Source organism: Heptranchias perlo, chromosome 27 (assembly GCF_035084215.1).
Source record: "Heptranchias perlo isolate sHepPer1 chromosome 27, sHepPer1.hap1, whole genome shotgun sequence".
NCBI lineage: Eukaryota > Metazoa > Chordata > Chondrichthyes > Hexanchiformes > Hexanchidae > Heptranchias > Heptranchias perlo.
This window is the reverse complement of record NC_090351.1, coordinates 34,093,450-34,237,628: the sequence shown is the minus strand read 5'-3', so window position 1 is coordinate 34,237,628 and position 144,179 is coordinate 34,093,450. Positions and strand designations below refer to the sequence as shown.

The 144,179-nt window shown below is 43.3% G+C and overlaps 1 protein-coding gene and 1 long non-coding RNA gene across 2 annotated transcripts in view; one reads left to right on the top strand and one right to left on the bottom strand.

Moving 5' to 3' along the window:
- Positions 1–29,992: 29,992 nt before the first annotated feature.
- On the bottom strand, positions 29,993–118,487 carry LOC137344571 (uncharacterized). Its single transcript, XM_068007623.1, has 10 exons — positions 118,452–118,487; positions 117,581–117,670; positions 60,501–60,620; positions 60,165–60,230; positions 58,436–58,585; positions 52,439–52,613; positions 51,069–51,607; positions 45,171–45,226; positions 37,742–37,794; positions 29,993–35,503 (listed from the first exon to the last, which is right to left on the bottom strand). Exons 4-9 carry the CDS (start codon positions 60,207–60,209, stop codon positions 37,767–37,769), a joined length of 993 nt encoding a protein of 330 aa, XP_067863724.1. The 5' UTR covers positions 60,210–60,230; positions 60,501–60,620; positions 117,581–117,670; positions 118,452–118,487; the 3' UTR covers positions 29,993–35,503; positions 37,742–37,766.
- A 7,197-nt stretch (positions 118,488–125,684) lies between these two features.
- The window catches only part of LOC137344572 (uncharacterized), a 23,497-nt gene continuing 5,002 nt past the window's right edge, over positions 125,685–144,179 (top strand). Inside the window, exons 1-2 of the long non-coding RNA XR_010968390.1 lie at positions 125,685–125,910; positions 132,053–132,096. This is a non-coding gene — a long non-coding RNA (uncharacterized lncRNA). The remainder of the gene's footprint in view (positions 125,911–132,052; positions 132,097–144,179) is intronic.

Here is a 144,179-nt window from a genome sequence, read left to right as displayed (position 1 = left end):
TTTCTCTAGCTCCTTATTCCTCCGCCCAGTAGAACAGACCTTCAGATATGTCCACACTCATCTTCACCCAGGAGGTGAGTGCAATGGGCTTATCACAATTGGAACTTGTTTATAATGAAAGGTCAGAGATGAGCATACGAACCACACAAACGTACGAGTTAAGAGCAAGTGTAGGCCATTCGGCCCCTCGAGCCTGCTCTGCCATTTGATAAGATCATGGCTGATCTGATTGTGACCTCAACCCTACATTCCTGTCTACCTACTATAACCTTTGACTCCCTTGTTAATCAGGAATCTCTCTAACTCAGCCTTAAAAATATTCAATGACCCTGCCTCCACCGCTCTCTGGGGAAGGGAGTTCCACAGACTCACGACCCACAGAGAAAAAATTTCTCCTCGTCTTCGTCTTAAATGGGAGACCCCTTATTTTTAAAACTGTGGCCCCTAGTTCTACTCTCTCCCACAAGGAGAAACATCCTCTCAGCATCTACCCCTTCAAGTCCCTTCAGGATCTTATATTTTTCAATAAGATCATCTCTCATTTTTCTAAACTACAGTGTATACAGGCCCAACTTGTCCAACCTTTCCTCATAAGATAACCTCCTCATCCCAGGAATCAAAGGATCAAAGGGTCAAATGCTTCCCAATATCTGCTCAATGTGCCCTTGCTAGGAATCTAAAGACAGGGGCTTCTGCCATCCTTGCAAGACGAAAGAGCCCCAATTTTAACCCGGAGCAGGAATCGGGTGGTTGGACGGGGGCTGAGACGAGTGCCAAATCCCGCTGACCTTGGCAGCTTGAGGCCCAGGCGATTTTAACGCCCGGGGCCTCATTTGCATGCACCTGGTCAGCTGCATGGGGGACGGAAGTGGAATTTTAGACGGCAGGACGCCACTAGCTGGCACTGAAGGAATGGTCGCCAGCACTCAGGTAAGTCGCACGGAAAGGGTTTTGGAAGGGACTTGTGTTCGGGAAGGGGGGAGATCCAGGCAGGGGAGGCCTAAACTTTCCTTGTGAGGCCGGAGGAGCACCCCTGGCCCCACAAGGAAAATTACAATTTAAAATTTTTTTTTCTGTTTCAAACACATCTGGACCCAGATTTGATCTCCGCGGGCGAACAGAGTTAAAATCGCCCTTAAGATGTCTCTTTTCCCCCACAGCTCGCATATTTATGGAGCAGAATGCATTTGATCTCTAAAAGGGGAGCAAGTGTGTGTTTGATCTCTATTCTATTGTCGTTAAAAATACATATATTTTGCAAAATCTCTGTCCAGTTTTGTCATGTGCTATTTGTAAGAGGCTGCACTGGTAACTTGGGACCATCAGATTCCTGTCACTTCTATGCCCTTCATCACCTGTGCCATTAATTCAGAAGGCAGGGAGCCCATCTCTAACAGTGAGTCTAGCCCTTGTATGGGGAAAGCAACCATCTTTTCAGCTAAACTTTCGACCAACTGACATTGAGTTGGTATCTAATGATGGCCAAAGGTTGTTCAATGCTAAAAATTCTGAGGTTCCTTTTATTGCTCGTTAAAGTGCGTTTGTGGATCAACTTCAGCAGTCCTCTAGAATTGTCTGTCTCCCTATGAGTCTGTCTGTCTGTCCGTCTAGCTATTCCTTTCTCCAGTTAACTCCTGCCCATCTATCTGACCCTCTCTCTAATTAGCTACTACCATCTCCAGTTTTGCAGCATCAGGCTATGTGATCTAGCTCGGTCAACATACCCTGAAAAATATGTAAGATTGGAACGAGTTAGGTAGTTTCTTTGGTTGCCACAAGGTAATTTTCTGTGGGTTTGGTTCCCTTTGAGATGTTTCTGAGAGACATACACCAGTAATTTCCACGTTGGGGGTTCTCCTGATCTTCCGCCAAAGTGACTGCAGACGAGCAGCAGAAACTCCGGACAAACGGTGTAAAAGGCCGTTTACGCCATTTCTCCAGGGTTTCCATGGATCTCCTGCTGAGGTTAAGATCTGGAGTACCTCTGCGGAAATTCAATCCCTAAGTCTCAGTCTTTCTTTTATTTCCACCCCCTCTCCCCCCGTCACACACCAAGTTATGTTTGAGACAGGAATCATGTTGGGTCTTTGTCTTTGAAGGGAGTCCCATCTCATTCTTGCTTTGACCATGTATTTTTTTTTAAATGTTGTGTTTACCCCCGCCCCAAGCTGCAGGCTGATGGTGGGATCCAGTTCCACAGGAACCATCCATCCTCCAGCGCCTTGCTTGAGTGACCATTCTTTACCTGTTAGCCTAACTTAACACAGTCCTCACCCTCTGGTGGAGGAGTCCTGAACAAGGGAGCATAACCTTAAAATTACAGTTAGGCCGTTTAGGGGTGATGTCAGGAAGCACTTCTTCACTCAAAAGCTAGTGGAAATCTGGAACTCTGGAACTCTCTCCCCCAAAAAGCTGTAGAGGCTGGGGGTCAATTGAAAATTTCAAAACTGAGATCGATAGATTTTTGTTAGGCGAGGGCATTAAGGGTTACAGAACCAAGGCGGGTAGATGGAGTTAAGATACAGATCAGCCATGATCTAATTGAATGGTGGAACAGGCTTGAGGGGCTGAATGGCCTACTTCAGTTCCTATGAGAGCAGAAACCTTGGCTGAATTTTTTTCCCTCCTTAACAAAGGAGTGCTTTAGATCAGATAACTCAGCACAGACTGAGAATAACTTGGTACTTTTCTGTTCAGTTGTGGTCATATTTATTTCTACTGCTCTTTTGAGATGTTAAAAGATAAACATCTCCCCGTTCCCATCTGAAACTTGGTATGTGTGCCTGTTGTTTCATACTCTATATGTATGATGTGATTTGCCTAACTAAACCTGCCAAACAATACAAGCCTAATGTTCCCTATTTGGAACCTTGTACTGACTGTGGAGCCTTTGTTCTTGTGATCCTATCTGTATTGTGTTTGAAGTTGTCAAAATTACAAAAATAACCAGTTTTAAAAGGACAAACAAACTGAATTGAAAGATCTCTTTATAAACCTCAGCAGCTGTGTGGCTGTTTTCCACAGCAAGTTCACTCAAAGAAATTAGAAAAGTCAAACACATAACCTTAGTTAAACTATTGAAAGAGCACCTCTGATTGCTGAGACAGAAAAGACTGCAAAATGTACTTAGACTTGGTAAGCTGAACGAAAGGAAGTTTGGCATGAAAAAAGGAAACAGCTTCTTGGAGGTAACTTTAGCAATGGAGGAGATACGGGAGCTCCAATGGAGGAGCTATGGGCACTCCAGTGGAGGGTCAGGGGCTCCACTGGAGCCAACGCTGGAACTCCAATTGATATTAGAGGAGACAATGAGGCCAATAATGTCAATAGACGAAAGAAGGATTGAGGGTGGAACATCAAAGATGGTAGCTGTCAGTTAGACCTGTGAGAGGAATACTCTCCACTTGTCTGGATGAGTGCAGCTCCAACAACACTCAAGAAGCTCGACACCATCCAGCACAAAGCAGCCCACTTGATTGGCAACCCATCCACCACCCTAAACATTCACTCCCTTCACCACCGGCGCACTGTGGCTGCAGTGTGTACCATCCACAGGATGCACTGCAGTAACTCGCCAAGGCTTCTTCGGCAGCACCTCCCAAAGCCGCGACCTCTACCACCTAGAAGGACAAGAGCAGCAGGCACATGGGAACAACACCACCTGCACGTTCCCCTCCAAGTCACACACCATCCCGACTTGGAAATATATCGCCGTTCCTTCATCGTCGCTGGGTCAAAATCCTGGAACTCCCTTCCTAACAGCACTTTGGGAGAACCTTCACCACACATACTGCAGCGGTTCAAGAAGGCGGCTCACCACCACCTTCCCAAGGGCAATTAGGGATGGGCAATAAATGCCGGCCTCGCCAGCGACACCCACATCCCATGAACAAATAGAAGAAAAGGCATGAAGAAACCGTGTCTTTGAAAATTTGAAAGGAACAAGATTTTCATTATCCCATCAAAGGACATGGAGGAGATCAAGATATAATGATTCAGCTGCTGTACTGAGAGGACTGGAAGTCATGTTCAATGAGGGCATGCGATTTGAGGGAAGCTGATGAATGTAGAGAGGAGTTATCAGCAAAAGAATGGATCATGAGTGGAGGAATTATGAATATGCAAAACAAAAAAAAGTGGGAGACAGGACAGAACCCTGTGGACCTTTTGTATTAATATAAAGACTCAGAGGACAAACCAAAAACTACAGCATAGACAGACTGATGACCTCATGAACTTTTGAAATCAAAAATTCATCACAACAAAAAAATGCTCCCTCTGCATTGCTTAGGACTTATTCAATTGGAAATAGGGGAATTCTTGCAGATGGTGATTACAACACTCACATTTGAGAATCACATCAGGAGGAAAATACCTGTCCCACCCAATCTCACTGTAACATCTTGAACTCAACCTTATCTAAGTGTTTTTCTTGGATATGGCCACGGAATGTGGAATATGGCAACTGCGTACTTCACCCATTTTGTTGGCATTTAACTGGATCATCAAATTCTCTGAACTCCATTTTAGACCTCTATTTTCCCTATTTGTTGCCTCCATTGAGTACCACAAAACCCAGCACTTTCTAACTGTCGATATAATGAGTTGTGAAGAAAGACGTATCACCTATTCACCACGCAAGTAGATACTGTTAGACAGACAAGAACAAGCCCTAGTGTTGGGCTCATCCCAAGGATTTCCTTTCTCCTGCCCTTAGTGCTGTGTTAAGAAGGAACAAGCCCATTATTACCTAAAACAGCCCAGCACCAAGGAAACCTAACTGTTTCTTTCAGAGAGAGAACTTTCCTCTTTCTCCTTCCACATTCTGTAGATTCAAGGGGGGGTAATTTTAAGCTCCAAGAATGGATGGGTTGGGGGCGGGTGGGCAGTGAAAATACTACGTTTTCGAAGCGGGACTGCATCCCGTCTCCAACGTGTCCACTTCTGGGTTTGACCCAGGCGGGTTAGGATGTGCGTACGCAACAGGCACATCCGATGTTTAAAAGGGCCAATTTAGGCAGTTCAAACATTTAAGGGGGATTACATTTTTGCGGATTCTGCAACAGAATCAAATTTAATGTCTACTGAACGTGTCTCCCGTGGCTTCTGAAACACGCCATCGAAATGGAGGCGAGTTGCAGCCGAAGCTTATTTGGCCCTTTAAACCAACGATTGAGACATCTCAATAAAAGATGAGAATTTTGTCAATTCTAAGACAAACTTTTGGCTGAGAGTTCTGTGTGCTTAGACTGAGATTTCTTGTGTTCAGACAAATTTTCAACATTTTGGACCCCCTCAAACTGATAAGATCAGGATGGGGCGGAGGGGGGGGGGCGCGGGGAGAGAGGGCAATGGAGCTATTTCACGTTACATCTGGGGAGGAGGCACATCACCATCTGCTGCAGGCACGACATGCAGTTCCGGGATCTGCAAGTGCACATGGCATCCGGCTACGTCAACTTCCCCTGTGACGACATCAGCAAGACTGATGCAGCGAGTTTCAACTCTTTGGCTGGCTTCCCTCGAGTGCAGGGCACAATTGATTACACGCACGTAGCAATACGAGGACCCCCACAGGAGCCAGGAATGTTCGATAATCGAAAGGGATATCTCTCCATCAGTGCATAGCTGGTTTGTGACTGGAGGAGATTTCTGCAGGTGTGTGCCAAATATAAATTAACAATATGACATACCGTCAAACACCCCTGTGCAGACCCTTGGTCAATTACAAAACCTTAGCCTTCCTCTTTCTAGTGCTTCTACATGGTGCATCCCCCATGGCTTCAGCAGAGTTAGTGGCAGGTTGCTCAGATTCGTGCCCTGACTGATGAAATGCTCTTGGCCTACGACCTTTGGGTTTTGGAACCCATGAGGGCCCCGCCAAAGATTGCTCCACCTGTACCTGTGCAGAGGCAGAATCATTCATCGGGAGAGGAGGCAGAATGTTGGGTGCTGGTTGAGGAAGGGCAACGGGGGTGAGAGGTAATTCTGCCTTTCAAGCCAAAAATGATTTCTTTTGGAAGTATTGCTGATATCTTAAATACATTTATAACTTGGGAGATAAATGGGTTAATGCCTCCACCAAAACATCAGACAAAGGAATGTCACATGACTACATTAAGCATTGATCTACTATTATTGCCTACAGTAATCTGTTGCCTTTATTTTTCTTTTGACCCCATCAGAAAGGTTTGTTTTCTTGCACTAGAAATAAGTATAGTATCATAGTAGGTACAGCACAGGAGGAGGCCATTCGGCCCATCGCGACTGTGCCGGCTCCTTGAAAGAGCTATCCAATGAGTCCCACTCCCCCGCTCTTTCCCCATAACCCTGTAAATTTTTTCCCTTCAAGTATTTATCCAATTCTCTTTTGAAAGTTGCTATTGAATCTGCTTCCACCGTCCTTTCAGGCAGTGCATTCCAGATCATAACTACTCACTGCATAAAAAAGTGTTTCCTTATGACGCCTCTGGCTCTTTTGCCAATCACCTTAAATCTGTGTCCTTTAGTTACCGATCCTTCTGCCACTGGAAACAGTTTCAAAAGGCATTTGATAAGGTGCCACATAAAAGGTTGTTACACAAGATAAGGGCTCATGGGGTGGGGGTAACATATTAGCATTGATAGAGGATTGATTAAAGGACAGAAAACAGAGTCGGGATAAATGGGTCATTCTCAGGTTGGTGGTCTGTAACTAGTGGGGTGCCGCAAGGATCAGTGCTTGGGCCTCAGCTATTTACGATTTATATTAATGACTTAGATGAAGGGACCGAGTGTAATGTGTCCAAGTTTGCTGACAATACAAAGCTAGGTGGCAAAGCAAGCTGTGAGGAGGACACAGAGTCTGCATGGGGATATAGACAGATTAAACGAGTGGGCAAGAACGTGGCAGATGAAGTATAATGTGGGGAAATGTGAAGTTATTCACTTTGGTAGGAAGAATGGAAAAACAGAATATTGTTTAAATGGTGAGAAACTATTAAATGTTGGTGTTGAGAGAGACTTGGTTGTACTTGTACAAGAAACACGAAGTCAGTGTGCAGGTACAGCAGGCAATTAGGAAAGCAAATGGCACGTTGGCCTTTATTGCAAGGGGGTGGGAGTACAACAGTAAGGAAGTCTTACTACAGTAGTAAACAATTTTACAACACCAAGTTATAGTCCAGCAATTTTATTTTAAATTCACAAGCTTTCGGAGGCTTCCCCCTTCGTCAGGTGAACGATGTTCACCTGACGAAGGGGGAAGCCTCCGAAAGCTTGTGAATTTAAAATAAAATTGCTGGACTATAACTTGGTGTTGTAAAATTGTTTACAATTGTCAACCCCAGTCCATCACCGGCATCTCCACATCATTACTACAGTAGTACAGGGCTTTAATGAGACCTCACCTGAAGTACCGTGTACAGTTTTGGTCTCCTTATCTAAGGAAGGATGTACTTGCCTTAGAGGCGGTGCAATGAAAGCTCACTAGATTAATTCCTGGGAAGAGAGGGCTGTCCTGTGAAGAGAGGTTGAGTAGAATGGGCCTATACTCTCGAGTTTAGAAGAATGAAAGGTGATCTCATTGAAACATATAAGATTCTGAAAGGGCTTGAGAGAGTAGATGCTGAGAGGCTGTTTCCCTTGGCTGGAGAGTCTAGAACTAGGGGACATAGTCTCAGGATAAGAGGTCAGCCATTCAAGACTGAGATGAGGAGGAATTTCTTCACACAGAGGGTTGTGAATCTTTGGAATTCTCAACCCAGAGGGCCGTGGATGGTGAGTCATTGAATATATTCAAGGCTGAGATAGATAGGTTTTTGGACTCTAGGGATATTGGGATTGAGGTCAAAGATAGCCATGATCTGATTGAACGGCAGAGCAGGCTCTAGGGGCCGTATGGCCCACTCCTACTTCGTATGTTCTTATGTTCCTCCTTATTTACTCTGACAAAACCAGTCATGATTTTGACCACCTCGATCAAATCTCCGCTTAACCTTCTCTGTTCTAAGGAGAACAACCTCAGCTTCTCCACATAACCAAAGTCCCTCATCCCTGGCACCATTCTAGTAAATCTCTTCTGCACCCTCTCTATGGCCTTGACATCCTTCCTAATGTGTGGTGCCCAGAATTGAACACAATACTCCAGCTGGGGCCTAACCAGTGTTTTATAAAGGTTAATCATAACTTCCTTGCTTTTGTACTCTGCCTCTATTAATAAAACCCAGGATCCCATTTGCTTTTTTAACAGCCTTCTCAACTTGTCCTGCCATCTTCAAAGATTTGTGTAAGTGCACCTCCAGGTCTCTGTTACTGTACCCCCTTTAAAATTGTACTATTTAATTTATATTGCCTCTCCTCATTCTTCCTACCAAAATATATCACTTCACACTTCTCTGATAAATTTCATCTGGCATGTGTCTGACCATGCCCTCCTGAAGTCTGTTACTATCCCCCACATTGTTTACTACATTTCTGAGTTTTGTGGCATCGGCAAACTTTTGAAATTATACCCTCTGTACCCACATCCAGGTCATTAATATATATAGAAAAAGAAACAGTGGTCCAAATACTGACCCCTGGGGAACACCACTGTACACTTCCCTCCAGTCTGAAAAACAACCGTTCACCACTACACTCTGCTTTCTGTCCCCTAGCCAATTTTGTATCCATGCTGCCACTGTCCTTTTAACCCCGTGGGCTTTAGTTTTGCTAACAAGTCTATTGTGTGATACTTTATCAAATGGCTTTTGAAAGTCCATACACACATCAACCTCACTACCCTCAGCAACCCTCTCCATTATTTCAAAGAATTCAGTCAAGTTAGTCAAACACGATTTTCCTTTAACAAATCCCTGCTGACATTCATGTATTAACCCATACTTTTCCAAGTGCTGATTAATTTTGTCACGGATTATTGTCTCTAAAAGTTTCCCCACCACCGACATTAGGCTGACTGGCCTGTAATTGCCGGGTTTATCCCTCTCCCCCTTTTTTGAACAGGGTATAGCATTTGCAATCCTCCGGTACCATCCCCATATCTAAAGGAGGATTGGAAGATTGTGGCCAGAGCCTCTAGTAATCTAGGATGTATCCCATCTGGATCGGGTGACTTTTCTACTTTGAGTACTGCCAATCTTAAGTACCTCCTCCTTTTCTATTTTTATTCTATCCAATATCGCTACTCCCTCCTCCTTTACTGCTACACTGGCAGCATCCTCTTCTCTAGTGAAGATGGATGTGAAGTATTCATTTAGTACCTCAGCCATGCCCTCTGCCTCTGTCCCTAATCGGTCCCACCCTTCCTTTGACTACCCTTTTGCTATTTATATGTATAAATATGTTTATATGTTTTGGGTTCCCTTTTATGTTAGCTGCTAGTCTAGTCTCATACTCTCTTTGCCCCTCTTATTCCCTTTTTTTAAGATCTCCTCTGTACTTTCTGTATTCAGCCTGGTTCTCTACTGTATTATAAACCTTACATTCATCATAAGCCTCCATTTTCTATTTCATTTTAATCTATATATCTATATCTATCTATATATATAGTCATCCATGGAGCTCTAGCTTTGGATACCCTTCCTTTCCCCCTTGTAGGGATGTGTCTACCCTGTACCCGAACCAACTCCTCCTTGAAGGCCTCCCATTGTTCAATTACTATTTTGCCTACCAATTTTTGATTCCAATCCATCTGGGCAAGATTCCTTTTTAACTCACTGAAATTTGCCCTCCTCCGGTTAAGCATTTTCACATTTGATTGTTCCTTGCCCTTTTCCATAACTATTCTAAACCTAATGATATTATGATCACTGTTCCCCAAATGCTCTCCCACTGAAACATGCTCCACCTGCCTCATTTCATTCGCCAGAACTAGATCCAGCACTGTTTCCTTCCCAGTTGTGCTGGAAACACATTTCAGGAATTCCTTCTCCTCTTTGCCCTTTACACTGTTATTGTCCCAGTCTATATTGGGATGAATTGTAGTCCCCCATTATCACTACTCTATAGTTCTTGCATCTTTCTGTAATTTGCCTGCAAATGTTCTCCTCTATTTCCATCCCACTATTTGGTGGCCTATAGTATACACTCAGTATCATAATAGCTCCTCTGCTGTTCCCTAATTTTAATCAAATCGATTCTGTCTTTGACTCCTCAGCTATATCATCCCTTTCCAATGCTATAATTGTTTCTTTGATCAATACAACCACCCCTCCTCCTTTCTTTGTTTTCCCTATCTTTCCTGAATACCTTGTAGCCAGGAATATTAATTACCCAATCCTCCCCTTCTTTAAGCCAGGTCTCTGTTATTGCCTCTATATCATAGGCCCATGCGGTGACTTGAGCCTGCAGCTCACCAACCTTATTCACGCACATGCACTCCAATCTCATCTTAGACTGCCTTGCATTTGCCCCCTTTCTGGTCCCTCTTATTTCTGAACTATTCTTTACTCTAGTGCCACTTGTCCCTCCCAGTCCTTTGTGCACCTTGTTTCTCCTCTAATGTTTCATCCTGGTGCCCACCCCCCTGCAAGTTTAGTTTAAACCCTCCCCGCGAGGACATTGATCCCAGATCTGTTGAGGTGCAACTCATCCATCATGAGATCCCTCCTGCCCCAGAACTGGCCCCAATGCCCCAGGAATCTGAAGCACCATTGCTCCAGCCACGCATTAATTTGTCTTATCCTACTATTCCTGTACTCACCAGCCGGTGGCACTGGGAGAAATCCAGAGTTTACTACTTTTGACTTTGAGGTCCTGCTTTTTAACTTCCTCCCCAGCTCCTGAAACTCTGACTGCAGAACCTCGACCCTTTTCCTTCCTATGTCATTTGTTCCCACATGGACCACGACTTCTGACTGTTCCCCTTCCCCCCTCAAAATGTTCTGCACCCTCTCCATGATGTCTTTTACCCTGGCTCCAGGGAGGCAACACACCATGTGGGACTCACGTTGGCAGTGGCAGAAACACCTGTCTATTGAATCCCTTATACTAACCGCATTTCTTTTGGCCCCACATGCAGCCAAGTCTCCCATGGTGCCGTGGGTGTGCTCCTGACTGCACTCTCCTGAGATGTCAACACCCTCAGCGGTACTCAACACTGAAGTGCTGAGTGCCGCACTCCCAGGGGGCTCCTGCACTGCCTGCCTGTTCCTCCTAGTCTATCCGTTGGTCATCCACTCCCTCTCCGCCTGAACTCTCTGTAGCTGCGGGGTGACCACATCCTGAAATGTGCTATCCACAAAACTCTCAGCTTCCCGTCTGCACTGTGGTGATGTCAGCCGCCTCTCAAGCTCAGAAACTCTCAGCTCAAGCAGTTGGCGGCACTTCCTGCACATGTAGTTTTCCAGAACACACACAAAGTGTTATGGAGTTCCCACATATCACAGGATGTGCCCCAGCTGCCCTGCCATGTTAATCAACAGTTATTTAAACTGTTTGTTTTGCTTTAAGGCACTTTAAAGTTTATCTGACACTAAGACACTAACCAACCACTAAAACACTAGCCAATGAACTAAATACTCCTGACTTACTTTGTTTTGATTCCTTGTGCAGCTCCCTTTATACTCCACTCCGTCTTAGTCTATAGTTCTTTGGCTTAAATCACTTAGCACCTCCTTCCCCCTCTGCACCTAATTCCCACACTCACCAAATTCCCAGTTGAAAGTTTTTACTCTGCTGGCGCTTCTCCCCATTAGAGGTTCACTATCTTTCCCACATCGTTCACCTGAGGAAGGAGGTAGCCTCCGAAAGCTTGTGAATTTAAAATAAAATTGCTGGACTATAACTTGGTGTTGTAAAATTGTTTACAATTATCTTTCCCAACCTCACACTGGAATTATTACAAACAACTAAAGTGCACAGAATTGGGCTATGTAGGAACAGGCAAGGGTCAAACTGTCTGACTCTCTCCAATTTCCAGTTTGTAGTCTGTTATACTCATTGATTATTAGTCGCTTGTTATATTTAGGTTGACTGCTCTATTGCAGATAGTCTGAACTATTGCCCTGGTTACTTCAGAGTATCAAAGGAATTTCCACTAAAAACAGCTTTCAAAGTTATGGAACATAACCAGGTGCTATAACTCAACCATTATCAGGCCACATCATGTATAGCGGTAGCAGTGTAGCAAAATCCTAATTTACAGGAATCTCAGTGCAAAACTCACCGCAACTCCAGATGGACTATTTTATTCCTCAACCTTGGCAATTCTGCAAGAGCAGTAGCAGAAATGCTCAAATAACTACTCAATCAATGCAGTCACACTAGGAAACACATCAAAAGAAGCAGCTGCAACTAGAGTCGAAGAAAATTAACCTCCATATAAGATAACAGCCAGGCATAGAGCCGAAAGTTTCTTAAGAAAATGAAAAGTTTTTATAAAGCTGTTGCATTTTAGCAGTTTATTTGTTAAATATAATTTCTTTGGGATAAACACTGGATTTATTCCAAGGGGTTTATGTAATTTCTCTGGGTTTTCTACTGATGTTCCTCCAAAGTCACAGGGGGAGTTTGGGAGAACCCTGATAAGAGTTCTACACCCAAGTAAACACCCCATAACTATGACTCCCCAAAACCATAAACACATCTTAAAAACATTTTTTCCCTCAAGTTCATATGCATTTAGTAGTTGGAGGAAGTAAAATTTGGTTAGTTCAGTCTTCGGTCTCACTCTCTAACTGAGCTCGTGGTTTGGACAGCCTTTAATTCTGCCCTTCAATCGATCTGATTGATCCTAACAACTTTCAGTCCCACCTTCCAATTGATCTGATTAGTTGATTTGAAGCACAGGCACGATAGGTTGAATGGTCTCCACCTGTGCTGTACCTGCCATGAATTCCAATGAAAAAAGCTTATTTTTGTCTGCCTGTGAAATGCCAACAAGCTGACACATGGGTTGAAACGCTGACTGTAAGGTTAGAAAACTAAACGTTGGTACATATGATGCAAAGTAGCTTTTGCAAAGGTCTGGACCAAGGAGCTTTCTTCCACCGACATGTGTTGCAGTTATCTGGGTTGCAGGAAATTGAATCATTGGATGAGATTTAACGTCCCTTTTCCACAGGATATGACTCATTTACACATGAGATCAAATGTACCAGCATGGTGAGCTTAGTCACTCATATAATAAATTATAGGTTACAAACTGCTGTTGACATAAAACATCACACTTCAAGCTACTGACCGATAAGGGTCTGCAATGTTGGGTGTGTGATACATAGCTCACTTATCACATGTTTCCCCACACCGAGGAAATTGTTGGAGGGCAAAAATAGAATGTGAACACTCAGGCGTTCAAATTTTGCAGAGGGCAATTAAAGGGTCAGATTAATACTTGCCCAGAAGGAACAGGTTGCAATTAGAAAAGTGAGCAGATTTAAAATTGTCTTTCTACTTTTGAGTTTTCACGCCCTACTGGGACTCCATTCCATGCTCCTCGAGCATTGGAAGACCAGTTTGCACATATCAGAAGCGCATCATTAATAGAGCAGTGACAGCAATTTCCAAGCTAATGTCCAAATTACAAAAGTTTTTCAAGAACCACAACAATCTGTGAATTAAGCAGTAACGATATAATTCTACTGAAACCCAAGATAGGAATCAAATGTGTGAAAAGCATCTGATGCATGGTTGCAAAAAAAGTCTGAGGCAGCTGAGCAGATGCAGGTAGAGAGAGAGAGAGAAAAAGAAAGAGAAGAATGAATTTGCATTTATATAGCAACTTTCATGACCTCAGGACGTTCCCATTTATTGTAGTTTAGTCACTGTTGTAAGGTAGGAAATGCGGCAGCCAATTTGCGCACTGCAAGATCCCATAAACAGCAATGTGATAATGACCCAATAATCTGTTCTGGCAGTGCAGGTTGAGGGATAAATATTGACACCAGGGAGAAACATGATGTGGGTGTAGTGATAACACAGTACTTGTGTATGTGTATTTGTATGTGTGCACGGGTCTGTATGTGTGTCTCTTTTGAGTGTACGATGTACACAGGTCTGTATCTGCATGTCTGTGTTTGTATCTCTATGTTGAAGTGTGTGTGCATGTGTGTGTCTATATGTATATGTGTCTGTATGTGTATGTGTCTGTATGTGTCTGTATGTGGATGTGTCTATGTGTATATGTGTCTGTATCTAGGGGAGTCTATAACGAGGGGGCATAGATTTAAGATGAGAGGGGAGAGATACAAAAGGGTCCAGAGGGGCAATTTTTTCACTCAAAGGGTGGTGAGTGTCTGGAACGAGCTGCCAGAGGCAGTAGTAGAGGCGGGTACAATTTTGTCTTTTAAAAAGCATTTGGACAGTTACATGGGTAAGATGGGTATAGAGGGATATGGGCCAAGTGCAGGCAACTGGGACTAGCTTAGTGGTATAAACTGGGCGACATGGACATGTTGGGCCGAAGGGCCTGTTTCCAAGTTGTAAACTTCTATGATTCTATGATTCTATCTTTTTCTGTGTCTGTGTAATCAATGTAGGTGCATTTTGGACATGGCACAAATGAAATATATAACAAATAGAGAGGAATATTAAAATGTAGACCAGGAAAGGTAAAATAGCACAGGGGATAAACAGAAATGCTTCTCAAGATCTTGGGAAATGTGGAGGACAGTGTCGGAACATTTATAAAAGTTAAACGAAAACTTCTAGATAAAGAAATTAGAATGGAAAAAAAAAACAGGAAAAGGAAGTTACAGTGTAAGAAATTAAAACAGATTCTTTCTATGCACTCCCCAGAGGGTTCCTCTGGGGAGTGCATTCAGAGCCAAGACTGCAGCACCATGGGTGGCTCAGCTGCACAGGGGGGGAGGAGAAAGGTCAAGAGAGCAATAGTGATGGGGGATTCAATAATTAGGAGAACAGACAAGCGTTTCTGTGGCCGCAGACATGATTCCAGGATGATATGTTGCCTCCCTGGTGCCAGGGTCAAGGATGTCACTGAGCGGCTTCAGAACATTCTGGAACAGCCAGAGGTCGTGGTCCATATTGGTATTAACGACATAGGTAGAAAGAGGGATGAGGTCCTGCAGGCAGATTTTAGGGAGTTAGGAAAGAGATTAAAAAGCAGGACCTCAAAGGTAGTAATCTCCGGATTACTCCCGGTGCCACGCGCTAGCGAGTATAGAAATAGGAGGATAGAGCAGGTGAATGGGTGGCTGGAGCGATGGTGCAGGAGGGAGGACTTTAGATTCCTGGGGCATTGGGACCAGTTCTGGGGGAGGCGGGACCTGTACAGGCCGGACGGTTGCACCTCAATGGACTGGGACCAATGTCCTTGTGGGGAGGTTTGCTAGTGCTGTGGAGGAGGGTTTAAATGAATTTGGCAGTGGGATGGGCACCAGGATGTAGCATTGGAAAGGAGAAACAAGGTGCACAAAGGATTGGGAGAGAAAGATAGCACTAGAATATGAAATAGTACAGTATTAGGTGGGATCAGACTCAGAGAGACTACAAGAAAGTCTAAGATTGGTTTACAGTGCATGTGTGTAAATGCATAAAGCGTGTTAAACAAGGTTGGAGAGCTGCAGGCGTAAATAACCACATGGAAATATGATGTTGTGCCAATAACGGAGACCTGGCTCAAAGAAGGGCAGGATTGGGTACTGAATATTCCTGGATACAAGGTGTTCAGCCTGGTTCTCTACTGTATTATAAACCTTACATTCATCATAAGCCTCCATTTTCTATTTCATTTTAATCTATATATCTATATCTATCTATATATATAGTCATCCAGGGAGCTCTAGCTTTGGATACCCTTCCTTTCCCCCTTGTAGGGATGTGTCTACCCTGTACACGAACCATCTCCTCCTTGAAGGCCTCCCATTGTTCAATTACTATTTTGCCTACCAATTTTTGATTCCAATCCATCTGGGCAAGATTCCTTTTTAACTCACTGAAATTTCATAGAGTCATAGAGTCTATGACTCTATGAGTCTACATTAATGACTTGGATAGTCTACATTAATGACTTGGATATGAATGTAAAAGGTATGATCAGTAAGTTCGCTGATGATACAAAAATTGGTAGGGTGGTAAATAGCGAGGAGGATAGCCTCAGTCTGCAGGACGATATAGATGGGTTGGTCAGATGGGCGGAACAGTGGCAAATGGAATTTAACCCGGAAAAGTGCGAGGTGATGCACTTTGGAGGGACTAACAAGGCAAGGGAATACACAATGAATGGGAGGACCCTAGGCAAGACAGAGGGTCAGAGGGATCTTGGTGTGCAAGTTCACAGATCCCTGAAGGTGGCGGAACAGGTAGATAAGGTGGTAAAGAAGGCATATGGGATACTTGCCTTTATTAGCCGAGGCATAGAATATAAGAGCAAGGAGGTTATGATGGAGCTGTATAAAACACTGGTTAGGCCACAGCTGGAGTACTGTGTGCAGTTCTGGTCGCCACACTACAGGAAGGATGTGATCGCTTTGGAGAGGGTGCAGAGGAGATTCACCAGGATGTTACCAGGGCTGGAGCGCTTCAGCTATGAAGAGAGACTGGGAAGATTGGGTTTGTTTTCCTTGGAGCAGAGGAGGCTGAGGGGGGACATGATTGAGGTGTACAAAATTATGAGGGGCACAGATAGGATGGATACTAAGGAGCTTTTTCCCTTCGTTGAGGGTACTATAACAAGGGGACATAGATTCAAGGTAAAAGGCGGGAGGTTTAGAGGGGATTTGAGAAAGAACTTTTTCACCCAGAGGGTGGTTGGAGTCTGGAACTCACTGCCTGAAAGGGTTGTGGAGGCAGGAACCCTCACAACATTCAAGAAGCATTTGGATGAGCACTTGAAATGCCATAGCATACAAGGCTACGGAACAAATGCTGGAATATGGGATTAGAGTAGACAGGGCTGATGGCCGGCGCGGACACGATGGGCCGAAGGGCCTCTATCCGTGCTGTATAACTCTATGACTCTATGACTCTATGAAAGAAAGGAGGAGGGTGGTGGTGGCAGTATTGATTAAGGAGAATATTGCAGTGCTGGAGAGAGAGGATGTCCTGGAGGGGTCAAGGACAGAATCTATTTGATTAGAGTTAAGAAACAATAGAGGTGCCATTACACTACTGGGTGTATTCTATAGGCCACCAACTTGTGGGAAGGATATAGGGGAGCAAATTTGCAGGGAAATTATAGTGAGATGCAAAAGCCATAGAGTAGTGTTAACGAGGGACTTCAATTATCATAATATAGACTGGGATAATAATAATATAAGGGGCAAAGAGTGGGAGGAATTTTTGAAGTGTGTTCAGGAGAACTTTCTTGACCTGTACGTTTCCAGCCCAACGAGGAAGGAGGCATTGCTGGATTTGGTTCTGGGGAATGAGACGGGCCAAGTGGAGCAAGTGTCAGTAGAAGAACATTTATGGAATAGTGATCATAGTATCATAAGGTTTAGAATAGCTATGGAAAAGGACATAGACCATCTTAAAGTAAAAATACTGAATTGGAGGAGGGCCAATTTCAGTGTGATGAGAACAGAACTGGCCCGGGTAAATTAGAATCAAAGATTGGCAGGCAAAACTGTAATTGAACAGCGGGCAGCCTTTAAGGAGGAGATGGTTCGGGTACAGTCTAGGTACATTCCCACGAGGGAGAAAGGTAGGGCAACTAAAGCCAGAGCTCCCTGGATGACAAAAAAGATAGAGAGTAAGATGAAACAGAAAAAAGGGGCAAATGATGGATGTCAGGTTGATAACACAAGTGAGAACCAGGCTGAATATAGAAAGTTTAGAGGGGAAGTGAAAAAGGAAATGAGGGGCAAAGAGAGAGTATGAGAATAGACTGCCGGCCAACATAAAAGGGAATCCAAAATTCTTCTAGAGGCATGTAAACAGTAAATGGGCAGTAAGAAGAGGTGTGGGGCCGATTAGGGACTAAAAAGGAGAATTCTCATGGAGGTAGAGGGCATGGCTGAGGTACTAAATGAATACTTTGCATCTGTCTTTACCAAGGAAGAAGATGCTGCCAGAGTTTCAGTAAAGGAAAATGTAGTTGAGATACTGGATGGGCTAAAAATTGATAAAGAGGAGGTACTTAAAGGCTGTACTTAAAGTAGATAAGTCACCCGGTCTGGATGGGACGCACCTTAGGTTGCTGAGGGAAGTAAAGGTGGAAATTGCAGAGGTACTGGCCATAATCTTCCAAACATCCATAGATACGGGGGTGGTGCCAGAGGACTGGAGAATTGCAAATGTTACACCCTTGTTCAAAAAAGGATCTAGGAGTACAGGTTCATAGCTCCTTGAAAGTGGAGTCACAGGTGGATAGGGTGGTGAAGAAGGCATTCGGCATGCTTGGTTTCATTGGTCAGAACATTGAATGCAGGAGTTGGGATGTCTTGTTGAAGTTGTACAGGGCATTGGTGAGGCCACACTTGGAGTACTGTGTACAGTTCTGGTCACCCTATTATAGAAAGGACATTATTAAACTAGAAAGAGTGCAGAAAAGATTTACTAGGATGCTACCGGGACTTGATGGTTTGACTTATAGGGAGAGGTTAGACAGACTGGGACTTTTTTCCCTGGAGAGTAGGAGGTTAAGGGGTGATCTTATAGAAGTCTATAAAATAATGAGGGGCATAGATAAGGTAGATAGTCAAAATCTTTTCCCAAAGGTAGGGGAGTCTATAACGAGGGGACATAGATTTAAGGTGAGAGGGGAGAGATACAAAAGGGTCCAGAGGGGCAATTTTTTCACTCAAAGGGTGGTGAGTGTCTGGAACGAGCTGCCAGAGGCAGTAGTAGAGGCGGGTACAATTTTGTCTTTTAAAAAGCATTTGGACAGTTACATGGGTAAGATGGGTGTAGAGGGATATGGGCCAAGTGCAGGAAATTGGGACTAGCTTAGTGGTATAAACTGGGCGACATGGACATGTTGGGCCGAAGGGCCTGTTTCCATGTTGTAACTTCTATGATTCTATGATTCTATGATAAACCCGGCAACTACAGGCCAATCAGTTTAACCTCGTTGGTGGGGAAACTTTTAGAAACGATAATCCGGGACAGAATTAACAGTCACTTAGACAAGTGTGGATTGATTAGGGAAAGCCAGCACGGATTTGTTAAAGGCAAATCGTGTTTAACTAACCTGATAGAGTTTTTTGATGAGGTAAAAGAGAGGGTAGATGAGGGCAATGCAGTTGATGTGGTGTATATGGACTTTCAAAAGGCGTTTGATAAAGTGTCACATAATAGGCTTGTCATGAAAATTGAAGCCCATGGAATAAAAGGGGCAGTAGCAGCATGGATACAAAATTGGCTAAGTAACAGGAAACAGAGAGTAGTGGTGAATGGTTGTTTTTCGGACTGGAGGGAAGTGTACAGTGGTATTCTCCAGGGGTCGGTACTAGGACCATTGCTTTTCTTGATATATATTAATGACTTGGACTTGGGTGTACAGGGCACAATTTCCAAATTTGCAGATGCCACAAAACTTGGAAGTGTAGCGAACAGTGAGAAGGATAGTGATTGACTTTGCGAGGACATGGACAGGCTGTTGGAATAGGCGGATAAAATTTAACGCAGAAAATGTGAGGTGATACATTTTGGTAGGAAGAATGAGGAAAGGCAATATAAACTAAAGGGCACAATTCTAAAAGGGGTGCAGGAACAGAGAGATCTGGGGGTATACGTGCACAAATCGTTGAAGGTGGCAGGGCAGGTTGAGAAAGCGGTTAATAAAGCATATGGGATCCTGGGCTTTATAAGTAGAGGCATAGAGTACAAAAGTGTGGAAGTCATGATGAACCTTTATAAAACACTGGTTTGGTCACAACTGGAGTACTGTGTCCAGTTCTGGGCACCGCACTTTAGGAAAGATGTGAAAGCCTTAGAGATGGTGCAGAAGAGATTTACTAGAATGATTCCAGGGATGAGGGACTTTAGTTTCGTGAATAGACTGGAGAAGCTGTGGTTGTTCTCCTTGGAACAGAGATGGTTGAGAGAAGATTTGATAGAGGTATTCAAAATCATGAAGGGTCTAGACAGAGTCGATGGAGAGAAACTGTTCCCATTGGCAGAAGGGTCCAGGGCCAGAGGACATAGTTTTAGGGTGATTGGCAAAAGAACCAAAGATGACATGAGAAAAAACCTTTTTACACAGCAAGTGGTTAGGATCTGGAATGCACTGCCCGAGGGGGTGGTGGAGGCAGATTCAATCATGGCTTTCAAAAGGGAACTGGATAAGTACTTGAAAGGAAAAAATTTGCAGGGCTACGGGGATAGGGTGTGGGAGTGGGGTTAGCTGGATTGCTCTTTTATAAAGCAGGCACTGACTCGATGGGCCAAATGGCCTCCTTCCTGCTGTAACCTTTCTATGATTTTATGAATGTGATCGTTATAAGTAACTTGTGGACAGAGTGAGAATGCTAACGGTACCAATTGTGTAAAAATAATAATTGGAAACAATGACTAAAGGAGGCTGTAACCATGAGTGACTAATAGTAACTATGATTAAACATTCACCCCTCCACCCACCACTACCAGGATGATCCTTGGATCCATATTATGCATGATATTTCTTAGTAACTTATTGTAAGTAGAATGTTTGAATTTGCAATTATCCCATGGGGACTTGCAATGCAAGATGTTTTGAGAAGAGGGATGAAAGAGGTCTACTGTTATGCTCTTTAATGTGTGGTTATGGATATTTGTGTGGGTTGGGATTATACTGGGTTATGATGGTTGCTACGAGCATCAGGGAATACTTGTTCTTTGGTTTCTCTCCCAGAGGAGAAGTGTTTAATTTTCAGCCAGTTCTTCCTCCAACACTTGGCCAGGAATGGAAATTTGCAATGTGCAGATCTGTGTTGGAGTACTGGGCCCCTCAACCTGTGACAGAATGTGTCAGGAATCAGATTTAAAAACAGTTTCGGGATAAGAGTCACAAACATCTGAGACGAGATAAAGTGAGGGGACGGAACTTTGAGAAGGGCACAAATCTAGTGTTTGGTCAGATTTTATTGGACAGGGTAGTTTTTGACTTGCTTGAGGGGAGTTGATGACCAGGCCTCTTGATATTTTCCTGCTTAATTTAAATTAAACCTTCCCGTGCGTGTATATGTAGTTTGGGTTTATCAGGATATGTCACGCTGTATAAGTCTCCACCAAGATATAAATCTCCAACTATGCAAGCCAGTTTTGTTTGACTACTACCACAACTAGAAGAAGAACAGCAACAACAACTTGCATTAATATAGCGGCTTTAATGTAGAAACTATCCCAAGGTGCTTTACAGAGAGGAGGAGAGGAAAGGGAAACAAAGATTAAAAGGAATACAGGAAAGGACACTGAGCCACGGTGACCAAAAGCTTCATCAAAAAGATGGGCTTTGAGAAGGTTTTTAAAGGTGAACTGGATTGGTGGAGGAGTTAAGGGAAAGAGTTCCAGAATGTCGGACCAAAGTAGCTGAAGGCTATGTGGGGGGGGGCGGGGTTTGCACAAAATGCCAGCGTTGGAGGACTAGAAAATGGCTGAATGCTCTGTCACTATCAGTAGGCAATGGGAGGTGGGCGGGTGCACAAAATGCCAGTGTTGGAGGACCAGAAAGTGCAGGAGAGGATGCACGAGGAGGTTGCACAATAGGGTGGGATGAGCTCATGGTGGGATTTCAAGATGTAGGCGAGGATTTTTAATTCAATGTGTTGGGGGAAAGGGAGCCAGCGTAGATAGGAGAGGGTTGGAATGAAAGCCAAGCGGGACTTAATGCAGAACAGGATGCAGGTGGTGATTTTTTTTTAACAAGAGTAGCGCTGAGTCATGCACATTATATTAAAAACCTGACTACATCTGATTAGAATATCCTGCGAGGCAGCTTAGCATAGCTGAGTGACTGGCCCCCTTCATTTGACAGAGTGTGAGGGGGAGTTAAATATTGCTGAGTAATTCACACACGGCCAGAATGGAATTGGCAGCTTTTAGTCACAGGAGTTGACTGCCGCTAAATGATGAAATGTTTAACTCGCTGCTACTGACATCTGTATTGAATTATGAGTTTATTAATGGCAGCAATAAAAGCCACTCTGACCTGCTTTAACATACACAAACCAAAAATCTTCAAATCACTTAGAAAATAATTAAACTATTCCCATTCCTAAAGAATACAGATGCTTCTCAGAATTGGCTTGGGTTTGTGGCAGATTCTGGCAGTTCTTTACCTCTGATTCTGCTCAGCAATCGAATCCTTGTGAACGTATTGATTTTTACTTGATCCCAGATGATATATCACTCACATTCCTTTAAACTAGAGTGCTTCATACTTTAACTTTTAAATTAGAAGCCCCCTGGTCAATGGGGCCTCATGCAGCAAGGCATCTACGCAATCTGTTGATTCAAGACCATACATCAGGGCCTCTCCTTTTCCTGTTGTATGTTAATGATGGTAATGTTTTTTGAGGTTAAAAAAATAGCTTGTGCTATTAACAGGGGGATTTTCCAGGGTTTGTTACCCTTTTCAAATCCTTTTTATATCAGATATTCTAGAATTTATAATAGTCTTTTATGACAGATTTCACGGTAATTGGCTTAGTTCATCCTTGAGGAGGAGTTTTTATATAGAATTTATAGCACAGAAACAGGCCATTCGGCCCAACTGGACTATGCTGGTTGTTATGCTCCACACGAGCCTCCTCCCACTCTACTTCATCTAACCCTATCAGCATATCTTTCTATTCCTTTCTCCCTCATGTACTTATCTAACTTCCCTTTAAATGCATCATTTTCTTTGTGACTGGAAGTTGACATGCTCTGCATCCACTGTAGGCCCATGAACAGTTCAGTGTTGCTAGTACACGGGGTGGATTCTTTCCTGCTTCCTGTATCAGCACTGACAGTGACGGATTTGTCTTTGACTTGTGCAGGTAAATCTGCCATAATCTCTGAAGCGTTTCTATCATTGTTCGGAGTCCACAGATGTTGTGCAGATCGGCAAGGCCAACTTTCAGCTTCAACTCTTTATACTTCCCATGCCTGGAGGATTGGTAAGAGTTGCACTCTGACTGGTGGATGTAGACCAATGAAGAAGCACTTTTTATCCAAGCCGGGAAAGTTTAAAGTGCTGAAGCTTCCAAGTTGGAAGTTGTGCGCAGAAGCTTCTGCTCTTTGCTGTTATTGATTGGTTTTTGGCAGTAACTCAATTCACAGGATGTGAGGATTCCATTACTATCAAAACCAATCAATAGCAGCAAAGAGAAGTTCCTGGCCATAACCATGGCCTTCTTGGACATGGCACATCAACAACATCAGCACCAGGGCATCATTCAACTGTGAGTCCTCTGTGGAAAACAGCATGGAGTCAGCTGACACCCTTTGTCAGACGGTCAGTTGTGGGGAAGTTACTGGAATCTATCGTCAGGGACTGAGTGACTGAACGTTTGAACAAATATAAGCTGATCAGAGAGAGTCAGCATGGATGTGAAGGGTAGGTCATGACTGACTAATCTAATTGAATTTTTTGAGGCGGTCACTAATAAGGTGGACAACGGAGTGTCTATGGATGTGGTCTATATGGACTTCCAGAAGGCATTTGATAAGGTCATAATCGGACACGAGATTATTGAGAGTAAAAATTAGAGTGCATGAAATTGGAGGTAACCTGGTTGGTAATTGGTTGGGTGGTAAGAGACAGGGTAGGGATTAAGGGAATGTACTCTGATTGGTGGAATGTGACAAGTGGTATTCTCCAGGGATCTGTAATGGGGCCTCAGCTTTTCACCATATACATCAATGACTTGGATGAAGGAATAGACAGCTGTATATCCGAGTTTGCAAATTACACTAAATTAGGAGGCACAGTAAATTGTGTAGATGAGAGCAGGAAGTTACAAAGGGACATAGACAGATTAATTGAGTGGGCAAAACTGTGGCAGATGGAGTTCAATGTGGGGAAGTGTGAGGTCATCCATTTTGGATCCAAGAAAGACACCGTCCTCAATGTAGTTAGGCTTTCCTTACTTCCTGACTTTTCAATTAAGGCTTCCAAAGTCAGAAACATCTTTGGAGAAATTAAAACTAAATTATACGCAAAGGGCGGGAAATACATTCTCATCTTTTCAAAAAAAAATCTTCTCAGGCAAGAGGCTAGGAACATTATCTTTCAAAAAAAAACATTCTCCCCTCCTTTGAAAGCGCAGCCCCGTGCTGGAGGACAGTTCCACAGATGCCAGGCACATCCGACAGTGGGGAAGGACCATTACAGTTGAGTCCCCTTCACGTCCTCACTCAATATCCACAACCTCCAGCAGCAGGTCACTGGACAGCAATCGGGAGCAGGGATGCTGGCTGGTGATTCCACCACTTTAGACCTTTAGTGTGTTGAGGCTAATTGTAGTATCACCTACTCAGGTCGGCCAACTCAGCACAGACCGAGGATTGAACCTGGGACCTTCCTGGTCAGTATGGCTCAGTTCCATACTGTCAAGTGCATTTACGCACTGAGTTAGAAGGGGTTTGGGGAGCCATATTTTTAATATCCAGTTAGAACTGGAGAGGTTTCTGGCCCAGCAGTGCAATAAGAGCTACAAAATAAAAAAAATCAAGAATTCATTCTAAAGAAAAGCCTGAGGAAAAATAGCAAGAAAGAGAGGAAGAAAGTTAAGACTAAATGGAAGGAGATTAAAAAAATAGGGAATTCAAATAAGAAAATAGCTTGTTCTCTGCTATGGTGCAAAGGATCAGCAAGTCTGTGGGTCTTGGAGTTAGCAGGCCATAAAAATGAGCCTCAATAAAAGAACCGGACATACAAAACATGTCAAGCTGCGTGTGGTCGAGGGTTAAATTACAATGAGCTGCTATGACTATAGCTCAACTGCAGTTTAAATCTGTTCTTTTTTAGCAAGGCTTTATAAGGAGCAAAAGGACAAAAGAAGCACGGGGAACCCATTGACGAGGCTAAGGGAATGTCTCCAAATCACAAAATGAAATGTTAGGGGAAATAAATACATTGCGTGACTCCTTCAATTTCGGCGAGGGCGTAAAATGGATGGTAGGGGGTCGGCCACCTGTTTTACACTCCGCCCAATTTTCCTTTGGATGAGGGGGAGGGGGATATAACGGGGACCTGATCCGTTCATGTCAGCTTCACACCTCCGCTGACGGCGAAAGTTTTGCCTAATGTAAGAAGTATGTGTACGCATTAATATTTTTAACAAGTATTGCTCTTTTTCTCTTTGGCTTGTTGACTGCTTTTTCCTGTCTGGAGGACAATCTCGATTATTGGGAGTGGACTGTCACACGTTCCTGGATCTGACATTGGGAAGACCCAAACCAGGCAAGTGGAACAAGACGCGCGGATGCAATGGCCTGGCAGAGTATGAGTGTGCAGATGCGGAGAACCACTCAGCCCACTGGGAGTGACAATGCACAGCACATACTCCAGGACTGATTCCACTATGCGCTCCGCATTGTGCTAATTGATGTGTTTACAGTATCATGACCATAGTCCAGTGTGAACAGAAACGTCACACCTTAACCTGAGCTGCAAACCAGCAAGACAGAAGCAACAGAACCCATCCTTTTTGTACGACCTCTCTGTTGACTCCCAGTTGAAATAACAACCTATGTAGGATAGATGGATATAACTTTCCAGAAGTAAGACGACCATACATAACACAATAGACACGTCTACGGACGACCTTCATCCCCGAACCAGCTTAAAACAAACTTGACCTAGGAAGTTATCCAGTTTGCAACCATATCCAATAAGAGCGGTTATAGGTGGGGACCTTGTAAGAAACTGAACTATAAATTGAAAAAGTTAATTTTAATAGACAGAAATCTATGATGGCCGCAAAGCAGGCCTACTGATTTCTGCAGCCCAATTTCTGAAATGTGCTCCCATCACTCAAAGCTTTGTGCTGGAAGTGTTAAGTCTTAAAATTTACCCCGTTGTAAGATCATTACAGGTATTTTTTTTGTTCGCTCATGGGATGTGGGTGTCGCTGGCGAGGCCAGCATTTATTGCCCATCCCTAATTGCCCTTGAGAAGGTGGTGGTGAGCCGCCTTCTTGAACCGCTGCAGTCCGTGTGGGACACTTGACACAATCATAGGTTTCTGCGAGGCTGGAATTCACTTCCAGGGTTAGTGGTTGAGGCAGAAACTAGATCAACATTCAAGATTAGATAGGATGAAGGAAAAGGGGTGAAGGGGATATGGGAACAGGGTGGGTAAATGTGATTAGAACTATTTGCTCACGTGGAGGCTAAACACCAACATAGACTGGTTGGGCCGAATGGCCTGTTTCCGTGTTGTAACTTCTATGTATTTCTACATGCATTTATTATATAGAGATGATGGCCTGGAATTTGCTCTAAAGTTAACGGTGAGTCTAACAGTGCTGGGATCTGTGTGAACAGAGTTATCCACTTAACCAGTCAGATTGAAGTATTTTAATTAGCAGCGCAGACACAGAACCAGGAAGTGTAACTACAGAAAGCAAAATAAAGAGAGGGTAAGAAATATTGAATTAAAAGACAGAGATGAAAATGACAGAAAGAAAAAATAAAAAATTAAAACAACGTTTTTTCTAGATGTCCAGCAACAATTAAAGTCTGAAGGACTGAGACTCCACACTTGTAAAAGTACATTTTCAGTGCCTGCTCCTCCAGGAGCTTCGCAGGAAGGAAATCCCGCTGGCTGACTCACTGTTGCAATGAATGGACCAACACAAAGTTCCTCTACTGCCCTGTGGGAAATGAACAAATCTCCCCAGAGAAAGGTGCGTCCAGTTTTTTTAGTCTTAATAACTGCCAAACAACCTCTCTGGCACTGAAAATGTACTTTTACAAGTGTGGAGTCTCATTCCTTTAGATTTTAATTGTTGCTGGACATTTAAAAAAAAGTTTAAATTTTTTATTTTTTTACTTTTTCTTTCTGTCATTTTCATCTCTGTTTTTGAATTCAACATTTCTTACCCGCTCTTTATTTTGCTTTCTGTAACTGATTTTACATCGAATTTACTATTCTATCTTACACTTCCTGGTTCTGTGTCTGCGCTGTAAATTAAAATGCTTCAATCTGACTGGTTCTGTGGATAACTCTGTTCACACAGGTCCCAGGTGCCCGGGAGAGGGCCCGATAAGAGGAACTCGCAGTGCAGAAGCCAATGAATAGTCTACAGGCGAGTCTAGGTCTAAAGAGCTGCGGGCACCGTTCATTTGCCGCTTAGAGCAAAATCCGGCCCATTAGGTTGCAAATCAGTAAGACATTGAGGGTTGTCAAAGCTTTGAGTCTTTTAAAATATATTTACCCTAGATTATTTTGACTCTTATATCTTAAACCACGGTCATGGGCAAGTCCCAGCTCCCTATACCTTTGGAAGTGTATAACCTTGTCTGTAGATCTAGGTAAGCTTTTGGTAACGCACCCAGAAAAACAAACAGCAAATCCTGTTTGGTAATTACTACGAGGTACTGGACTATCTTATGCACCCATACATTCTGACTTCAGTCTTCAAAAGCAGTCGAGTATCTCATTGTTTAGTTTAAGCTATCGTGTGAATTTATTAAACAATGAGCAAGTGAATAATCTAACACTGATATAATAGTCGTTATGTATTTGCAATAGAAAGGGGTTGATTTCCGTTTCAGGGGGGCAGATTGGGCAGGCAGTGGGGTGAGGCATCCCCTCTAGTTGCCGGGTGATGTGGGGATCAAAGCCCGACCGATTTTGGTGATCAAGTCTTATTTAAATAGTTGTGGCGAGCCACCAGTGCAGGCAGCTCGCTGATCGGGGTGGGGGGTGGGGTGGGGAAAGAGATGAGAAATCCTCCGGGGAGCTGAGCAGGCAGTATTCAATTAATGGGGGGGGGGGGTCAGGAGGGGGGGACGGTGGGAAAGGGGTGCTGAAGATTTGGGAACAGTCGGGATGATATTAGTAGGACCAGGATGACCATAAATCCTCCTCCTGGCCTCACAAAAATAGTTAGAAGAGCTTACCCAGAGTGGTTTCTAAGCGGCCCTTGAAGGACTGCTGGTTAGGCCACTCTACGTTGAGTTCCACTGGGCTTGCATGGCCCATTCACCACCCATTGGACCACTAAAATCCCATCAGTATGCATCATTGAACCCTGATTTGCATATGATAATAAGGCTCCCCCAGGAATGGTGGCAGTCTAAAGCAAGGATCGCTCAAGCGACGAACTTTTTTTTTGTCTAAAGGCGGTAGTGAGATGAAAATCACCCTCAAACTCTTTTACCTAACTCCTCACGTACAGAATAGTAAGTCGCAATCTAATACTAAGCTGTTCTTTTATACAGAACTTTTAGAAACGTGGGGTCGAACTTCTGTGATATTCCTCTGATCTCCCACCAAAAGAACTTACATTTATATAATGCCTTTCACGACCTCAGGACGTCCCAAAGCGCTTTACAGTCAGTGAAGTACTTTTGAAGTGTAGTCACTGTTATAATGTAGGAAACACAGCAGCCAATTCATGCACAGCAATGTGATAATCTGTTTTTTAGTGATGTTGGTTGAGGGATAAGTATTGGCCAGGATGCCAGGAAGAACTCCTGCTCTTCTTCAAAATAGTGCCATGGGATCTTTTATGTCCACCTGAGAGGGCAGACAGGGCCTTGGTTTAACATCTCATCCGAAAGATGACAGCTCCGACAGTGCAGCACTCCCTCAGTACTGCACTGGAGTGTCAGCCTAGATTATGTGCTTAAGTCTCTGGAGTGGAACTTGAACCCGTGACCTTCTGATTTAGAGGTGAGAGTGCTACCTCAGTTGACAGCTTGAATCTACAGAATGTGGAAAGGGAAAGAGGAAAGTTCTCTCCAGAAAGAAAGAGTTAGATTTCCTTGTACTGGGCTATTTTAGGCAATAATGGGATTATTCCTTCTTAACATGGCACTAAGGGCAGGAGAAAGGAAACCCCTGGTGGAAGATTGGTGGAAACCCAGCAGAAACGTGTAACCGGCTGTTTGTGCCGTTGCTCCGGAGTTTCCACTGAACTTCCTCTGAAGTCATGGCAGGAAACCAGGAGAACCCCTGTGGAAATTCCAGACGATAGTCCTTTTCTTTCATCCAATCTTTTCTGATTACGGGGGTTAGCTTATTCTATCTTATCTTTTACTGCTGAGTTTCCTATTCTTTCGACTATTTTCTGATTACTCAACTCAATGAACAGATCCAGCTACTTAAATGATAAGCCACAACAACTGGTGAAAGGTTATTTGGACTTTTCATAACTGACAGCTGAATTCAATATAATTGGCTCTAAAGCTTTCAATTCAATCAGTCACACCATTTAGTCAAAGATTACTCCCCTCAAGCCAACAATTTGAAAACCAGTTTGAACTGATATTCCAACATTTTTATCTAAGTAAGCTTGGTACAGGGATCTGAACTGTCGTCGTGTTTTTTTTAGACTGTTTATGTACAATGACTGGAAATAGGGAGACAGGCCCTAACTAAAACTAGGCCAGAAGTACATAGTTTTTGACATGATGGGTTACAAATTGGGATAGGGAAGCTTGAGTGGTTTCACAGCATCGTGGACGTGTTACAATCTTGAAACAATGGGTTAAGTTTTATGCCACTTTACCCATGGATAGAAATTCACAAGTGTTGCGAATCAGTCACATTAGTTCCACACTCAAAATTGTGATATGCACTCCTGTCACCCGCTGCTCTGCAGCAGGAGCACTGAATTGTAGATAGGAGAATTGTAGAACATTAATAATATGACCGAGTATAAGGTAGTCCTTTTAAGTAGGATCTGGGGACTTGGAGGGACTCTGAAGTTGCTTGCGGAATATTTTGGTTTTAATGTAGTTAGACAAGCTAACCTCTCTGGTCTGCCCTTTAATATGTTGCATTAACTGGTATTAGGAATCAGAGTATTGGTGAAGCTTGAGTTTTATTCGTACACAAAATGCTACTATATTCACAAGTCATGGTGGGATATACAGCTTGCTGCTGTGGTAGTGTTTAGAGTCGAACTTAACAACTGGCAGGAGCTTGGGAGTTGGCAGCAGCCTGCATGTCATAAAGTAAGACGAGGATGAGTCACATGGTAATCGGTATGTTTAATCTGCAGTTTGATATAGTCGATGCCTTGAACGGAATATAAAAGAGCAGAAATGACCCTCAACACAAGGCCAGCTCATGTCACATCACAGGGTAAAACATGCAATACACCAAACATATCAAGGTGATCACACTTAACTGGTAAAACATCCAACTTGTCAAAACATGTCTCACATGGAGCAAAACATCAAGCACATCTGTGTGTCACACTTGCAGTAAAACCTTTATACGTTGTCCCCTGGCTGGCAGACAGAACTTAAATGAGCTTGTATGTGCTACCATGAAAATGGCTGCAAATCCTGCTGATGTGCTTCTTATGTCATAGTGCTCCTGCGGACGATAACGTCAAAGATACACGAAGCTCGCTTAAAAAAAAACACAGCAACCCTTTGTTGCAAAGCAAATAGGCATTTAGGAAAAATTGGTTCGGGGATGGACATCCATCTCAGCAAGAAGTCCAATCAATGAGTCAGCTTAGCATTTAAAGTCTTTTAGTTATACTAGGTCAAATATCAAGGGAGAAGATTGTCTCTGTGCACTCTGTGTAATAAAACACTGAGCCCATTTAAAAATGAGTGTGTGATTGGGTTACACACAGCGCACAGAGAAAATCTTACTCCGAGGTCTGAGTCAAAATCCTGGAACTCCCTACCTAACAGCACTGTGGGAGAACCTTCACCACACGGACTGCAGCGGTTCAAGAAGGCGGCTCACCACCATCTTCTCAAGGGCAATTAGTGATGGGCAATAAATGCCGGCCTCGCCAGCGACACCCACATCCCATGAACGAATAAAACAAAAGCTAGGGTTGCCAACCCTCCAGGATTGTTCTGGACTCTCCAGGAATTAAAGATTAATCCACGGGACAACCCGGGAGAAAAATCACTGTGGTGTTTAAAAATTTTCTTTGAACACTTTTGTTTATTAGTTATAAAAATATTGGAGATAGGAAAAAAAGGCTGTTTGACTGGGCAGGGCAGTTGGAGGCAAAAGATCATGTGTTGACACCTCCAGGAATATGTCCAACCAGGGTTGGCAACCCTACCTTCAGCCCAGTTCACACTTTCACACCTCAGTGCTGTCAAATACAGAATCCGTTCCATCCCAACATTTTGTTCTAGCGTCAATAGGGAACAAATCTGTCACTGCCACCTGGTTTTCTCTTTAAATCTATATTAGTCCCAGATCAGTGCCATTTTTCCTGTTCCCATTTCAATCTTTATTCAGGGGGGCATACTTCATATAAATACTGAAACTGAACTAGTTGAAGTGTTTCTTCAGGTAATTTTTTTAAAATTCGTTCATGGGATGTGGGCATCGCTGGCGAGGCCAGCATTTATTGCCCATCCTAATTGCCCTTGAGAGAATACAGGTTAGACTTTTTAAAAATACTATACCTATGGAAATGAAATGTAAACTACCTCAAGGTGATCGAACAACGATAGTGGATGGCTATTGCATGAGGACTAGTGGACTTGTGCGTTTATAGTCTAATGAACAGGTGCCAAAGAAAGGTTATTAGCTTAGGTATTAAGGGATATGGGCCAAAGGCAGGTATATGGAGCTAGATCACAGATCAGCCATGATCTTATCAAATGGCGGAGCAGGCACGAGGGGCTGAATGGCCTACTCCTGTTCCTATATTCCGATGATACAAATATTTGGCCTTGTTCTTATTTAACATTCCTCACTCGTGTGTCCTATGGCACTGTCTGCTGACTTCTCTTGATCTCTTCATCATGACCCCCACTCTGGGTTTGTTGCTGCCACGTGTGCAGCATTGCAGAGACTCCAGCTAATTCGAATGGATGAAAATGGGCAACGACAACTTCAATGTGTGCAGTGCTCCTCGTGTAGAGAGATGTCTCAAAGTGCTTTGCAGGGCAGAGGAAAATAACAATTGACAGAAAGCAGGATGAAAAAGGAGAAAACAAAAGTCAGGGACGGGATTGAAGGCACAGTCGAAGAGAGGTGATTTTGGTGGCTTTTGAAAATTGGCACTGTAAAGGGATTTAGAAAAGGGCTTTCAGCAACCCCATACCCTCTCCATCACCAACTTCCACCTCTAACATTGCCCATCTCCACACCTGCCTCAGCTCACCTGCACTGAAAACCTCCACCATGCCTTTGTTACCTCCAGATTTGACTATTCCAATGCTCTCCTGGCCGGCCTCCCACCTTGCACCCTCCATAAACTTGAGCTCATTCAAAACTCTGCTGCCCGTATCCTAACTCTCACCAAGTCCCGTTCACCCATCACCCCCGTGTTCGCTGACCTACAATGGCTTCCAGTCCGGCAAAGCCTCGATTTTAAAATTTTCATCCTTATTTTCAAATCCCTTCATGGCCTAGCTGTAACCTCCTCCAGCCCTACAACCCTCCGAGATCTCTGCACTCCTCTAATTCTGGCCTCTTGTGCATTCCTGATTTTCTTCGCTCCACCATTGGTGGCCGTGCCTTCTTCTGCCTAGGCCCTGGAATACCCTCCCTAAACCTCTCGGCCTCTCTAACTCTCTCTCCTCCTTTAAGACGGTCCTTAAAACCTAATTCTTCGACCAAGCTTTTGGTCACCTGTCCTAATATCGCCTTATGTGGCTCGGTGCCAAATTTTGTTTGATAACGCTCCTGTGAAGCGCCTTGGGACGTTTTACTACGTTAAAGGTGCTATATAAATGCAAGTTGTTGTTGTAGCAGTTATGGAAATGATGGTGGGTGGAGCAGAGGGAACAAGGAATGGAACGGTGCCAGAGGAGCAGAGTGTGCACCCTGAAACATGGGGTTGGGGCGGGGTGGGATAAAACCATGGAGACAATTGAAGGCACAGTTCAGTGTGGCTCAGGTGTTTGGTAAAGATGGCATCATGGGAGTTCAGGAACTTGTACAGGTGAGGACAGGGACCATGGAATTCTGAGCAAGTGGCAACGTATGTGTGCAGGGGCGGGGAGGGGAGCGAGGCTGCTCGGAAGAGCATTTGGAAAGTTGAGTTTTGAAGTGATAAATTCACAGATTAGGTTATTGGCAGTGGTAAGTGCCGGAGATGGGGCAATATCACAGAATTTCAAGAAAATGATCTTCGCAATGGATCAAAAATATAACATTTATGATAGGATATGATAAATGAACAAAAAAAAAGTACATAATAGTGAACATTTAGACACAAAAGAAGTGCATTTAGAAATTGGCAGTGCATATATACATCAATTCTTAGATGAAGTAAATGAAAATTCTATGATATCGTATGTCCAGAGATTAGCTTTGTATTCCTCGCCATCCCTCCATGTCAGTACCTTCACATACAGTTCGCCAGTATTTTTACAGAACACCAAAGGGGCACTGTACCCCTCTTTGGGCATCTGGCAGTAGGACATGATCAGATGGCACTCAAGGCTTTTCTTAAAATGGTCTGTCTAGAATATAAGGTGACACAGATTACAATGGTGATATATTATGTAGCTGTTAAATTTTATATTTACTTTATTTTACAAATATGAAAGGCCCCAAAATTCCACGGGAGACTGGCAGAACCCCCAGTTCACACTAGATCTCCAGGGTTTCCAGGAATTTCCTTGATTTGCCCCATACAAGGCAAACGATAGCCAGGGGTGGGGAACACCCCTAAATTGGGAGTTCCTGCTCCTCAAGCTCCAGTGGGACTGGCATATTAGTGACGGCTGGTCTGCCCAGCGAGTGGAGGCATACTGACCTCCACAAGGGCCTGGTCCCCAAGGAACTTTCTACACAGGGGGCTGATAAGACCATTGACAGGGTTGGGGGGGGGGGGGCGGGGAGTTTGCGCAACCTCTCAGACACGAGCAGTCCAGTGCCGGAGTTTCCTATGGTCAAGGGCAGGCGGGTGCCGGAGATGCACCCAAAGTGGTGAAAGTGCTCACCTGGCCTAGGCAAATTAAGTGTCCTCCAATGTACCCTGCAAATTCTGGTGGGGTCAGTGCTGGAGGGTATCAAACTGCCAGGATTACAACCCAAGGCATTTCGGGGCCAGAGTCTTTTAGCTTACTTTGTGTTTATTGTCAACCCCGAGTTAATATTTTCCTGTCGTATTTTCTGTTGTTGCCTGGACTCCCTTGACTTCAGCACAGCAGCACTGATCGAGGGGGAGAGATTCTGAGGTGGAGGAGGAGGGGAAAAGCATATCAGTCATTCACAATTAGAACTCTTCCTATTGTTACCTGTAAGCCGATTACGGTTGCCAGTATTTGGTATGAGTTGATCCACATCACCTTTTGTGCTCTAGATGCAGAGAATGGGATCAATCACGTCACCTTAATGCCCTCACATAAACATGGACTCCCAATGATCGATAACCCCCTCCTTGTTAGTATGAACCCGCCATTGTTACAAACCTCCCCTCCTTTTGGGCATAATCCTATCATAGCGGATAATTCCCCTCCAATCCTTACACAATTTGTACATATTTTAGGCAAGATATTTTGGTGACATTACATTTTAAAAATAATTTTTAAGGAGGTTATTGTGAAATCCACATTTTTCTTGCACAAAGGTGGACATTTCTTTAAACTCTTTTCACATCAAAATCTCATATTTCCAACATTTTCAGAGATACCAGGAACCAACTGAGGTCGACAAGAACAATTTAAAATAATCTCCTTTATCAACATAATTCTTGTAGCTGTAAGAAATATTAAGAAATGAAGCAGAATTCAACGTACAGGCTTTAGACTAGTAACTCAGTGTCTTACTGATGTTGGATTATTGGCTCTATGGTGACCCAGTGATGTGAACTGCTAACTCAATGGCGATTCCAATTGATTAGCAGCTCTACAATGACTAGGTGCTGGTGGATTAGTAAAATCAACAGCGACATTGCATCAAGGTAACTCAGTGATGGTAACTATGACGACTTGGTGATGTCAGATTGTTAACTATGGTGACTTGGTGATGTTGAATTGGTAACTTATTGGTAACTCACTAGTTTCTCACTGGTAACTCCTGCTTCAGCTACTGGTCTAACAATCCAACTCTTTATGCAGTTTCTCTTTTGTAATATAAAAATAATTTCTCATTAAGAATCAATTATTTTGAAGAAACATATCTGGTTCCTTTAACAGTCTCTAATGATTGACACAGCTCATATTCCAATCAATTAACCAGATCAACAGAAGAAGGTAGAAATGGGACGAATCGGGCGAAAGTATTTTGCTCATCCTCCTTTCCTGCTTCTGAAAACAAACCTCCTCTTCGTGTTGCCAATGTTGCCCAGTTACAGATCTTGAATAAAGAAATCCTCTTTGTTTGGTTTTCACGACTGGCAATCCGAGTGCCTTAGCTGCTTGGGTTGATGCCAAGTCTCTGTATGCTGCAGTCAGTAGCCCGAACAATGGACACAAGCAGTTCAGGCATCGATCTAGAATTCGGGGAAGTTCAGGGGAATTTCCAGCTCCATTAATAATGTGAGAAAAAACAATCACTGGCTGCTTCACAGAAGCTAAATATTTCTGGAGACCATAAGACCTGTAAAATAAAAGCTAGGAGTTAGCTCCCATTGGGAATAAAGTATTAAAACTAAAATAGTTGAGGGTCTCTCCAACATCAGTTTTTCTCACAGTAAGCTTTGAGGTACTGAATTTTACATTGTTGGGTAGGGGTACCAAGGGATATGGAGCTAAGGCGGGTAAATGGAGTTGAGGTACAGATCAGCCATGATCGAATTGGATAGGAGCAGGCTTGAGGGGCTGAATGGCCTACTCCTGTTCCAATCTACTTGCAAAATACAATTTTTAAAAAAGTCTTAAAGACCCCCTCCATGGTTAAATGCTTAAATTCATTGGGGCCAAAATGCCTCAGGGGTCCCGCTGTATCTCTGGTGGGAGACCATCTAAACCCGCTGGAAAATGGCGAAGACCTCACTGCGCTGGATCTCCACCGTTTCCAGGAGTTTGGAACTTGATTGTAACAGTGGGACCTTCGCCCACCCCTTACAAGGCAAATGTTGTCATAGGAGTGGAGCCAGGTGTGGGGACTCCCAACACTGACTCAGTCGGCACCCCGCACATCTCTGGAGGGTGGTACACCGAGTGAATTGAGGTGGAACGGCCTCCAGATATTTGGTGTGGTACCGAGCTACCCCAACTCGGAAGGACCCAGGTTCTGACCTCACTCAACCTGTTCTGTAACAGGCTAGAATCTCACTTGGGGAGACACTACAATTGGTTTCAGTTTTTGTATGCAATGGAGGGGTGAGAATTCAGCAAGAACTCCTGCTCCTGATTATTATCCCTCTGGAAAGTACATATGTGTGGATGTTGAGTAAGCAGAGGTTTGAGTTGATGTCCAATCCCGATTCTGTCCTCACCCAACATATACAAAGGACAATTCTAGCAGAGGTCACTGTGTAATGTCAATTATTGTATCCCTAGCAATAGTAACTTTTAAAAGGGAATTGGATAACTACTTGAAAAGGAAAAGTTTGCAGGGCTATGGGGAAAGAGCGGGGGGAATGGGGCCAATTGGATAGCTCTTTCAAAGAGCTTGCACAGGCACGATGGGCCAAAAGGCTTCCTTCTGTGCTGGAAGATTCTATATGGCTATATGCCACACCGGAAGGTATATTTACCCACTAAACTATTGGAACAAACGGGTTATTTCCTCTTCTTTATTTTTCTCCCTTCCCCCTTCTTGATCTTCCATTACACCCACCCCCCAACACCCCCCCCTCCCAATTTAGACGAGTGATTTACATTCCGTTCTTCACCAGTGCTGCCTTGAAACTGGTCACTCAGGGGGTGATTTTAAACCCCAAGAACAGGTGGGTTGGGGGCAGGTGGGAGTTGAAAATAGTTGTTTTTCGGGTCGCGACCGCAACCCGGCTTTATTTCCGGGTTTAACATTGGTGCGGAAAAATACAGGAGTCCGAAAATTTTGCGGTTGTGATCCAAAAAAACAACTATTTTGAACTCCCACCCGCCCCCAACCCACCCGTTCTTTGGGTTTAAAATCACCCCCTGAGTGTTTGAGAGCAGCCTGAGAATGACTATACTTGATTATGCAGATTATGCTTAGTGCTTGCCTACATAACATGCCATGACTGAATTTGGACTGTATGGCAATGAATAAATCACTGCAGGAAAGAAAGGAAAGGAAAGAAAGAAGGAAAGAGAAAAAGAAAAAGAAACAAAGAAAGAATAAAGGAAGGAATATAGCGCCTTTCATGACCTCAGGATTTCCCAAAGCGTTTTACAGCCAACGAAGTACTTCTGAAGTGTAGTCACTGTTGTAATGTAGGAAACACGGCAGCCAATTTGCACACAGCAAGCTCCCACAAACAGCAATGGCAATGTGATAATGATCAGATAATCTGTTTTAATGATGTTGGTTGATGGATAAATATTGACCAGGACACGGTGGAGAACCCATTTGCTCTTCTTTGAAATAATGTCATGGGATCTTTTACATCCACCTGAGAGGGTAACGGGGCCTCGGTTTAACATCTCATCCGAAAGACGGATCTTGTATAATATCACCAGATTTCCTATTTCTGTGTTTTAACTGTCTGATGTCACTACCAGATTGATGCAGGTAAGCACTGGTGAGACTGCAAAATACAACATTGATGGATCAAACAGTGTGATGGTGATGGTGAGGGGCACTGTAGTACCAGTTTGCTGTGCCACAGTGTGGTTGGCTGTGGTTTTGTGCCCGCATCCCCTGCACTGGGTTATTACATTAATTGGGAAATATTTTTAGACTCACTGCTCTTCCACTCCTTTGTAGTCCGTTAGACTTCTGATTCCAGAAAGGATTTGCTGTAATGAGAAAATTGTAGAAGGTTGATTGACAGTCTGAGTAACGAGCTAAACCAACTTTTCCTGCTGAGTGCCAAATTCTAACTATCATAGCATATTCTTGAATTCATCTTCTCATAAATGCCCGAGTCTCTCCGTGTGATTGTTAGTCATTTAGCAAACATGCTGGCAATAACCCAAGGGCTAGTAATTAATCTTAAAGTGTTAATATCAACATTTGTTGTGCAACCATGCGGAGTTCCTACTTAAAATCAACAGGTTTATGGTTATCAACTATGAGTTATTGTTTATACAGGAGGATACGTGTTACTCGGTGTATAAATGTACATAGTCACTGTTTTACACAGCAGAATAAGTGTTACTCGGTGTGTAACTATATCATAGTATGTTACAGCACAGAAGGAGGCCATTCGGCCCGTCGTGCCTGTGCCAGCTCTTTGAAAGAGCTATCCAATTAGTCCCACTCCCCTGCTCTTTCTCCAAAGCCCAGTAATTTTTTTCCCTTCAAGTATTTATCCAATTCCCTTTTGAAAGTTATTATTGAATCTGTTTCCACCACCCTTTCAGGCAGTGAATTCCAGATCAGAACAACTCTCTGCCCAAAAAAATGTTTCCTCAAGTTTGGTTCTTTTCCCAATCACCTTAAATCTGTGTCCTATGGTTACTGACCTTCTGCCACTGGAACAGTTTCTCCTTATTTACTCTATCAAAACCGTTCATGATTTTGAACACCTCTATTAAATCTCCTCTTAACCTTCTCAGTTCTAAGGAGAACAACCCCAGTTTCTCCAGTCTCTCCACATAACTGAAGTCCCTCATCCCTGGTACCATTCTAGTAAATCTCTTCTGCACCCTCTCTAAGGCCTTCACATCCTTCCTAAAGTGTGGTGCACTGTGTTGAACACAATTCTGCAGCTGAGGCCTAACCAGTGTTTTAAAAAGGTTTAGCATAACTTCCTTCCTTCCTCTATTAATAAAGCCCAGGATCCCATATGCTTTTTTTTAAAAACAGCCTTCTCAACTTGACCTGCCACCTACAAAGATTTAATGGAATCATTATTTACACAGCAGAGTAAAAGTTACTTAGCATGTCTATAGTCATTGTTTATATAGCAGGAGAGCAATTCCTCATTATGTAAATGTGTATAGTCATTGTTTATATAGGACGGGGATTACTCGCTATGTAACCGTATGGAGTCGCTGTTTATTTAGAAGGCAGCTGTATTGGGGCCTTCACCCCATCATGCCCTTTTATTTGAGGATGATTCAGCTTCAAGAGGCTTGGTCCCATTAGTAATAATTGTTTGCTAATTAAAGGACATAGAGAGCCTATATAGAGTATTACATAGAAGGTACAGCACAGAAACAGGCCATTCGGCCCAATGGTCCATGCTGGTATTTATGCTCCACATGAGCCTCCTCCCTCTCTACTTCATCTAACCCTATCAGCATATCCTTCTATTGCTTTCTCCCTCATGTGTTTATCTAGTTTCCCCTTAAATGCAATTATGCTAGTCACCTCAACTATTCCTTGTGGTAGCGAGTTCCACATTCTAACCATTCTCTGGGTAAAGATGTGTCTCCTGAATTCCCTATTGGATTTATTAGTGACTATCTTATATTTATGGCCCCTAGTTCTGGACTCCTCCGCAAGTGGAAACATTTTCTCTACGTCTACCCTATCAAAGGCCTCTATCAGGTCACCCCTCAGTCTTCTCTTTTCTCGAGAAAACAGCCCCAGCCCACTTAATCTTTCCTGATAGGTATAACCTCTCAGTTCTGGTATCATCCTAGCAAATCTTTTTTGTATCTTCTTCAGTGCCTCTATATCCTTTTTATAACATGGAGACCAGAACTGTTCACAGTACTCCAAGTGTGGTCCAACCAAGGTTCTACACAAGTTTAACATAACTTCTCTGCTTTTCAATTCTATCCCACTGGAAATGAATCTTAGTGCTTGGTTTGCTTTTTTTAAAATGGCCTTATTAACCTGTATTGCTGCTTTTAGTGATTTGTGTATTGGTATCTCCAGATCCCACTGCTCCTCTACCTCATTTAGACTCTTATTATCCAAGCAGTACGTGCCCCCCTTATTCTTCTTACCAAAATGTAATTCCTCACACTTATCTATATTGAAATTCATTTGCCAATTACATGCCCATTCTGCAAATTTATTAATGTCTTTCTGTATTTTGCCACAATCCTCTTCAGTATTAACTATACCCCCCCAATTTGATGTCGGAAATTGTACTTCCAATTCCCAAGTCCAAATCGTTTATGTAAATGATGAACAACATTGTTCTCAGCACCGATCCTTGTGGAAAACCACTTCCACTTTTTGCCAGTCTAAATAACTACCTTTAACCCCTACTCTCTGTTTTCTGTTTTGTAGCCAATTTGATATCCATTCTGCTACTTGTTCCTTGACTCCATATGCTTTGACCTTGGTCACGAGTCTATTATGTGTTATCTTATCGAAGGTTGGTCAAGCATGACCTTCCCTTTTGGAATCCGTGCTGACTATTCTTTATTATATTTTCGGTTTCTAGATGTTTTCCCATTACATCTTTGAGTAAGGATTCCATTATCTTTCCCACCAGTGATGATAAGCTATAATTCCCTGGACTGGTTCCAAATTCCTTTTTAAATATAGGAATCACATTAGCTGTCCACCAGCCCTCTGGCACTATTCCCATTTCTAATGAAGTTTTATATATATGTAATAGTGCCTCTGCTATATCTTCCCTAATTTCTTTTAATATGTATGGATGCAATCCACCCGGACCAGGGGTTTTTATCCTCTCTAAGTTTGATTAGTTTATCAATTATCTCCCCGCTTTCTATCTTAAACGTCTTTATATCTTCTTTGATCTCTTCTTCTAATGTGATGCCCAACATGTTAGTCTCCCTGGCAAATACTGAGGCAAAATAATTATTTAATATTTCTGCCATTTCGCTGTTATTACCTGTGAGTTTATCGTGTGTAACCCTCAGTGGCCCTATCCCTATACTGATTTTTCTTTTGTTATTTATGTATCTGTAGAAAACTTTACTATTTCTTTTTATATTCCTTCATAATTTAATTTTGTAGTTTCTCTTTGCCTTCCTAATTGTTTTTTTCAAACTTCTTTCCTAATCTTTTTGTATTCCCTTTCGTCATCCTCTCCTTTGTTGTCTGTGTACTCAGTGTATGTCTTTTTCTTTAGTTTCAATTTTGCCATTATTTCTTTATTCGTCCGTGATGTGTCATTACTGGCTCAAATTTAAATAAGTTCAAACAAAGTCAAAAAGTAAATAATCTTTTTTTAAAAAGTAGAGTCTCCTTCTTACATTTTTAGCATTCAAAGGGTAAAATAAGTAACCCGGGAAAGACATCGAAATAAGAACACCGTTGCTTTTTAGTGGGGTATATTTCTTCTGGACTCTATTGATTACAGTTTTAAATGTTTCCCACTGCTGTTCTATTTCTTTGTTTATCAGTAAATTTTTCCAGTTTATTTTCCCTAATTCCATTCTCATCCCCTGAAAATCAGCTTTTTTCCAATTTATTACTTTGGTCTTTGTCTTACTCATGTCCTTCTCAATCTTTATCTTAAACCTTATTATGTTGTGATCGCTATTGCCTAGATGTTCCCCTACGCTTACTTCTCCTATCTGTTCTGGTTCGTTTCCCATTACTAGATCCAGCAGTGATTCCTCACTTGTTGGGCTTTTTACATACTGGGTAAGAAAGGGGTCCTGCACACACTGTAATAACTCCATTCCCTGTACCCCTTTACCTAACTATTCTTGCAAGTTTATTTGTTGAAAGAATAATAATCAAGGGCGATTTTAACTATGTCCTTTACTCATTTCATATATTTGCTTAGATATTTCTTCCTCCACCTCATTTCCACTATTAGGTGGTCTGTAGTACACTCTTATTAGCAAGATCGATCCCTTCTTTTCTTCTATTTCAATCCATATGGATTCTGTTTCTATCCTTCTGTTAGTTACGTCCCTTTTTTCTACTGCCATTATATTATCTCTAATTAGTACAGCTACTCCATCCTAACATCTTCCTTCCCTATCCTTTCTGACTAAGTTATAACCTGCAATATTTAGTTGCCAGTCCTGTTCTTTATGTAGCCATGTTTCAGTTATTCCTACCACATCTGATTCCGCACTACAGATTATTGCTTCCAGTTTTATTTTGGACACTGTCTACATTGCTGTGCAGGCAGTTTAATTCATCTTTAATTGTTGTTCCTTTTACTTGGTTTTTAACAGCCCTTTTAAACTTCTGTTTTACAACTTTATTTGTTCTTTGACCGTTCATGTTATCTTTATTCCTTACTGTGGTCTGACCTTTACATTCACTTCCTGTTTCTTTTATCTTTAAGCTTTTGTTATTGCTACCAGATCCCTTCGAGCCTTATCAACCGCCCTATTTATCCTTTCCACTAGGACTCTGATCCCTCTCCGGTTCTGTTGGAACCTGTCCCGGTGGTACAGCTCCTTCCTGCCCCAGTACTGATGCCATGAAATGGAACCCCTCCTCCCCACACCACTCTTTCAGCCACACATTCACCTTCCTGATCTGTCTAATTCTATACCAATTAGCACATGGCTCGCGTAGTAATCCCGAGATTACCACCCTTGAGGTCCCGCTTTTTAATTTAGTTCCCAACTTCTGATATTCTCTTAGTAGGACCTCCTCCCTTTTTATCCCCCATGTCATTGGTCCCAACATGGACCACGACAACTGGATTCTCCCCCTCCCATTCCAAGTTCCCCTTCAGTTGCTCTGAGATGTCCTTTACCCTTGGCACCAGGTAGGCAACACACCTTCCTGGACTCTCGGTCGCGACTGCAGAGGACGCTATCTACATCCCTGATTATAGAATCCCTTGTGACTACAACCTTTCTATTCTGATCCTCCCCCCACCCCCTGCCTTGGACTTCCTCATGCTCCACGGTGCCATGGTTGGGCATCCTCCCTGCAGCCTTCATCCTTATCCTCACAGGTATCAAGTACCTGTTGGATGGGACCAGTGTCTGCGAGATCTCCTTCTCTACCACCCTCTCCCTTATGTGTCACAGTACCCTCTAACTCACACTTCAGCTCAAAGACTCTGAGCCGAGTGTCTCAAGCCAGAGACATCTACTGCAGATGTGGCAATCCGCGACAGTCACGCTGTCCACAAACTTCCACATGTTACAGTCCTGACACACAGCCAATACTGCCATCTCTAGTTTTTATTTATTCAATCAGTAGTTTATTTGTAGGACTAATAGAATCACTTGAGATCTAGATTATATTTAGTAAATGGATTTAGCTTGATTTCAAAATAATTAGTAATTACTTAGACTTTTTTAAATTTGATGTATTTTTTATTTAAGTTTTAAAAGTTGATAGATTAGTTTATAATCCCTTGGTTTATATTGCTTAGCACCTCCTTCCCCCTTTGCACCTAACTCCCACACTCATCAAATCTGCGGTTGAAAGCCCTCACTCTGTTAGCAATTCACTGTGTTAGAAGTTCGCTCTCTGTCCTTACCAACCTCTGTGCTCAGGCTCAAGAGTAGGCTGCTGAAAATCTCCATTTAGGCTCAGATATAAAAATGGATGAGACAGCCCAAGACTTTGATCTTGTGAACTATTCCCAAGTATGACTCAGTGTCTTCAGAAGAGGCAGGGAAGGTGTATGGGAATATTTTATGCAACTTTTCATTCGTTTTTGCTAAAACAGCTGCAAAAAGGGTAAGAAAATGGCCTTCAGCCAGATTAGTGTTAGACTGGAGTGGCTGACTTCCGGAGAGCAGCTGCTTCATGCTGGGTGAGAGCACACGGGACAGAATCACTATTGTATTTTTCAAAGTTATGGAACGCCACTTCTCAGCAAAGCTTGATTTTTATTTTATTGTCAAAATTAATTGTATTAAGGATTCATATTCTTAGAAACTGAAAACTAAGCATGTGGGGTTACTGCAGGGAGGAAGCATTGAAAAGCTGCAGAGTTACTGAAGGGTGATGGGGCTTCTGAAGTGCGGTGAGATTACCAAAGAGCAGCACTGATACTGAAGAGTGGCAGAGTTACTGAAATGTGCACTGTTACTCAAGAGTAGAGGAGTTACTGACGAGCAGTGAGGTTACTGAAGAGTAGCATTGTTACTAAAGAGCAGCGAAGTTACCGAAGAGTGGTCCATTTGCTGAAGAGTAGCATTGTTACTGAAAAGCAGACGATTTACTGCAGGGTGGCGGGGTTACTGCAGTGCGGTGGGGTTACTGACCAGGGGTGGGGTTACTATAGTCCGGCCGGGGTTTCGTAGGGTTGGGTTGTTAAACGATAGCTGCATTTAAAAAGTTACTGTGGGAACTTGCTGGAGTGTTCAATATAGCACCCAGTATGATCCTACAGGCATTCCACTTTCCTGCAGCTTCTCTTCATTGCAACCTTTCTTGTCTCTCTCTATTTTATCAAAGTACTATGATTGTTGGTCCATAAAACTTGTTTCATGTTTATCCTATGCTTCAAGTGCACCAACTCACACATCCTCCCTCCTCCTTGAATCCTCACTGTGTTGTAAACAATACTCATAACTCCTAGTCCTAATCATTCTCTCCTGGACCTCCCACTATGAATCTCCTTACCTCCTTTAGACTTCTCATCCTTCTACAATCTACAGGCATTTAGAATCCAATCTCGGTGTCACTTAAATTACTTTTTCATTTACCTATTCTGCTATCTTTTTTTTAATAGTCGTGGCATCCTGCACCATGGCCCTTGACCTTTCACCTTGGTTTCTGACTAAAAAAATAGAACTGTTACAATTTCAGGAGAGTTTATAGCCTCTCTCTCCCTCACATGCAATTCTTACATGAGACATCATCACTCCCCAATCACAGATATAATTTTCAGCCCCCAGAGAGGCCTCCAGCATTCCTGGAAATCTGCTGACCACAGAACACTGGAGCCATTTATAGTAAATACAATTCTTTATTTTCAACAAATTGATGTATTTGGCCAGTCAGAAATATCAATAAATGGATGTAATGCCTTAAAATGTGCCCACAAGCAAAGTTAACTACTAGAGTGGGAAAAACTCTAATTAAATATAAGTAGCAATAACAGAAGGGTTCAATTGAGGGTAGTTGACTCATGAATTTGACTGTGGTTACTGCTGAGAACGCAGGAAGATGGATAAATTGGACTAGAAAGCCATACCACTGATCGAAAGATAGCACTAATGGGAAGAGAGATGTGTCTCCTGGACCTGTGCTCTGCAGACAGAAGGGGAAATGACAACCAGCTTTCTTGCTTGTAAGCAGGAGGGGGAGGCATGTGATATTCTTTAAGAAAACTACCAAGGGGAAAAGTTTGGTAAAATGCTACCTTATGTCTACTTCAGAATCTCGGTGGACATCTCTCCTGTACCTTTGTTTCTTCACCTGGAAACAACAAAAGCAAGAGCAGATTAAGGCTAGGAATGACACTGAGTTTAATTTTTTTCTGCTTGCTTTTCCTGTCATTATTCCTCACTTTCCTATAGATGGATCTCCTATCACGCTTCTTATGTAGAAAAAGGATGAACACCTTTATGGAACCTGTCTATAAGTCACAGCCTAAGTACCATATCAATCTTGATCATAGGAAGCCTACAGATAACCCTGACAAAAGGACCAGCTTTGGATAGATTGCCTACCATCTAAGTCTACAGGATGACCAATGTGGAATCATGAAATGTTACAGCATAGGAACAGGCCATTTAGCCCATCAATTCTGTGCCAGGGTTTCCCTCCACGTGAACAAAATCAGACCAATCCAACTCTCCTGCACTTTTCCCATATTCTTTAAAATTCATCTTTTTCAAGCAATTAATTGCCTTTTGAAATAATATATACAACCCGTGTTTTGCTATGATCTAAGAAATTGCTCTCTGTGGATGGGTTAGAACATTGGGTTCCTCTCTGATTTGGGATAATTTTTTCTCTACATCTAGTATCGAAGGTCTTTGAACAGTTTTTTGAAGTATTTGTTCAGGACATTTGGCTTTCATGTACAGCAGACACAGCACGCAGAGCAATGTCAGACTCTTGTGTACCAATCTTTGGACAACTGATTATTTAACAGTCTGAGTTTTGTTTGAAATAAGTCAATAGGTGCAGCATACTGTCTCTACCCTCTCCTTTCCGTGAACTGTACCTTCCCCTCTTGTGATTTTCTTACAAAACTTTAACAGTATTCTTTCCATTTACCGTACATGACACTAGTCACTTTTCCCCACTGAATCTCACAATAAGGAAGTATGGAATAAAAAAAGAGAGCAGTTGGTTTCCTTAGCACTGTCAGTCCAATAGACTATATACAGTTTGCACTGTTATGGATTCTTCTCAATTTATTTAACCTCCAGGCGAGATTGAAATCTGCCTTGTTGATAATTTCAGGGGGAAAAAAATTGGCGTTAGTACAAAAATGGGAACTTATGCCAGGTTTTTCTCGAAACTGATCAAAAAGAGGAATTTCACAGACCTGATCTACACAGGCAACACTTCCCAAGAAATGCAAAATCACACATCAAACATTCACCTTCCCTCCTGAAGGCACGAGGCAAAAATCGGAGTGAATAAAGAAAACCTCCTCGGTTTAGGTTATATATCACCATTCTCAGCCAGCTGAATTTCACATATGACGGACTATGATTCCAGTTTAAGTACAGCATTCCACAAAGCATTTGATCACCTGGGCCTATAAATGATTCTTATAACCGTCAATCCCATTGCTAACCACATGTCCATTCAAATCCTTTTCAAAGGAACGAATCGACACAGCATTAACTATTTTTGATGGGAGTCTAATCTACAAATCTACTACCGGGTGGGGAAAATACTTAGTCTCCTCTTTTTCAAGCAATGATCTAATTGCCTTTTAAAGACCACACTTAGAGTACTGTGCACCGCCCTGGTCTCCATATTACAAAAAGGATATAGAGGCACTGGAGAAGGTGAAAAAAAGATTTACAAGGATGATGCCAGAACTGAGAGGTTATACCTATCAGGAAAGATTTTTTGCCATTAGACATCCATCCAAAACGTATACATTTCATATTATTGTGCATTACTCTAACATTTCCCATGTTAAATTCCACTTGCCATTTCCTGACCATTTCATTTGTCCAGATCCTTTTGAATGAGTCTATCCACCTCTGTCACCTGGTCACACAGGTTGGAGTCATTGCAATAACCATGACAGATTGGAAGTGTTACAGAATACAACAAATGTAATATTTTTAAAAGGCCAAGATATATTCTGAAATAACTGGCCTGAAAAGTACATTGGTGAGTCCTTTTATGAGTATAGAATGCTGCATCCTAAATATAAAGGTTGTCTCAGCAGGGTGTTGGTATTCTGCTATCAAGGGGTAGGGTGGGAAAGTGGAGTTGAGGTAGAAGATCAATCATGATTTTATTGAATGGCAGAGCAGGTTCGAGGGACCGTATGGCCTACTCCTACTCCTCCTCCTGCTCCTATTTCTTATGTTCTTATCCCAAAGACAACAATGAGTTAACACAGTTGGCAGCTGGAGAGGCTACTGCCATGGGAATGAAGCCATGTTAAGAGATGCCGTGATACAGTTTGCTCCCTGACTTTGGTTTCTTTTATCCTTGTTCAGCCTCTTTCTCTCTCTTTATGAGTAGCTCTGTCAAACGTTTGATGGCGTGGCCTGAATATTCTGTACAAAATGCAGTACAGTACTTGTCTGATTTTAGTTGACAAATTTTGGTCAGCCAGATTTATAGAAATGCCTGTCAAAAAACAAGCCAGTGCGTGTTTTGTCAGGGGAAATTCCAGCGTGCAGCTTGCTGTACAGATTACTGACTTCTTTCTGCACCTCAATAAATTTCTTTTACTTTACTCGACTGCATCAAATGTTCCATTTAAACTCTATCAAACAGGGGTCAGGCTGTGACCTGGGAGAGTTAATTTTGGGAGTCTGTAGGCCCTCCTTTTCTTCTTCTACATTAATAGAATTTTTTTAGATTTCTTCTCTGCATGATTATGAATAAACAGTTAACGAGTGAGAACAGTCTCATCACTCGCCCTAGACACAGCCTTGCCTTAATTACTTCCTACACTGATAGTACGTGGAGCATATAGACTTTCTTACATTACAGAGCAGAAGCTGCATATAGAACGTGTCGAAAAGATATATCACACACATGTCTCCCCAGTGAGAACAAGTTCAATTGTGTTAACCTATCCTTGGAAGTTCTTAGTCCCAGAAGAAACCTGATGATTCTCCCCGAATGGTCCCCAAAGCATAAAATGTCATTTTGGAAGCAAGTAATGGCACCAGCATTGACTATAAGCTTTGTGGTATTCACAGACAAACCTGCCGTGTTTGTACAACATTCCTCTGCTATTCTAGCATTCTGACATTAACCTGTTCATTTCAAATCGTTTAAAGCTCCAATAAATAGCACACAGAGGAATGCCCTATGAATATGTCAAGTGTTCAACTGCTAATATATCACCAACAGTAATTTCTAGCCCAATATCCCAAACATGACCTTACCAAGGAGTTAAAATAACCTTTCAACTTGTTATGAAATCCTTTGGGATGCATTCCAGTGCTAATTAGCCTTATTGATCACATCTTTGCATTAATCGGACACTCTCAATAAATCATCAATGATCGGATGCTTTCAATAAATCATCAACAACAACTTGCATTTATATAGCACCTGTAACATAGTAAAATGTCCCAAGGCACTTCACAGGAGCATTATGAAACAAAATTTGCCACCGAGCTACAAATGGAGATATTAGGGCAGGTGACCAAAAGCTTGGTCAAGGTTTTAAGAAGCAACTTAAAGGAGGAGAGAGAGGCAGAGAGGTTAAGGGAGGGAATTCCAAATCTTAGTGCCTAGGCAGCTGATGGTACAGCCGCCTACGGTGGGGCGATGGAAATCGGGGATGTGCAAGAGGCCAGAACTGGAGGACTGAAGAGATCTCGGAGGGTTGTAGGGCTGTAGGAGGTTACAGAGATAGGCAGGGGTAAGACCATGGAGGGATTTGAGCACAAGGATGAGAATTTTAAATTCGAGGCATTGCCGGACTGGGAGCCAATGTAGGTCAGCGAGCACAGGGGTGAAGGGTGAACGGGACTTGGTGCGATTTAGGATACGGGCAGCAGAGTTTTGGAGGAGTTGAAGTTTACCAAGGGTGGAAGGTGGGAGGCCAGCCAAGCGAGCATTGGAATAGTCAAGCCTGGAGGTAGCAAAACGTTTCCAAACCTTTCACACCCAAACATTTACAATTTTTCCATCTATTATGCACATATTTCCTGTATCAATTTGCAGTACGTTACAATTTTCCATGTTGAATTTGCTGACCATTCTAGCCTGTCCATTAATTTGCCTCTCGATGCTAGAACCTTTCCTACACTAGTGATCTAGCCGCACTATGGCTGCTGCCATCATAAATTGTAATTGTTACAAAACACTAGAAATACAATATTGTAGAATGTAAAAAAACAAATAGTTCGAAATGGTCAGTAAGCTTATTGATTGGAATCGAGGGGCAATGAGGTTAGTAATGCATGTGAAGTGTTGTACCCTGAACATAATGGTCATTTCTTGCAGGAGGTTGGTATTCAGCAATCAACAAATGATCTTTTACAGACAGTTCTGGAAGCTGTACAAGCTACTGCTGGGGAAGGGATATAAAGATTGACAGCCTTGAGCTACCTTTAGGTAACCGCTGCTCCCTCTCTCTTCTTGGTTAGCTTGTCGAAACAGGCCCTGTTATGTGAATTGTCATGGAAGTTCTAGCATGATGTATCACTTGCTGATAGACTGCTGTTTCTGTGGTTCATCGACCTGCCTTTTCTCACCCAGTTGTGTACAACACTCCACCCAAACAGTAACAGAAAAGAGATCTGGTGATAGCAACCCTTTCCCAAGACATCACCATCACATTTTCTATGACCCATAGGCCCTTTTATGAAGGATAAACTGGAGGGGACCCAGAATAGACCACTTCAGAATTTGACTACAATAACAACAATTTGCATTTATTTAGCTCCTTTAACATAGATAAATTTCCCAAAGTGCTTCAGGGAGGCGTAATCAAAAAAAAAAATGGATGACAAGCCAAAGAAGGAGGGGTGACCAAAATCATGGTCAGAGTGGTGGGTTTTAAGGATGGTCTTAGAGGTGGAGAGTTGGAGGGATTTAGGGAGCAAATTCCATTGCCAAGGGCCTAAGCAGCTGAAGGCATGGTAGAAAATGAAGGGGTGAAGGGAGCAGGCACAAGAGGTCAGAGTCAGAGGAACGGAAAATTAGGTGGAGGGGGTTACAGAGATAGGAAGGGGGCAAGGCCATGAAGGGATTTAAACGCGAGGATAATAATTTTATTTTTAAGGTGTTGGGGAAACGAGAGCCAATGTCGGTCGGTAAGGACAGGAATAATGGGTCACCTGTCCTGCAAAATCAGGGTTTTAAAAAAAAAATGTTAAAACAGTGCCTAAGCCTATACACAACTACTATGTGATCAAACGCATGGCCTTTTCGGCCATTTATATTTTAAAGGGTCCACCCTCCCTGCTCTCCATAGCAACACTGGACACCTGGAATAAACAGATGTCCCTACTGCCCAGCATTGCTGGGGCACAAATGATAGAAATGACGCTGCATGACCTATTTCTGTTATTTGCCTGGCACTTGAAAACACCCGCCCATATTTGGCCAGATGTATTCTATTTCCCCATCACTTTCGGCGGGAAATCCCAGAAGTGGTGGAGACTAGCGGACAGATGTTGCAGTGATTCACAAGGAATGTTTTGCAGCATTCCGCTGGGAGCTGTGCTGAGTCCTGGACATAACAGGTGGAAAATCTAGGCTGGTATATCCTCACTCACAATGGACAGCATGTAGATCTTCTACCCACTTCTCCTCGTCTTCATACAATGAAAACTTTCATCTACATGAAAGCCTACACTTTTTTTCCCCCATTTGACCTTTGCCAGGGGAACATCCCCTTCCCCCAACTTTTCTCTGGTTTCAATCGGTCTTCAAATACCATTTATTTTGTCTCTCCCCATTGTGTTCCAAAATCGTCTATTACTGCACATTTTGGAGTGCACGTTACTTTATGAATTCAGCTACCCAGTATTATTAGTTCTCTTCTCAGTCACTAGATGAATCCTAGTGGAAGCTGAAGGACGAAACATAGGGAGAAGGTCAGATAAGGAAATAAGGAGGAGCAATTGAACAAGAAGTGACTTCTTACCCTCATTTTGGAGCCATAGAAGAGGGTTGCACAGACCACCAGAACCAGTACACCAAGTGTTCCTATGAATGGATACAAATAGTTCTGGGAATTGGTGTGCCATTTATCTTCATATGGATTAGCTGTCCCTGCTTCTACAATGGGTGCACTGACAATCTGTGAATGAGATGCTGCAGAGCTGGAGGTGGACGGTGTATTAGGCACAGTTCCACTATTACTAAATTCTGTTTGTGTTAAGTTGCCATCACTGTGATGTGGGTCATCTGTTGAAACGCTCCCAAATAAAGCACTCTTGTTGGTGGCACCATTCCCAATGTTATCTTCTGTGACTACACTGGCCACTGTAGATGTGACTCCTACGTTGGAACTGAGGTCGTAGCCCATGACAGTCTGTGCAGGAGGCATCAAGGAGCTGGAAGGATGTGGCGTGCTCGCATTGTACGAAGTTTGTGTGGAAGAGTTTGTGCGGAAATTGTCTGAATGCGATCCACTGTGAAGGTCAGTCAAGCAGTAATTTGAAGAGACGGAGGTGCTGGAGTCTGGAGGAATAAACGAGCAAGTTAATTATTTGAAAGAATGGCTGCTGTGAACCAATTTCTACTCTCCAAAGATCCCTCTATCATGCTTTTTTTCCTCTTGGCGCACGCACTGTCTGTGACGTCTCCTTTACAGCACAGCACTCACTAACAACATCATAACATCAATAAGTCAGGGCGACTAAAACAAAACAATTTTCTTAATAATTCACTTTTCATAACAAATGTCACCAGAAAGGACATAACAGTCTCAAATTCAACAGGCATTAATAAAAGGAAAAAATGCAGAAGAGGTGAAGGCTGTAAATATTGAACAGCTGGAGGTCAATAATTGTATTGAGTAGATAGCAAGATAAATAGAAGGAGAAAGCTGTAAAGACTGAATAGGCTAAAGGGCGGGAAAGCTGTAAAGACTGGACCATGTACTGCTGAAGAGGCAAAATTGTGCAGAACGTGCAGCAGGTTATATGAGAGTGGGGAATGCTCTGGGCAGAAAGAATTTGCTGCTCAAGTGGGCGTTTTGGATGGAAGAATAAAGAGAGGGCACGTAAACTAAATGGTAAAACTTTAAAAGGGGAGAAAGGAGCAAACAGACTTAGGAGTGGAGGTAAACAATTCTTTAATGTTTTAAAAAAAAACGAGATCCAAAGTTTTGCAAATAAGGGCACAGAGCTCAAAAGCAAAGATGTACAAGAAAAGAATGAAATTTAAATGGGTATGGGGGTAGGATAGGTGAATGGGACCGAGGGGATAGTTCTTTCAAAGAGCTGGAAGAGGCATGAAGGGCTGAATTGTCACCTTCTGTGCTGTAAAATTCCATGACATCTCAGTTACCTTTAAGGAGGTTAAGGTAGCCCTTTAAATGCTCTGTCGTTTCATTTTCTAACTTGTTAGTGCAGTGATCAAATATATATTTATAGTGATCCAGCACAGCTTGAAAGTAAGCAAACAGTTCATTGCTACACGTTGTAACAATCTTCGTATCTGGTTTCAAACACCGATGGGAACTCTGTGGAGAGGAATAAAAAAAAATGAAGAAAATATTGATTTCCCACTTTTAAGAAGTTACTCCATACAGCCCAACATGTTTTGTAATTATATATAAACTGGTCCGATTAACCAAACTTGTGACAGCCTTTTTCCAGAAAATGGGAATTGAAATATTTTGCTTGGCCTTTTATACAATTTCCCAATGTCAAACTAGTCATCAAATTGTTTTTTTTGTGCAATTCTCATATTCCTGGGCAGAATGTGCCTCTAACCTCCAACCTCTCCATCACGCTCTTGTGACTCTCTATTATATCGATACAGTTATAGGCAATGCTCCTTTCCGCTTTCCTTTCTTGCTTTTCACAAGCCCTAACTGCACCATTTTACACTCATTCCCTCGGCTGCCATTCTACCTTAGTGTAGTCCTGCAATATGGGCCTTGACCCCATCACCTAGATTCCTCAATTTAAATAAATATTTACTTGGCCATTTCTGGAGTATTAGCATCACCTTTAATATACCAATAAATGTTTTGCTTTATCTTTTTATTTAAGATCTATTCCTTAAGTAACAACGCAGTATCATGAATAACAATGAAACTAGTAACAGGAGCAATAATAAGAGAATAACAAGTATGGAAGCAGATGGTATTGATTCATTCAAAAGCAAATTAGATAGATTTCTTTCGAAAAATAAAATTTTGAGATACAGTATATGAGTAATTTGAGACATGATGTGGTAAGTGCAGCTTGGGAGTATCAGGTGACTTTGGACCTATGGTTCCCAAAGCTCTCCATCACTGGGGGTTTTCCTCATCTCATGTCTGGGTCTGTTGTAGAGTAATTGATGGAGATTGATTGCTGAGATTAGTCAGCAACTCTATTATCGTTGAATCATGTGACTACCAGGATGGTAGAGGGCGAACTAGATGGACCTTGGTCTTTTATCATCTATCAATTGCTACGTTCTTATGGAATCACAACAAAATGGAACACGTTTCAAAAACGTGCGCCAAAGCAGAAGATCCATGGCCATTTGCTAGTCAATTATATACAGTGAGGGAGCTGAAACTAGCAAAGCTTACCAGAAACCTATGCCAGTGCACTCTATGAGGAAAATAGAACTGCAATCTTGTGATGGGATCCATCCTAAACCATAGCACCCCCAATCATGGGAGCATACAAAAGGAACTGCCAACTCTCTGAGGGCAGAAACAGACTGCTCCCGATTTCTGGTGTCCCCAGAGAGCATCAGACAGTAGGGTCCAGTGTGCACGTGTTGTTCATGGTATTTCAGGTTAGGGGCCCCGAGTCTGGAGGGATTTATCCTGACTAAAATGTAGGGATTATGTTATTATTTTCCAGATTGGACTGTTATCCATAGCCTGGCAGACTTTATTGGTGTTCCCACAAGTACACAATAGCCGGCAGCCTATTGCAACAAGTCAATAAACTGACCCCACCCATAATCCAAAGGTATATCCACTGGCAGCCCAAAGTGCAGTAGGTTGGATTCAACTGTAATCCTGCTCTGAGCTGAATCATGGTGAGGAGTGGAAAATACACGAATGGCTCTCAGAGTACACTAGGGGATGAGGCGATCCAGTGACGCAACTGAGCACGGTAAGATCAGCGAAGAATATTCATTTGGCCCATGTGTTAAGAGAGTCATATGTGCTGCCTCCCAATGTCTGCCTGTAATATCAATATCCAGGCATTCTTCCTCTCATTGGAGCTCAGTAGTTTAATTGACGTGACAATGGACTAGTGCTCATTTCTCAACTGCTGAAATGAGAGAGAGGAATTTTCATCTCTGGTCTTGTACTTGTCTGTGACCTCAGAAGAGGCTGAAGAAGTGGGGAAAAGGACCAACTAACAACCGCTGATAGGTGATGCTATTGCCCCAGGGGCTTAAAGGGTTAAATTATGAGGACAGGTTGCATAAACTTGGCTTGTATTCCCTTGAATTTAGACGGTTGAGAGGTGATCTAATTAAGGTGTCTAAAATGATAAAAGGATTTGATTGGGTGGATACAGAGAAACTATTTCCTCCGGTGGGGAATCCGGAAAAAAGGAGGCATAATCTTAAAACTATGCTTTAACTCAGAAGCGAAATGAGGAAGCACATTTTCACACAAAGGATAGTGGAAATCTGGGAACTCTTTCCCCCAAAAAGGCTGTGGATGTTGGGGGTCAACTGAAATTTTCAAAACGGAGATTGATTGATTTTTGTGAGGTGAGGGTATGAAGGAATATGGATCAAAGGCAGGAAAATGGAGTTGAGGTACAGATCAGCCATGATCTGAATGAATGGCAGAACAGGCTTGAGGGGCTGAACGGCCTATTCCTCTTCCTATGATCCGGGAGAAAAGTGGTGACGATAGCACTGGGTTGGGGGTGAGGGACTGCATTCAACGGTTTCTTTTCTAAAAATGGAAATCATCCAACGTCACCAAAGGCAGAGTAATGTGGGCGGAGCCTTTATCATCAAAAGAAAGTGTTGGTTGAAATCACCATCTTCAAGTTGAAACTGGTTTTGCAAAGCCTCAGACGATCACAGCTCCTTCCCGTCAGACACTTTAAACCTTTGTCTGCTCAGTGAACCACACCCTTCCCTAAAAGGGATTGACATGAGGATTGGGTCATCACAAGTATGCTGATATCTCCAAGGAATAAAAAGAAGTGGCAGACATCCTTCCAATTCCTCTGACAAGTCCAGATCAGCAAATGGCTTCACAAATCACTTGAAACGCTGCCCTTGAATAGAGATGGGAGACTACAGATGTGAAGGGGGGGCACCAGCATCCCTCCCATATCGTTACCTACTGATTACCTGCAACAGAGAGAATCCATTCACTTTTACCACAAATTTGAACTGCGTAACAATTAGAAAACGGCCAACTCCTCCTCTACATGGGGACCGTCAGATATTAAAATGGATTATCGGTGTGCTGGTCATTCCAGGGGGAAGCTGGAGATCTGCCAGTCAAACTCGTTAAAGGGAGCGTGCAAGCAGTGGACTGGGAGAGTTTGAAATAACTACAAAGCCCGGAAGAGAAAATGCCATCCAACTTGGAGCAGGTTTGGGGCCAGGAAATTGGGCTGGAGCCGTTCCGCCAGCTTCCTGCAGATTATTGCCACCTTCCGGACTTTCCGCCAGAAGGAACGGCAGCCAAATACAGGTGGGTGTATGCAAATTTGCGTGGTGATGGCGGAATGGCGTCATACGCTACACTGGCTGTCATTATTGCCATAGCAACACTGGCTGCAGGGAATGCCTGCACGTTACTGCGTTCAACGTTGCTGCGGCATGTGTGCCCACTGCCCCCCCCCCCCCCCCCCCGACCAACAATTTTCTTTTTAATGACTTGGCCCCTCTCCTCTTCTGCTGACCTGGAGCCAGCTGAATCGACTCTGTTACTTCAGTCGCCCAAGGCTTGCAGCTGCCATTTTCCCCCCGCCCTCATTCCAAGGTGGCTAGTGCAGGAATTATGATAGTGAGGCCGACCCTGGAAAACTCAACAGTGTTGGCTGTGGGGGAGGGAAGACAGGTGGGCTTCAGCACCACGCCTGTGCACTGGCTTTCAATCTTACCTATTGCCTGCACCTAGCAAGGAGAAGAGGGGATCTGGAATACACCAAACTCCTGTTTCTATAGAATTCTCCTCCACCCACCCCGTTGGTTTGCAGCAATTTAAAATTGTAGCCTTAAGTTTAAAATTCTCATCCTTCTGTTCAAATCCCTCCGTGGCCTCGCCCCATCCTATCTCTGTAACCTCCTCCAGCCCAACAACCCTCTGAGAACTCTGCGTTCCTCCAGTTCTGGCCTTTTGTGCCTCCCCGATTTTCTTCACATCACTAATGATGACTGTGCCTTCAGCTGTCTAGGCCCTAAGCTCTGGCATTCCCTCCCTAAACCTCTGCGTTTCTACCTCTCTCTCCTCCTTTAAGACGCTCTTTAAAAACTACTTCTTTGACCAAGCTTTTGGTCACCTGTCCTAATATCTCCTTATGTGGCTCGGTGTCAATTTTTGTCTGATAATCGCTCCTGTGAAGCATCTTGCGACGTTTTACTACGTTAAAGACGCTATATAAATCAACTTCTTGTTGTAGCAATAAGCAAACATCTGTGTATGTGCAATCTGGCAGACATGCAGCTGCTGGAAAATTGGGATGACTGTTCATACTGGTCAGAGATCGGAAACGGTTTCCCTGACCTGTATCGGTGGTCTGGCAGCCAGAAATGAAGGTAGCCAGCGCAACGGGGGTAACATTTATACTGCTAACATGGCATAGCAGCCTCTGTAAGGTGCCGGTGAGAACCAGCTCTCTCGATGGGTCACGGCACCTCTGGAGACAGCAGCATTGCTTCGGTTACCTCCTAATGCTGCCGCCTAAATTGGGGACTCCGTCAATTGTAGCAGTGCAGCAAGGTAAATGCAACTGCCTCTCCGCACACTTCAGGTCTCGCGGGGGCAAAATGGTAAACATCTGCGGTGCTCACTGGCACTCTCGTGTTCTGAGAGGGACCTGCAGATCTCGCCGGAGTCCCTGCGCAAAGGTGGAGGAGCTGGCAGTAGTCTCAGGGCCATCCCATGATTTGACAGGAGTACCACAGCCCAGTCAGGTGGCTCCCATCGAGGGGCAGCAGCCTGTCACCACAGTTGTTCCTCTCACTGAGTGGGTACTTAGAAGGATCATGAGACTAGGTAGTAAACGACACACCCATCACTCTCACCAAAGGCAAGCACTGGGGGAGCAAACATTGAAGTCGGGACATACATGTTGAGTAGGGAAATAAACCATTGCCTCTTCTTTGGAATGTACTGTGCTGTGTACATTCATTGTCAGAAATGACATATGAATGTCGCAGGTTGGGGGAAACAGGCAGGGGTTGTGGTAAAGGCAGTGGTGATTGGGCCCAGTGTGTTGTAACAGGAGCTAGTGTGTAGTTCATGCAGGGCTGCAAGTGCAGTTTTTACACAAAAGTTCAGTCAATAATTGATTGACGCATTAGCCTTCCTGACCGCACTTCAGCCTTGGTTATGTCATCTTCTGCTTCTTTCTCCTCAAGGCAGCAGACTAACCTTCCTCGTCCACTGACTGAATGAATCCCCCTCTCTGAAATGCACAACTATGCAGGACACTTCAGAAAAAGCTAATTTTGGACAATTTCTCAAGGCTGCCGAGCAAGACCCCAACATGACTTGTCCAAACACCAAAATATGTTTCAACATGTCAATCGTATGTTCCACCATAATTCGGGTGGAGGCATCAGCCTCGATCGTACATTCCATTGGCCTTGTTTGGGGGAGTTCCTGACTGGTGTTAACTGTTAAGGCTCTATGGGGAAGCCCTGCTCCTCTAGCAGCCATCGAATGGCAGCAGCAATGCTTTGGAGTCCTGCATTGCAATAAAAAAACAGCAGCAAACAATAGAGAAAAACAAATCTATTGTAGACGCATTCCTGTAGAAATAGCTGCGTGGCATATTAAAACAAACAACTTTCCAAAAAAAAAATCAGTCAGTCCCAGCTTTAAGAATGGCCGTTCTGCGGCAAATAGCATGGAAGCTACCAAGTACCCATTTCAAATGGGTGAGCATTGCACACAAGAGTTGACACTCAAGTAAACAGAGAATTTTTCATGGGACCTAATAACATCTATCTGTATTTATCTTGAGCCTATAATGAGGCCCACAGGTTAGTGACATGGCCCAGAGAAAACCTTTAACTCCCTGTCCTACCGCATGCAGAGTATAGCACCGCTTGGACTATACATGGGAACCTTATTCCAATATCAATTAAAGAAAACAAACAATAGCAAGAAAGACAAACCCATACTTTGTCACAGCAATTGTCAATTTTAGAGAGGTAATCCACCACTTTCTGAATCTGGATTTTATTGGAGGAGTTTGCTCCAAGTTTGCTCATCAGGCGCCATGCAGTGTTGTTGAGTTGCTGGTAGGTGATGATGATAAAACAGGGTTCAGTCTGTTGGGGAGAAAATAATAAAGCGACTTAGAAACATTTCTACCAGCTGGAAATGAGAGCTCACATTATGCCAGGGTGTACAATAGAAATGGTGTGAGGCGAGCCTGGTGGCTTTGAGGGCACATGCACCTGGAATGGGGATATACAGACTCGAAGATACCAGGTTCTGTCCTCAAGCTATATTGGGTTACCTGATCTCAGCCAAAGCAGAAATTGGAGCAACACAATTGGCCTCAGTGCCCCTGGGTTAGGGAAGAGAAAATAAGCAAAGGTTCCCACATTTGATTGCTATCTTGTGACCCCACTTCCCCATTGCTGGAAATTAGGAATGCCTATGGACTTCAAGTGAGGGCAGCACTGGGCTAGACTATAATGCCCCATAGTCAAATAACCTGCAGACAATCGCTAAGGTCACATGTGAAGAATGACCACTTGACTAAGGTAGCTGACAGCTGCCATTATCCATGGAACCGTAGACCAATAAAAGTCAACACCTTCAGGACAAAAAGGGGAAAAAATTGGAGGTGGGTGGTGGGATTTATTAAAACAGTGTTTAGAGAAGGTGGCACGTGTCAGCTTGGCACAGTGGTAGCAATCTCACTTCTGAGTCACAAAATAGTGGGATCAAATCCCACTCCAGAGACATGAGCACATTATCTAAGCTGACACTTCAGTGCAGTACTGACTGAGTGCTGCATTGTCAGAGGTGTCGTTTTTCTGATGAAACGTTAACTTGAGGCCCCGTCTGCTTGTTCAGCTGAACATAAACGATCCCATGGCAATAGTCAAGAAGTGCTAGCATTTATCCCTCAACCAACACTGCCAAAAACAGATTAACTGATCATTTATCTCATTGCTGATTGTGGGACCTCGCTGTGCATAAACTGATTGCCACATTTGCCTGCATATCAAGAGTTACTACACTTGTAAAATAATTGATTGGCTCTGAAGTGCTTTGGGATAAGGACGTGAAAGGTTCTATATAAATGCAAGTGCTTTCTTTTTATAGGTGGCATTTTTACTGTAAATAAAATTACTTGTTTCAATCTTGCCATAAAAATAGGAAATTTAGGCAACTTTTTTTTAGTAAGAGGATAGAATTTCAGAACAGATTATCATTGGGGGATGGATTCCTGTTGGGAAAGAGAATACAAGTAAAATCATGGTAAGGGAATCAGTGGGTGGTTTGGCGAGATGGACCAATGGTATTATTCTGCCCAAATTATTTCTATGTTAAACAGTGGCTATAATGCATACACAGTTGGCCTAAAGTCACATTCATGATCCTGGCCTAACGAATCTTCCCTGATGTAGAGAGAAGCTTAGTACAGGCCAGCAATGTCAAATCCACCATGTACGGATGACCAAGAAGCAAGTCAGAAACCAAACTGCAAAGTGATGTTTGTTACCTCCAAATCTATACTTACTGTTTCACTTATAATATGAACGGTATTGACATAGTCTGGATTCTGTGTTACACTCTATATATTAACACACATTCATATAGTGAAATATAACAATCTAGAAATCATGTCTAATCATCCTATTGTAACATTAAATCAAAATAAGAATCACTTACCACTTTAGCAGTGTTCACATTCGTAAAGATTTCGTATTTTACCATACTTGGGAGCAGATTATCATTCTGGGAAAGAGAGGTACAATTGGAACCTTAAAACCATTATATTTGAGAATTATAGTGAAGCGTGCAGGCAATATCAGGTAGTATCGCAAGGAGTGCAAGGTATATCAAAGTTAATAGCACCAAAGTGAGGGGTTAATATTGCAGGGTATAAAGTGGGGGTACATTAAAGCGAGAGGTAAGGGTTGCAGGGTTTATTAGAGTGTTAATTGAGATCAAGTATGTCAGGCGTTACAGTGAGGAGTGCGTATTTTGTTGTTTCATTTCTCTTACCAGTTTTTTGATCTCTTTCTGAAGTGTTTCTGTTAGCCATTTGAAGTTTTCTGGGTACTTGCACCATCCCTCCGTTGCAGTGACAGGCAGCAATAACACAAGACACAAGCAGCAGAGTGCCTGCAATAGAACACAGAAACGGTCATGGCCAACCGTGCACCTCAATCAGTTGAGTCCGTGTGAGCATGAGAACGTTTGTTTGTGAGTGTCTATGACTTTTACAGTTTTTTTTTTAAACCTTCTTTCTGTAAATTTTGTGGGCAGTGTTAGTACCAGGCACTCCCAGGTCAGGAATAGCACATACGATGCAAAATTAAATCTCCTCTACTTTGCCACAACTTGCCTCAGCCCCAACCTCACAAAAGCACCCCTGCTGAACCATACCAACAATCGTCTACCCTCTCTGAGTAATGATGTGGAGATGCCGGTGATGGACTGGGGTTGACAATTGTAAACAATTTTACAACACCAAGTTATAGTCCAGCAATTTTATTTTAAATTCACAAGCTTTCGGAGGCTACCTCCTTCCTCAGGTGAACATCGTTCACCTGAGGAAGGAGGTAGCCTCCGAAAGCTTGTGAATTTAAAATAAAATTGCTGGACTATAACTTGGTGTTGTAAAATTGTTTACAACTCTCTGAGTAAGATTGCTAGTTTAATGCCAATTATTTTCAAACTAATGGCAGTGTTTGTGTTGTAAGCTCTTGTTCATTAGGAGCTTGACACTGTCCAAACTTACTTCATGTAGGACCCTTAAGTCTCATCATTCTACGCTGGATTTGCTCAGTTCTCAGAAGTGAAAAGCCAGCATCTGATCTCATGGGTTAACAGCCCTTGGGGCCTTCAATAATACTTTCAGCAGCGACCACAAGAAAGGTTATCAGTGGCATCAGAAAAAAAAAGGTTTACCATGTTTTGAAAGTGCAACTGGATGACGTAGTCAGTTCCACCCGAGTACTGGGTTTGTTGATGATTAACCAGCCAGCCTGGCTCATTCAGAGGAACTGAACAACAATAGCAACTTACATTTATGGAGCAGCTTTGACTTAGTAAAATGTCCCAAGGCGCTTCATAGGAGCGTTAGCAGACAAAATTTGACACCAAGCCACATAAGGAGATATTAGGACAGGTAACTAAAAACTTGTTCAAAGAGGTAGCTTTTAAGGAGCGTCTTGAAGGAGGAGAGAGAGGTGGAGAAGATTAGAGAGGAAATTCCAGAGCTTAGGGCCTGGATAGCTGAAAGCACAGCCGCCAATTGTGGGACGGAGGAAATCGGGGATGCAGAAGAGGGAAGAATTAGAGAAGCGCAGAGTTCTCAGAGGGTTGTAGGGCTGGAGGAGGTTACAGAGATAGGGAGGGGCGAGGTCATGGAGGGAATTGAACACAACAATGAGAATTTTAAATTCTCTGAAGGTGTAGAAATGTCACCTAAGGCTGGGGTTATTACTACTCAGCTCCACATAACTCTGCAAGCCAAACATGCAAGATAGTCTTAATTGGAAAAGCAATGGTAAGCTTCCCAGTACTCAAGTGTTGTTTAGCTGTGGGGTTTTACATGACTGAACTCTAACAGTATCGCATTGCACTCTTGGGAGCCTACTGTTCGGCTCCTGCCAACCTGCACCTAAGTTCCCTGGTTTTAGGTAAATAAGGTGTGTCCCATAGAAGAAGGTGTGCACTCCATAACAGCAAAGATAATTCCATTTGTGTGGTTTTCTTAGTTGTTTGATGGGGAAACTCCTTGGCGTGGGGATGTGTTTCTGCATGTGTCAGACATTCATTTGACCAAAAGAAGGATTGCAAAGGGTGTACGTTTACAAGGCAGATCTGCCCTAAACTGGCATAAGACTGGCATTTAACCAAAAATAACACATGATAAGATGAAATAGTAAATGGAAATGTCACACTGGTGCAACAGGGAGTGCTTTTTTTACGTTTCAGTTAAGGCGAGGAGTAGAGAGCTTTATTTTGGAACTAATTGCCTAGAATCTCCCCGTAGGGCCCTCCAACGGCAGATCGGCAGAACCTCCAGAGAAATGGCATAAACATCTAAAAAAAGACGTTTATGCCATTTCTCCAGGTTATCCTACCATCTTACCCCAAAGTTATGGCAGGAGAGCAGAAGAACCCCATGGAAATCCCCCGCCCCCTCCAGAATTTCTCCTTCTTTGGCTTGGCGCCTGTGAAGTCCCTTGGAATGCTTTTTCTACGTTAACGCGCTATGTAAATGCAAGTTGCTCTTGTTATTATATTGAATAGACATGTAAGTTTGGTGAGGTAGAGGGAATATTACATTCCAGTTGGCTGCATCACATCTGTCCTAGACATGGCTCATTTTTACCTCAATGAGCATGGAATTAAGATGCCCAACCCCCCCAAAATTGTTTTTTCCCCCAAAAGAGCTACATACTAGAGTTGGGGTGCACTGAGAGGGTATCATGCCAGTCAAACTGCCATATGTAAAACATCTGTTGTTTCACTGTACCCAGGTCACATTGCTGGTCACCCAGTTGTGGCACTACAGATTTGACATTAAGATCCTATGCCTAAAACAGCAACAGAAATATTTTCATGACATTTTCAAAACAGAGGAGTATTGACGATCATTCAAGTATTTGACATATTGAAATGAGAGGTCAGTGTTGAAAAGGCATTCTTCAGGATTTTGTGTTCTCTTTTAATTCAGAAACCATGGAGAAGGTCTAGGACATTGCCAAGGGAAAGATGCTTTGGGTTTTAAAAGCCTAAAGATTGTAGGAGGAAGAAAGAACTTGGAGAGGCAAAGAGTTCCACAATTTTCAAGTCTTGGGAATAGGATTGTTCTGGAGTCTCCAGGAATTAAAGACTAATTTCCAGAACACTGCAGCGAGCAACACCTGGGAGAAAAATCACAGACAATAAAAAATTGTGTTTTTAAAATTTACTTTGAACACTTCTGTCTATTAGTTATAAAAATATCAGACATGGGGGGAAAAGGATTGTTTGACTGACAGTCAAGAATCATCCAATCGAGTAATGAAGAGTCTATTCACTTTCCGATTGGCCGTGGGAAGGCGGTGTGCTACGAGTATGGACATGTTGGGCGACCAATGGCAGAAGTGTGGGGGCGGGGCAGTTGGGGGGCAGGAAGTTATGTGATGACACCTCTAGGAATGTGTCCAACCAGAGTTGGCAACCCTAATTGGGAAGGAACCAAGCGGACTTTACAGAGGCATGTATAACATTGCTGGCTCTGCTACCAGCACCGGCACGAAGGGCTGAACTACCACCATCTGTGCTGTAAGACTCTATGGTACAATGCTTTATAAGGACTGGAGTGTGACATAATACATTATTCTGCTGCTATAATGAAGTTCTGACCCTTTACAGCTACAGAGAACTTCATAAATTACCACAGAATCTTTTGAATGCGAGGAGCCCTGCCTGCCCTTGCATTACATTGGAAATGACCTGGACATACATCCAAGTATGCACAGAGAGCTCCTTTGTCATTGAGCTCAATAGGCCCTGCCGCCAGCAGTATAACTTGGGTTTGTCAGCTGCACAGTTTGAGACCAGTATCTATTGTATAATGGCATCCTTAGGCTGTTTGCTCTGTATTTTCAGGGGTGGGGAGCAAGGAAGTTAGAAAACATCCATGTTGGACAACTCAGTATTATATAGTGTTAATTCAATAAGATTCCTAACATCCTACTTCCCTTGGAATTTTGGAATTGCTCTTTATTCTGTTTGGTGGTTACAAAAAACATAAAGCATTGTGGACAGTTTGAAAAAATCCCTGAGAAATCAAGAAGGAATTTGAAGAATTTTTTTGCAGCAGAGCAACACAGAAGGCCCCCTCAGGAAACTGCTTTTCCAGAGAGCAGGATTTGAAATTCCCCAATGTATTCTCTCGCCTCGGAGTCAGAAGGCTCTGGATTCGAGCACCACTCCAGAGACTTGAGCACAAAATTTAGGCTGACACTCCAGTGCAGAGCGCTGCACTGTCGGAGGTGCCGTCTTCCGGTTGAGACATTAAACCTTCTCAGGTGGACGTAAAAGATTCCATGGCACTATTCGAAGAAGAGCAGGGGAGTTCTCCCAGACGTCCTGGCCAAGATTTATCCCTCAACCAACGTGGAAACAGATGATCTGGTCATTTATTTCATTGCTGCTTGTGGGACATTGTTGTGTGCAAATTGGCTGCCGGGTTTCCTACATTACAACAGTGACTACACTTCAAAAGTACTTTAAGAACATAAGAACATAAGAAATAGGAGCAAGAGTAGGCCAATCGGCCCCTCGAGCCCGCTCCGCCATTCAATAAGATCATGGCTGATCTGATCCTAACCTCAAATCTAAATTCATGTCCAATTTCCTGCCCGCTCCCCATAACCCCTAATTCCCTTCACTTCTAGGAAACTGAATAAATTCAAAGCAGAAATAGACAATGATGTAGCTTCCACAGCTTCCTGGGGCAGCAAATTCCACAGACCTACCACCCTCTGAGTGAAGAAGTTTCCCCTCATCTCAGTTTTGAAGGAGCAGCCCCTTATTCTAAGATTATGCCCCCTAGTTCTAGTTTCACCCAACCTTGGGAACATCCTTACCGCATCCACCCGATCAAGCCCCTTCACAATCTTATATGTTTCAATAAGATCGCCTCTCATTCTTCTGAACTCCAATGAGTAGCGTCCCAATCTACTCAACCTCTCCTCATATGTCCACCCCCTCATCCCCGGGATTAGCCGAGTGAACCTTCTTTGTACTGCCTCGACAGCAAGTATGTCTTTTCTTAAGTATGGACACCAAAACTGTATGCAGTATTCCAGGTGCGGTCTCACCAATACCTTATATAACTGCAGCAATACCTCCCTGTTTTTATATTCTATCCCCCTAGCGATAAACACCAACATTCCGTTGGCCTTCTTGATCACCTGCTGCACCTGCATACTAACTTTTTGATTTTCTTGCACTAGGACCCCCAGATCTCTTTGTACTGCAGTACTTTCCAGTGCTTTATTGACTGTAAAGTGTTTTAGGATGTCCTGAAGTCAGAAAAGGCACTACATAAAGGAAAGTTCTTTTTGATCACGATTTGAAGGCCAGGCCATTTCTACCCATGGTTCTTAATGTGAAATCTGACCACACAGGAACAGGAGGAGGCCATTCAGCCCCTCAAGCTTGATCCGCCATTCAATTAGATCATGGCTGACCTGTATCTTAACTCCATCTACCCGCCTTGGTTCCATATCCCTTAACATCCATGCCTAACAAAAATCTACCAATCTCAGTCTTGAAATTTTCAACTGACCCCCCGCCCCAGCCTCAAATGCTTTTTGGAGCAGAGAGTTCCAGATTTCCACTACTCTTTGTGTGAAGACATGCTTCTTTGCATCACCTCTGAACGGCCTAGCTCTAATGTTTAAGTTATGTCCCCCTTGTTCTGGACTCTCCCACCAGAGGAAATAGTTTCTCTCTATCCACCCTATCAATTCCTTTAATCATCTTAAACACCTCAATTAGCATTATCTGGTCCAACCCGTTCTGAACCGGAAAATGATTAGTAATTTGAAGAAAATTTACTGTAGAATGGAGCGGTCACTGCAGTAATTGCCTTTGAGTAGCTGAGGTTGGCATCAAGCCTTACTTCAAATCTTGACCTTACTTCCATTCTTTCCAAAATGTGTTTGTCGACTCAAGACAGTTACAAAGAAAACCTGGAATGAGAAAAGTCTTTTTGGCCGTCCAAATTCATTCCCTCCCTCCATTCACTCTCATAAGCCTTCCAAGCGGATATAAAAACTCCGTTCTGTGAAACTTCTTGCTGATTCCTGAAATATGGTGAAACGTCAGGATATGATTTCAACCATCCAACCCTTACTCCGACCTGTTACATTCCATGTCCATGATGCCATCAGCACTGGAAAAATTGTATTCCACAGGGTACTTTTTATTATTTACTCACAGGATGTGGGCGATGCTGGCAAGGCTCTATTAATTGCTCACCATCTCTGTCTATCCTTATTATCAGCTTCTATCTGTACTTAAACAATTATTCACCACATGGATTGCAGCGGTTCAAGAAGGCGGCTCACTACCACCTTCTCAGGAGCAATTAGGGATGGGCAATAAATGCCAGCTTTGCCAGTGGCTCATACCCAGGGCTGACCCATACTTCATGAGGTCCTCTACAGAAGACAGCTCGGGGACCCTTCAACCTTGATCAGCAAGTGCAATACATTTTTGACTGTATGCAATTGCTACGGTATAATAGGGAAAGTTATTCACAGATAGAAACCAAAAACGTATTGACGCTGATGTGGCTGCCATGAAGGGGCAAAGGTCAGCACAACGGAGGGCATCGCCAAGTAATGTGACCAAGCAGCTGGCCTACTGAAGCTCCACAAATTGCTGAAGTTGAGCCCAGATTATTCTGCCCGACCAGAGCCCAAATTGAGCTTTGCGTTTTGTTACAGCTATTGGACAGGTGGTGATAATGCAGAGGCAATGCTGCAACTAATAAAGTACTGTCATGCTAAACTATTCACAGTATCATAGTAAGTACAGCACAGGAGACCATTCGGCCCATCGTGCCAGTGCCGGCTCTTTGAAAGAGCTATCCAATTAATTACCACTCCCCTGCTCTTTCCCTATAGCCCTGTAATTTTTTTCCCTTTAAGTATTTATCCAATTCCCTTTTGAAAGTTACTATTGAATCTGCTTCCACCGCCCTGTCAGGCAGTGCATTCCAGATCAGAACAACTCGCTGCTTAAAAAAATATTTCCTCATGTCGCCTCAGGCTCTTTTGCCGATCACCTTAAATCTGTGTCCTCTGGTTACCGATCCTTCTACCACTGGAAGCAGTTTCTCCTCATTTACTCTATCAAAACTGTTTATGATTTTGAACACCTCTATCAAATCTCCACTTAACCTTCTCTGCTCTAAGGAGAACAACCCCAGCTTCTCCAGTCTCTCCACATAACTGAAGTCCCTCGTCCCTGGTACCATTCTAGTAAGTCTCTTCTGCACCCTCGCCAAGGCCTTGACATCCTTTCCTGAAATGTGGTGCCCAGAACTGAACACAATACTCCAGCTGCGGCCTAACCGGGTTACATTGGGCATTGCAAAAAACTACTGATAGCTACAATCAACCAAACACCCCAAAATAATATCCAGACCAATATATGTATTAAAATTAATATCCAGGCTTCAGTCTGAAAGGAGCATAAATATCCCGAATATCAATATGCCAGACAGAAACAATAAAGGAAAGCTCTACACATAAATAATACGCATGTTACATCCATTTCTCTTCAGATGACAGATTTAGCTTCCTAAGCTATAATGTAATCGGAAAGGTAGGAATTGAGGGGGAGAATTGCTGCTTATTCCTAAGAGTTGAAGCTCAATCAAACTGGTATGCCTGATGTTACCGACGGTTTGGCATGTCTTACAGCCAAAATCCACTGGTGGTGAGGGCCATCATTTAGAGGTAGAGGGGTTTAGGGAGGGAGGCCCAGAGAGGAAGGCTCTCAGACAGTCGAAGGCTCTGCCACGGATGGTGAGTGAGGGAGATGGGCATGCATAGGAGGCCAGATTCGGAAGACTGAAGGTATGCGCTGGGAGGGGCCTGGGGTGAGGATGGCATCTGTATCAGTGGGAACGAGGACATTAGAGGCAGAACCAAGGGCTCTATTGAGCAGATCAACAATGGCAGTGGTGTTTTGATGGATGGAGGGGCAAAGCAGAGGAATAGTGGTATGTTGATGAGGGAGCTGGGGTGGGGTGGGGGAAGGTGGTGGGTGGGTGAGGGGAGTTTTTTCTCCCCAGGGGCACAGGGGCTTGGAGGCAGGCAAGAAGATGTGGATGGTGAGGGAGACAAGGGAGTGATCTAAGTGGTCTTGTCAACAATCAAAACATTGGAGATGGCAAGACGTCATGCGGTGGCACATGATGCGGTAAAAGATTTCAGTGATGAGCAACAAGGATGATCCTGAGTTATAAAGTGAGAGTTGGGGAGCTGAACTGTTTTTATGGAGAAAAGATGGTTTGAAATGCAGAGAGCTGAGGTGGAGATAATGTCTGCCAATTCAGGCCTTCTTTAGGAGTTTCCAGCTCATTTCAAACATGAATGAAAACATTCTGGTTAACACATGGAACTGCGCAAGTAGTGGTTCAGCTTTACGATCGCTAGTGGCACATAACGTGCATGAAGCCTAGGTGAAATTCAATGCCTGTTTGTGGACCTTAGGGATGGAATATCAATCTGAGATTGCTAGTGAGTGGGATCTCCACTGTTTGGGGTCATTGGTTCCTCTAATAACAAAAAAAAAGCAGAAGTTAACACATAAGGACAGCACCGACTGACGAACACTCCTGAAAAATGCTTCAGATCTGCTGTGACTACCTGGAGATGGTATACCCTTTCCTCCTCTCTGTTGGTAGATCTCAATAATGGAACTCAAAGAGTCAAGGAGGTCAAATCAAGGACTTCAACCTTACAGAATCTGGAACCTATTGTATGAAAAATTGGAACTTTCAAAAGGTACACTGACCACATTTTAATTCTTACTTTTATTTTATTGGGACCTCAAGAGGTTGGATTGTAATGTCCATTGTTTTGTGTTTGCCCAGTCGCATGAAAACTATATAGACCAAAGAGAAAATCATTAAATGTTTTCTGTTACTGTCTCTGGTGCTCTTGACATTTTGCCTTCCCACTCTTGCCTACATCATACACTGAGCAAATTCCAGGATCATTTTCTGGGTTCTGCATTGAATAAAACAGATCTGTCACTTCAATCCCCCTCCCAGATTCTGTTGTTCCATTTGTTCCTTAGGCAGGTGCAAATTTCCTTCTACAAAATCTGACTTTGAAACTGAAACTTCCTCCTGCAGCCTTCACATCAAAGGGGAATTGAAATGGTGGCTAAATCCAAGTCATCTTGGGCTGGCTTTGTACACCAGCTTAAATTTACCACCACCGATACAAACCAGTTTTGGGCATGTGTACTTGGCACATGAAATTGGCAAATGAATTGGGAGTCAGGAGGAAACCCACCTTTCAAACACACCAAAGCAAGAGGTGTGCGATCGTTCCTACTGAGTCATCTCACACACCTTGGACATTGAAAAATGTGTAGTACAACTCCAGTAGCTTGCATCATTAGCACTGTGGTTTCATTGAGCTTCATTGCCCAGCTTTCCACTGATGCCTCTCTAGGACAAGGGTCTACTTTCATTTTTCAACAAAAGGTTTCCCTCAGTTTTACCCTCTTCTCCTGAAGTAGGTGAGTCGTGCTCCATGCCACTGTTGTGCCTTCCAGTACGTCGCATCCATGGATGCTCCTCACGCGTATCTATCTGGATTGTGGGTGTCATGGGGCTATTTTATCATGTGTGGCGTCACAGTTGAGAAAAGATCCTGCCCTCGGCACGCACACTTTTCTGCAGGACTTGCTGGATTGCGATCAGGGCTTGGAACCGTGGCTGATTTCCCCCCGCAACCCGCGCCCCGTCCCCACCTACTGTAGCTTGGAGACCCTAACATCAATTACAGTAACCCTCCACCACCACTCTGGCTGAGATCGGCTACCTCAGTGCACTGCAGCAACTGAGCCTGGGATTTCCCGATCTGTGTGACTCGCTATCACACTGAACCATCAGAGGTTTCTTTTAAAATCTCTCTCTTAAGATTTCCGTGTGCGAGTCAATGTTCTGTGATCAAAAGGTCAACCAGTTCTCACTCCTTTCCCACCCTTTAACAGCTGCTGTTAGTTAGACGACAACAGGTATAAGGTGGCTCCTGCTCTGAGGATTCCTCCCTTTCCCTGCGGGCAACCATGTGTTCTCTCTGAGTTAATGCCAGTAAATTTTACGGATGATTAATTTTTGTGTCACTGTGTTTGAGTGTCCGGCGTCTACCTGAAACACCACAAGGAGAGGTGAGAGAAGAGAAAAGCCTTGTAACTTAGGCACAGTTTCTTTTTCAAAGTATGTCGGGATTTTCATATTGGATGGAAAAAACACTGTTCTGCAGTGACATGGGTGAAGCATCCTGGCACAAGCTCATTTGAAACCTCTGGTTTTACAAAGAACAATGCTTTTAGACCCTGAGACCGAAACTACATAGAATTTGCAGCACAGAAACAGGCCATTCGGCCCAACTGGTCTGTGCCGGTTTTTATGCTCCTCCCACCCTACTTCATCTCACCCTATCAGCATATCCTTCTGTTCCTTTCTCCCTCGTGCACTTAGCTAGCTTCCCCTGAGAGGCATCTATGCTATTCACCTCGTCTACTCCATGTGGTAGCAAGTTCCACATTCTCACCACTCTCTGGGTAAAGAAGCTTCTCCTGAATTCCTTATTGGATTTATTAGTGACTATCTTATATTTGTGTCCCCTAGTTTTGGACTCCCCCACAAGTGGAAACATATTCTCTGCACCTACCCTATCAAATCCCACCATAATTTTAAAGACCTCTATTAGGTCACCCCTCAGCCCCCACAGGCAGCTCACTCCTCTCCGAAAACGAATTTCGGGCTGCTTGCCCAAAGGTGGTGGGGGGACGGAGGAAAGTACAGTGGGGGGGGGTGGTGCAATCGAGGCCGGCAGGAGTGCCGTGGATCTGAGCGGAACAGGCCCATGGTTTGTCCCGCTCAGAGCAGCCAAATTTCCACGAGGGGACCGAAAACAGGTGATAGGCCTCTCAATGGCATATACAAGGGGCCTAATGCCTGCTTTAGGTGGCCATCCCGGAAAGCTGACAACTGGCTCGACCTGAATTTCCAATCGGACTTTTTTCAGGCGTCCTCGGGGCGCAGGACGTTGCTCCCCGGAAATGGGACTCGTTGCACCTGTTATACACTCGGAAAATGGGCACAACGAGGTCCAAATTCTACTCCAACGAGTTTGTATGTCATAACTCTGCCTGGCAAATGAGTTAACAAGTTTTTCTGCCTGCTATTTTCATGTAGATGTTAACAGTTTCCCTGCTAATGTTAACAGCAGTAATTTCTAAATTATATGTCCAATCTGTGATATATATAAAATTATATCCAAATACATGGAATACAATCCCTGGGGATAAGTTTGGAATGAAACCTCATCTCTTAATTTTCTCAAACCACAGGCCCATCTGCAATTTTGGCCACAGAGAATATGCATGCCTTTTAAAATAAATAAAGCACAGAGAACGAGAAAGAGAGAGAGAGAAAGCACACACACACACGCTGACTTTCTTCTCTCCGTTCCTCTGCCTCCATTACAAAATGACCTTGAAACAATAAGTCACTTCTCCCTCCAGTACTGCACAGTTACCATCTCACCACTTACTGCACGTCCAGAGTATTGACTATAACTTTAAAATAAGGATGGAAAACAACTGGAAAAACCTTCAACGCTATAGCAGCACAGAACTGAAAATGATAAAATTAGCAAACCCATTCTGTTCTACGTCAGTTGGGCAATTTTACTTGCAAAAATAAAACATTGACTCTGGCAAAACATCAACAGCAAAAAATAATCTTGTGATTTTAATATGCAGTAACTACCCTGAGCATGACGTTGACTTTCAGTCGAAGGCTTGCAGCGTTCCTTTGGAGTACTGATTAGAGTGGGTAAAGTAAACTTTTATCATCATCCACATGTCCCTATTTTATAAGCTTTTATAAAAAAAAGACTTGAAAGAAAGACTTGCATTTATATAGTGCTTTTCATGACCTCAGGATATCCCAAAGCACTTTACAGCCAATGAAGAACTTTTGAAGTGTAGTCAATGTGGCAGCCAATTTGTGCACAGCACGGTCCCACAAACAGCAAAGAGATAAATAACCAAATAATTTGTTTTAATGATGTTGGTCGAGGGATATATATTGGTGAGGACACCGGGGAGAACTCCCCTACTTCCTTCGAAAATGTGCCACGGGATCTTTTACGTCCACCTGAGAGGGCAGACGTGGCCTCGGTTTAACGTCTCACCCGAAAGACGACATCTCCGACTGGGCAGCACTCCCTCAGTACTGCACTGAAGTGTCAGCCAAATTACTCACTTAAAACCAGACTTTGGAGGACAGACTTTCTCTGAGGAGGCGGTGCCTGCTGCACATAATGGGAAAAATCGCTCAGTGAATTTCTATCTATTGATTTAAATGGATAGAAAATCATAGGAAGCATATAGGCAATTTTTTGAGATGTGCGGGTGAGAGCCAAATCAGGCTTTTGGTCCTAACCAACCCCAAGCAGCAAACGTAGGGTTTATTAATGTGTCCATCCTCTCAGAACCAGAATAGGAGAGTTAGACAATTCACTACTTGAACTGAATCTAAGCTAAATAGAGCAACTCTGTCCAACTTTACTGAAACCTTTGTTTGAGGCTTTTCTCATCATGGATTTGAGATTAAATTTCTCTTCTCAAATTGGTTTTCTTGAGCAATTGCAATTTCCTTAGATGTGAGGGGACAAAGGACTGAAATCTTCAAATGTCTGGTTCCAATTAGCAGTAACTATGTTGCAGAACGATTACAAACGGCAATCACTTGTCTAGCGAGAATGCTATACAGGGGGACAGGGATGGGTACAGAGTCAGGCTGAGAGTAATGGTGGGGGGAGGGGGGCTTATCACTGGCTAGATGGTCTTCCCGCACTTTCTCATCTGGCCCAAACTTCACTGTAGTGAACAGACATCACTGAACGTGTTTCTTTTTGAAACAGCTCCATGTATTGGGCATGTTGTTCATCTCCCTCTGCATGTGGTCCTAGCACATATGCTTTCTGTATTCCTTCTTGTTTCAGTTGCCCACAGGACTGCAATTTTCTCAAAACATGGACTGCAAATATTGGTGCCAATGGAATAGCTGTGTCTTTGACAAAACACAGGAATGTAATACATTTAATTACATTAGAGGGTGGATAAGCTCGCATTTAAGCTCACGGCATTTACTGTTGTTACAAAATTTGAATATTGAAATGATGGGCTTATCGATGAAAGGACAAAACAACTTTCTACAGTAACAATCTCAGATAATGTCAACTACTCACCAGGAAATGACTCGCCATGAAAGCCCAGGGGGTTTGACTAACTCTTAACGATTTTAGAAAACAAAACTTGCACTGCAACTGGAGGAGAGAACCACAGAACTACAAAAGTTTACAGCACAGAGGGAAGCGATTTGAACTTTTGGGGTTGATTTTAACTCCCCCTGCCGAGAGGAAATTGTAATTTTCTGCTTAATCTCCACTGATGTTAAGGTAGGTGGTGGAGCAGGAGAAGCCCTGAGGAAATTCCAGGCGCAAGCATTTCCTTATTCATCCCTTCAAAACCTTTCATAATTTAAAAAAAACCCCTGTTAAATCTCCTCTTAGCTTGCTCTGCTCCAGTGGAAATATTCCTGGCATCATAACTATAGTGTCCCATTCCCAGGCATGATTCAATCTGCTTCATTCCAGAGACAGCTCTTTCACTGATTTATATTACAATGCTGCAAAGTGAAACTGCTTCACATCAATGTTACAGATGTCGTGTAAATGCAGCTTAAGATTATTTGGGTTTGGAGAAGTGTTAATTAATACTGTTAGACATTAAACAACCCTCTTACAGAGTCAACAGTCCACATCAATAAAACATAGTTGCTCACGGTCACTCCATTGTTTATTGGGTCACTGGATACCTTTAGGTCTTTCCCTAGAAATGTGGAGATATGTTAGAAAATAAGGAGATAAGAATCTAGGAATGAGAAAAGACCATTCAGCCCATCCATCCTTCTCTGTCATCGGACCCATAGGGGAAGCAACATGTGGTATGTTGAGGAACTTCATTTTAACACAGAAACATGGATTTACACTTTGCTCCTGACGTGGTTTTCTATCCCATGGTGTTGCCACTAATCCCTGATGTCATCTATAGGACAGAGTGGGCACTGTCAATCACCAATGCTGTCCCTATGGGTCAGAGGGATATCATCAATCCATAGGACAAAGTGGACGTCAATGAACACTATTTTAATCCCCATGCGTCACAGAAGGTAACAGCGATGCTTAGCAATACCCCTATGGGATACAATGACAATTGTTTTTAACCCTATCCCTAAAAGCTACAGTGACAACTATTACTATGTTAATTATGCCAAGTTTAATTGATCTTTCTCCCCAATCCCTCATAAATCGATAAATATTCAAGAAATCTTTCTAAATAGCCAATAAATGAACAGTATTTCCAGCAAGAAAGACTTGGTGTGTGGACAGCCACCCAACCCTATCAATTGTTATTGGTTCTATCACCAATTAGGAACAATTAATTATCTTATATATGCATGCTGCACAGATGAGCTTCTAATGAGCTGATTATGTATACAATAGTTAAACTGATCTGAGCTGTCAATGAATCTAACTTTCAAGAATAAGAGTCCTCGATGCAATCCAGGAAAGGCTGAAAGGCAATTTGTGTGTGTTGCGTGACAGGAGAGAGCACGGCCTCCAACCCCCTCTGGAAAAATATCTTATTTAGCACTGATAAGAAAGCACGGGACTGGAAGCTAAGGGAAGGAAGCAGTATCTGAGAGCTTGGTTGTCATTCCTTTAGGAAACAGCAGTCCCTCCAAAATAAATGATTAGAACTATATTTGTTTACAGTGTAGAAGGAGGCCATTCGCACCATCGTATCTGTGCCAGCTCTTTTGGTAGACCAAAACTAACTTTGCTGCCCAAATCCATAGCCGAGTATCTTTCTCTTCTTCAAACATTATCCAATTTTCCCTTAACAGGTGCAATAATCTCTGCCTTAACTATTTTCTGTGGCACTGCATTCTAAGCTAAAACAAACCTCAATGTAAAGAAATTTCTCCCAATCACTCTCCTCACATTCTTAATGATAATTTTAAATTGATGGCCCCTCATTACTGACTCCCCAACCAGAGGAAGTAGTCTTTCCCTATTCACTCTATCAACACCCTTTGTGGCCTTAATAACCGCTCTTAAATCTTCTCTTTGCTTCTCTGCTCCAAGGGAAATAGTCCCAGTATCTGAAGTCTCACTTCAAAGTTATAGTTAACCATCCCCAGCATCATCCTGATGCTGATTACTCTATGATTTTAATGTCCTTTCTATAATGGGGTGCCTAAAACTACACAGTACTCAAACTGTAGCCTAACCAAAGTTTTGTACAAATTCATTATTGAGTCTTTATTCTTGTACTCTATGCACCTATTTATAAAATTCAAACTTTTATTGGCTTTTTTAATGGCTTTACCTGAAATTGCACTTTTAGGGCATTATGTACTCAAACCCCTAGTTCTCGCTGTTCAACACCCTTCAGTGCCTTACCATTAAAGTAAACTCCAATCTTTGTATTTTCTCCCAAAACATATTACCACATTTAATTGCACCAAATTTCCCTCAGAGAACATTCGTGATGCTGTGGGTATCAGTATGGGGAACTGCAGCTTCTAAAGCTTAAGAAGCTCCATCTAGTGGTAGACGTGTGCAGATGCTGGTGTGACTGCATTTCACAGAACGATGATGCACAAATGAAACATGAACAACATGCACAGCAAATTTAATTTATTATTAGTCAATAGTCTGTGGCATTGGACACAGGGAGTCAAGACCGAGTGTAGTCTTTGGGAGAATCAGGGATAGAGGGCAGAGGATTAATACCTAAAACAGATGATCTGGTCATTTCTTTCATTGCTGTTTGTGGGAGCTTGCTGTGCGCAAATTGGCTGCTGCATTTCCGACAATACAACAGTGCCTATACTTCAAAAGTACTTCATTAGCGGTAAAGCGCTTTGGGACGTCCGGAGGTTGTGAAAGGCGCTATAAAAATGCAAATATTTCTTTCTTTCATTGGACCAGGGTCCTCATTTTATTTTTATATTTTCATTATAAATTCCCATGTCTACATTTATAATGGAAACTGACTATGTAAACTTGTCATGCTGTAATTACACCCTCCTGTCAATGACGGCATTGCAGGTTTTTTTTATTTGATGTGGGCGATGCTGGCAGAGCCACATTTGATTACCATCCCTAGTTTGCAACAGCATTTTTTTGTTAACAATTGAGTGGCTTGTTTCAGAGGGCGTTAAGAATCAACCGCATATATTAATGTGGACATAGGGATTTATCTTGGAAAAGCTGGCCAGAATCAAGATTTTTAATATATTATTATGGACAAAAATATAAAGAACAGGAGCTATTTGTTCTCCAAAATGTATAATTTTGGGATGATATGTACTATTTCTCTGATTAAGAGCACTAGCACATTGCCAGCAAGAGATGAACATAGGGATTGCTAGATGATAAAAGACCAAGGTTCATCTAGTTCACCTTCTACCATCCTGGTAGTCGCACGATACAATAATGGAGTTGTTGACTAATCGTAGCAATCAATCTCCATCAATTGGTCTAAAACAGACCCAGACATGACGTGAGGAAAACCCCCAGTGGTGGAGAGCTTTGGGAACCATAGATCCAAAGTCACCTGTTCCTCCCAAGCATTGCTACACTTACCATTTACGTCTCAAATTACTCATATACTGTATCTCAAAATATTATATTCTGAAAAAAAAATCTATTTAAATGGATACAGATCCAGCCCCATCAGACTGCCCAGGCCCATATTGCCAGTAAGGGAGAGAAATGGACACAAATCTATCCCCACCACAGTGCCAGTAAAAGAGACACAAATGGGCATAAGTCCAGCCTTGGCACCCAGCTAACATGAAATGGACAAGTGGACACAATCCCAATTTTACCACACTATGAGCAAGAGATGGGCATTAATCACTGCCATATTGGAATGCACTATCAGAAAACTAAATACATTTGGGATAAAACTTGCTTTATCCAAAACATTTTCCTGGCCAATTCAAATCTAAAACCTTTCATAGAGGATGACTTTGAGTATTATAACACCGTGACCACTAGATTGTTAGGCACCAACTGATACATGTTCTGGCCCCACTGTGTGGTGGGGAAACCCCCTTCATGTCTAAGTTATATGAATTATAATTTGACGTCTGAGCTCTGAAAGGGGATTTTGGATGTTTCAAATTGAAGTATGCGGGACAAACAAAGCCAAAATGACCTTCTCCTGCCTGCCTACTGTGAGCTGCGTGTATCAAATCTGTGCCTAATAATGTTCCAAATCACTGTTACATGAAGGATTTATGAAAGACTTGGTTGTGTATTAAAAGTGAAACTGACTGTTCTAGGAATCTTTTTGTAAATATAAAAGTTGATTCTTAACCCTTCAAGATTAAATTAATTAATTCTTTAATTTTACTTTAAATCTGAAGAGCATGTTCGTTAAACTGAGGGGAGAAGATAGAACAGAATGGAATACGATAAAGATAGTTCCGCCAGCTAGTTTTTCTTCAGAGAATTACTATAGAGCGAAGCGTAATGTAGTGTAGGTGACAGTTATTTAGAGGCAGTGTGAAACTTTGTAAAAGAGTAATAGGATCCATAACTGAGACCCATGCCCCCTTCTCCATCTCCATAACCTCCACCAGAACCATATCCTACCCCCAAACACCCTGTTCCTCTGACTCCAGCCTCTTGTGAATCCACCCTCTCTTTGCCTCATCAATGATGACAGGGTCTTCTGCTGCCTGGGCCATTCTCTCTCGAACTTCCTGCTAACCCCCTCCATCTCTCTCTCTAAAAAAGACCTACTCAAAACCCATCTCTTGAACCAAGTTTTTAGTCATCCCTCTTAATTTCCTGTCTTTACGCTAAAGGTGCTGTGTAAATAGAAGTTGTTGTTGAGACAATCTGAGGACGATGCAGCAGTTACTGTGATTCTGTATTTTTTCAAGTAGAGATTAAACTGTATGTTTCTTTTCTAATGTTGCTCAGAACTTCTCTTTGCTCCCAATTGCCCACCCCCCAACTAAAAAAAACAAGGAACTGGAGCAAAGGGTTCAGGGGAGGCGGGGAGGGGTTGGTATATTTGTGATTTTATAATGACAAGTAGAATAAATTTGTTGGCAGCTTTGGAATTAAAATATTAACTTACATCCAGGTAGGAAATTGCTTGGGAATAAACTAGTCTTTAAAAATGAGAAGCATCCTTCTTTTTCTCTTGCCATTCCTCCCACAATGTCAGGAAGTATTTCTTCACACAAAGGGGAGTGGAAATCTGGAACTTTCTCCCCTAAAAGGCTGTTGAGACTGGGGGTCAATTGAAAATTTCAAAACTGAGATCAATAGATTTTTGTTAGGCAAAAGATACTAAGGGTTATGAAACCAAGGCGGGTCGATGGAGTTAAGGTACAGATCAGCCATGACCTAATTGAATGACGGAACAGATTCTAGGGGCTGAATGGCCTACTCTTGTTCCAATGTTTCTTCCTGAAGGTCTTGACTCCATGTCAAAGAAGAGTTTCACAAGCATCAAATGCTCTCCAACACCTCCCTAAAAGTGTGAGCCTCAACAGTGGATAAACTTGCTAAGCCATTGGGGAAGCTAAGCAACATCCAAATAAATAGACATGTGTCAGCTTGGCTCAGTGGTAGCAATCTCGCCTCCGAATTAGAAGGTTGTGGGTTCAAGTCCCACTGCAGGACATCGACACATAATCTAGGCCTGACACTTCAGTGGAGGACTGAGGGAATGCTGCATTGTCAGAGGTTCTGCTTTTTGGATGCAATGTTATACCGAGGCCCTCTATGTCTGTTCGGGTAGATATAAAAGATCCCATGGCACTATTTGAAGAAATGGGGAGTTTTCCTGGTGTCCTAGTCAATATCTATCCCTCAACCAACACAAGCAGGTCAGATTAAGGTAATTTATTCCATTGCTATTTGTGGGTCCTGGCTGTGTGCAAATGGGTTGCTGTGCTTATAAGACTATAAGACAACAGTGACTATACTGAAAAAGTACTTCATTGACTGAAGTGTTTTGGGATGTCCTGAGGATGTGAAGGGTGGGATAGAAATGCAAGTTCTTTCATATAATAATGAACACAGAAATAGAGCAATTCAGAATATTATCCTTCTTATGAAGGGTTACTTGCAACAGGACCCAACAATTGTGTCACACTGGAATTATGCAATAAAGTTTCTTGTTGCAACAGTCACATCAGTGTCAGTGAAGTCTGTTGGATCCCAGCTGTTGCTAATTTTTTCTTTGGCATTACATGGACTGAAATGATACATAAAGCACAGCACAATTACTATCCTTCATGGCCAATAAGGCACTGTCGGATTGAGTTTATGATGTAGATTGCTCCATAACAATGCATGAATTGATCCCTATCAAAAACTCCCCTTTAAGGCAGTGATGCTGCCCTTTTAACCTGTTATCTTTTTCCATTCTCTTCAATTAGAAGCACTACAGTAGGATAGAAGTCTTTAAGAGTATGAAAGGGTTTGATAGGGTAGATGCAGAGAAAATATTTCAACTTGTGGGGGGGACCAAAACTAGAGGCCATAAATATAAGAGCGCCACTAATAAATCCAATAGGGAATTCAAGAGAAACTTCTTTCCCCAGAGAGTGGTGAGAATGCGGAACTTGCTACCACAATGAGTAGTTGAGGCGAATAGCATAGATGCATTTAAGGGGAAGTTAGATAAACATGAGGGAGAAAGGAATAGAAGGATATATCGATAGCATTAGATGAAGAGGGGTGGGAGGAGGCTAATGTGGAGCATAAACACCGGCATGGACCAGTTGGGCCAAATGGCTTGTGTCTATGCTGAACATTCTATATAATGTAATTCTATGAAAGCAGGGATTCAGGAGACAAATCGAGAATCAAATACCCTTACTTTAATATGCAGTGTAGAAGTCTCACCTTCATACATACTATTAAACAAGCATATAATCCTAACTTATTGTAGGTTTTGAAATTACTTTTACTTTTTATTTGCTCAATGAGGAAGAATATTAGTCTTCATAATGTAACACTTGTTGGGCAGTCAAATATATCACCAACCACTCCCAGCTCAGCAGTAGCCTGGCGCGATGATCAAGGAAGCTTTCTCTATTCAATCACTAAAACACATCTTAACTGCATCCTCAGAAAAACATCTCTACTGCACCTATGTTAACGCTTCCTGTACATGTCGTCCATGGATGAGATTGCTAACTCAGTGCTGAACCGTGGCCATTTTTTTTTGTTGTTGTGACCACTATGAGCTGGGACGAGACAGTTCAAACCCGTTTCAATTAGGAAACCTACAGCTTGCACAAATAGGACACTTTCACCCCATCAGTCCAGGGTTGGATCCGAACGCAGGTTCGAGGGGTTAAAAGACAGGGTGCCATTGTCTCCCTCACAGTCAAACTATAATGATTAAACTTTAGATTTTACTGCTAAAAAAAAAATCATAATCTTCAAACTAAATCCCTTTGAAAAAAAATAAAGCGTAACTGCTTTAGGCTATTTTCACTCATGCATCTTTGCCACACTTGGAAACACATAGTTATCGCACACGAGCTGATATATTTTGCAGAGAAGGGAAAGGAGGAGTAATAAAAATTCATTGCTAGAATTTGAAGTGGCAGGGCATATTTCTTCACTCCCATTTTCTCCCCACCTCTTGTGAAGGCGCTGACTCATGCTGGAGTCTGAGGGTACCAGCTCTGTTCTCTTCCCCAAGAGGCCGTTTTCAATGTGAAAGCCTGGGCAGTGATTGTCAACAGACGATTTGACTAGGAGGGGACATCACACCTGAACCTGATCCTCACACCTCCTATGGTATTTACACACATTGGGGTGGATTTTCATCTTCACCGCCTGGGGGTGGTAATTAAATAGAATTACATAGAACATACAGCACAGAAACAGCTTCCTTGATCATCGCGCAAGGCTACAGCTGATCTGGGTGTGGTTGATGATATAGTTGACTGCCCAACAAGTGTTACATTATGAACACTGATATTCTTCCTCATTGAGCAAATAAAAAATAAATATAATTTCAAATCCTACAATAAGTTAGGATTATAAATCGCACCCAAGTGCATCATCCCCCTATGTTAAATAGTATGTATGAAGGTGAGACTTCTACACTGCATATTACAGTAAGGGCATTTGATTCTTAATTTGTCTCCTGAATCCCTGCTTACATAGAATTACATTACACAGAATGTACAGCACAGAAACAGGCCATTTGGCCCAACTGGTCCATGCTGGTGTTTATGCTCCACACAAGCCTCCTCCCACCCCAATTCATCTAACCCTATTGACATATCCTTCTATTTCTTTCTCCCTCATGTTTATTTGGCTTCACCTTAAATGTATCCATGCTATTGACCTCAACTATTCCCTGTGGTAGCGAGTTCCCCATTCTAACCACTCTCTGGGTAAAGAAGTTTTTCCTGAATTCCCCATTGGATTTATTAGTGACTATCTTACATTTATGGCCCCTAGTTTTGGTCTCCCCCACAAGTGGAAAAATTTTCTCTACATCTACCCTATCAAACTCCTTCATAATCTTAAATACCTCTATCAGGTCACCCCTCAGTCATCTCTTTTCTACAGAAAAGAGCCCCAGCCTGTTCAATCTTTCCTGATAGATAATCTGACGGAGTAGATCGCACGACCTTTATACAACCTGCCCGATTATCTATCCATTGAAATGACCAACCGTCTTCTTAATCCCTTCTCCCCTGCCTCCTCCACCCTCACCTCCAACAATAAGTGCGAGGAGTTCATGGTCTTCTTTGTCACTAAGATTGAGACCATCCGTTCAGCTGCCTCTGCCACTTCCCTCCCTTCCCCACAACACCAAGCAAAATTCTATGTAATTATCCAATTCCCTTTTGAAAGTTACTATTGAATTTGCTTCACCCCCACCCCAGCCTTGAACTCACATCTTTCTCTAGTTTCTCTCCTATCTCCCTCATGCCCTCTCCTAGTTCATCTTGTCCATGAGACTCACCTCCTGCTTCCTTGACCCTACTCCCACCAAACTGGTGACCACCCAATTTCCCTTCCTGGCCCCCTACGCTAGCTGATATTGTTAACGGTTCCCTCTTAAACGCTTTGGGATGTTTTACTACGTTAAAGGCGCTATATAAATGCATGTTGTTGTTGTTGATGATGATCTGCCACTCCAGGTGTTGAAGATGAAAATCTATCTCATTCACTTTTGCATTCACTATTATTGGCCTGTGATTAGGAGCTGGACCCTGGCTGATTTTTTTCATCTCCCTAGTCCTGGGACAATTGAGGCCAATAGCAGCAGCCAACAACACAAGTCTGATCTCAAATTTCCAACCACAGCCTGAAGAACTGGGGGGCTTTCGAAATTAATGGAGGAAATAAAAAGTTTTAAATCAAAGGCCAGATCAACATCGCTGACAAGGTCAAGAGTAAATGTTTGGGAACATGTTAACCAGCTCCTGCCCAGTGTGTCGGGAGGGACAGGAGGTCTAATGAGGCTCATAGATGCATTTAAGGGGAAGCTAGATAAGTATACGAGGGAGAAAGGAATAGAAGGATGTGTTGATAGGGTGAGATGAAGTAAGGTGGGAGGAGGCTCGTGTGGAGCATAAACAATGGCATAGACCTGTTGGGCCGAATGGCCTGTTTCTGTGCTGTAAAATTCTATGTAATTATCCAATTCCCTTTTGAAAGTTACTATTGAATTTGCTTCCACCGCCCTTTCAGATCATAACAACTCGCTGCTTAAAAAAATATTCTCCTCACCTCCCCCCACCTCAGCAATAAAAAGAAGACATTTACAAAGGAGAGAATAAATTATACTAATTTTGCACATGAAGGATGCACGTTGGCATTTTCACAGGGATGTGAGGGAGAGTTACACTTTCACTGTCAGCTCGCAGTACCTGATGTTGAAGATGCCAGGGTTTCAGACAAGGTTCAGCAAATGCATGCACAGAGACTTGACAAGACAGTTATTAATAGGCAAAATATGAATCGTTATAAAGCCTCCCTTCCCCCTCCCCCAGAGTTTGCTGCAATGCTTTCCCTTTGTTTCTGGGAGCTCTTCACACACTTCTGCCAGGTGATTTCAGACAAGTCACCGGCTCGAAGTGTTTCTTCCTGTAGTTGCCAGGAGACGCAACCCTGGAAGGTAGTGTTAACTGGGAGTAACGGATCAGTGAAGGGGGGGGGGGGGGGGAAGAGAGAATTAAAGCACAGATTCAGGTCTCCCTTAGCTGACTTGTGTGCTGAATATATCATCCCGTTTATAATCACTGACTGCAAGGTCATACATGACTCACAAGTGATCTCACCTGGTCATTGCCTCAGGGAGTCTGGTGTATGGCATTGTGGGACCTCAGCAAGAGAATGGGCAACATGAGAAGGGACAGAAGAAACTTCATATTTATATTTTTAAAAAATGCTACATCTCCAAATGTTGGAATTGATTCGAAAGCTAAAGTTGTGCAAAAAAATTAATACAACCAGGAGAGAACAGAACAGCGAGAGAAGGGGCAAAACCCACACACACTGGAGAGAAAGTGAAACTATTCAAGCGAGCGATGGGCACTGTCCTAGCGGATCATTTGTAAAGAGCATTTCAAATCAGACAATCGACTCCCATCTGCTCAATATTCCAGGTGGACCCAGTCCAATCCCAATCCTTTGCTGCCACGAGTGAGGGTTTTTTTTTGTTTGTATTAAATTACAGTAAAGTTTCTCTCTCTAAATATCCGCACGCCAGTAGCTCAAGGATCTGCGGGACGAGCTGTCACTTACCTCGGGTTTCCAGAGAGACGGTGGCTTCTTCATAGGGAGAAGGTGTTAGGAGTAACTCCCGAGCTCAGATAAAGTCTCGATCTCCGGGACAGCTCACATCACATTCAGTCCCATTTCACAGCTCACATCACTCGGTGGCGACATGACCTGAGCGCACACACACACACACACACCAGCGTTTGTTCGAAATTTAGGAACCCACCCCCTTGCACATGTGATTTCCCAGCAAGCTGCTCAAATTTAGACTGGAGTTTGTGCTGCTGGGAGTGCGTTCATTCGTTCACCGTGAGATCGACATCTGAGACACGCCGCACATTGGCACCTACTTTGGATTCCTGCGAGTTTGCAGTTGATGCAGCACCAAGTACAGTCCCCAATACAGCATCCGACACAGTGTCCAGTATAGTACACAGTACAATGTCCAGTGCAGTCCTTAATAGTGTCCAATACAGTCCACAATATAGTGTACAGTACAGTCTCCAATACAGCATCTGACACAGTGTCCAGTATACTGCTCAGTACAATGTCCAGTGCAGTCCTTAATAGTGTCCAATACAGTCCACAATATAGTGTACAGTACAGTCTCCAATACAGCATCCGACACAGTGTCCAGTATAGTACACAGTACAATGTCCAGTGCAGTCCTTAATAGTGTCCAATACAGTCCACAATATAGTGTACAGTACAGTCTCCAATACAGCATCTGACACAGTGTCCAGTATACTGCTCAGTACAATGTCCAGTGCAGTCCTTAATAGTGTCCAATACAGTCCACAATATAGTGTACAGTACAGTCTCCAATACAGCATCCGACACAGTGTCCAGTATACTGCTCAGTACAATGTCCAGTGCAGTCCTTGATAGTAATGATGTGGAGATGCCGGTGATGGATTGGGGTGGACAAATGTAAGGAATCTTACAACACCAGGTTATAGTCCAACAGTTTTATTTGAAAATCACAAGCTTTCGGAGCTTACCTCCTTCGTCAGGTGAGCACTCACTCACCTGATGAAAGGGATAAGCTCCGAAAGCTTGTGATTTTCAAATAAAACTGTTGGACTATAACCTGGTGTTGTAAGATTCCTTACATTTGTCCTTGATAGTGTCCAATACAGTCCACAATACAGTGTACAGTACAGCATCTGACACATTCCTCAATACAGTGTCCAGTATACTACTAAGTACAATGTCCAGTACAGTCCTTAATAGTGTCCAATACAGTCCACAATACAGTGTACAGTACAGTCTCCAATACAGCATCCGACACAGTGTCCAGTATACTACGCAATACAATGTCCAGTGCAGTCCTTAATAGTGTCCAATACAGTGTACAATACAGCATCCGACACATTCCTCAATACAGTGTCCAGTATACTGCGCAATACAATGTTCAGTACAGTCCTTAATGATGTCCAATACAATCCACAATACAGTACAGTCCCAAGTACAGTGTGCAGTACCATCCCAAGTACAGTGTACGGTACAGTCCTGATAGTGTGCAGTACCGTTCCAAGTGTGGTGTGCAGTGCAGTCCCAAATAGTGTGCAGTACTGTCCCCAAAACAATGTGCAGTACAGTCCCAAGTACAGTGTGCAGTACAGTCCCAAGTACAGTGTGCTGTACAGTCCCAAGTACAGTGTGCTGTACAGTTCCAGCATAATATTCAGTAAAGTGCTTTCACAGAATGTGTCCAGTGAAGTTTTCAGTACAGCCAATAATGCAATGTCCTGTGTATTTCTGTACAGTGGACAGTGAAGTTCCTAATCAAGTTTCCAATGTAGTATACAGTAGTGACCACTACAGTCACTGGTAGGGTCCCTCATGCAGTTCCCAGTGCAGCCCCCAGCGTAGTTCCCATTATATCTCCTGATGCAATGTTGAGCACAGTGCCTGTTGTAGTCTTCAGTAGAATCTGGTATGGTCAGTACAGTTCCCAGGGCAATGCCAGTGCAATTCCAAAATGGCGAAAAGTACAGGAACTAGTATAGGTTCAACACAGTCCTCAATACAGCTCCCCACTACAGTGTCTGTACAATCTCTGGGACAGTGTCTGAGCTGTTTATCTCTTTGACTGTAATTGTCAATGATGTCTATCATTACATATCAATGGCGCCACTGATTTAATTAGCAGGGGCTTCTTGTGACATAAACTGGTTTGTTCAGCAGTAAAAACACTGAACCAATTAATTAACAAACTAGTTTGACTTGTACATGTTTATTATTTTTGTCTCACTCTCAAAACTGACTTAGATTGGTGATATCTGTCTACTATCTTGGTGGAATGTTTTATATCTGTACCCTGTCTTTAATTGGATTGATGCAGAGAGGTATCGTTTGATTTGCTTGCGAAACAATTTGCATCTAATATTCCATGTTAACTGCACGAGTAATTAGGGTAAAAATTCGATTTAGGGTGAGCTAGTGGTAGGAATGGCGCACTACAGAACACTGACCCAACTTGTGGTGGACAGTAATCCCTGCTAGAACATCCAGGTTTCCCCACATTTAAATATTCACCAGTCAATCACACATGGTGTGGCACGGGATAAGTCAAGACCAAGTCAAGTTTTCAGGTTAGAGGGCAGAGGCAATTGGATCAGGGCATGCAGACGTAATTAAGACCCATTTTAAAGTCATATATTCTATGTAGCAGAACATTATTTTTATATGTTACTTTGATTTTATATTATTATCTATAATTAAATGACAAAACTTAACTCGGGACTCAGAGTTGGTTGGAGCACAGTGGCTTCTCTATAGTACGGACTGAAGAGCTGGGAGACACCAAACTGAGGTGCTAAAGGAAGGTGTGATTGCAGTGTGACAGGTTTACACAGCCATTATAAACGTGGACGCAGGAATTTAGAATGGAAAATGTTGACACAAAAATGTGACAATTGGAAGTAATTCTTGTAGACAGGTAGTGCACGCAAGTGTAAGATTATTTGATTTTTAACAGATGGTGATGTCCCACCTGCACAGTGGGTGGTCTGTGGGAACTCGCAAGCACGGAGATAGAATTTTAAAGTGTGCAGTGGACTTGGTGCTGCAGGTGAGTCTGACAAAAAACAGCAAATTACCTCTAATGAGGTCAAAACTGAGAGAAGTAGAATGCTTCTACTTTTTCTTGTTCAAGACTTTAGTGCCACGGACTTGTTTTGTCTGGTACTGAAGTTCCCAGTACTAGTTGGCCTCGATTTTAAAATCCCTCCATGGCCTCGCCCCTCCCTATCTCTGTAACCTCCTCCAGCTCGACAACCCTCTGAGATCTCTGCGCTCCTCTAATTCTTGCCTCTTGTGCGTCCCCGATTTTAATCGCTCCACCATTGGCGACTGTGCCTTCAGCTGCCTAGGCCTAAGCTCTGGAATTCCCTCCCTAAACCTCTCCGCCTCTCTCTCCTCCTTTAAGACGCTCCTTAAAACCTACCTCTGTCCTAATATCTCCTTATGTGGCTCGGTGTCAAATTTTGTTTGATAACGCTCCTGTGAAGGGCCTCGGGATGTTTTACTACATTAAAGGCGCTATATAAATGCAAGTTGTTGTTGTTGAGGGTTTGGACGGCTTCTTAGTATTGTTTGGCACTGACATAATGGAGTTGAAAATTGTCAGTTCAAATTGTACGGGGCAGTGGCTGATGCTATCTTAGGAGAATATCTCATCTCCATAGAAACAGCGAATGCAGTGTCCAGAGCAAGGCACAGTTTCTCAGGAACCGGACTGACACATGACCTGTCTGGTACTGTGGATTATAATGGTATTAATACCTCCTGTACCTTCACAGGATCACTTGTCCTGGAGGATAAGCTCCCATCTGTGTAATTTGCACCAATGTATATGGGCACAAAAGCCTTGTCAGAAGGTGCAGCAATTCATATAATTCTTGGACAAGAAGCACGGTGCATTTTGACACCTTCAACTATGGTGAACCCAAGGAAAGACACATATTGATATAACATCTTATCACCTCGCTCAGAAATGACTCAAAGCATTGACAACAATGAATTACGTTGAAGTGCAGTGATTGATGATACATAAGCAAATATGGCTGCCATTTGATGCACAGCATGATCTCACAACCTACAGTGACATGAATGACTACTTTGTTTTTGGTGACACTGGTCAACAGAAGAACATTTCTGGAACACATGAGAGAACTCCCTGTTCTTCTTCGAATAGTATCATGAGATCCTTAACATTCACCTTAACCAGTAGTACAGCCAGGCAGGCAGAGCTTCATCCTCCAACAATGCAGCACTCCCTCTGTGCTGCACTGGAGTGTCAGCCCAATTATGTGCACAAGTACACTTGATGCAGTAATTGACAGAGAGATTGCTCTCGGCAATATCAAGAGGACCTGGCTATAAATGTGGCAGAAAATGGTATACCTGAGGAAGGTTAGCCCTTTGAGGGAGAAAATTGTACTAAAACCCAAAAACTTAACAATCTGTAATAAAATACTCAGTGGAGTCCTCTGTATAATTCCCAGTATAACCAACAGTGCAGTCACAGGGGTAGAGTCTCCAGTGCAGAGTCCAGTACAGTTTCTAGTAGTAGTAATAATCCTGTGTCAACTACTAGGTAAATCATCAAGGCCAGCTGAGAGCTGCAGGTCCCCACACACATCACAGCAGCAATTTGCACTTAAATGCTTCAACTGTTATTCTGGACCTTCTGCTTGGTCTTCGTCTTTAGCTGTCTTCAAATTGCTGAACTCCATCAAAGATTGCACTTCTCCATCTAACTCTGTCCTTAACTGTGGCTTCCCACAGTTTGGTCTTTGATCTATCTTCATTGGGCGCTACTTAATGTTGAGAATGGCACAGAGGCACTCTAAATGTGGGGGAGAAACTTGATGAGCCAAGTGGCCAGTTTCTGTGCTGCAGCATTCTGTCATTCTCTACCTCCTTGATGTGCTTACAATTGACTGTCTAAGTTTCACAATTACAGTATGGCAGATCTTGACTTTACTTTGTAGTTTGATGCCATTTTGACTCCAAACTATTTATATAAGTTTTCCAAAGGCAGCAGAAGCCTTATTGCTATGCTTGGAGTCTTCCAAGTCTATTACTCCAGCATTGGATAATGCACTACCAAGGTAGGTAAACTGTGTCACGGGGTTCTGTGTAATGCCATCTGCTGTAGATGGAAGGTTGAGATTAAGTGTTCCGAGGCACAGGCCGGGAACTTCATTTCCATCTTTTTCAACTTGACTGAATGAAAGGGCCAGTTCAAAATCCAAAATCAGACTTACCTCACCTAGTTCCACACAGCCCATCTAGACAACTACTGGAGAGGCTGCAGTCAATAGGCATGCAACCACAGACATTGGAATCATATCTCTTAATTCCAATTAGATAGCGGTCTGGAAGCCATTAGAGCCATGACTGATCTCACAATCCCTCTAGACCATGTTGTATGAATGATTGGCTTGCTGCTCGGTAGATCTGTACACAACGTGCAGGTTTGTAAGTTTCTTTCTGCTGGCAACAAGATGTCTGCCGCAACACTGCGGCACGCAGTGGTCTCCTCCCTCATTGTAAATATGGGAACAAAGCATCCGCTGGAAATTTGCCAGTCGAAGCAGGAACTTCACAGGCTCCTTGAAGGTGTAAAGGTGATAAAACATCGGGACTGACATCCTCTGCACACTTTCTATCCAACTCTTATCTATCCTACTATCATTTTCAATAATTCACCCAATTGACAATGGGCCAAGATCAAAGCAGAACAGGAAGTTGCTACTGGCCGCAGATCACAGCATGCTGTTAAACAGTCAAACTGTCCCTCTGCCACTTACACCCATTAAATTATAATCCCGACTCTGCCTCCCCTCCCACCACATGACAGCCTCTATACAGCATAAACCAACAGTATATTGTCTACATATAGCTCGACCCAACTAGACACAAGCTATGTATATCTCCACTATTCCAGTGCTCTCCTGGTTGGTCTCCCAGCTTCCACCCTCTATAAACTCTGCTGCCCGTATCCTAACTCGCACCAATTTCTGTTCACCCATCACCCCTGTGCTTGTTGACCTACATTGGCTCCTGGTCTAGCAACATCTCAAATTTAAAATTCTCATCCTCGTGTTCAAGTGCCTCCGTGGCCTCTCCCCTCCCTATCTCTGTCACTTTCTCCAGCCTTACAACCCTCGGATAACTCTGCGTTCCTCTAACTCTGACCTCTTGTCCATCCCCCGCTTCCTTCACCTCACCATTGGCGGCTGTGCCTTCAGCTGATAAGGCCCTAGGCTCTGGTATTCCCTCCGTAAACCTCTCCGCCTCTCCACCTTTAAGACCCTCCTCTTGCCTCTTTGACCAAATTTTTGGTCACCTGTCCTAATGTCTCCTTCTTTGGCTCGGTGTCAAGTTTTGTCTGACCCAAGCTCCTTGGGTCGTTTTACTACGTTAAAGGTGCTATGTAAATGCAAGTTCTTGGTGTTGGTGTTGGTGTTATTGTATCTGTGTGGCTCTTACATGTACTCTGACCCATTCCGATACGCAAGACTCTGATGAGAATTTTATTTTAAAAGTGATTATTCTATCCTATTCCAAAATGATGCGAAGTGGATGCCAGGCAGATTTGGAGGCCTGAATAATCTACCTGTTGTGGTTATTTGCTGTGAGAAAACTGTTCTCTGATAACATAGCAAGTGGCTGTGGTGCGAGCGAAAGAGAAACTGTGGACCACATCCACATTCAGTAGAAATGAAACTCAAGATCGCGATATACATGTGTTTATGTATATAGCTTGTATATTTTATAAGGCCACGTTTGGTCAGGTTATCTTTATGCACCAGGTGTAGTAGAATCAAAAACCTTTTCATTTACGCATTTACAATTGCACCACACCGAGCACCTGTAGAAAATCTTTAACATATAGATGCATAAAATAAATAAACAAAATAGATTTATAGTAATTAAAAACTCTGTGAAATCGAAGGAGGCTCCCTACTGACGGATTAAAAACGCACAACGATGGCGCATATTTGTGGTCATCAATGGGAAGAGGAAACAGTGGCACTAAGTCAAGTGGCTGCAGGTGACTTCTACCTTCTACCTGTTACCTGAGCAATAAAGCCACCAAAATGTAAAATATCTGTCAATAATCTCCAATCTTCAGGCCTGCTCAGACTCTAAACTCTTAGGGGTAGCTTTGACTTTGTTCGATTGTGTAAAACGCGTGATGGCGAATTGGCAGCCCGTTTTGCGCATCTCCTGATTTTTCTTTCTGTACCTCAACTCCCCTGTTGACTGAGGATGTGGTTGTGTGGCCCCAAATAGGGAGTATTTTCAGCTGAAAGGATTAGCGCAGCTGAGCTTCCAGCGATCTCAGTGTGTAAGGTGCATCCAAGGAAAGAGGGGACAGAATAGCTGAGATGTTTGGGTTCGGATGTCTAAGTAGACCACAGGTTGAAAGATTCTCCCTATCTCTCCTCTTGGTTGTAGTTGAAAGGTTGCCAGTTTTTTTTCCAGGGAAATGTTTTATCCTTGGCATGATATATGAAGAATGATACGATTCAAGGTGGGGAACGCCAGTGCGGTGGGAGAAGCAGAATATTTTCCAAATGGGAGACTTGGTAGATGTGGAAGAGAACTAAGTGTCTGTAACCATAAAATCTTACAGCACAGAAGGTGGTCATTCGGCCCATCGTGATTGTGCTGGCTCTTTGAAAGAGCTGTCCAATTAGTTCCACTCCTCCGCCCTGCAAATGTTTCCTTTTCAAGTATTTATCCAATTCCCTTTTGAAAGTTACTATTGAATCTGCTTCCACCACCCTTTCAGGTAATGCATTCCAGATCATAACAACTCGCTGCGTAAAAAAATTTCTCCTCATCTCCCCCCTGCTTCCTTTGTCATGAGTTGAATTTGTTGCTAAAGGGGCTCAGGGGATGCCTGTGGTGCCTGATCTATCTGGCCTCTCCATGGTGGTCTTCCTAAGCCTCTTCTTCCTTTTCATAGCAGAGGATGGGGGAGACCTATGGGAAACCACATTATTTCCCAGGGTCGACAACTCTGCCAAATCCATCCCATCCCAATCCCTTTATGACGGGAGAGAGAGCCACATATCCAAGTTTGCCAACGACACAAAGATAGGCAGCATTGTAAGCAGTGTAGATGGAAGCATAAAATTACAGAGAGATATTAATAGATTAAGTGAATGGGCAAAACTGTGGCGAATGGATTTCAATGTAGGCAAGAATGAGGTCATCCACTTTAGACCTAAAAAGGAGTGATCAGAGTACTTTCTAAATGGCAAAAGGCTCGAAACAGTGGAACTGATTGGATCGAAGTTTTCAAGGTATTAAGGGGAACTGATAGGGTAGATAGAGAGAAACTATTTCCACTGGCTGAGGAGTCTAGGACCAGGGGACATAGCCCAAAAATTAGAGCCAGGACTTTCAGGAGTGAAGTTAGGAAATACTTCTTCACACAAAGGGTGGTAGAAGTTTGGAACTCTCTTCCGCAAACGGCAGTTGATGCTAGCTCAATTGTTAATTTTGACAGATTTTTGTTATCAAAGGTATTAAGGGATATGGGGCCAAGGCGGTATATGGAGTTAGGTCACAGATCAGCCATGGTCTCATTGAATGGTGGAACATGCTTGAGGGGCTAAACGGCCTATTCCTGTTCCTATGTTCCTAAGATGTCAACCTGAGGTTCAGTCCACCTTTTCAAGTGGAGGTTAAAGACTCCATGATACTATTTGAAGTTCACCTGGTGGCCTCACCAGCATTCCTCCTTCCTAGTCCTATCATAGAATCATAGAATGGTTACAGCACAGAAGGAGGCCATTCGGCCCATCGAGCCCTTGCCGGCTCTCTGCAAGAGCAATCCAGCTAGTCCCACTCCCCCGCCCTTTCCTGTAGCCCTGCAAATTTTTTTCCAAAATCATATTAATTGATCATTCATCGAATGGCTGTTTGTGAGGTGTTACTTGTGCAGAATTGCTGACATGTTTGTCACACTTGGTTCAGTGGTAGCGCTCTCACCCGAGTCAGAAAAGGTTATGGATTTAAATCCCATTCCAGAGGCTTGAGAACATAATCTATGGTTAACATTTCAGTGCAGTAGTGAGGGAGTGCTGCACTGTCGGAGGTGCAGTCTTTTGGATGAGACGTTAAACCGAGGCCTCGTCTGTCCTCGAATGAATGTTAAGATCCAATGACACTTTTCGAAGAAGAGTAGGGGAGTTCTCAATATTTATCCCTTACCCCCAAAACCAGATTATCTGGTCATTTATCTCATTGCTGTTTGTAGGACCTCGCTGTGCACACTTTTGGCTGCTAGGTTTCCCCTCATTACACCAGCAACCACACCTTAAAACTACTTAATTGGTTGTGAAGTGCTTTGGGATGTTTTAAGGTTTGAAAGGCACTATATAAATGCAAATTTTTTAATGTAAAAATCGACCCAAAAAAGTAATTTGCTGTGCAATGTGTATAAGTTACTATATAAATGCAAGGATTTTATTTTTAACAGCTGATATTTTAACAGTATGTAACTAAATAACCAAAGGTGCCAAATGAAACTACCAATTTTTGAGTATCAGCAATGGCAAGATATTATTACGCCAGCAATTTAAAAAATAAAAGCCCCATTAACTCTTTTATTTGTCAACATCTGAGTATTGAACCAGCTTTAGTTTTAGTAAGAAAACTTCCCTCGTTGCAACTTGTCCCCAGTTGGTGCCTGAGGCAGACTAGCCGTCCCCTCCACTCTGCTGGCAAGAGCTGAAACAATGACCTCTGCACTGCTGAAAGGTCATTGAAACATTTAAATCAGATGGTTTCCCTAAGTATTGCACTGAGAGAAAGTGGAAAATACGTACTGTGTACAGTGGAGTCTTGGTTATCTGAAGTGTGCTGGGCTCAATATAATTGAGATAAGTTAAATATTAAAAGTTATTTTCTTAGCTTACAGCTTTATCATTGTCTAGTAATCTTTATTGCAGTATTCCAGGGACAAGCAAAAAAACTCGAATAACATGAAAACACCAAGTAACTTTAACCTGGTATTATCAAGATTATTACTGCCCAGGCAATAATTAGTTTGAATTTATGACTGATAAATAGTGCCTATGTTTGAAGTTTCTTTTATACTGCAGCCTAGATGTTGGGACAGCAAAGTAACCGTGACTACTTTCTCACATTTAGTGCAGCCGAACTTCCCATAAAACTGCTCGTCTGTGGGGCTCATGATTCCATCGCTGCGCAGACTGGACGTGACAGCTTGGTCAGCGCACGCGTGCAAAGTGCTGATGTCACGACCCCAGGAAGACTGGCGTCAGTCAGGAAGATCCAATGAAAAGAAACGGTTCCTCTGGGTGGCTGATTCTTAAAAAAAAATCAGCAAATTTATACATTGCTACCACTGCACAAGACCTGCGCTATGGGAGCCAATGCCTGGAGAATAATATAAAAGCAGTTTAAAATTTTATATTACGGTGAACAGGTATGTACAGTAAATACAATTCTGTCACTCTAATATAAGGCGTACATTCAAAGAGAACCAAAATAGATAAGTGGCATCAATGTTGAGGTTCACTTATTGACTGTTTTATACATCAAGCACACACATCCCTTTTGGGAACAAAGCATTTATAGGTCAGTTATACTGGACAGTTTGTATCCGTGCAAAATGATTTGGCCTTTTGCATTTACGAATTTGGGTGCAAAGTGTATCTGGGCAAGTGGTGTTAGACCATCTCCAGGAGGTAGTGCATTTGGGCTTCGCAATGTCCAGTGTAATTGCAGTCTGGAATGGGCAAGTGGTGTTAGACCAGCCCCACAGGTGGTGTGTTTCGTCTTCACACTGTCCAGTATAACTGCAGTCTGGAATGAAGCTGAGTTTTAAAAGTTCTCAGGTGATCCAAGGGAACTTTATTTTATTTTTTTTAAATGCTAGCACAGCATTCTTTCCCAACATTAATATTTAACTGGAGCTTGAATGGTGGTGAGTGGAGCAGAGTTCCGTTTTCCCGGCCAGAGAAGTGGCACTGGGCTGCCAAGGGTAACTCATCTTAATGGGATATCCGGTATAACAAGGCCCTCCAGTACATCCTTTCTAGTAGTCAGCTGGAATTTATTTAACTGATTTGTGCTGCTACCTCACACGGCACTTTTGGAAACATCAGCTGCCTGTGTCAGTTTCTTCTTGAGCCAGCATAGTGCTACTTCAAATCCATTAGTTGCCTTGCTGTGAGCTGAGATTACCAGGCCCACCCGCACAGCCACTTCACCCTCAGTTCCATCTTTAGTCTGGGAGTTTCTACGGTCTTCTTGAATGCTCAGGATCATGTACATCATTCCTGGCCATGATTTGAGCCGATCAATCTCATTCTGTATAATCTCAATCTTTAAAATGACTTTAAGAAGTTTCGTAACACATTGTCTTATGAAGAGAGGTTGAGTAGAATGGGCCTATACTCTCTGGCGTTTAGAAGAATGAGAGGTGATCGCATTGAAACATATAAGATTATGAGGGGGCTTGACAGGGTAGATGATGAGAGATTGTTTCCCCTGGCTGGAGAGTCTAGAACTAGGGGGCATAGTCGCAGGATAAGAGTCAGCCATTCAAGACTGAGATGAGGAGGAATTTCTTCACGCAGAGGGTTGTGAATCTTTGGAATTCTCTACCCCAGAGGGCAGTGGACGCTGAGTCATTGAATATACTCAAGGCTGAGATGGATACATTTTTGGACTCTCGGGGAATCAAGGGATATGGGGATCAGGCGGGAAAGTGAAGTTGAGGTCGAAGATCAGCCAAGATCTGATTGAATGGCGGAGCAGGCTCGAGGGGTCGCATGGCCCACTCCTGCTCCTATTTCTTATGTTCTTATGAGCAGACACATTCTGATTCTCCAGTAAATTACACAATTTGTTTGACCCTTGGCCATTAGGTAACAGAGTGCTTTATTTCACAATTCTGTAAATTCTTTATTGCCAAGGGATCTATCAATGTGGCGACAATGAAGTTACCATCTCCTCTAAATGGGCAGAAGACTTGCTGAGTTATGGCTCCTTGGGCACTTTGCCCAAGTGGCCTTTCTTCATGTAGGAGATCAAACAATGAGTGTCAACAGCACACTTGACTGAAGGAAGTGATCAGAAGCAGCAACTGGCTGATCTTTCCTCTCCTTAGTGGTACTTGGGCTATATTGCAATGCCTCAACCAATGGGGAAAATACAAAGGAAAGGACTTGCAATTCTATAGTGCCTTTCACAACCCCAACACATCCCAAAGCGCTTTACAGCCAATAAAGTACTTTTTGAAATGTAGCCACCGTTGTAATGTAGGAAACACAGCAGCCAATTTGTGCACAACAAGGCCCCACAAAAAGCAATGAGATAAATGACCAGACAATCTGATTTTTTTTATATAGTGGGGTAAATATTGTCCAGGACACCGGGAAAATTCCCCCTACTCCTCGTCGAGGACAGATGGGGCCTCGGTTTAACATCTCATCCAAAAGACGACACCTCTGACATTGCAGCACTCCTTCAGCACTGCACTAGAATGTCAGCCTGGATTATGTGCTTAATTTTTTTTTGGAGTGGGCTTGAACCTACGACCTTCTGGCTTAGAGGCGAGAATGCCTCCAACTGAGCCAAGTATAACAGAATAAATCTCAAGTGTAAAGAGGTTGAGCTATGTTGAAAGATTGGAGAAGCTGAAGCTCTGAAATCTAGAGACCAGAAGGTTAAGCGGAGACCTCATTGAGGTATACAAAGTATTAATTTATACATAAAGTCCTGCGTATAGGATGCATTCACATAGAACGAAAGACTTGCATTTATGGGGCGCTTTTCATGACCTCAGAATGTCCCAAAGTGCTTTACAGCCAATGAAGTATGTTGTAATTTAGGAAACGCAACACAAAGCAAGCTCCCACAAACAGCAATTTGATAGTGACCAGATAATCTGTTTTAGTGTTGTTGGTTGAAGGATAAATATTAGCCAGGGTACCAGGGAGAACTCCCCTGCTCTTCTTTGAACTAGTGCCGTGGGATTTTTTACGTCCACCTGAGAGGGCAAATGGGGCCTTGGTTTAATGTCTCGTCTGAAAGACGGCACCTTCAACAATGCTGCAATCCCTCAGTACTGCACTGGGAGTGTCAGCCTAGACTTTGTGCTCAAGTCTCTGGAGTGGGACTTGAACCCACAACCTGCTGACTCAGAAGTGAGAGTTCTACCAACTGAGCCACAGCTGACACTAACTCAGCTATCATATTTATTTCACACAACACTTTCCCTGGCACACTTTTTTTTGATAACATCCCTTTGCTATAAAACAGCATATCATGTAACTTAGCATAGGGGACTTGCTAGTAAAGTAATAGAAGGTATGGATAAGGAGAACCTAGAATACGTCAAGATAAATCAGTCCATGGAGCGAGAGGATATAAATTTTAATTAATGAAAAGTAAATTTAAAACACATCTCACATAAAAATTTGGGATAACCTAGTTTATTCTAAATAGAATCAAAGACATTGCAGGAGTTCAAAATGCAGTTGAATGCTGGTTGAATTGCAGTACTGGAGGGACAGCCTTGATGGGCCGAATTGCCTTTTCTCATTATTGACTTTTTCTTATGTTCTTAATTGCCGTCTTGGCCGAGACCAGCTAACTCAGCACAACTGGGAGTTCAAACTGGAACTCCTTGGTCTATACTATACTGGGTGGTGTCCATATCCTCCAGGTGAGGGACTTCCAACCCTAGCCCAAGGGCTAAATCCATCTGGTTCCATCTCTTTAAGGTGCAGTAGGATTACAGTGACTCTCCCTCCTAGCATTACTAGGATCCCACGGCACTATTTCAAAGAAGAGCAGGGGAGTTCCCCCTGGTGTCCTGGCCAATATTTATCCCTCAACCAACATCACTAAAACAGATTATCTGGTCATTATCACATTGCTGTCTGTGGGACCTTGCTGTGCACAAATTGGCTGCCGTCTTTCCTACCTTACAACAGTGACGACAATTCAAAAATACTTCATTGGCTGTTAAGTGCTTTGGGACGTCCTGAGGGCATGAAAAACGCTATATATAAATGCAAGTCTTTCTTTACTGCTTCCTCCTTCAGGTGGGACTGGCAGTGACATGGTTTCCCTGGTGGCTGGAGGAGCCGGCAGCCTGCTGCACTCCTCTGATATTTTTAGAATATCCGCAACCACACTGGAAGATCACCTTTTCCTAACGGCGGCATTGCAGGGGCGGCCGCTCTTCGAAGCGGGATTTGCCACGCCTCACTTATCCTGCGCTGGGACAGGGGAGGAGGGGTATTGCCACTAATGCTAAGCCAGCCCACCGGGCCTTTCCTGGTCTGTATGTTCAACAGTGAATCCAGAAGGTTTGTTTACCTACTGAACCATGGGAAGGAGGGGTGGGGTGGGGTGGGCAATGATGGTTTGTAAACCATGTTCATTTATAATTTTAAAAATATATACTTGATCAAGACTAATGCAAAAGAATAACTGGCTGAATTAATAAAATAAAAATATAGAAACAATTCCTGATGGTGGATGTTCTGCTTCTGTTTTTGTGATTTGGCTGCATGTTCCAGTTACGTTTGCAAGTTTGTGCAGGTAGGACCCAGCATCTGCTGTCTCTCCTGGACCATCTCCCCCCCAGTAGCCTTGCAGTCTTAAGTTGATCCAGTTCTTTTACAATGTCTCGTGTTAAACGTTTGTTTCATTGTTGTGTAAAATGCAATGAAACATGTATCATGTCTTAAAGCCAAACAGAAACCAGCTGTCGCAGAATCACTCTACTGGGGTCAAACTGTACCAGGGCCAATGTGGTGACGTTGTGGGAAAGTTAAACAGTGCAGTGGAAATACATTCCAATACACAATAAGGAAAAGCACCTACTGTTACAGATGCTGCAAGACACAGATGGAACATATATCACTGGGAAGCTGTCGGATGTAAAAGCCTTGAATAGAGAAGAGACTGGTACAGGAGTCATCCACTGTTCATACAAAAAGATTTGCATTTATATATAGCGTCTTTCACGACCTCAGCACGTCCCAAAGCACTTTATGGCCAATGAAGTGCAGTCACTGTTGTAATGTAGGAAATACAGCAGCCAATTTGCGCACAGCAAGATCCCACAAACAGCAACGTTATAATGATCAGATAATCTGTTTTAGTGATTTGGTTAAGGGCTAAATATTGGCCAGGAAACTGGGGAGAAATCCCCTGCTCTACTTCAAATAGTGCCATGGGATCTTTTACATCCACCTGAGAGAGCAGATGGCACTTCGGCTTGTTATCATATCCGAAAGACAACCCCTCTGACAGTGCAGCACTCTCTCAGTACTGCACTGGAGTGTCAGCCTAGATTTTGTGCTCAAGTATCTGGAGTGGGACTTGAACCAATAACCTTGTGACTCAGAGGCAAGAGCACTACCACTGAGTCACGGCTGATACAGGAGACAGCACAGGAACCATACTGCATTTATTTGGGATACAGTACAAGAACCGTACAGTATTTATACAGGAGACAGCACAGGAACCATACTGCATTTATATGGGATACAGTACAAGAACCGTACAGTATTTATACAGGAGACAGTACAGGAACTACTCAGCATTTATACGGGAGAAAGTACAGGAACTATATGGCATTTATTCAGGAGACAGTACAGGAACCATACAGCATTTATACGGGAGACAGTATAAGAGCATTGCAGGATCTCTTGTATGTAAACAGCTGGTACCTATAACTAAGCTGTTACACTAATGAATACTGACTCCTCCATCATCACCATAGCTTGACTTGCTCTGAGATGACAGCTCCGCTGTTGAATTGGACTAATTGCTGACCTGCATGCAGCATACACGTGCTGAGAGCAACTCGAGTTATACAGTATGTAAGCAGTGCGTCTCATTGATAGTCTCACAGTTAAATGGATTTGGCTCTGATTATTTATGGTGTTCACTGTCAGATAGTTTGAAATTACGTTTTTATGGATGAGTTGTTTGTGGAGTTTGATCATAGAATCATACAATGATATAGCACAGAAGGAGGCTATTCGGCCCATTGTGCCTGTGGTGGCTCTTTGAAAGAGCTATCCAATTAGTCCCATTCCCCTGCCTTTCCCCATAGGCCTGCAAATTTTTCCCCTTCAAGTATTTAGATCGGCATATTTTAAACTTATATCTTTTACTCTCCAGTTCTTTCCCTGAATCCATTGCCTTGTGAGGTGGACAATATCACAGATGCCTGCAGCCCTCTGGTATCTTGCCTTCAAAGCCATTCATTATGCATAAGCCCAGACACAACTGCAGATTCCTGTTCTTGCTGCAGAACTGGAGTCATGGCTTAGAGGGGTCGCAGGGAGCAGCCCCATTGCATTGGTAGAAGTGAAATCCTTGAACGTACAAAGTGAAGAAAAGCATTTTTCAGGAATATTTTCATTAATCAACGGGGAGGGGCCATCACAACTGAGCCAATCCTTTCCAGAGTGTCTATTGACACCACTGTGTCAGCCAATGAGTTGGAGGAGAGGTGGGATTTACAGCAGGACTCACTGCAAACTGTCTATTTTTCAGCAAACAAAGTCTATTTACTCAGCAAACAGCAAAGCAAAGAGTGTCCATTTAAAAAAGCACCACAGCAAACAATTTATTTAGAAAGAGTCTCTACGAACTACAGCAAACAGAACTCTTGACAAACAGAAATTACAGCAACTTCTCCCAATAAAAGCAAGGTGATTTCTCCAACAAAATGCAATGAGTGGAGGATAGTTACATACAAATTATGTACGTAAGATCAATCCCAGTCACTACAGCAGGCATGACTAACGGGGGAATTACCCAATCATCTCCATTCTGGCCAGGAATAGTGGTATCACTATGTGCAACCAATCCTTTCCTCACCTGACCGCCACAAATTTTCAAATGGTCTCCTTTGCCTTCATAAGTTTCGGGTCATCCTGTAGAACATGTGATTTTGGGTAGAAGAGAAGGCTGATGACCGACTCCCAGCCTCTTTCAACATCATTCCTTACATTGGCTCCTGAGATGACTGAGTAAATCAGCTTGCCCTATTACTCTAAAGAATCATTATTTATTGGTCCCACTTAGATAGGCTGAGTTACAACAAGGAGCCAGGATTCCAGTGAGAGTGCAGAGAACGACAACAGTAAAGAATAATAGTAAACTACAGGAAGGGCTGTGTACTCCAGTGAGACAGTGTGAGCAACAAGGGCCTTGCACTCTCGTTAGATCATTTAAACATTATTTCATTTTTATATTTAAACGGCATTTCACATTTATATTGTATTCCACCCTTATCATTCTGCCAGTCACGAGTTTGTCCGAGCTGCCCACACCCACATCTTTGTGAATGCTGTTCTTGGCTAGCTGTGCAACAGTGGCCTCAGTGATGTGGCAGCAAAACTTCCCCCACTTTCTGCAAGAAGGTATGCGGCCTGCATTTTACCTCTTTTGTCTGAGCCAAGGTTCTGAACTTGCCACGTGAGGAATCAGAAGCACAAACTTGTAGTGAATCGCCCGCACATTGCCTCATTGTAAATTTACACTGTGCGTGGATCTTTGATTTTAGCGCTTCCCCTGCTGGTTGAACTTTAAAAAAAAGGATTGGCTGCCAACAAATAAAAATAAACGTAGCTGCAAAGAATGCAACTTGACCTGAAAGTGTGGGACGGGAGAGCTTTAGAAAAGGAGCCTTTCCAGTTCTTTCAATGTTCTGCCAAATTCCTGATGAGCCAGCAGGTCAAGGTCTTTATCTTCAGAAGAGAAGAGAATGTTTCCTTTGGATGCTTCCTGAACGCATAGAGAAATTTCCCTTCGCAATACTTGTACACAAGGAATTGTGTTGTGAAAAATAGCAGCATTTCATCTTGAAACCTCACTCTCTGATTTACCTTGAGCTCTGGGCAGAGTGCAGTTGGATTTTTTTTTTAAAACATTCTGCTGAGGGATGACGTTCCATTTTATTTTTTCAGAATGTCAAGAGCAAGCCAAGAATTTAACAATTAAAACCAGGAACCGTATCATTCACTTTGCTGATTCATACTTGAATTTTAGGGTAGATAATTCTGAACTCTGTGTTTGTGCGTGCGTGCGCGTATACATGTTCATTGCGTGTCTGTACATGTGAGCATTGCGTGTCTGTGCATGTACGTGTGCGTGTGCATGTGCATGATGGGGGGGGGTGCAGTGGGTATTGCTGGTTGTTTCTTTCTCCTCCAGTTTGGGGAAAGCTCTCCCATTCAGTAATAAATTGAGACAGGGCAATAGTGCAGCACTTCTCCTAATTGAGGGGAAGCATCTTTCCCAGTTCAAGTGGCAGTGGGTACCCCTCTTTTAGTTCAGGAGTTAGTTGGCCCTACCTTCCAGTTTAGTGGGGCAGCGAGCTTCACCTCTTCGTTTTACGAGGGAGGGGGTTCTCCCAGTTTGTGAAGGAGGTACAGTGTTTTCTTTTGCTTTCTCTGTCTATTCATATGGGAAGATATCTACATGTACTTGTACGTATACATATAGTGATTGTGCTGCTATAGCAGTTAACTAATACCAGATGAACAGTAGCCAACAGATGATGCCACAACGTTGCAATGTGACCTTTCCTCATGCCTGAGTGACGCACGTCCGACCTCGACACATCTTCCAAGATCAGACCTAATTGTAAATTCAGAGCGAGCTCCCGGTATGTTACGTATCAGACACAGGGAGCTCACATCTTTGGAGGTGGGATATCTAGCTCAGTTACAGATGTTTGATAGTTGCAGATAGTGAGTGAGTGAGTAAGCAGAGAAGAAAGAACATGAGAAAGATGCCCTAGGGACAAACATTTTGATAAATAAGGATTTGAGAATGTGGAGATAAATTGCGTCTCTCTAAGCAGGAATCTACATGTTGCCTAAATGGCATTTCTTGCCCCAAACGTGGCCCCCCAGATCCACTGTGACTATGAAGGTCTCATTTAGTTGCTCATTATAGTGATGGTTTTAAGTTTTCCATCTTGTGATGTTTGTAAAAGAATTTTATATGGGGTGGATGACATAATCATTCTTTACAAATAAGAACATAAGAAATAGGAGCAGGAGTAGGCCAATCGGCCCCTCGAGCCTGCTCCGCCATTCAATAAGATCATGGCTGATCTGATCCTAATCTCAAATCTAAATTCATGTCCAATTTCCTGCCCGCTCCCCGTAACCCCTAATTCCCTTTACTTCTAGGAAACTGTCGATTTCTGTTTTAAATTTATTTATTTAAATTAATTTATTTAATGATGTAGCTAAATCGTGTACCAGAACTTCTTTCATACACATTGCTAACGCCCTGTGCGCAAAAAACAAGTACCATGTCCTTCATTTCAATACAACCAAAAATAATCCTGTGATGTCTTTGCAAGATCAAGCAAGATTTGTAAAAAATGTTACCACATGGAAGGAAATGAAGCCCAGATTTTATCATGGGCATGTGGCATATCTGGACATCACAAAATACGGTGTGAAAATGAAACCCATCCACTTAAATGTAATTCAAGACCCAATTGAGCGACTGCCGTCATACTACTTGGGTACAGAGTTGACACATCCCTACAAGGGGAAAAGGAAGGGCATCCAAACCTAGAGCTCCCTGGATGACTAAAGATACAGAGATTAAATGAAACAGAAAAAGGAGGTTTATGACGAATGTAAAGTTCATAATACAGTAGAAAACCAGGCTGAATACAGAAAGTAAGAGGACATCTAAAAAAATGAATAAGAGGGGCAAAGAGAGAGTATGAGAATCGATTAGCAGCTAACATAAAAGGGAACCCAAAAGTCTTTTATAAACATATAAATAGTAAAAGGGTAGTCAAAGGAAATGTGGGACCGAATAGGGACAAAAAAGATCATCTTGTGGAGGCAGAGGGCATGGCTGAGGCATTAAATGAATACTTCACATCCGTCTTCACTAGAGAAGAGGATGCTGCCAATGTAGCAGTAAAGGAGGAGGTAGTAGTGATATTGGATAGGATAAAAATAGATAAAGAGGAGGTACTTAAAAGATTGTGAAAGTAGAAATGTCACCCGGTCCAGATGGGATGCATCCTAGGTTACTGAGGGAAGTAAGGGTGGAAATTGGGGAGGCTCTGGCCACAATCTTCTAATATTCCTTAGGTATGGCGTTCATACCAGAGGACTGGAGGATTGCAAATGTTACGCCCCTGTTCAAAAAACAGGAGAGGGATAAACCCGACAATTACAATCCAGTCAGCCTAACATCGGTGGTGGGGAAACATTTAGAGACGATAATCTGTGACAAAATAAATTGGCACTTGGAAAAGTATGGACTAATAAATTAAAGTCAGCACGGATTTGTTAGAGGAAAATCGAGTTTGACTAACTTGATTGAGTTCTTTGATGAAGTAACGGAAAGGGTTGATGAGGGTAGTGTGGTTGATGTTGTGTATATGGACTTTCAAAAGGCATTTGATAAAGTACCACATAATAGATTTGTTAGCAAAATTAAAGCCCATGAGGTTAAAGGGATAGTGGCAGTGTGGATACAAAATTGGCTAGGGGACAGAAAGCAGAGTGTAGTGGTGAACGGTTGTTTTTCAGACTGGAGGGAAGTGGTGTTCCCCAGGGGTCAGTATTAGGACCACTGCTCTTTTTGATACATATTAATGACCTGGACTTGGATTTAGAGAGTATAATTTCAAAGTTTGCAGATGACACAAAACTCGGAAATGTAGTAAACAATGTGGAGGATAGTAACAGATTTCAGGAAGATATAGACAGACTGGTGCAATGAGCAGACACACAGCAGATGAAATTTAATGCAGATGAAATTTAATGCAGAAAAGTGTGAAGTGATGCATTTTGGTAGGAAGAATGAGGAGAGGAAATATAAACGAAATGGTACAATTTTAAATTGGGTGCAGGAACAGAGAGACCTGGGGATGCACATGCACAAATCTTTGAAGATGGCAGGACAAGTTGAGAAGGCTGTTAAAAAAGCAAATGGGATCCTGGGCTTTATTAATAGAGGCATAGAGTACAAAAGCAAGGAAGTTATGCTAAACCTTTATAAAACACTGGTTTGGCCTCAACTGGAGTATTGTGTTCAATTCTGGGCACTACACTTTCGGAAGGATGTCAAGACCATAGAGAAGGTGCAGAAGAGATTTACTAGAATGGTGCCAGGGATGAGGGACTTCAGTTATAAGGAGAGACTGGAGAAGCTGGGGTTGTTCTCCTTAGAACAGAGAAGGTTAAGGGGAGATTTGATAGAGGTGTTCAAAATCATGACCGGTTTTGTCAGAGTAAATAAGGAGAAACTGTTTCCAGTGGTAGAAGGATCAGCAGCCAGAGGACACAGATTTAAGGTGGTCGGCAAAAGACCCAGAGGCGACTTGAGGAAACATTTTTTTAAGCAGCGAGTTGTTATGATCTGGAATGCACTGCCTGAAAGGGTGATGGAAGCAGATTCAATCGTAACTTTCAAAAGGGAATTGGATAAATACTTGAAGGGAAAATTTTTAACAGGGCTATGGGGAAAGAGCAAGGAAGTGGGAATAATTGGATAGCTCTTCCAAAGAGCCGACACAGGCATGATGGGCCGAATGGCCTCCTCCTGTGCTGTACCTATTACGAGTTTGGAAGCATTTCGTTCCGGATTTTTGCAACGTTAGCATCCCATTTTACTTTGAATACGCTGAGCTGGCAGGCATTTGGATAAGATGAACTGAGATTTGAGAATGTTCAAAAAGTCATCCCTTTCCGTCAGGACATCAAGGAGCCACGTGTGATTTAATATGGCACTTTTTGCCCTATGGTTGCCCCATAGGTTCTTATTTTCCATTTTGTTTTACTCATCTCAAATCGTTAATGCCTCCATTACAAGCGTGACTGCACTTCAAATGTAACTCATTGGCTGTGAAATACTTTGGGATGTCCCAAGGACATGAAAGGGGCTATATAAATACAAGTTCTTTCTGCTTATGCTCTACACCCACCTGGTTTATTCATCTCTGAAATAGGTTGGCCACATTTTTCCAAGACCGAAACCTGGACTGGGAGGGCAGGAGAGGAGCGGGGTCGGATGTGGTAGGATGGAGGGGAAGCACTGAGTTTCAAACTCATGGCTTGAGTTCAGAGGTTTGTTAGGTCTTTTGATGAATACTCATCTTCAGCATAACATAACCTCAACAATTAACGGAGCCAAATTTCTTCTGGTCCTGCCCTGGAAGGGGGTTGGGTTGGGACTTCTGCTGCCTATTGTTTGTGCCCACTCGCCAAGGTCAAGGGCATTTAAATGTTTATGTGCAGCGGGGCTGCCCGCCTCAGATAGGGGGAGCAGATTCTCTGTGGCACTCTGCCTCTGTGTACATTGGCAGGGTGTGCCAACTAAGATTTTAAAAAGTCAAAAAAAGCTGCTAGGGTTTGAATTTGGTGCTTTCCTTAGAGTGATTGATTGCAGTAGAGAAACCGACCATTTAATATTGATATCCCTCTCCAAGGCGCTAAATAACACTGGACACCAGAGGGGGACAGGTACTCCTCGCATCCAGCATTCGCTAAGGCGCAAATGCTGGGAATTTTGTTGCATGACATACTTACCTCATTTGCATAGCAGATGTAATATGATGCCCATATGTGGGTTGGCGTATTATACCCCTGCTCCTACCTCAAACAGAAATTTTGATTGGTGGGGAAAGGAACAGAGATCCAGTAGTTTTTCACTGAGGTATTGTCTGAGAAAAGATGATCGTGAGGGGCTTTAGAACTGAGCAGCCTGCACGTAAATCATTTCTCTTTCTTATGTGGTAGGATCTAAAGTTCTGACCTTCTGAGATGACCTACTGGGTTAGTCCTTCATAGAATCGTACAGCGCAGGAGGAGGCCATTAGGCCCATCGTGCCTGTGCCGGCTCTTTGAAAGGGCTATCCAATTAGTCCCACTCCCCTGCTCTTTTCCCATAGCCCTGCAAAGTCTTCTTGTTAGCTCTTGTTGAGATTGCCTGGCTTCAGTAGAGTTTGGACACATACTGCACAAAAGAACATAGGAATCGCTGGACGAAGAAAGCGTCACTTCAGTAGCCATCGTACAGAGGGGTCCAGTGACGGGCTGCTCCATCACTTGCTCGCCAACATTTCATGTTTACCTGCCACTTAAACCCCTCCCCCTTAAGTGTTGGCAAAGGCTCAACCAGCTACCATTGTCTGTATGAGGGACCAGAAAAAATAAAGCAGTTCACAAGCTGCCAACTTGTATACGCAGATCACTCTTTTCCAAATATATATTTCATCCAGTTTCCTTCCCACTCCTCTCCTGAAGGTGGTGTCTTATGCTGGGGCATGACCCATAAGCACTGGTTGCTCTTTGGTACCTTCACCCGCAAGTGGTCATCCTTCTTGTCTGACCCTAGAATGTGCGCATTGGCAGGCTATCAATTTAAAATAAACACAATCATTTACTTATAATTAGTAATGTGCTTCTCCTCCCTTAAGTATGTTCTGGGCTTCTCTTAAAGTCAACAGATCATTTGGCTTAAGTTAGTCTAGCTTGGCACAACTAGCTGCAACTGCCAATAGAACATTTTAATGTATTGGCAGAACAGGCTCGAGGGGCTGAATGACCTACTCCTGATCCTATGACTGACTGTTATGAGGTGAGCAATTGTAGGTTTTTTTAAGAGCCTTTTTTAAAGCAAAATCATAGATGTTTTTGCCACCCAAGTATTAACGTGGTGGTGTTCTGTACTTTGCTCAGCTGGTAGCACCCTTGCCTCTAGAGTCAGAAGGTTGTGAGTTCTATGAAATTTCCATAGGGTTTCTTCTGATCTCTGGTTGCAATTTTGGTGGAAGATTGTGTACGTCATTTCTCTGGGGTTTCTACAAGTTACAGTGGGGAATCAGGAGAATGGAAGGAAGGAAGGATTGATTGCAGGAAGGAAGGAAGGAAGGATTGCATTTATATAGCGCCCTTCACATCCTCCAGGCATCCCAAAATGCTTTACAGCCAATGAAGCACTTTTGAAGAGCAAGCGAGTTATCCCTGGCGTCCTGGTCAATATTTACCCCTCAATAAACATTACTAAAACAGATTATCTGGTCATTATCACCTTGGTGTTTGTGGGATCTTGCTGTGCGCAAATTGGCTGCTGCATTTCCTACATTACAACGGTGACTACAAAAGTATTTAATTGGCTGTAAAGTGCTTTGGGATGTTTGAGGTTGTGAAAGATGCTGTATAAACGCAAGTCTTTCTTTTCTTTCCTTGCATCGAGATATGAACCAGAATCGGCACTGAGGGAAAGAGCTGGGAGTGTTGCTGACGGAAGGAGCCTTAAAAACGGCACTCATTTTCACCCTCAAACACAGACATGCGGATGCTACCTCCCAAATCTTTGACGTACCTCATGAAACACAGACACTTGGCATGTACGCTCAATCTAGAACAGCTTTCAATGCTGCCTCCTTTTCAAAAATGTTTGCAGACAGTTGTTGGGAGCTGGAGCGTCTGCTGAGTTAGAATATCAGTGTGGGGAAATAATTTATTGAAGGACCTATCTATTGATAGCAAATAAAAACCATCTGCCCCCAGCAAATTTTCTGCTAAAGCTAATTGAATAAAGACCACACATGAAAAATCTTACACGACGATAATTAAGCAAATGAGGGAAACTATTTTTTAAGCTCAGTAAGTGTATGGTGTTGGGGACAATAACTGGGGCGAGATGCAGGGGTTGCGGGGCTGCAGGACGCGAGGGCCAGGGTACAGGAGCTCTGCAACCACAGAGATTTATTAGAATTCACTTGGCCTGAGAGACATCTCTCATTCTAAGCTGTGATGTACCTCAGTTGGGAGTCAGAGAAACTTTTAGGAAAATGGGAAAGTAGATCTTAGATAGCTATATATTTAAAGTCTTACATCTGTGCGCACTTCTTGTGTAATGGAAAGGAAGATTGATTATATCTTCGGCCCGAGCTGTGCCAGATGCTAGTAGACGGTGCAAAGCGGAAAAACATGATCCACTGCTCAGCACTATCATCCCCGAGTGCGACCCTGTCACTCATAATCCAGGACTCCTTCCTTCCTTCCTCCGAAAGATTAAGGAACAAACGAACTCCACGAGCTCAAAAGACAAGTGGCTCTTCTCATCAAAAGAAAGGATTACAAGCCCATATCGGTTCATTTATTTTTAGCAGGTCATTTTGAAAATGTCAGTTATTGTTTAAAACGGGAAATATTCCATCTGTTTTATTGTTGGTATAATGTTCACAGACCTTAAGGGGGGTGAATTTCCACAGGGGCTTTTCTCCAGTCCGTGCGCCATGACAGTGGCAGAAGAGACATGGAAGCTCTGGGAAGAGGGCGGACAGCGCATTTGCGGCATTTTCCCGAGGTTTCCTTAGCCCTTCCGCCAAAGTTACGGTGGGCAAGCGGAAGAGTTGAGGGAAAACCTCAATGGAATCATTTAAGAAACAGTTGGACGCCATGGTGTTTGGGGGCGGGGGAGAGGGGAGGCTGAAGATTGATGGATAAGATGGACTGTATGACCTTCCTCATCTGTATCTGTGTGTACAAAGAGCATTACAGTGAGTTAATGGTTTCTATCATAACGAGGTACCCTTAAGTAATGAGTCATTATCAGAGAATGTGCTGTTATGGTAATAAAATACCATATCAAATGCTATTTAAAAACAGCCTTGGCTGCCCCAAAATGGAATTTTGGACCCTCTAACTTTACACAGGATTCATTTATAAGAGTTGGACAGTATTAATATCCACTAATCTGTTATGGAGGCTCTGGATCTTTAAAGAGGAGTGCAATTATACTGATTATTAGGAGCCAACCTTGGATACATTTCTTAAAATCAGCAATGACTAATCATTTAGCACAGTAAAAGCTAGGGCTAATGTTACCTAGAAAAATGTTGTTAGCTCTGGGGAGCAAGGTGGTTAAAGCAGAGTAGGTTAAAGGGAGACCTAATTGAGGTATTCAAAATTATGAGGGGTTTTGATTGAGGAAGTAGGAAGAAGCTGTTTCCTCTGGTCCTCCGGCAAGTGAGTCGGTGACCAGAGGTCACAGATTTAAAATAATTGGCAAAAGAGCTAGAGGGGAATTGAGGAGAAATTTTTTCACACAGTGGGTTGTTAAGATCTGGAACACACTCTGCCTGAAAGGGTGGTGGAAGCAGACTCCATAGGAACTTTCAAAAGGCAATTGGACATGTACTTGAAGAGGACTAATTTGCAGGGTTATGGGGAAAAAGCTGGGGTGTGGGACTAAATTGGGCATTTCTTTCAAAGGGCCGGCACAGGCATGACGGGCCGAATGGCCTCCTTCTGTGCTGTGAGATTCCATGTACGATCGACTCTCCCATGGACTCTACCTTGCTCACCTAATCTCCTGAAGGAAAGCTCTGCAAAAAGTCAAGAGATTAAGCAAGCAGATATTGAGAATATCGATCTAACCCCGCAAGGGCGATGTTGGCGACGAATGCCAGAAGTTTGACCGTTGTGCTCCCCCGCTCCTCCAGTGGCAAATTTACGCCATGATTTGCTGGAGAACCAATTAGAATACGCTGCAGCGAACATCGCGATGAGTCAGACGCGGTGCGGCCAATGTCCCAAGGTGCCGAGGATTATGTCCACTTACGTAAGTAGTAATTCAGGGGGACTTAAGAAGTTTTCCCCCCACCTAGACACACCCCCCTCCCGCCCCAAATCTATATATATTTTTAAAACTGCTATTATTCTCGCCTATAAATGTTTTACCTGGCACCAAGTGGACTTTCACGCTATAAGTTATTTTGCTAAGACAATATTCGCTGGACATCTTCTTGCTGACACCATGTGACATTCTGATCCTTTGCTCAACGAGGCACGAATTTTAATTAGAAGTTGCTCGACTGCTCGCCAGTGAGAGTAACCTCTGTAAAATGTGGTCAGTTGTTTGTGGTTTTTGACCTTTTATTAGTGACAAAAGCTCACTTTCAATTCTCCATATATTGCCAAAGTTTAATCACAGTTCGAAAAGTGCCAAAAACATTCCAAACCGGACAAACCCAGAAAGTGAATGCAGCTAACTTCAGTTTCTAATCGCATCGGAGCTAATCGGCCCAGAATATGCTGTAACTGGTCAACGTACGACACCCACCGTTAATTAGACTGTCCCTTGCTCGTTTAATCGCCGTGATATTTTGCGTTGTAAGTTGCTGAAAGTGGGTGGTGGAAATGGTGCAGGGGCCTCCACAGGGCGTCTGGAATCTGAGTGAACAGGGCAAGCAGCTGTGTATCTCCTTAACCAGTCAGATTGAAGGATTGTGAAACGAACAGCGCAGAATCTGAACCAGGAAGTGTAATTTAGAAGAGTGAATTCAATGTCAATTCAGGTACAGAAAGGGAGGGAAAGAAAGATTGGATTAAGAGAGAGAGAGAGAGAAAAAAAGAGAGACACAGAAAAAGTAAAAAAAATTGTTTAATAAAAACTCCAACAATTAAAAGTTGTGATGTGGAGAGGCCGGTGATGGACTGGGGTGGACAAATGTAAGGAATCTTACAACACCAGGTTATAGTCCAACAGTTTTATTTGAAAATCACAAGCTTTCGGAGGCTTTCTCCTTCGTCAGGTGACCTGACGAAGGAGAAAGCCTCCGAAAGCTTGTGATTTTCAAATAAAACTGTTGGACTATAACCTGGTGTTGTAAGATTCCTTACAATTAAAAGTTGAAGGACACTTATAATAGTTAGTTAATTTTCAGTGCCAGAAAGGTTGACTGGCAGTGATTAACACTTATCACACTGTTGAAAGTGTACTTTGACTGAAATGGACAAGCCCTAACTTTCTGTGACAGGTTTAGTTCCACCATCCAAGTGCAGGAACTTCTCGCCGTTCAACGCATTTGAATGGTGAGTCAGACGGCGAGATGCCATTTTCGGGAAGCTAACGGCCGAGCAGCGCATCTTCGACAGCAACTTTCAGATCTTCACGTTTAACTGTGCATCTGCCCTCGCCTGAAGCTGCTGTGTGATTCGTGCATAAATAACGACGAGCGCTGTTAGCCTCTGTGCATTCTCTTCCGATTGATCTTGTGTGCACTAAGTGTGGATAATGAGGCATCAGAAGCAACCAACTTGAATAAACACATAAGTCAGGCTGCTCCAGGTCTCCAGAGCCATTATATTTCAGTCTAAGTGGCAGCAGTTTGAACGCTGGCATAATTGCAGCAAGTTTTGGAATCTTTGGAATTCTCTACCCCAGAGGGCTGTGGATGCTCCGTCGTTAATTATATTCAAGACTGAGATCGATAGATTTTTGGACTCTAAGGGTATCAAAGGATATGGGGATCGGGCGGGAAAGTGGAGTCGAGGTCAAAGATCAGTCATGATCTGATTAAATGGCGGAGCAGGCTCGAGGGGCCGTGTGGCCGACTCCTGCTCCTATTTCTTATGTTCTTATTTGCAATCGCCATTGTTTTTAAAAGGGGTGAAGGCGCAGCTATGATAATTAGCTGTTCAACTTTTCTTTTGGAGAGGGTCGCGATGGAGTAGCACAAAAGTAATGGCATAAGTCACTCATGCCATAATTTCCTGGCATAATGGCATATGCTGTATGGTGCCAGTTCTCAGCAAATTCAGGCCCGTGTTTTCACCATTTCAACCCTAGCACAGGAGCATCATTTGATCATCATTCTCCATACTTTAAACATCCACTCCTAACCAAATATTTGTCAAGTTCACAAATTGTTTTTGCTGGGAATCTATTCCACATATCACAATAACAATTCTACAGGGGCGGAAACATCCTTCTAATCCTGAGCCTTGTTGGAAACATGGGGCTCGATTTTCGCACCCCCGATCGGGTGCGTTCGTGGCGAGGGGGGGGGCTGTGAAAATCGGGGATTCCCGGGGCGGGACGGGAGCCCGGCTCCAACCTGCCCACTTCCGGGTTCCCCAGTGACGCGCTGACATGCGCGCGCAGCCCCCTCATGTGGGACTCCCGCCGGCAATTAAAGCCGGCAGGGTGCCACTTAAAGTACTTAAACAGGTATTTCAGGTCGTTTACAGACCCGATTGACCTGATATTTAAGGAGGGGTGGGATTTTGAAATGAACTGAGACTGTTTCCCGTACTGGGGGAAACGCTCCCAGTTCAAATGGACGTATTGCAGCCATCAGCCTGTGGCAGCTGCAAAGGTCCATTTGACAGGTGGGGGGGGGGCGGAGACCCTCACTCATTGCAGGAGGCCACTCTGTCACTTTGGACAAAGTTTGGCCTCCACCACCCTCCTCCTAACAATAAAATTCACCAACTTGCAACCTCAACCCCGGTGTCCAGACACATGTACCTACCTTGCAGACCCCCTCAAAATGTACATCTTGTGGATGGGGGCCACCGTAGCTGCAGTCATGATCTCCTCGGAGGGTGAACAGCCTCACCAGCCTCGCCGTCCACGCCGTCCACCTCTGACACGTGGAGCTCCACAACACAGTGCTGTGACACATCCACCTGCACAGCAGGAGGGAGGGCAACCGCAGAGAGAGATGCGTCGCAGAGGGCACTACCCTCGCCACAGGGTCCACAGACCGAGGCTCATCTTCCTGGACCTCTCTGAGCAGCAGTGCACACGGAGGCTCAGAGTCACTCGACATGTAGTCGTGGACATCTGCAGCCTCCTTCGTGCCGAGCTGCTCCCGGCTGGCCCGAGCACCATCTTCTTACCTGTCGCTGTCAAAGTCACCACTGCCCTCAACAACTTCTCCTCCACATCCTTCCAGGGTGCCACCGGGGACATCGCCAACGTCTCTCAGTCGTCTGCACAAAGGAGCCCTGAAAATACACCTACACCCATTCTGCAGTGACACAATGGGTGGCATCAGTTGTGGGTCTTCATAGTGATCCTCAGGAAAGGGCATTATTGCACAAACCAGACAAGATTCGCAAAGACGTGGCAGTAGTGGTGACAATATAAAGTTTTATGTGAGTTGATCAGAAATCAAATATAGGTAAACACCATGACAAACCCACAAACACCCTTGTGCATCTCCTTCATGCTCACGACACGTTTGCCTTACGCTGCCTACTGCACATATGTGATGCATGCCCGGTGGCTGCAGCACAGGTAGTGGCAGGTTGAGCGAGGCTGACCGTGAGAGAGATGCATGAGAGGGTGAGTATGAGATAGAGCCATGAGATTGTATGAGGATTGGGTTGAGTGGTAGTGGTGGGATGAGTACTGGCGAGGTGAGTAAGTGCAGGTAAGATGAGGATGAGCTTTGAGTGGGTGTGAGGGGTGATGTGACAGAGTATGTTGGCAGTGCAGAAGGAGATGTGGGGTGGGGGCGGTGATGTGGCAGACGGAGGGTAGGGGAATGACTAAGTGTACTCACTTCAGCTGACCTACTTAGATGATTGCAGCGCCTCCTGCACTGTATGCAGGTGGGCGATATGTTGGTGGTGCTGGTGACCTCCTCTGCCACCTCAAGCCAGGCCTTCTTGGTGGCAGAGGCAGGCCGCTTCCTCCCGCCCGCCGGGGGGAAGATCTCTGTCCTCCCCCTCCTCCTCACCCCATCCAATGATACCTGGAGTGAAGCATCATTAAACCTGGGAGCAGCCTTCCCCCTGTCTGCTGCATGCTGTAATTTTTCCTATTTTCTGCAGCATCAGTCAGTGGAGGACTGCCCCTTTAAATAGGGCTCCTCCAGCTGACAGTCTATGCTGTGCATGCGCAGTCCGCCCACTGCGCAGCTTTCCAGCGCGAAACCCGGAAGCACAGGTAAGTGGATCCAATTAGCCTGCGATTCCTTGCGGAGCACCCCGAATTCACTGGGTGCGTTACCCACGCGACCTGTACCTCGTTCCTCACAATATTCTTTTCTCCAATGAAAGAATAGTGAGTGAGGGGAACAATCCATTAAATACATTGGATGGATAGATGCGAGGTGAGATTTAATGTGGAGAAGTGTCATGTGATATAGTTTGGGAGGAAGGTTAAGGAGAGAATGTATTCACTAAATAGTTAAACTTTAAAAGGAGTACAGGAGCTGAGATTTTAAGAGGTTCAAATACACAAATCTGTAAAAGTGGGGGACAAGTAATTCAATATGTTTCCTTTTTATCTAAAAACACAATTCTGCTCCAGGGCTCTGGCGTATACTGCCCATGGAAAATATATACTTTCAATTGCACAAGAAGCCATTTACAAAACAAGACCATCCTGTAATTTCCTCCAATCCAAAAAAGGTTGTAACAAACAGTCGGAGGAAGAGACAAAAATTATCCTTGTACTGGTGTACTTGCCCAGACAAGCAGAAATATGAGTAAATTGGGCATGTAGCTTCAGCCTGTCGGGAGAACCAGAATGTTTTTTTCAAGCATGGCAATCTTACATTATGGATGCATTTTGAAACTCTGACCAACTTCCTCCTGCAGGAACACCAATGAACTTGACCAGTGCTAAATGGAGAACAAACATTAGAAAGTAACCGATATGGGGAAGAATTTCTGTGGCTGTTCTCCTGATCTCCCACAATGGTTTTGGCGGACGATCGGTGGAAACCATGGAGAAATTCCCTCCCTAAACCCCTCTGCCTCTCCACCACCCACTCCTCCTTTAAACCTACCTGTTTGATGAAGCTTTCGGTCATCCCTCCTGACATCTCTTTTTTGTCTGATTACACCTCTGTGAAATGCCTTGCGACATTTTTCTACGTTAAAAGGAACATAGGAGTATTAGGAACAGGAGTAGGCCATTCAGCCCCTCAAGCTTGCTCCGCCATTCAATTAGATCATGACTGATCTGCACCTCAACTCCACTTTCCTGTCTTTGCTCCATATCCCTTGATACCATCACCCAACAAAAATCCATCGTACTCAGTCTTGAAAGCTCCAATTGTCCGAGCATCTATAGCCTTTTAGGGAGAGAGTTCTAAATTTCTTCCACCATGTGTGAAAAAGTGCTTCCTGATTTCGCTCCTGAATGGCCCAGCTCTAATTTTAACATTATGTCCCCTTGCTCTTAATTTCCTTCACCAGAGGAAATAGTTTCTCAGTACCTACCCTACCACATCCTTTTAAACACTTCGATCAAGTCACCCCTCAATTTCCGACACTCAAGGGAATACAAGCCAAGTTTATGCAGCCTAGCCTCATAATTTAACCCCTGAAACCCCAGCATCATTCTGGTGAATCTACGATGCACCCACTCCAAGGCCAATATATCCTTCCTGAGGTACAATGCCCAAAACTGAGTGCAGTATCTCCAGATGGGGTCTGACCAAGGCTCTAAACAACTGAAGCATAACTTCCTTTATTTTGTATTCCAGCCCCTTTGAGATAAAGGCCAACATTCCAATAGCTTTTTTGGTTGCTTTTTGTACCTGTTTACTGGCTTTTAATGAATTGTGTCCTTGGACTCCCAAATCTCTTTAGTCTCTAGTTTCTCACCATTTAGAACATACTCTGATTTATCTTTCTTGGGTCCAAAGTGGATAACTTCACATTTGCCCACATTGAGCCCCATTTGCCATAGTTTTGCCCACTCACTTAGTCTGTCTGTGTCCCTATGCAACTTCCTGCACTACTTACTGTCCCCCCCTAACTTAGTGTCATCTGCAAACTTGGATATACAACTCTCTACTCCTTCATCCAAGCCATTAATAAATATGGTGAAAAGTTGAGGCCCCAGAACAGATCCCTGGGGAACACTTGTTACATCCCACTGATCAGAGTGGCAACCCTTTATCCCAACACTCAGTCTCCAACCTCCCAACCAATCTCCATCCCAAGTCAAAAGGCTACCTCTAATTCCATGCGTTCTCATTTTTGCTAATAATCTCTTATGTGGAACCTTATCGAATGCCTTCTGGAAGTCCATGTGGATAACATCCATAGACACTCCCTTGTCTACCTTTTATTGATCGCCTCGGTAAAAAAGATTAGTCAGACATGACTTAGCCTTAGCAAAGCCATGTTGGCTCTCTCTGATCGGCTCATATTTGTTCACATGCTCAGTCACTCTATCCCTAATGATAGATTCTAATAGTTTCCCCACATCTGGCATTAAATGGACGGCTGCCTAAACCAGGCATTGGGCCCCTTGATAATGTTAATGAGGAGCCTAATGCCTGTTGAAAGACCCCTCTATAAAATCAGTTACCTATGAGTGGGGCAAGCCTCGGGCCTATCTGCTCAGGATTCTTCAGAGGCCTAACTAAAAGTAAATTATTTTTAATTTTAAAAAAAACCTCTCTGTGGAGCCAAGAGGAGCAGGAATGCTCCTCCCTCCCCCACCCCGATTCCACAGTTCTCAGAATGGCCCGCTCCAACCCCCCCCCACTTCCTAGGACTTATCTGAGGTCCACGGCCGGTTAGGCAGGCAGCCGGAAATTGCTTTTTCTTGTGGAGCGAGCTGCCTGGAGAGGTTCAACTGGCGCCAGCAGCTCACCCCGAATATGTTGATTAGGCCCAAGCAACGATTCCTGTCGATCCTCGGGCGTCTTGGTTTGGACGTGCAGTTGTGCTGCGCAGGCAACCCCTGTCAAACATGTTAAAGCAGCTTCTTGTAAATGGCCACAGTGCACGTCAACAACTTTAATGACTCAGGAAATTCTAATCAACACCTTAAAGGCACTCTCGCATAGTGCAGAATGCAGTGCGAGAACAATTCATTTCTTATCTCTGGAACTCGGCCAAACGCTTTGCCTGATACAGGATACCGTGGTATCCAGACAATGATTGATTCATCTGAAGGAGTCCGGTCATCTTCTGGGGTGGAACAACTCGTCTCACGAGAAAAGCAATATTTTACAGTGTGGGGGACAGATCTCAAAGCACCAATTCATCAATAGTGCAAGGCTTTTTTGCCATTTGGAATTGATTTTATTTTAGCTAAGCTTGAGAAAAATCCTACTATGTAGAATATTGATGCTGCACTGTCATGTGCGTCATGGTCTTAAGTGTCTGGTGTGATGACCACACATATATTTATTGTCTTGCATCGTAGCCTCTCATTTCTACCCTGATCATGGTTGAGTCTAATCCATGATTAACAGCAACCTTGGACATGGTCCCGTGTTTCACCGAGCTAATCATTACCAAAATGAATTGCCTCCGCTCCACAAACTACGAACTACAGTCCTTTCCCCTTACTGACAGTGTGTGCTTTTTCTTTACTAACTTATTACCTCCAAAGAGAAAACAATCTTCCTAAAAAAAAATCTTTCGACAAGATTCAGGTGGGCGGAGGAGGCAAGATGGGAGCATTCCTGCTCCTCCCGACCCCGCAACGAAAGTTTTAATTTAAAACAAAAGCTTACCTTAAATGGCCTCTTCTGGTCTGGGATCCTCTTTCCATTGTCTTACCTGTGGGAAAGACATGACAGCTGCCCCCCTCAGACCACAGTTAAAATTGCAGACAGGGCCCGATGACGTGATCAGACCGCGATCTGCATGTTTAAGGAAGGACCTTGCTGCCTGCTCAGAAGAGCAGGTTAAAAACGAAGTCAGCGGGATCCATGCAAGAAGTCGGCGGGTAAATCACCCGGCCAATTTTAACTTGCCGCCCATCCAGTTTCTGCCAGGGCAGGTAGGGTTAAAATCACCCTTTTTGCATCTGAATCCTGATTTGACAATACAAAAAACAGTTACTCTGCGGCTTGTGTATAACTTGTATAAAGTTCAGTCTATGCCGGATCTGGCTGGACTACATCAAACTCCACCTGGCCTTGTTCTCCTCTGCCAAATCCATCCACTAATTTACGATTATCCTGGAGAGCAAAGATTACCACTGGCTCCCTTTCTCCACTACCAACTGTCTACTTAAACTTGTTAAAGGTGAGGGTGTAGGGGGCAGGGGGGACAAGTGCGAGGGCCTCATGAACTTCTGTGTCATCAAGTAAAAGGCAGTCCGTTCAGCTGCCTCTCCTGTCCTCCTCTTCCCCTTACCCACCAAACCAAACCTCTCCCCTGTTCACACCCCATTCTAGTCCTGAATTCCCCCCTTTCTCTCTAGTTTCTCTTCCATCTCTCCCCATGCCCTTTCCAAGCTCATTTAGTCCCAAAGGCTCAATTAGATCACCCAATTTCCTTCCTGGCCCCCACGCTAGCTGACCTTTTAAATGGTTCTTTCTCGGCAGGCACTGTCCATTGTAAACGGTTCCTTCTCCGCAGACACTGCCCATTGTAAACAGTTCCTTCTCCACAGACACTGCCCATTGTAAATGGTTCCTTCTCTACCAATGCAGTCCATTGTAAACGGTTCCTTCTCTACCAATGCAGTCCATTGTAAACGGTTCCTTCTCTACCAATGCAGTCCATTGTAAACGGTTCCTTCTCTACCAATGCAGTCCATTGTAAACGGTTCCTTCTCTACCAATGCAGTCCATTGTAAATGGTTCCTTCTCTACCAATGCAGTCCATTGTAAACGGTTCCTTCTCTACCAATGCAGTCCATTGTAAACGGTTCCTTCTCTACCAATGCAGTCCATTGTAAATGGTTCCTTCTCTACCAATGCAGTCCATTGTAATTGGTTCCTTCTCTACCAATGCAGTCCATTGTAAATGGTTCCTTCTCTACCAATGCAGTCCATTGTAAATGGTTCCTTCTCTACCAATGCAGTCCATTGTAAATGGTTCCTTCTCTACCAATGCAGTCCATTGTAAATGGTACCTCCTCGACAGACACTGCCCATTGTAAATGGTTCCTCCTCTGCAGACACTGCCCATTGTAAATGGTTCCTTCTCTACCAACGCTGTCCATTGTAAATGGTTTCGTTTCTGTAGGCACTGTGATCCACTTTTATTGCGCTCTAGTATTTAGACAAGACTTATCATAATTGGTCTTGGAAAACTTGTATGATTGGCATATTTAATCCTGTAACACCCTCTCACTAAGGTCTTAAATAGCTCTCAATTAGACTGGCACTTTACTGCCTGGTGGAAAACATGTTCATGCACTATAATTACAACCCATTTTCTGCTTAATACAAATCATGCTAAAGACAAACAAGAAATCAAGCTTATTGGTTGGTATCTCAAACTACGCATATCAGAAATTGAAAAGCTCTGGGTCCCTCACCAACTTCAGCGTGCCATGTGGGGAGCAAAATTCACTGTTGTACAGATTAATTTTGAATTGGGTTTGATTAGGTTTGTATTGTAGTCCTGGGGGGAGGGGTGAGCTTGATCAAAGACAATTCAGTTCAAATGCATTTCACTTCTGCAAGAGGAGAAATCATGCTACTGTATGTGGTTGGCTGTGAAGATGACAGGGTTACTTCAATTGGCAGCTTGCTGCCCAACATTGACCCTCTCTGGGCATCAGCTGGACGCCAGAAACTCACCTGACCATCAGTTACAAATTTCAGCAGAGGGCTAAAATGAATTGTCTACGACTGAAGGGGTCAATGATCTTTAAAAATACATATGTGGGAACTCCTACTCGCTACTGTTGGCTCTCTGACTGAGACAGACCAAATACAAAGGCTGAATATCATTTGGACAAAACTCCATCAAACTCTCAAACCCTGGGAGAGATTTGGCAGCAACCTCCATGTAATAAAGATTTAAGTTTCGGCTTGATCCCTGACTTGTTTCCATGGCTCCCACAGCTCTTTGTAATGTTTACATAAGCCATGTGCATGAACCGGGCTTTTTTTTAAGGGAATTGGCAGTTTCCAAGCAACTTCTATTGAATGCGCCCAGCACCCCTCAGTATCTAGTCTTTGATCTCAACAGGAGCAGGATGAAGGTCTCCTGTTTAACCGAGAACAGCCATAAACTGCTTTGGAAACTCGCAGCCTTTCACAACCGGGGTCAAAATTTCCTCCACTAATTACCTTTCCACAGCTACTCTTGGTAAATAGGAAACAACAACTTGTATTTACATAGAGGTTTTAATGTAGAAAGATGGCCCAACAAACTTTACAAAGACGAATAAAAAAGGTTTGGATGCTGAGCCGTGGCAGGTGACATAGGAGAGGGTGGGTTTTGAGAAGGCTTATAAAAATCGAGAAGGAGAAAGGGGGGGAATGAGAGGGGCGTTTCAGAGAGTAGGACCGAGGCAACCGAAGGGTCTGCCACCAATGGCAGGGCAAAAAGGCGGCGGGTGGGGGGGCGGAGACGGAGGGCAATAGAAGGCCAGAGTCGGAAGACTGAAGAGTTGGAAGAGGACCTAAGTCCACAAGTGGTTGCAGTGATATGGTGGGGCAAGGCAGTGGAGGGATTTGAAGATCATGATGAGGATTTTAAATGAGTGGCACCAGTAAGTTCACCTTGAATCGATTATGCTTGTAGTATGGTTGTCATGATACTAGACTGACAAACCAGAGGTCATGAGTTCAAATCCTACCATAGCAAATTGCTTAATTTGTAGGCTGACACCAGAAAATGACCGTGAAAGCTGCTGGGTTGTTGTAAAAAGCCAAGTTTCACTAATGTCCTTCAGGGAAGGGAACCAGCCACCCTCCCCCCCCTCACCTGGTCTGGCCTATGTGTGACTCCAGTCCCACACTATGTGATTGACTCCTAATGCCCTCTGATATGGCACACATCTAGAGAACATTTTTTTTTAAAAATGGAGCAAAAACATTCTTTAAACAAATAGAAAAAGGAGGATACTCCTCCTGGATCACAGTGTCCACTTGCTTGCTGCCGGCTGAAATTTGAGGGGATATTATCATAGAACGATACAGCCATTCGGCCCATCGCCTTGAAATTTGGCCGTGAGATGCTAGCATACACGTTCGTACGAAATTATTTTAGTTGCTATTTATTGGAGACACTAACCTGTTTAAATAAAAAAGGGAATGCCTCTGCTAAAATAGAATGATTAACACAAGCAAGTTAAACATTCACACTCTGATATCACAGAGTGTGATTTCTAGGCTTGCATTTACTCATCTATTTTAACGGGCAGTGTAATATCTTCATCTGTTGACAGAAGCTGCGGATCAACTCCAAAATAGTAACGAGGCTGATTCGATTGGGGAGTGCTGGAATTGCCCCTTAAGTGGCTGAAGTGCATAAATGGAAAGCTCCTACTTTGCAATTTGTTTTTTCCTGTGATGGAAATTAATTAGTGCTAGGATAGAATGTTCCACACATTAAATCAAAACCGGTTGGAGCCTTCAGTTTCCTTTAACAACCCCATGGCAGCATGAGTCGAGTCCGCAAAAGCACAGTCTGACTGGGTCACTCACCAGTCAGACGTGGCAAAATTAGAAGCAGTTTGGCTGCCAAAATATTCGACTCATCAACGGTTGAAAAATCATGCAGCAGCAATTTTCTCCATTACTCTATCAACATCCCATGAACGAATAAAAAGAAATACTTTGGCCAGTATTTCCAATGAGCATCAGTGACATCGAGACACAGAAACCATGTACTATCACTGGCTGCCTGATCTGCTGCCAGAACCTGGATCCCTGACCTTAAGAGTGCTGATGCTGACACTAGATGCAAAAAGTCCCTTCCAAAAATCCCAAATACTTGAGGTATGGTTTCTCCAAAGGCAACCACACAAAAAATATTGAAAAGAACTAAACAAACTGACAGCCCACCAAAATTTTAAGGATAAAGAAATATTCCCAGTGTCACTGATAAGTCTGTGTGTGTGGGGGGTGGTGCGTATGTGTGTACCTCTCTCCCACTGCTGCTGAGACCTCTGTCCAAATTTTTGTTACCACCAGATTTGATTTCTCCAACGTCCTCCTCACTAGCGTCGAGCTCCATACTTCACAAGCTCAAACTCATCTAACTCTGTGCCACTATATGACGTCTCACACATTAATCATCCCTGTCCTTGCTGTATAAAACACTGGTTAGGCCACAGCTGGAGTAGTGTGTGCAGTTCTGGTCGCCACACTACAGGAAGGATGTGATCGCTTTGGAGAGGGTGCAGAGGAGATTCACCAGGATGTTACCAGGGCTGGAGCGCTTCAGCTATGAAGAGAGACTGGGAAGATTGGGTTTGTTTTCCTTGGAGCAGAGGAGGCTGAGGGGGGATATGATTGAGGTGTACAAAATTATGAGGGGCACAGAAAGGATGGATACTAAGGAGCTTTTTCCCTTAGTTGAGGGTTCTATAACAAGGGGACATAGATTCAAGGTAAAAGGCGGGAGGTTTAGAGGGGATTTGAGAAAGAACTTTTTCACCCAGAGGGTGGTTGGAGTCTGGAACTCACTGCCTGAAAGGGTTGTGGAGGCAGGAACCCTCACAACATTCAAGAAGCATTTGGATGAGCACTTGAAATGCCATAGCATACAAGGCTACGGACCAAATGCTGGAATATGGGATTAGAGTAGACAGGGCTTGATGGCCGGCGCAGACACGATGGGCCGAAGGGCCTCTATCCGTGCTGTATAACTCTATGACTCTATAACCTCCATTGGCTCCCTGTTCTGGTGAAAGCTCATTGACCTGAAACATTAACGCTGTTTCTCTCTCCATAGATGCTGCCTGACCTGCTGAGTGTTTCCAGCATTTTCTGTTTTTATTCCATTGGCTCCCTGTTCCCCAGTACACCAAGTTCAAAATCCTCATCGCTCTTTAGAAATTCACCCATGGCCTTACCTTTCCCCATCTCTGTGACTCCTCCAGCCCTGTGTCCCAGTCATATCCCTTTAGTACTCTGACTCTATCCTAGAGCATAAGAAATAGGAGCAGGAGTAGGCCAATCGGCCCCTCGAGCCTGCTCCGCCATTCAATATGATCATGGCTGATCTGATCCTAACCTCAAATCTAAATTCATGTCCAATTTCCTGCCCGCTCCCCGTAACCCCTAATTCCCTTTACTTCTAGGAATCCTCCTCTGTATCCCTCTTCCTTTCGTCCTGACAGGTTTCAGAGTCTATAACCACCTGAGCCGTAATCTCCGGAACTCCCTCCCCCTTACGACTTCTCTCTTGGGTTTTTAAAAGCCTCCTCAAAACCAATCTTTTCAACCATACTTTTGATCGTCCCTCCTAACTCTTCTTACCGCACGGCATCCATTTCTCCTTTTGCGAAGTGCCTTGGAATATTTTATTGCATGAGATACAAGTATGGAAGATAGGACCCTTGGTGGAAAAAGATAAGCATGGGGACATTAGGATCAAGGTGGTGTTTGGTGATCAAAGTTATTCTGCGCCAATTGTGGAGTCGAGCAAAAATTTGAGAAATTGAATTCTCCTCCTTCTCACCCCCCCCCCCCATTAAAAATAAAAGTGAAAAGAAATAAATGTTTATATTGATATTATGCTTTATCGTAATGCAACATCGCAGAGTGTTTTACACAATGAGTTATTTTTGGACTGCTGCAACTTGTTCAACAGATAAATAAGTCCCTTTATGCCCAATGCCGTTGTAAAGATCAATGCATTCCTTCATGGGTTGAACACGGAAGAGTTCCAATTTCTCTGAGTTGTTTAAACATGTCTTAATGAGTCACGTTTTCCTTTAGTAGATTATTTGAGTCAGGAGAAGCATTTGAAATTCAAGCAGAACGCAATTGATAAGTAGCAGTTGTATCATAATGAGGTTACAAGAGACCTCTTGTAGTTTATCAGTCAGAGGCAGACATGAGGCTGAAGCCCGATAACCTCACTCCAGTTCAGAGTCAACACGAGCCAGCCTCATGTCATCAACAATTTCAGCAAAAAGCAGGAAATCCTGCTAGTAAACAACTGGCTGATTGATAGCATGAAAGATAGTGGGGGGATAGTTTTCCTAACCTGGCAAAAGAGAATCTTTCACTCCTGACGCACTGACTTCAGTTTCATTGATCTCTCTGTTGAAGGCTCAAAAACCAGAACATTCAAGTCAGGAATGATTGAGGTTTCACCACTGTTTGAACATAAGAAATAAATAAGAGCAGATGTAGGCCATACGGCCCCTCGAGCCTGCTCCACCATTCAATCAGATCATGGCTGATCTTCTAGCTCAACTCCACTTTCCTGCCCGATCCTCATATCCCTTGATTCCCTTAGTGTCCAAAAATCTATTGATCTCAATCTTGAATATCCTCAACGACTGAGCATCCACAGCCCTCTGGGGTAGAGGATTCCAAAGATTCGCAATCCTCTGAGAGTCTGGGCATTTGTGATGGAGTTGGTGCTGGTACATCCTCCCCACCTGAGAGCCCTGCTACCACCCACGCAACTCATGGGATGGCAGCAACATGCAGAGATGGAGCCAGTTGACAATGCCGTTGCAAATAGGAGAGCCTCACCCCTCCCACAAGGGGGCTACAGTGGGAGAAGTTGTACTTTTTTTTCAAAAAATATACTTTATTCATAAAATTTGCAGCAGTACATACAATACAGTTGTCATATCACATTCCAAACGTATACAATATAGATTATGCAATTTGCAGGTTACATCAAGTACAGTTCAATGAAACACATTGGACATAATTACAGTTCATGACACTCTAGGGTGCCTCATTTTTTTTTATTCGTTCACTGGATGTGGGCGTCGCTGGCGAGGCCAGCATTTATTGCCCATCCCTAATTGCCCTCGAGAAGGTGGTGGTGAGCCGCCTTCTTGAACCGCTGCAGTCCGTGTGGTGACGGTTCTCCCACAGTGCTGTTAGGAAGGGAGTTCCAGGATTTTGACCCAGTGACAATGAAGGAACGGCGATATATTTCCAAGTCGGGATGGTGTGTGACTTGGAGGGGAACGTGCAGGTGGTGTTGTTCCCATGTGCCTGCTGCTCTTGTCCTTCTAGGTGGTAGAGGTCGCGGGTTTGGGAGGTGCTGTCGAAGAAGCCTTGGCGAGTTGCATCACAATCAATACAGGTGATTCATTACAGATTTATTACGGGTACATTACATCAATTTGAGTTTTACATTATGCCCGAGGGGGTTTTTCCCTGATTTGCAGCCCCTCGGTATACAATGGCGGGAAGGCTCTAAACAGTTGCCTTTCCCCACAGAGCCTTTGCAGCGACTGCACCCATCCTCAGTGCGTCCCTGAGCACGTAGTCCTGGACCTTGGAATGTGCCAGTCTGCAACACTCGGTCAAGGACAGCTCCTCGCACTGGAAGACCAGCAAGTTTCGGGCAGACCGAAGAGCGTCTTTCACAGAGTTGATGGGCTTCCAGCAGCAGTTGATGTCTGTCTCAGTGTGCGTCCCCGGGAACAGCCCGTATAGCACAGAATCCTGTGTTACGGAACTGCTCGGGATGAACCTGGACAGATACCACTGTATCTCTCTCCAGACCTTCTTTGCAAAGGCACATTCCAGAAGGAGATGGGTGACAGTCTAGTCTCCACCGCAGCCTCCTCGGGGACAGTGCGCGGTGGCGCTGAGAGTCCGGGAGTGCATGAAGGATCTGACGGGAAGGGCCCTTCTCACCACCAGCCAAGCTAGGTCTTGGTGCTTGTTTGAAAGCTCTGGCGATGAGGCGTTCTGCCAAACGACATTGACAGTCTGCTCGGGGAACCAACCGACAGGATCCACCATCTCCTTTTCCCTCAGGGTCGCGAGGACGTTAACGTGCGGACCACTTGCTGATCGCCTTGTGGTCAAAGGTGTTTTTCTGCACAAACTTTTCCACGAAGGACAGGTGGGGCGGAACGGTCCAACTGGACGGAGTGTTCCGTGGCAGCGTGGCCAGGCCCATCCTTCTCAACACTGGGGACAGGTAGAACCTCAGCACGTAGTGACACTGTGTTTGTGTACCGAGGGTCAGTGGGAGAAGTTGTACTCCGACTAGACAGCAGCAACAAACTGAGCCGTGCCTATTCGACAAGGGGACAGTAGTGAAAACAACTTTAAACATTCCACATTGTGGTAGCAATGAGTAGAGTTACACCCATTCACAGGAGGTCAGTATTCATTCCCTAAGAGCCAAGGTGGGAGTTGGGGTTTTTATTTGTGTAATGCGGCTAGCATTTCCCCAATTGAAATTTTTTCACTATTTTTACCTATGTGCAACAATTAAGCTGAAATATTTCTGCTGAAAACCAACCTGTCTGGTGACTGTCAACACCAGCTCCACAGAGTGTTTCCATGTCCGATGAATGAGGGGTGCACCTTGTACAGGCCACCCTATCATCACGCTTGACGTTTCCGGCGAAGTCTCCATTATCCAGCTTCCCGATTATCCATCAGAAATTTACTCAGGGCATTTTTCACAAGATGTCACTTCATTGCACAGCTGACTAACAGCGATCTCCTCCAGTCTGACAGCAATGAACTCCACAGCTCAAGAAAAATCATGTTGTTTGTATTGTGAATCGACTTCATTCCTATACCGAGAGTACCTCATGTGTTAGATCAAGTTTCAGACTCTTGATTATCCACCAATTTCTATTCACAAAAGGGATGCACTCCATTATGGTGTAAAATGAAGACTCCACTAGAACTAACTATACCATTCAGTAGCACGGTCTTCACACACCCAGTCTTTTGTTCCCTTTATTTCATTAGTTCTATTTTTTTCTTCTGTGTATCGCTTTTAAAGTGAATCCTTGCCAATGAGCAGCACTCAAGTAGATCCAACAAATGTTAATTTTGCTCCAAGTGGGTCTAAAATAAAAAACTACTCTTTGTCAGAATGGAGAGCTGTAGTGAAGTGAATCCTGCTGTTATCTGAGGACGAATTAAATGAACGCTGTTGAGAGATAAAGCCTTGCCAGGTTTGCCCTCAATTCGAAACAGGTGTAAGGTCGTTTCTAGTAACAGGTAGTAAGGTTTATATTTTTCTATTTTTAAGATACATTCAGATTCCAGGCGGTAAATTTTAACCAGGAGCCAGGGAGAGGGGTTGGTGTGGGGGGTTGTGTAATTCCTGACGGGAAACCAGGAAGTACGGGTGTCCAGTACGTCCTTACCATTTTGACCTAAGGATGTCTTTCATTTTTTTTTTGTAGATTTCCCTCCCAACAGGCCAGCCAGTTTGACAGGCGGGTAAGTCTTACATGGTTGGGGGGTCGGTCATTGGGGTCAGGGGTCATCGGGGGGGGGGGTCAGAGATCATAGGGGGGTGGGGGTCAGTCAGTCGATCGATCGATCGTGTGCGTGGGATCGCGGCAGGTGAGCTTGTCGGGCCTGGAGAAAACACGGCTGCTTCTCCTGGCCCAGAAGCAGTGCAATAAAGGCACTTACCTGCCGCGATGGGCCTTCTTACCTCCTCTCACATGGCATGAAGCAGAAGGCCCAGGAATCTTGGCCCGCAGGAGGTTAAAAATAAAAAAAGCTGTCAAAATGGAGACCCGCAGCCTCTTTAAAAGCTTTCACAGACCGACCTGCCTCCTAAGAGTGGGTTGGTCGCCTGCCCCTCGACTCGCCTCCCGTGAAAACCGGAAGTGGGTGGGTTGGAGGTGGGTTTTGGATTTTTTTTTAAAACAATTTTTACCTTCCCACCTAAGAACATAAGATATAGGGGCAGGAGTAGGACATAGGGCCCCTCGAGCCTGCTCCGCCATTCAATCAGATCATGGCTAATCTTCAACCGCAACTCCACTTTCCTGCCCAATACCCATATCCCTCGATTCCTCTAGAGTCCAAAAATCCACCTATCTCAGCCTTGAATAAAGTGCTCCCAACCCCACCTGTTCGTGGGGATAAAATTTTCCCCTCGGTCTCAGTGCGGGGAAGATGCAGTTAGCTTTGCAATGCAGTTTAAGTTGACCTGTTGGGGAAAGGGCAAATCAAAGTTGATTGCTGCTTTGCGAAACCCTTGTGGCTATCAATTTAGTGTGCTTTCATTCTTGCATGTAGGATTGGCGGCTCTTGCCAAATCTAAAACTGAACAGGAAGCAGGATATTATGAGGTTGGGCAGGAGGTAGGGTCATGGCTCAAGCTCTTATATATTTTTCTGTTGATGAAAGTTCTTTGGGCACCTTATGCTGAAGTCTCCACATTTTAAAAAAGGTACAGAGGTGAAAAGGGAGTGCTTAGTTAAGGAAATCTGGACTTTTGGTGTCTATTTAACTTTCCAGATACTTAAAAACCAGATTGTCTAGTCCGAAACTGGGTGGGTGATAATACTGCAACACATGTGCAAACACACCCTGTTCAATTCTTTTTTTTATCCTTTTTATACAACCTATACTGTCATTTTAAAAAAGGCACTATCGTCACGAAATCTGTTTGGAAAGCCTTTTGCTCATTTTTTTTTGCATCCAAACAGATCATTAGATCATTTATACATAATGTCATGGTGACAAAAATGGCTCGGTTTGCTCTAAAAATTTTTTATTTAATGAAGACGCTGCCCCTTTAAACACACTGACCTCGATATCAGTGGGGAGGGTGCGAGGGAGCCTGGTCGAAAATAAAACTCTGCAGAGTCCCGCCCGACAGCCGGCCAGATTTACTACCTTAACATTTGTGGCGTATTTATTATATTTAATGTAAGATGTTTGACCTGCCAACCATCTTACATTGATGGCAGTCAGTGGTTGGAGGCGGCCAGGCTTCTTTTTCATCATCAAATCGGGGCAAGCTGGTGGTGTGCATTCCCCAAAGAAATGCAGAGGCCGGGGATTCCCCAAAGATTGGGGGGGGGGTGGAATGTTGGGGCTGGGGATTCCCCAAAGATGGGTTGGGGGGGGGGGGGGGAAATGCCAGGGCTGGGGGGAAATGCCAAGGCTGGGGATTCCCCAAAGATGAGGGGGATTCCCCAAAGATTGGGGGGGGGGGGGAATGCTGGGGCTGGGGTTCCCCCGAAGATTGGGGGAAATGCCAGGGAGGCCCAAGGTCTCCTTGAGGGGCCTGATGGGTGGGAGCATTCCTGCTCCACAACTTACCTGGGCCTCTTCTGGCCAGTTTAACCCTTCCCGCGTTGCTGCTGCCGGGCAGCAGACTGTGCGGGTCTCCCCTTGCACGTGGATGTTGAATTTACGGCACGGCACGGATGAATCTTTTAGCAGGAGCCTGGGGGGGGGGGGGGGGGGGAGGGGTGCAGAGGGGAGCTGAGGAGGGCAGCAAATGCAATAAAATCTGCACTTTTAAAAGTTATCATACAAATTTATTTGAATCTTTTAGATCACATCATTTTATAAATGTATTGCGGACCTTAATTGTAAATCCATGTTGCCTCTGGCAACAACCTCCTGTTAAAAAAAAAATCACAGTTGTCATCTTGGCAACAGCTTTATGGCCAAAGTTTGTTTGTACAGATTGATTGTAAAGAGTTTCTTGTACATAATTTTGCAATACAGCATATATGCAACAAAGGCCAGTGCTCAGAATTTTTACACATTGATGTGCTTATCTTTATTGCCATTAAAAAAAGGACATATCTGACTATTGACTATAAATCGGAGCCATTCGTTGTACACTAAGAACCGTATACTTCAGCTCATTTATTAGTTCAAGGGACAAATGGACAAAAGTAACAGATGAAATTTGGTTTAAATAGACATCATACCAGCTAAATTTAAAACATCTTTGGCAAAGCAATAGTGACCGCCACTGGTTGCAATGCTGTTTGATGAACTCATTTACTCCGATAATTTGCTGTGTTATTAAAAGGCACAATTAACCTCACTTCTGAGTCCCGGACAAGGAAGCAATTAAGATTTGAAGAAGGTATATTAATACAAGAAAGTGCATCTGTGGTACTCTTTCATAGCACCTACCTCTAGACTGAGCTAAACAAAATACTGAACTTTAAACTAAGTGATAATTCTTACAAACTGACTACATTCTAACATTTAACACTCATTATATATTTCTGTCTGAACACAGAAACTGGAACACAGCTTATCATAAATGACATTTATTGAAACAAAGTCAACCACTGATGCTTTGTGTAGGTGTCAGCTGTGGCTCAGTGGTAGAACTCTCACTTCTCAGTCAGAAGGTTGTGGGTTCATTTCCTACTCCACGGACTTGAGCACAAAATCTAGGCTGGCACTTCAGTGCAGTACCGGAGGGAGTGCTGCACTGTTGGAGGTGCTGTCTTTCGGATGAGATGTTAAAATCGAGGCCCCATCTACCCTCTCAGATGGACGTAAAAGTTCCCATGGTACTATTTCGAAGAAGAGCAGGCCAATATTTATCCCTCAACCGACATCACTAAAACAGATTATCTGGTCATTATCACTTTGCTGCTTGTGGGATCTTGCTGTGCGCAAATTAGCTGCTGCGTTTCCTACATTACAACAGTGACTACACTTCAAAAGCACTTAATTGGTTGTAAAGCGCTTTGGGACGTCCTGAGGTCATAAAAGATGCTATTTAAATGCAAGTGTTTTTTTTTCTTTTTATTGGAGTCCATTACAAACAGGAGCATCAGTGAATAGATTACGGTTCTAAAACACTAAAAGCTCACTAATGGGATAGTTTGATACTGTAGCTGAATTCATAAACAAGCTTTGCTCTGCTGCTCTACCCCTTGTAATACAAGCCTCAAACAGAACTCAGTGTTCCAAATATACTTCTATCGGTGGTCGTGCCAGTGATGCAGGACCTTGCAGGGAAATGTGCTTTTTCTCCACCTTCATGGAGCTATTACGTTCAGGTATTGTAAACTCAATGACTGGATTATCTCATTATCTGTCAGTTGTACTGGTTAGTTGGTAATTTAGCAGCTTAAGTGTGGAAACAGCATTATTACGGGTGTGTCATCATTGAGTGGTGTTCTAGTATTCCCACCAATTACGTACTGTAACCACAGGAGAAATCTTGCTGAGCTATCATTTCAATCTGCCAATAAGGGACATTTAAATCTTTTTTTGAGAATATAGCCTCTGGTGTGTTTGTTGGCACAACTGGAAGTACATATGTCCTTAAACATAGCACACTGTCTTGAATGTCTCTTGTGCGCACCAGACCTGCTCGTTCTGATATCTTGCTGCTCTGTCGCACACGAAAGGGTCTGAAGATTGCACTTTTTATATGGTAGAGTTAATAAGCATACATTGACATCTCATTCTTCTGTTTTTTTTATCCCTCTTGACTATTTATGCTCATCAATGTGAAGAATGTCACTACTGGGGAAAGGAGTATCAAGCTCTCCCAGAGAAGGTAAAGCACAGCATGATACAAAATCAAACTCAAAGCCATTTTCATAAAAGCACCCACTACTGCACTGGCATGCATGATTCCACCTCCCTCTGCAACCCAGCCAGCTTAATGCCAAATTGTGGGCACTTACCTGCTGTGGGTCCAACTTTATGGAAACTGGGTTGAGACTGACCAAACTAATTTCACTTAGGACCCTTATAGCTCAGAAACAGGACTCACTCTTCTCATTAACCTGGACTGGATTTATACCCAGGTCCCAGCAGTACTGACCCAGTGCAAACCCCATGGCACCTCACTCTTACACAACCTCCTGTTACTCCCACCAGGTGCCCCTATGTTGTGCAGCCTTTTCTTTTTCAGTTGAGACTGCTGCACTGTACAGACGTGGATTGAGGGCAAATAGTGATCCACCCATAATATACTGAAGCAAAGACAATGAAACAATGTCACTGCAGTCATTGGTATTTCAGTTGAAATACCCGAGTGCTTGACTTCCAACCAAACAACAGGTTCAAGTTGCAGTGCTGCTTAATAATAAAACCTAGGGATTCCAATAGAATAGAATTTAATGGCAATTGATGCTAGCTCAATTGCTAATTTTAAATCTGAGATAGATAGCTTTTTGCCAACCAGAGGTATTAAGGGATATGGGCCAAAGGCAGGTATATGGAGTTAGATCACAGATCAGCCATGATCTTATCAAATGGCGGAGCGGGCTCGAGGGGCTGAATGGCCTACTCCTGTACCTATGTTCCAAGAGATAGAGAATTCTTTAGGATGATGGATGTCCTAGGAGGTTATGTTAAGACAGATGCCAAATGGATAGTTAAGAAATAGGAACGGAAATGGTACAATTCTTCATGTGCATTTCATGAGATAGTTCAGAGAGATAAATCAGATCAACAGGTCAATAATGCTTAACTACCGAAGCTGGGCTGGGATAAAATAATGCACGTGGTCAAGGTGGAGAGCCTTTTTACAATGTATCCAGAACTACTAGGGTGTCGGCAGTGACTCAGTGGTAGCACTCTCACCTCTGAGTTAGAAGGTTGTAGGTTCAAGCCCTACACAACAGACTTGAGCACATAATCCAGGCTGCCACTCCAGTGTAATACTGAAGGAGTGCTGCACTGTGAGAGGTGACGTCTTTTGGAATGAGACGTCAAACTGAGGCTCCATCTGCCCTCTCAGGTGGGCGTGAAGGATCCCTGGCTAACTTTTACCCCTAAACCACCACTTAAAACAGATGATCTGGTCATTATCACATTGCTGTTTGTGGGACCTTGCTGTGTGCAAATTGGTTGCTGCATTTCCAACATTACAACAGTGACTACACTTCAAAAGTACTTCATTGGCTGTAAAGTGCTTTGGGATGTCCTGAGGTCATGAACGGCGCTATATAAATGCAAGTCTTTTTTCTTTTTACTTTCTTGATCAGTATGTTTCTAGTCCAACAAGAAAAGAAGCATTTCTTGATTTAATTCTAGAAAATGAAGTAAATAACTGATGTGAGAGCAGGAAAACTATTGGGAAACAGTAATCACATCGTTAAGTTCAAAGTAAAAATAGAAAAGGATAATGAAGATTCAAGGATAAGGCAAATTTCAGAGATAAAATAGGATCTTCAGAGATAAAATAGAAAAGTCAACAAATAGGTTGACAGAGGCCATGGGAAATTGTCAAATAAGTGAGTGAGTACAAAATAAATACATTCCACAGACAAAAGAGAGATGCACAGGAGTTCTATAGATAATTAGAAAAATTAAAAGCACACTGAAATCTATAAGGGAAGTGATTTAAGTTTGGGCTAACAATACTAAAGATAATCATGAGGAATATAGAAAATGTAGTGGGAAGGTGGAATGGAAATTAGAAGGGCTAAAAGGCAATATCATTTCTAGGTTAAAGGCGCTATATAAATAAATGTAAGCTGTTCTAAAAGGGAATATGATAAAAGACTAGCAGGTAATATAAAAGGAAATTGTAACGGCTTTTATTAGTATATAAAAAGTAAAAGAATAGCAGAGAGATTTAGGGAGTGCAAGTACAGAAATCACAAAGCTAGTGGACAGATACAAAAAAAAAAATTAAAAAGGTTAATGGAATGTTGGCTGAAATCTCAAGAGGGCTGGAATACAAAGAAGTGAAAGTTATATTGCAGCTGTACAGAGCTCGGGCTAGACTCCATCTGAAGTATTGTGTTCAATTCTGGGCACCGCACCTCAGGAAGGATACATTGGCCTTGGAGGGGGTGCAGTGCAGATTCACCAGAATGGTACCGGTCTAAAAGGATTAAATTATGAGGACAGGTTGCATAGACTAGGCTTGCATTCCCTTGAATATAGAAGATTAAGGAGTGATCTAATTGAGGTGTTTAAGATGATTAAAGGATGTGATAGGATAGATAGAGAGTAATTATTTCCTCGGGTGGGAGAGTCCAAAACAAGGGGGCATAACCTTAAGATTAGAGCTAGGCCGTTCAGGGGTGACGTCAGAAAGCACTTTCTTCACACAAAGGGGAGTGGAAATCTGGAACTCTCGTCCCCCCCAAAAAGCAGTAGGGGCGAGGTCAACTGAAAATTTCAAAACTGAGATTGATAGATTTTTGTTAGGCAAAAGGTATTAAGGGTTACAGAATCAAGGTGGGTATCATGGTAGGTACAACACAGGAGGCGGCCATTTGGCCCATCATGCCTGCACGGCTCTTTGAAAGAGCTATCCTACTAGTCTCATTCCCCTGCTCTTTCTCCATAGCCCTGTAAATGTTTTTCCTTCAAGTACTTATCTAATTCCCTTTTGAAAGTTACTATTGAATCTGCTTCCACCAACCATTCAGGCTGTACATTCCAGATCATTACAACTCGCAGTGTAAAAAAATGTTTCCTCATGTCACCTCTGGCTCTTTTGCTGATCACCTTAAATCTGTGTCCTTTGGTTACCGACCCTTCTGTAGATGGAGTTAAGATACAGATCAGCCATGATCTGATTGAATGGCGGAACAGACTCGAGGGGCTGAATGGCCTACTCCTAAGTTTTCCTATGTTCCTAAGTTACTGCCAGGGTATGACCATTCAGGAATGAAGGGGAGAGTCTAATTGCAGAGGATGACGGTATGGCGGATATATTTGACAGATCTTTTGTATCCGTTTTACAAACAATGCTGAAAGTGAGACTTGAGGTTTTTCTACATGTGAATGTGTGTGAGGTAATACACTTTGGGAAGAAAACAAGGTATTTGGAGTATAGGCTCAATAAAAAGATGTTGGGGGATGTTAATGAACAGAGACACCTAGGGATTCAAATACATAATTCCCTTAAAGTGTGAGTGCAGATACAGAAAGCCATTAAAAGAAAGACTAGCAGCATTTTGGATTTTATAAAAGGAGCACAAAGAACAAGAATAAAGAAGTAAAGATAAGTTTGTACAAAACATTGGTTAGGCCAGAATTAGTGCTGTTTTAGGTGCCCCTTATAGAAAGGACATCAAAGCCACAACAAGTATACAACATAGATTTACCAGGATGATTTCAAGTATGGGAAACTTTAGTTATGAAGAGCAACTTGAGATACTGGGACTATTTCCAGTGGAGCAGAGAAAGCTAAGAGGAGATTTAAGAGAGATTTTTTAAAAATTATGAAGAGTTTTGATAGAGTGAATAGGGAAAGACTATTTCTTCTGGCTGGGAACTCGATGATGAGTCATCATCAATATAAAATTAGCACTGAGAATGAGCAGAAAGAGTAGAAGAAATTTACAGAGGGGGTTTTTGGAGCATGGACTGCATTGCCACAGGGAGTGGTTGGGACAGAGATGACTGCATCTTTTAAAGAGAAATTGGATAAATATTTGAAGCAGAAAAGGACACAGGACTATCGGGAGAGAGCAGGCTGGTGGGTTTTGGATTGCTCAAGGAAAGAGCCAGCATAGACATGATGGGCCAAATGCCTTCCTTTTGTGCTGTAAATTTCTATAGTTCTGTCACGACATAGGTTCTTCTAAAGCTGCTAGTACGACACATGAATGCTATAGAAGCTGGTGATGCTCATGAAGGCAATGGATGGAGATATAAATGTTACTGAGGCCATTGGAGATGTGGACACCAGTGAGATCACTGGCTGACTATGTGAACATCATTTAGGCCATTGAGCGGGGATAGGGACACCACTGAACTGTTTTACAGAGACTAGACTGATTGTGTCATAAGGAGAAGGAATTTATGGAAGACCTGGGGTCACACTGTGAAACCAGCTACAGAGGAGCTGGACGCTTGACTTGATCATTTTATGGAACAGAAAATCTAACTAGGTGCAAAAGAAATTTCCAGGTGCATTTCAAATTTATTTCACAAAATTGTTTAAAAATGAGAGCATCTTAACACTGGTCTCATTTCTTCCTTGGTACTGAAAAAGTCTACAAAGAGGTAAACTGCTGGTGTTGTGAGCTTCTGACAATGATTTCCAATGTGGTGACTGTCAGATTTGAACTCTGCATTCGGGGTAAGGGAGGCTGAGCAGAGGCAACGTTCTTTCCTCACAGAGAGTGAGTGTAAATTGGAGGTGAAGCCACATCTCCCAACAGCCTGCCAAGTGTAGAATTTTACAGCAACAAAGGAGGCCATTCGGCCTGTCGTGCCTGTGCCGGCTCTTTGAAAGAGCTCTCCACCTAATCCCTTTCCTCTGCTCTTGCTATTATGGATTCTGCTATTCCCCCACTATTTCTGCTCGAACATTCCATGTCCTAACAACCCTCCGCTTAAAAAATTTCTCCCGACCCCTCCTTTTGTTTTTCTGGTGATGATCCCAAATTGCTGTCTTCTAGTTACCAACTCACCAACTAATGGAAAATAGCTCCCCGGAAGCCCGTTCAGCTTCTCAGCCACTAAGTGATACGTAGTTAGGGCTGCACATGGTGCTGAGAGTGCATTTTAGTTTTGCCGAGCCCCCGAAGCTCCATGAAGTTGGAGGACCTGATACATTTCATGGACGTGCTCGACAGAGACTGCGGGAGACCTCTGTGAAATACACCGGATTGTTCATTTCATGAAGTCTCAAGGATTCTGGAAAAGAAAATGCACACTATGAAAAATGTATGGACCTGCACATAAGGGAGCAGTTGCCAATCTACAAATGTCCCTCGGCAACAGCAATTAGCTCTTAATTAGGAAAAGTAAGTCTCAACAGCAAATAGACTTTAGGGCCTCAAAAGGACCGGTTACGTAAAACACGGCTCCACTTTGGCTGCAGAATAACACATTGTGCATTAAATTCTATAACACTCCTTTTGTTATTATACAGTGTATCCTCCAATTTAAGTGCACGTTCCCCTCCAAGTCACACACCATCCTGACTTGGAAATACATTGCCGTTCCTTCATAGTCGCTGGACCAAAATCTTGGAACTCCCGACCTAACAGCACTGAGGGAGAACCTTCACCACACGGACTGCAGCGGTTCATGAAGACGGCTCACCACCACCTTCTCAAGGACAATTAGGGATGGGCAATAAATGCTGGCCTTGCCAGCGATGCCCACATTCCATGAATGAATAAAAAAAAACTGTAATCAACACTGCATATATAAAAGGAAATAAACGATTAGGTTTAAGTGCCAAAACGAATTCAAGCCAATCCTACACAAATTTTTAGAAGGTGGGAATGCAGATGGAAAAGGTGATATAAAAGTCAAGTGGGATTTTCAATTTTATCTATAGCTCCTATAGATTTACTTAGATTAGCTTGAATATAAAAAGCAGTAAGTGATGTTGATATTGTACAAGACATTGGTTAGGTTACAAATGGAGTACTGCATTTAGTTTTGGGCACCCCATAATAAGAAAGATATTAGAGCCATAGAATGAGTACAATGAAGATTCACTAGGATGATACCAGGAATGAAAAGAAAGAATCTTTTTCAGTGGAACAGAAAAAGTTAAAGGGGTTCTAATAGAGATTTTCAAAAATATGAAAGGATTTGAGAGGATTAATAGTAAAGATTGTTTCCACTGGTTGGAAAATTGGTAACAAAGTAACGCAAACTCAGGATTATCACAAGAACAACAAAGTTGAAAGTCCAAAGTAATTTTTCCACACAGAGGCTTATTAGGACATGGAATCCTTTATCACTTGGGTTATTGAGGCAGAGACGATAACATCATGGAAAAGGGAATTGTGTAAGTAATTGAAAAATAAAAAATATAAGAGGATACAGGAAATGGATTGCAGTAAATAGACCCAGTTGAAGAGATAGCACCTGCACTGCACAATGGGCCAAATGGCCTCCTTCGGTGTTGTAACTTTTATTCTTCATGCCTTCTATGTTTGGAAAAATAAAAAAGTTCTCCCAAACCACTTAATATTTTCATCCCACAGTGACTGAAGTCACAAATGATTCAGTCTATGAAAGGTCACACCACTCCCAGTTGTTCTAAATATTATGCCCTCAGCAACTTTTGCAGCCAGACATATATTAGGTTTCATTGCGGTTATTGTTGCCGCAAGCTGTTGTTAATGAAACATCCACATAAAGCAGGAAAAAAATATTCCAAGAAAATATTTAAATCTGTCTAAGCAGCAATCTAATATTGTAAAAACACACACACAGAAAATGAGCAAAACAAGCCAATTGCCAGGGATTGAGACAAGATGGTTTACTTGGGTCTCACTGGATGGGGTTCTTTATTGTGTATTAATGACATTTTATGATGTGGTTCATTGGAGGCAATTTGATTCAATCATAGAATCATAGAAGTTTACAACATGGAAACAGGCCCTTCGGCCCAACATGTCCATGTCACCCAGTTTATACCACTAAGCTAGTCCCAATTGCCTGCACTTGGCCCATATATAGAATCATAGAATCTTAGAATCTGGCTTAGTAGGAGCAGGATAGAAAATAACTAAACTCTCTTCACTAAGGATCTAGTTTGGTGTTTCTTGATTATTTTTTGATTGAAATTGTTTTCTTTCCTACTCTTTACGATCTTCGAGCAGTGCCCCCAAGTTTGGGTTTTCTGCGCCTGTAGAGGAAGGGAAATCAGCGAGATAACGGGCATGATTTTCCACTTGGAGCCAGGTACCCCACGTGTCCGCAGATAATCACGTGGGGAACCCAGAAGCCAATTGAGTGCATCGCAATCTGCGATCTCAACTCAATTGAAAGTGAGTATTTGAGCTTCCGGGTTCCCCACGCGCCAGGCAGCCAAAGTGACGGGCAGTGAAAGGAACTGCAAATCAGAGATAGGGGTGGGAGGGAGAGAGAGATCATCGGCACTGCAAAAAAGAAACCGGAGAGGTGGTGAGGAGGGAGGTGGACGACATCCGGGGTGGTGGGGGTCAGCCAGCGACCATATCGGAAGGGTCCAGCCAGCGACGACATTGGGGATTTCGGTGGGGGGGGGGTTGGCTGATTGCGGGGGTCCTGTCGGCCAGGTGAGCTTGTTTGGCCTGGATGAAGCACTCCTGCTCCTCCGGGCCCACGAGCATTGCTATAAAAGCACTCACCTCATGGATCTGGCCCTTCCCGCCTGCTTTCACCCGACATGAATCGGAAGCGATGGGAAACCCAAACAAACAGGTAAGTAAGTTTTCCACTACACAAAATATTAAGTACCTCAGGTATTTCAATGAGGTACATTGCTCCTTTAAGTGTTGGCCCACCATCTTTAAGTGGGGGCGGGACTTCCTGGTGTCTGTTGTCCACACGCATACAAACCTGCCGGGGTTAAACCCAGAAGTGGGCGAGTTGGAGCCGGGATGCGGTCCCGCTCCGAGTATCTGCTATTTTGACTGCCCTGCCCCCCCTCGCCCCCAACCCACCTGTTCTTGGGGGTTTAAAATTACTCCCACAGTGTTGAGGTCTTGGGAAAGAGAGGATTAGAATCTGTTATGCTGCAATGAATTTTAATTTCAACACGGCGAGGATACAAGAAGGAAAAGGAGCCAGCGAGATGTAGTTGGAGCTGAGGAAAAACAAGAGAAGTTCAGGGGATGAATGATCATCGTAACATCAATAAAATACAGAAATACAGGAAAGGCTGTGATGGAGAGAGAGGTTGGAGGCTCGAAGTGAGAGAGGGATTGTCTATCCAATGTCAAGTTTATTCTTTCGATGAGTGAATGAGAGGTACTGGAAGATTCTTTCCAGATGGGGGGATGAGAGAACACTTGGGCCTGAGAGTGTTTCTGGTTATTAAGGGGAAAGAAGTATTTGAAATAAAAAAGATGAAACAAGCTTGTTGGGAGCCATCCTAAGCAATGGATGAGGACTTCATTTAGGATCAGAGGACATAAATGAGACCAAAAAACGCGATAGGTGAAGAAGGACTAAGTGTAAAGCCATCAAAGTCAAAAAGTGATAACTGGTGGTCAGACTTGAGAGATACGAATTACTGCATTCCCTCGACTAGCCTACCTGATGGCTGTTGAATCTTGGCCTGCAACCATGATCAATTTCTGCCACTAAGCCTCTCTAATTCACGCTGTGTCAGACAAAAATGCTAGGGGGTCGCTAGACACATAGGGAACAATCTTCGACTTCTGCCTGGAATGGGCGGGAAGTCGGCAGTGGTGGCGCCACCCACTCATGCCAAGCGGGCACTTTGCCAGTTCTGGGAGGACAGAGAATTGGCCAACTCAACCATAGACTCCAAAGGAAGTGCCACTGTTTCTCTTTGCTAAACTGCAACATTCTGCCCTTTAGATGTATGGTGTTGTTCTCGGTTTGACACATAATACAAACCCTAACTTCACTTACGACATGTGACCCAGCACATCCTCAATGCACATTATTAATAAGTAATGTCATCTTTCTGGGAAACACACTGCAGTCAAGACAAGTAATGTCACCCCTGTGGTGGTAAAAAAAGGTTGCCTTGTTAAGAACTGGACGAATTCAGAAATACAACAGCCCACGGTTCCTAACGGACAGTTTTAGAAACCAGCACAGGATGCACTACAGCAACTCGCCAAGGCTTCTTCGACAGCACCTCCCAAACCAGTGACCTCTACCACCTAGAAGGACAAGAGCAGCAGGTACACGGGAACACCACCACCCGCACATTCCCCTCCAAGTCACACACCAACCCGACTTGGAAATATATCGCCATTCCTTCATCGTCGCTGGGTCAAAATCCTTGAATTCCCTCCTAACAGCACTGTGGGAGAACCTTCACCACACGGACTGCAGCGGTTCAAGGCGGCGGCTCACCGCCACCTTCTCAAGGGCAATTAGGGATGGGCAATAAATGCCGGCCTCACCAGCGACGCGCACATCCCATGACCAAAACAATTGGTCGTCCTTTGCTGGTTCTACAAGTATGTAAAAAGGAAGAGAGTAGCAAAAGTAAACGTTGGTCCCTTAGAGGCTGAGACAGGAGAAATTATAATTGGGAATAAGGAAATGGCAAATGCGTTAAACAAATATTTTGTATCTGTCTTCACAGTAGAACACACAAAAAGCACACCAGAAATAGTGGGTAACCATGGGCCTAATGAGAGTGAGGAACTGAAAGTGATTATTATCAGTAAAGAAAAGTACTTGAGAAACTAATGGGACTAAATGCCGATAAATCCCCTGAACCATATGGCCTACGTCTGAGGGTTCTAAAAGAGGTGGCTGCAGAGATAATGGCTGCATTGGTTATGATCTTCCAAAATTTCCTAGATTCTGGAACAGTCCCAGCAGATTGGAAGGTAGTAAATGTAACTCCGCTATTCAAGAAAGGAGGGAAAGAGAAAACAGGGAACTACAGGCCAGTTAGCCTGACATCAGTTGTCAGGAAAATGCTGGAATCCATTATTAAGGAAGTGGTAACTTAGAACATCATAATACGATTAGGCAGAGTCAACATGGTTTTATGAAAGGGAAATCGTTTTTGACAAATTTACTAGTTTTTTGAGGATGTAACTAGCAGGGTAGATGAAGGGGAACCAGGGGATGTAGTATATTTAGATTTTCAAAAGGCATTCGATAAGGTGCCATATAAGAGGTTGTTATGCAAGGTAAGAGCTCATGGGGTCGGGGGTAACATATTAGCATGGATAGGGGATTGGTTAATGGACTGAAAACAGAGAGTAGGGATAAACGGGTCATTTTCAGGTTGGCAGGCTGTAATTAGTGGGGTGCCGCAAGGATCAGTGCTTGGGCCTCAGCTATTTACAATCTATGTTAATAACTTGGATGAAGGGACCGAGTGTAATGTATCCAAGTTTGTTGACGGTACAAAGCTCGGTGGGAAAGTAAGCTATGACGAGGACACAAAGATTCTGCAAAGGGATATAGACAGGTTAAGTAAGTGGGCAAGAAGATGGCAGATGGAGTATAATGTGGGGAAATGTGAGGTTATTCACTTCAGTAGGAAGAATAGAAAAACAGAATATTTTTTTAAATGGTGAGAAACTATTAAATGCTGGAGTTCAGAGGGATTTGGGGGTCCTTGTACACAAAACACAGAAAGTTAACATGCAGGTACAGCAGGCAATTAGGAAAGCAAATGGCATGTTGGTCTTTATTGCAAGGGGGTTGGAGTACAAGAGTAAGGATGTCTTACTACAATTATACAGGGCTCTGGTGAGACCTCACCTGGAGTACTGCATTCAGTTTTGGTCTCCTTATCTAAGGAAGGATATACTTGCCTTAGAGGCAGTGCAACATAGGTTCACCAGATTAATTCCTGGATGAGAGTGTTGTCCTATGAGGAGAGGTTGAGTAGAATGGGCCTATACTCTCTGGAATTTCTTATGTTCCTAACTCTTGGCAGCAGATCACGTTTTTGAGGAAACAATTGATGTTTCCTGTTTTCAAATGGAGTCGGATTTCTCTCTTGGACCAAACAAAACAGGACATGGGCCTAAGCCAAAACAATTGCAAATTACATAATTTCATTACATCTCAAGGGACGAATAAGTTGACAGAAACTGAATACCAAACTTGCACCCATTATTATTTCGTTAAACATGTATATGAATATACTTTGGCCAACCTTCATGATGACGCTTTTTACAAGCATCGTCTCCAACAAGACTTCTGTAATGCTTTCTGTTGTAATCTTCTCCTACAAGCCAGCTGTAAAACTTAATTTTCAATAAATGTGCTGCAATGATTCCTCTTTTCACTTTCCACACCAAAAAAAGTTACAAATTTTCTTGCTGGCATCTTCCCTTTCAAGGCTCTAACACTTTTTGCATCACTTCTTACCAACCTGCTGTAACACTCAACTGTCTGTGCTCCCTCTTCCTATAAATCTGCCACTACACCTACCCTCCACACTATCTCCATAAGTTCATTATAACTCTAGCTTGCTGTGACTCTCTCGGTTTGCATGTCTTCAAGGCTTCATCAGTGCTGTATGTGTAGCATCTCCTGTAACCCAGCTGTGATGCTTGCTACCTGCATCAACTATTCTGCAATGTTTTCTGTCTGCATAATCTTCAATAAACTGTGTATAATGCTTGCAGTGACATTCTTTATCTGTCTTAGATCCTACAAACCTGGCTTAATGGTCGCCATCTGCATTGTCTTGTTCAAACTTGTCATAAAACCGATTGCATAACCCACTGGAAACCATCTCTAAATCTTGCTGTCTGCATTGCCTTCGAGAGGTCTCTGTAATACTCAAGTCTCTGCATCTGGTCCTCCAAGTCTGCTAGAATACTTGTCTGCAATGGGCCCCTCCAGCCTGCCATAATGTTTGCTGTCTGCTGCCTCTCCCACAAGCTTGTTGCAACACTTGCTACAGCTTCTCACTGAGTTATTTGTTGCCTGCAAGGCACCCGTTAGACTGCTGTAACACTCATTGTCTCAATCAGAAAGGGTCACTTGGCCCATCAAACAGACCAGATCCGATCTGCAATAACATGCGTGCCCCTCCAGGTTACTTAATCTTCTGACGCAGGTAAACAAACAATCACAGGGAAAAGCTTCAAGAATATTAATCTGACGCTGTGGTGTAATTTTCCAGCTTTGCACTCATGATGGGAAGTCTCGTCCACCAGGAACACATTTTGGAAATTCAGACACACACTGCACGTGATGTTCTCGCCATTGGCTCAAGTCCCACTCCAGTGACTTGAGCTTGGAATCCAGGCG

Coding starts and splice junctions, on each gene's coding strand:
- LOC137344571 (XM_068007623.1), bottom strand. CDS start 60,209: ATGGTAAAATACGAAATCTTTACGAATGTGAACACTGCTAAAGTG. Junction 58,586..60,164: donor ATGTGAACACTGCTAAAGTG/GTAAGTGATTCT, acceptor TCTCCCCAACAG/ACTGAACCCTGTTTTATCAT. Junction 51,608..52,438: donor CTACCTTAACCTCCTTAAAG/GTAACTGAGATG, acceptor TTATTCCTCCAG/ACTCCAGCACCTCCGTCTCT.